This window comes from Artemia franciscana, unplaced genomic scaffold (assembly GCF_032884065.1).
Source record: "Artemia franciscana unplaced genomic scaffold, ASM3288406v1 PGA_scaffold_75, whole genome shotgun sequence".
Taxonomy (NCBI): domain Eukaryota; kingdom Metazoa; phylum Arthropoda; class Branchiopoda; order Anostraca; family Artemiidae; genus Artemia; species Artemia franciscana.
In genome coordinates, this window is record NW_027062711.1 from 399,878 (window position 1) to 503,679 (window position 103,802).

The 103,802-nt window shown below is 35.0% G+C and overlaps 2 protein-coding genes across 2 annotated transcripts; both read left to right on the top strand.

Moving 5' to 3' along the window:
- The first annotated feature begins 8,135 nt into the window (after positions 1 to 8,135).
- Positions 8,136 to 41,726, top strand: LOC136042206 (uncharacterized). The gene is made up of 6 exons (XM_065727141.1): positions 8,136 to 8,238; positions 26,611 to 26,650; positions 33,122 to 33,257; positions 39,573 to 39,674; positions 40,768 to 40,909; positions 41,704 to 41,726. The coding sequence occupies exons 1-6, from the start codon at positions 8,187 to 8,189 to the stop codon at positions 41,724 to 41,726; spliced, it is 495 nt and encodes a 164-aa protein (XP_065583213.1). The 5' UTR covers positions 8,136 to 8,186.
- A 1,753-nt stretch (positions 41,727 to 43,479) lies between these two features.
- Positions 43,480 to 100,738, top strand: LOC136042214 (sphingomyelin phosphodiesterase-like). Its single transcript, XM_065727151.1, has 7 exons — positions 43,480 to 43,618; positions 46,054 to 46,281; positions 56,010 to 56,182; positions 73,683 to 73,874; positions 75,793 to 75,963; positions 96,393 to 96,580; positions 100,472 to 100,738. Exons 3-6 carry the CDS (start codon positions 56,100 to 56,102, stop codon positions 96,418 to 96,420), a joined length of 474 nt encoding a protein of 157 aa, XP_065583223.1. The 5' UTR covers positions 43,480 to 43,618; positions 46,054 to 46,281; positions 56,010 to 56,099; the 3' UTR covers positions 96,421 to 96,580; positions 100,472 to 100,738.
- Positions 100,739 to 103,802: the final 3,064 nt, after the last annotated feature.

Below are 103,802 nucleotides of genomic sequence, written 5' to 3' on the forward strand. Positions count from 1 at the left end.
TATTGTTACATTAACGGGTATTTAGAAGCTTATTTTTATATTACCTCAATATACTGCATTACAAAGGGAATCACAATTATTGGGACTTTTTGTGTTTCTTGTTTTTAGTGTTTGTGATGGAAAGGCAGTGTGGTCTTCGTCGCTATTTACTGCTCTGATCCCACTCTACGTTTGATAAAGTCTATCGTGCTCATGCCTGATGGATGAATTTACAATAGTTGCAGGCCTCAGTCCATCAATTATTGGACTAAGTAAAAATTCCAATAATGGAAAGTGGGGGGTATTTTTCTTTGTTATTTTGAAAGCTTCGAGATCGCGTATTTCACGGAGGAAAGCTTTTAAATATTAGTTCCTTGGAATTGACCTGCAAGGACTTTAAAGGTTTTTATTGATTTTCTTGCTGGGATTAATTTATGGAAATTTTTTATGTTTACTGGCCTGTAAATTTATAAGCAGATCCAAAAGAGATAGAACTCAAAATGGTGATGATGGGCTCGTTGAACCATTCAGTCTCAACCTCTCGGAAATACGTTTTGGTGGTCTCGTGATGTAGGATGAGACCAAGAAGTTTATGGTTCAGTTGGCTCATTAAATGATGACAATTTTAAAATAGGCGTTGTTCTGTTTTTACCCCTAATTCCAACAATCTTCTCATTGCATGGTTTTTTTCTTGTACAGCAAGGTCAAACACGTATGCTTTAGAAGTGGATCCCATAGGACGTACGTGGAATTCACCACCTGTGAGATATAGAGCTTGATTAGCTAAATCAGACTCATCCCGGGCACATATTATCGGTAATCTTTTCAGATACTTTTCTGTACTCAACCTATTTCTAGGTATTCCTCTTGAACTTATCCTTTTTCTCCGTAAGGCTTCTTTGACCAAAAATGAACGTACAAGGTTGCCTTTAATAAACGTACTAAATAACACTTCCGGTACATATTTCAGTTGAGTCATTTTTTCCAGTTTTAACTTGCAAACGAGGTTATTGGTGAATTATTAACTTATTGTTAGTTCTTTAACTAAACTCTCGTCATGTTGACACAAGTTAAGCGTTATTTTCCCCAGTTCCTTATTATCCTATCCGTACAAATATCAGATTGTTTCATTATAAAACAAAATAATATCGTACAGCATAATTAGATCGACAATTATTCCGTAAATTTTGTAATAAAAAAGATAACCAAAACATATAATTTATTTTCTTGGCGTCAATCTAGTCAACTAAATACAAAAATAATTGGAGGTTAATATCAACGATCAGAAAATCATTCTACGGCAAGAAAGGGGATATGCAACATAAAGCCCTAATATTTCCCTAAGATTTGTAAAGGTTTACATAGAGCTCTGCTTTCTGTTGGGGCATAAAGTTGTTTTTGTATATTTTAAATTGAAAAAAAAAGTTTAAATTTGAAAAAAGTTGAGTTGCACTCCTTGAAGAGAAATCTGTTATTTCTGGAAATCGATCTCGAAAGAGTGAAGACACGCTTTTTCTGAAATGTTCTTTTTATCACCCAGACTTGAAATGACAAAAAAAGGAGCTTTTTGAGGAAACGATTATTTCGTAACTTAAACAAAAACAGTAGAATCAGAAACTTTCTTATTTCGCAAACAGCTGTTAGTCGAATAACAGATGTTAATTACCAAACAGTCCTTGCCAAACTGTATTAGCGAGTGACCCCTTTCAATAGTAACTGAAACTCTAAAAAACGGAATTTTGATACCAATAGTTAAATAAAAAGAATTGCATTTTAATGTTGATTTTAAATGTACAAGTTTCATCAAGTTTAGTCTTGCCCATCAAAAGTTACGAGCCTGAAAAAATTTGCCTTATTTTAGATAATAGGAGGAAAATCCCCCTAAAAGTCATGGAATCTTAACAAAAATCACACCATCAGATTCAGCGTATCAGAGAACCCTACTGTAGAAGCTTGAAGCTCCTATCTACAAAAAATTGGAATTTTGTATTTTTTTTTGTCAGAAGACAGATTACAGATACGTGTTTGTTTGTGTGTTTGTTCGTTTTGTTTCTTTTGTTTTTGTTTTTTTTCCAGGGGTGATCGTATCGACTCAGTGGTCCTAGAATAACGCAAAAGGGCTCATTCTAACGGAAATTAAAAGTTCTAGTGCGTTCTTTAAGTGACCAAAAAATTAGACGGCACCTAGGCCCCCTTCCACGCGCTTTCTTCTCAAAGTCGCCGTATCAAAATTAGGAGATAGTCATTTTATTCAGCATAGTGGAAAAACATAATAACTATTTCTTTATGGACGACTTACTCCCCCATAGTTCCTGTGGGAGGGGCTGCAAGTTACAAACTTTGACCAGTGTTTCAAACAGTTCGTGGAAACGAACTGTACTAAGGAGCGACCCGGCTCAATGGTAACCCAAACTCTATAAAACAGAATTTTGATATCAATAGTTACATCAAAAGAATTGTATTATAATGCTAATTTTAAATATATAAGTTTCATCAAGTTTAGTCTTACCCATCAAAATTTAAGAGGCTGAGAAAATTTGCCTTATTTAAGAAAATAGGGGGAAACACCCCCTAAAATTCATAGAATCTTAACGAAAACACTATCAGATTGAAGTATCAGAGAACCCTATTGTAGAAGTTTCAAGCTCCTATCTACAAAAATGTGGAGTTTGTATTTTATGCCAGAAGACAGACAGATCACGGAAGCGTGTATATTTGTTTTTTTTTTCGTTTTTGTTCCCCAAGGGTGATCGTATCGACCCAGTGGTCCTAGAATGTCGCGAGAGGACTCATTCTAACGGATATTAAAATTTCTAGTGCCCTTTTTAAGTGACCGAAAAAATTGAAGGGCACCTAGGCCCCCGCCCACAGTCATTTTTTCCAGAGTCGCAGGATCAAAATTCTGAGATAGCTATTTTATTAAAGCATTGTCGAAACACCTAATAACTATGTCTTTGGGGATGTCTTACTCTCCCACAGTCCCCACAGGAGGGGCTGCAAGTTACAAACTTTGACCAGTTTTTACATAATTGTAATGGTTATTGGGAAATGTACAGACGCTTTCAGATGGATTCTTCTTTTTGGGGACTGGTGGGAGGGGGTTGTGTGGGGGGAACATTTCACGGGGGAATTTGTCATGGGGAAGAAAATTTCCATGAAGTGGGCACAGGATTTTTTATAATTTTTTTTTTCAATAATGAAAAATAAATATAAAAAGTTTTTTCAATTGAAAGTAAAGAGCAACATTAAAACTGAAAAAAAGAAACTATTACGCATATGAGGCGTTCACCACCTCCTTATACCTCGCTCTTTACACTAGGGCAATTTTATGAATTTCAACTATTTATTCTACGGCCTTTGTGATTCAGGGCTCACTCCTAAGTAATTGGGGCACAATTTAAGGCTTAGTGTAAAGAGCGAGGCATTGAGGAGGGGACGAACCCCCTCATAAGCGTAATGAAAACATACGAATATAAAAGCTCGTTACGATGCTTAATTCGTAAGTTACGCATATTTTTTTTTACTAATAAAAACGTTCGTAAGAAATAAAAAATTCTAGTTGCCTTTTTAAGTAACCGAAAAATTGGAGGGTAACTAGGCCTACTTCCCCGCTCCTTTTTCCTCAAAACCGTCTGATCAAAACTATGAGAAAGCCATTTAGCCAAAAAATAGATTAATATGCAAATTTTGTTTTAATTAGTCATGTGCGGAGAGCCAAAATCAAAACATGCATTAATTCATAATCGTTCAGAAATTAAATAAAAACACAATTTTTTTTTAATTGAAAGTAAGCAGCGATATTAAAACTTAAAACGAAAAGAAATTACTCCGTATATGAACGGGCTGTTCCCTCCTCAACGCCCCACTCTTTACGCTAAATGTTTTTACTGTTTCAAAAAGTAGAGTTGAGAGAAAGAGTCAAACTTTAGCGTAAAGAGTGGGTCGTTGAGGAGGAAACAGCCCCTTTCATATACGGAGTAATTTCTGTTCGTTTTAAGTTTTAATGTCGCTCCTTACTTTCAGTTAAAGAACTTGTTTTTTATTTAATACATAGATAAAACATAATATATTTTATTTAATATACTGGGAAATGTACCGACGATTTCAGGGTTATTTTTTCGATTGGAGGAGAGGGATTGAGGGGAGAGGATTAAGTGGGAGGATCTTTCAACGGAGGAACTTGTCATGAGGGAAGATAATTTCTATTAAGGGGCGTAGTATTTTCGAGCATTATTTAAAAAACAATGAATAAATAAATATGATAGTTTTTTTATTTGAAAGTGAGGAGTAGCATTAAAACATAAAACTAACAGAAATGGTTACGCATATGAGAGGTTGACCTCCTCCTATTACTCCGCTCTTTACATTAAAGTGTTATTCTACGGTCTTTCCGATTCAGGGGTCATTCTTAAGGAATTGGGACAAAGTTTAAGCTTTAGCGTTAAGAACGAGGTATTGACGAAGGGGCGAGCCCACTCATAATGTAACAGAAACATACGAATATAGAAAGTCGTTACGTAGCTTAATTCGTAACTTACGAATATTTTTTAACAATAAAAAATTCGTAAGAAATTAAAAGTTCTGGTTGACTTTTTAAGTAACCAAAAAATTAGAGGTCAACTAGGCCTCCTCCCCACTTCTTTTTTTCTCAAAATCGTCCGAATAAAACTATGAGAAAGCCATTCAGGCAAAAAAATTAATGTGCAAATTTTATTTTAATTCTTCATGTGCAGAGAGCCAAAATCAAAACTTGCATTATTTCAAAAACGTTCAGAAATTAAATAAAAAACAAGTTTTTTTAACTGAAAGTAAGGAGCGACATTAAAACTTAAAATGAACAGAAATTACTCCGTATATGAAAAAGTTTGACTCTTTCTCTCAACTGTACTTTTTAAAACAGTGAAAAACTTTAGCGCAAAGAGTGGGGGTGTGAAAAGGGTACAGCCCCTTTCATATACAGAGTAATTTCTGTTCGTTATAAGTTTTAATGTCGGTCCTTACTTTCAGTTTAAAAAAAAAACTTATTTTTAATATGTCAAACAACTAACATGAAGCGATATCAATTCTGCATACGAAAACAAAAAAAGGAAAAGGAAAAAAACTAAGCTTTTTACATAAAAAAAGCTTTTTACAAAAAAACTAAGCTTTTTTACATAAAATAATAAATTCCAACTATCGAAAAAAGCTCAAATATCAAGAAAAATCACTTATCTTAAAACAGGACATATATACTTTAACTCCTGATAGCACGTCCTGTACAATAGTAGGGAAAGTGGTATTTCCAAGCGTTGAGTCTCAGCTATAAGTCCATAAGTTCTCAGTGAAGTAGTTATTTCAAAACCCAGCCCTACTCACCTTAATTTCTGCTCTGTTGATATACTTAGCCATAGTAGAAGTAGCGGTAGTACCAGCAGTAATAGCAGTAAGAGTAGTAATAATAGTACCAAAATTAAAAATGTAGCTGTAGCCTTAGTAGCAGCAGTAGTAGTAGAAGTAGTAATAATAGCAGCAGTAGTAGTAGTTGTCTAAGTAGAAGTTGTAGCATTCGGATGCAAAAATTTTCGTTTGGTTAGTTGAACCCCCCTCCCACCACAACAAGCCCTGTTAGTTTCAAATTCACGTACCAATCTTTTCCTAAGATACTGCTGATATGCTCTTTTGACAATCTACATACCTACGAAAATTTTGATATAGTTCAACTTCCCCCTAAAAATTGCTTACTGTTACAATGCAATGCTTACTGCAACTGCTACAATGGCTACAACCCACGTATTTCACTATAATTTTTGGCTAATTCAAGCCTTGCTCTAAAAGTGAGGTTATCATTATTTCCCCATTTGATATAGCCATTTTTGATTTAATTGAAGAACCCATCATACCCTCTGGAGTGCTGTGTCCTGTCTGCCATCAGATATTATAAAGTAAGTTATCAGTGTGATCTCTATTATTACCAAAGATTATGAAGTCAATAGATTGTTAAACTATGGGTAGCATCTTGGTAGCAACGGTATTAAAATAATTGGAAGGAGACCTAACCTGCCGAATTTTAGAAACAAAGATACAGATTAAACTTTGATTACATTTACTAGGTTCTATGCAAACAAACGGTACAGGACTGGACCTAAAAATTTCTAGAGGTAAAGGTATCAACATGTATTTTTTCCTAAAATAACAACTAAATCATAAAGCACTTACTATACCAAAACAACCAAATTCAAACTATCGATAAAAAAGCTCAAATATAAAAAAATCACTTATCTTAAAACAGGGAATATAAACTTTAATTTCTGATAGTGCTTCCTGTTTTATATTAGGGAAATCGTTATTTCCAAGCTCTGTGGCTGAGCTACAAATCCATAAGCTCTCAGTAAAGTGGTTATTTTAAAACTCAGAATCTCAGTTAAATGTTCTTTTTATTTTTAACATTTTGCCATTTACATTTAACAACTTTTAATTTATTTTTTTTTAATCAGTTTCTGACTCTTGATATTGGTATGTCTGATTCCTACTACTCACCTGTCAAAAGTTGTGTCCTCTAAATTAATGAGAATAGGTATAGGGAACTAATGCTTACCTTGAATTACTCAATGGCACATTCTCAAAAAATATTTTCTTTCAGCATTTACTCTGTTTTATGTAAGCACGGTTTGATAATAAAGAACAAACATTAGCCAGCAATAATCAAAATATTGAAGTTAATTAGCATATGCTTGATCATTGTAAACAAACATTATAAAGTAAATAGATTTTTAAACTATGAGTAGTGTCTTGGTAGTAAGGCTACCTAAACCAATTAGAAGGAGGTGTAACGTGCTTAGTTTTAGAAAGGAAGAAGTAGGTTAAATATTGATTGCATTTATAATGATCAACGCAAAACAAACAGTACAAGACTTTGCTCGAAAGGTTACAAGTAAAAGCATCAACAAGTAATTAGTCCATAAAATAAATAATTAAATTACATAACGATTATTATACCAAAACTGTCCAAATTCCAGTTATTGATAAGAAATCTGAAAGATCAAGAAGAAATTTTTATCTTAAAACGTTGCATTTATACTTTATTTCCTAACAGAACTTCCTGTTTTATACAAGGGAATTGAGTATTTCCATGTTCCGTGTCTCAACTACATATCCATAAGCTCTCAGTAAAGAGGTGATTTCAAAACTCCGTATCTCTGTGAAAGGTTTTTTCTAAACTTTTTTAAACTATTTCATTTGTATTGACACCTTTTAGTATGCTTTATTAAAATCATTTTCTGATTTGTGGTATAGTCAGCTTCACTGCATACCTGCCAGAAGTTGTCTCTTATAACTTGCAGGGAATAGGTGAAAGTTAACTAACACCTCTCTTGGATTATTCGATAATATAATCTTAAATAGTATTTTAGCTTAGTATTCACTCTGTGCCCTGTGACAGCTGTTTTAAAATAAAGAGCAAAATCTAGCCGCTAGTGACTTAAATACTGCAATCAACACATGCATAATTAAGCAAGTCACGTATCTTTTGAAACAGTAGTATGACACATGTCTGCTGAAAAGATGCTTTTCTCGGCTATTGTATAATTTTCGACTGACTATACTTCCTGATTCTCCACGGTTCGTCTTTTACTGTTCTAAATAAGAAAAAGTCAAAGCCTTTCTTCCGTGTGCCATATTTTTCAAACAATTTTTTTTTTCGTCCAGCAGCTCCCAGAAGAAATGTGTTTAGCACATTTAACTCACAGTGGTTGGAAATATTAAGTCTTTTGAAAAACGAGAAGAAATTTTGGCATATAAATGACATCTTATATTGTAGAACTATAGTCTGAATTCATAGCATAAAACTTTGTGCATAAAAACTTTGCTATTTACTTTTATTTTGTTCTTAACCCATAGTAATTTATTTTGCCGCTTAGCTTTGAACCCCATATTTCTTAGCTCTTCACTTTCGTTTTTGACTGGTTGTAATGTTCGTTTTCGCAATTATGCTATCCCCATATTTCCTCGTTCTTCATTAAAAATATGAAGAATGGGAAACTTCACTATAAAAGATAACTTTCGTAAATGCAAAGGTCGTTTTGTGTTCAGTTGGCACTTATATCAAATCCCTAGTCAAATATAGAAATTAGCAATGAGTGCAAATGGAAAGAGACGAAAATATCCAAATGTGATAAGATAATTTTGATAGGAATAAAAAATTGTCAGCGATCAGTCTATTAAGGATCACAATGAAGGAAATATATGTTATTGGAGTTGTTTCATTTACTATTGGTATTTTTGGTAAGAAGCTTTTTATTTAAGGTGGGCATAATATTTCTGGGCATTAGGCTACTTAAGTATTTCCCCGCTATAGAAGATGGGGAAGATAGACACTGCTGTCAAGTCATTAAGACAAATATAACACTTGTAAGAAATCCAAAGGCTCAAATACTTTTTATTCTTTTTACTAGTTTAAATTTATCCAAAGGACAAGCAGCCAGACGGAAATTTAACCTTTCAGTCTTTTTTTAGCTTATATTGCAAACAGGAGGTTTTAAAACCAATAAAATTTTTAGAGACTGTCTCTATCCTTGGAAATAAGTAATAATGTGATTGATTTGCCAAAATACATCGCTAAGGGATTAGTATCGTAACGAGCGAAATTCAAACTTTCTGTTTTCTCTTACTGGCTTTTTAAAGACTTATTTTCCAAACAGGAGGCTCTAAAGAATCAAAGCGTTAGATACAGGGAAATTTTCTTTCAAAATAAGGAACAATGTGACTGAATTGACCAAATACGTCACAGGTGATTTACAATTTCAACCAACTAAGTTCAAGTGTTCCGTTCTTTAAAGTTTCCGCTATTTTTGCTGGCTAGTTTTCGTACCAAAATTACAAACAGAAAGTTCAATTAATCAGGATTTGATTTTTATGGCACTTGGTATTAACCAAGTGACATATAGCAATCGCCAATTCTGTCGGTCTGCCTGTCGGTCTGTCTGTCGGTCCCGGTTTTGCTACTTTAGGCACTTCCAGGTAAGCTAGGACGATGAGATTTGGCAGGCGTATCAGGGACGGGACCAGCTTAAATTATAAATAGTCGTTTTCCCAATTTGACCATCTGGGGGAGAGTGGGGGCCGGTTAATTCGGAAAAAATAGAAAAAATGAAGTATTTTTAACTTATGAATGGGTAATGGGATCTTAATGAAAGTCGATGTTTGAAATGATATTGTGTCTCAGAGCTCTTATTTTAAATCCCAACCGGATCTGATGACACTGGGGGGAGTTGGAGGGGGAAACCTAAAAGCTTGGAAAACACTTAGAGTGGAGGGATCGGGATGAAACTTGATGGGAAAAATAAGCACAAGTCCCAGATACATGATTGACATAATCGGAACGGGTCCGCTCTCTTTGGGGTAGTTGGGGGGGGGTAATTCTGAAAAATTAGAAAAAATGAGGTATTTTTAACTTACGAACGGGTGATCGGATCTCAATGAAATTTAATGTCTAGAAGAATATCGTGTCTTAGAGCTCTTATTTTAAAATCCCGACCGGATCTGGTGACATTGGGGGGAGTTGGGAGGGGGGAACCTAAAACTTGGAAAACACTTAGAGTGGAGGGATCGGGATGAAACTTGGTGGGAAAAATAAACGTAAATGCTAGATACATGATTGACATAAACGGAACGGATCCGCTCTCTTTGGGATAGTTGGGGGGGGGGTTATTTCTGAAAAATTAGAAAAAATGAGGTATTTTTAACTTACGAACAGGTGATCGGATCTGAATGAATTTTGATATTTAGAAGGATATCGTGTCTCAGAGCTCTTATTTTAAACCCGACCAGATCTGGTGACATTGGGGGGGGAGTTGGGAGGGGGAAACCTAAAACTTGAAAAACCACTTAGAGTGGAGGGATCGGGATGAAACTTGGTAGAAAAAATAATCACGAGTCCTAGATACATGATTGACATAACCGGAACGGATCCGCTCTCTTTGGGGTAGTTGGGGGAGGGGTTAATTCTGAAAAATTAGAAAAAATGAGGTATTTTTAACATACGAACGGGTTATCGGATCTCAATGAAATTTGATATTTCGAAGGATATCGTGTCTCAAAGCTCTTATTTTAAATCCTGACTAGATCTGGTGACATTGGGGGAAGTTTGGGGTGGGGGAACCTAAAATCATGGAAAACGCTTAGATTGGAGGGATCGGGATGAAACTTGGTGGGAAAAATAAGCAGAAGTCTTACATACGTGATTTACATGATTGGAAAGGATCTGATCTATTGGGGGGGGGGGGGTTAATTCTGAAAAATAAGAAAAAATGACGTATTTTTAACTTACGAAGGAGTGATCGGATCTTCATGAAACTTCATATTTAGAAGGACATCGTAACTCAGATCTTTTATTTTAAATCTCAACCAGATCAAGCGTAATTGGGGGGGGGAGTTGGGGGGGACCGGAATTCTTAGAAAATACTTAAAGCGGTGAGATCAGGATGAAACTGGATGGGAAGAAAAAAAACCTGTCTAAGATACGTGACTGACATAACCGGACCGGATCTGCTCTCTTTGGTGTAATTGGAGGGGGGGTAATTTTGAAAATTGAGGTATTTGTAACTTACGAAAAGGTGACCAGATCTTAATGAAATTTGATATTTAGAAGGATCTTGTGTCCTTAAAGTTCCTATATAAATTCTGACCAGATCCTGTGACGTTGGGGGGAGTTGGAGGGGGAAACCGGAATTCTTGGAAAACGTGAAAATTGGGGTATTTTTATCTTACGAATGGATGATCGGTTCTTAATGAAATTTGATTTTTAGAAAGAATTCATGTCTCAGAGCTCTTATGTCAAATCCTAACCAGATCGTTTGACATTGGGGGGAGTTTGAGGGGGAAATCTTGGAAAAACACCTGGAGTGTAGGGATCGGGATGAAGCTTGGTAGATAGAATAAACAAATTTCCTTGATACGTGATTGACAGAATCGTACTGGAGTCACTCTTTTTGGGGGAGTTGGGGGGAGGGGTTCAGTGATTTGGCGAGTTTGGTGCTTCTGGACGTGCTAGGACGATGAAAATTGATAGGCGTGTCAGGGAGCTGCACAATTTGACTTGATAAAGTCGTTTTCCCAGATTCGACCATCTGGGGGGCTAAAGGGAGAGGAAAAAATAGAAAAAATTAGGTATTTATAACTTACGAGTGGGTGATCGGATCTTAATGAATTTTGATATTTAGAAGGACATCGTGACTCAGAGCTCTTATTTTAAATCCTGACCGGCATTAAGCCTCTTATTTTCCTTTTTAAATCAATCTATTGATTCATAGAATTTTGTTAGAGCTCACACCATATGATCTCTTGGCTCTTAGCTCTTCTCGCCTCGTCACAAGTACCATATGAGCTCTTAGCTCTTATTTTTTATTCTTTTCTGTCTTATGCATTTGAATTGCACAAATGAGAGCCAATGAAATTTCAAAATAGGGGGCTATTTCTCTCTCAGGAAATTGTTTCACCTTTAGTAGTAATGTGAGTGGCTAAAAAAAATACTTAACAGGCATAAGTCAATAAAATTAACGCATACGATCTCAATGAATTATAGGACAGTCACCTATCTGGTTTTCTTTGGTTAGACAGTGCGTGAATGCACGGACCTATCTGGTTTTCTTTGGTTAGACAGTCCGTGAATACACAGACCTATCTGGTTTTCTTTGGTTAGACAGTCCGTGAATGCACGGACCTATCTGGTTTTCTTTGGTTAGACAGTCCGTGAATGCACGGACCTATCTGGTTTTCTTTGGTTAGACAGTCCGTGAATGCACGGACCTATCTGGTTTTCTTTGCTTAGACAGTCCGTGAATGCACGGACCTATCTGGTTTTCTTTGGTTAGACAGTCCGTGAATGCACGGACCTATCTGGTTTTCTAAGGCATGGAAACTCCCAAATCCAATAGAAGAAGATATTCCCATCTTAAAAACTATTTTTAGTATTTGGTAAGTCCTTTTTATAATCCATAAGACATGCAAAGAATTTCAATCTGGGTATCCAACTTGCCCCTTTTAATATCGTGGGTAATCCCTATTGTCCCTATTTATTTAGTAATTTTTTTCTAGAAAAAAATTAATTTGCCCATGCTTCACAGACGATCTGATTGGGATTGAACACGTTTGTTTTCCAAGGGCTGTTTTTGGATCTTCTCACTAAGATTGTGAAATTCAGCGAAATTTCCGTTTCTCAAACAAATTTTCCATTCCTGGCTTTCTGAACCAATCCTCTGCATAGGTAATATGTCGAAGTGGTAAAATAAAAATGCAAATATAATTCATGTAAGACAGTGGATTTTCAGTTCTCAGCTGTTTTTTCTTTGCGAATCTGAACTGGCTCCTATTGGCTACTTCCATCTCTCATAACTTCAGCGGCACTGAACAGTCCCTGTTGGTAATCTTGTTATACATTTTAAGAATATGATCCTATTTCATGGCAATCCCATAATTTTACAAAATTTTGTTAAATCTTTTTCTTTTTAATTTTGAAATTATTTTATCCTGCATATTTTGTTCTTGTTAGATTTCAACACAAATCATATTATAATTATAACCTTTAAATTAGTTTCTTATTCGGTGGTAATAAGCTCAAAAAAGTTTTTCCTCCTCTGTTTATGGCAATGTCCTCAGAGAGTGTCATGTAATACTAAAAAAGAGTAATGAGTAACTAAGAAACACGGATTTTGGTTTTATTTATTTTTTCTTTTCTTATTTAGTACCCCATTAAATTGTTTGCTTCAGTCTATAATGACTAAAAATAGTTATTTTGTTTTACGGTCATTATAGTTTCTCCCAAAAGTTAATGCTGATTTAGTAATTCGTAGTATCGTAAAGATTTTATTCTATTAAGTGGCAGTATGTCCGAATCAAGCCTTAGTGTAATAAATGAATAAGAGGTTTTGTTAAATGAAATAAAACACTGAAATTACAGCTCAAAACTGACAGAGACTATTCCGTTTATGATAAAGATGACCTCTCCTCCTTACCACTGCTCTTGACACTAAGATTTTATAATGGTTCAGAAATATTTCTCATCCTATTCCAACGACCTTTTTGTCTTAGCAGCCGCGTGTTACTCATAATACTTTTAGCATGGAACTATGAAAAGAGAAGAGAGGAAAAGCTAGAATGGGTTTTATAAGGCCAATGAAAATAGCCTACTTGATGCTATAAAGTTGGTATTTGGAGAAAAAAAGACTTCCTCTAATATTTCTGAAGAAGGGAATTAGTTATAAAAAGCCTTTATTAAGTCCTTTATTAAGAGCTGATTTTTAGGTCTTTTTAAAAAATGAATACCCATTACTGAGTGAGAAAGCATGAAAATTTTAATTCAGTTTTTAACTAAATATTTATGCGAAAAAATATTTTCATAATATTAAAAAAAAAGAAATCACCAGTGCAACAACACTAACCTACACCATGAAAAAAAAGAAAAAAAAAGAAAGATAGACAGAAGGAGAAAGAAAGACTGTTTTCCTACTTCGCGCCCCCCAAGCTCCCCCGCGCGCGTAAGTCGTTACGCGCCATTGTAGTTGTGTCCCTGTGTCCCACCTGTGAATAGACATATATATATATATATATATATATATATATATATATATATATATATATATATATATATATATATATATATATATATATATATATATATATATATATATATATATATATATATATATATATATATATATATATATATATATATATATATGTTTTTAACTACGTAAAACATGCGAATATACAACATTCTTCGCTGTCCCATTGTCTGTACATATAAATAGATTGTCAGGTTTACTGACTCTTGAACATGAAACGTATAATTGTCCATGGGAAAAACAATCTGTATTCAGATCTATACCTCATTATTCCAATGATGTGTCCCTGTGTCCCGGTCGTCATTTATATTCCCTGTGTCCCGGTCGTCATTTGTGTCCCGGTATCCCAGTTTGTAATTTTTCTTTGAGTGTCCCGGTCGTCATTTATATTCCCTGTGTCCCGGTGTCCCGGTCGTCCTTTGTGTCCCGGTCTGTAATTTCTATTCGAACAATCCCTGTGTCCCGGTCGTCATTTATATATCCCGCCTGTGCCCCCGGTGTCCCCGTTGTAGTTGTGTCCCTATGTCCCGGTCGTCATTTATATTCCCTGTGTCCTGGTCGTGATTTGTGTCCGGGTGTCCCAGTCTGTAATTTCTCTTTGAGGTTCCCGGTCGTCATTTATATTCCCTGTGTCCCGGTTGTCATTTGTGTCCCTGTGTCCCGGTATGTAATTTCATCAGTTTACAAACATGACGTAAGTCGACAAACAACTTCATGACGCATACAGCTCAATCCTTATAATGACGTCAGTCGACAAACATGACGTCAGTCGACACACAAACATGACGTCACTCGACACAAACACACATAGACAGCATATATATATATATATATATATATATATATATATATATATATATATATATATATATATATATATATATATATATATATATATATATATATATATATATATATATATATATATATATATATATATATATATATATATATATATATATATATATATACATATATCTATATATATAAAAATAAGTTGTCTGTCTGTGTGTCTGTCTGTCAGGTGACGTCATGTTTCTGTGTCGACTGACGTCATGAAGTTAGTTGTCGTCATTTTTGCTATGACGGTGACGTCATTAAAGATATTTACGACATATATGTTCACGTAGAAATCTATTAATGTTTAAGTTTAAAATGACTGATGAACTTACAATGGCAAAAGCCGATGAAGATGCTCAAAGAGTCTATGCCAAAAAACTTGCTGCTGATAGAGAAAGTCAGAAAAGAAAGCGTGCCGAGGAATCAAAAGAACAGCAAGGAAACAGGCTTGAGGCTAAAGAACGCAAAACCGCGCAGTTAGATGAAGATCCACCTGGACAGCGAGAGTCAAAACATATCAAAACTGAAAATGATAGCGATGATGATTGGGTTTGGGATTTTGACTTGGATAAGGTCATCAATGCCTACCAGATTTTAGTTAAAAAAACAAAGGTTCGGCGATATGTATTTCATAGTGAAGCTGAAAAATAAAGAAGAAAAAGAAAACTGAAAAAAGAAAAAATGTAAAAAACTAAAAAATACTAAAAAGAAAAAACACCCAAAGAAAAATTACAGACCGGGACACAAATGACGACCGGGACAGTGGCAACACCCGAGGAAGCTGTTCAAAACGAATGTATTCAAGCCGAAGTAGCTGAGTTGGTAAATCGTTATGTTTCAGGTTCTAGGTCCGAGAGGCTCCAGGTTTGAACCTTGGCTTTAGCATTAATACAAAAGAAGAAAAAACTAAAAAAGGTAAAAACTACAAAAAAACTAATATGGCGCGTAACGACTTACGCGCGCGGGGGGGGCTTGGGGGGGCGCGAAGCGCCCCACCAACTAGGTGTTGGGGTGGCACGAAGCGCCACCCCACACAGTATATATATATATATATATATATATATATATATATATATATATATATATATATATATATATATATATATATATATATATATATATATATATATATATATATATATATATATATATATATATACATATATATATATATATATATATATATATATAATATATATATATATATATATATATATATATATATATATATATATATATATATATATATATATATATATATATATATATATATATATATATATATATATATATATATATATATATATATATATATATATATATATATATATATATATATATATATATATATATATATATATATATATATATATATATATATATATATATATATATATATATATATATATATAGGGCTTTGAAACTTTACAATAAAGATCAAAAATTGAGCGAGAAATACCCCCCATGTATACGGAAAAAATGACTTTCGTTTTATTTACGACATTCAAGGACCACTAGATCGATGCGATCACCCCTGGAAAAAAAAACAAAAAAAAAACAAATAAACACGCATCCGTGATCTGTCTTCTCGCAAAAAATAAAAAATTCCACATTTTTGTAGATGGGAGCTTGAAATGTCCACATGAGGGTTCTCTGATACGCTGAATCTGATGGTGGAATTTTCGTGATAATTTCGTAATTTTCTATGACTTTTAGCAAACAAGGCAAATTTTCTCAGGCTCGTAACTTTTGATGGATAACACTAAACTTGATGAAACTTATATATCAGCATTACAGTGCAATTCTTTTGATGTAACTGTTGATGTCAAAATTCCATTTTTTTTTAGTTTTGGTTACTCTTGAGCCGGGTCGCTCATCACTACATATATTTATAGACATATATCATGAAAAGGGAAATCCCAATGCAACAGCACAAACACAAAAAAAAAAAAAAAAAAGAGAGACAGAAGGAGAAAAGGAAGACTGTTTTCCTAAATTAGTGATTAATATAGACCAGCACTTGAATGAGGCCTTAACCCTACTCATCCATACAATCACATAGGTCAAACAGCATAGCCACACACAATCACCCATAAAGAATAATCCATAGACAGGCAGTCATGTCGTCAATAAGTATAAGTCGTCATTTACCAGACAACAGAAAAAATAATATAGACAAATAATTCAGAGGCAACACCCAACATAAGGGCTCATCAGGAGAATACACTGGCCTATATAGGGTTTCGCCACTCTAAATTCTCTACCCACCACAGTGTTGTGGCTACCACAGAATATTCATGGCATCCCCGCGTCAGGTATCACCCCCAAAATATATGCCTATGAAAGAAAAAAAACAGCAAATGTAAAACAACCAAGTAAAACCAAAACAAGCTTATCCTGTTAATATATCCCTCCCTTTAGCAACAATAGGTAAACTAAATATTATAAATTTTACCAAATCACAAATATTAACACATTGCAAAAAACCTGAATGAACTAAACAATTATAGAATTCATCTTTACCATGTGGCTAATTTTTAAGAAAATCCGCTCAATTAGAAACACAATTCAAAATAAATGGCGCTGGGACAACATTTCCCGAACCTCCGAAATTAGTTGAAAATTTCTTTAAGTATTTCTAGATAATTCTTTTGATATTTATTTAAAAGTTCGTAATAATGAAAACTAAATTTTTTGAATTGCCAAGTTAATTTATTTGCAGAAAAACCTCTTGATATCAATTTTCGGCTTAAGATTTTACATCTATTTTTAAAATCAATATAATTACTACAAATCCTTGCATAACGAAGTAACTGTGAGAAAAACGCTGAATATGCAATATTTGAGTGTATATTACTTTCAGGGAATGGGAAACTAATCACTTCAAAATCAAAATCATCCGTTTTATTATACATTTTAAAACTTAATTTATTATTATCGCAAATATTAATATTTAAATCTAAGAAATGATCTTCATGACCAGCGCCATGACTAGGCTCAAGAATAAGCTCTGATGGATATATATTTTTAGAAATATCAATGAAATCCTTACAATTTTAGACCAAAATATCATATACATGATATTTATAAGAAATTTATAAGAAATATAGTACATGATAACGTATTTTATGAAATGTAGATTGATAAAATGATATGTTTAAATACGTAGGCTGCCTCTAAGACAAGGCCCCCCCCCTCAGACATGTAGGCACAGACCTACATGTCTGAGGAGGGGCCTTGTTAAAGAGTCAAGCCTACGTACATACACATAATTTAATGTTAGTTTATATAACGTTCTGTATAGTACATTCACCGCTCTTTTATTAGAATAATAAAAGAGCGGTGAATGTACGTTATTTATATCATTTATATAATATTAAATTTATATCTTTTATTATTTGACAAAGCATGTTTTAAATTAATTGGATTATTCTTATCCATCCTATATTTATATTCTAGTTGACTTAAAAACAAGTCAGCTATAAATGGGCTGGCATTCCCCCCATGGGAATTCCCACAATTTGCTTGTACAAATCACCCCCAAATCTTATATAAGTATTGTATAAAACAAATTCCAATAACTCAAAAATCATATCCAAGCTGTAACATCTCAAGTTAACTGTACTATTAAAGCAATTTGTCCATATAGCTTTTTTATTATAAATGTCTATTTTTAAGAACCTTTTACTAGATAAGAGGAAAAATTTCTTGATAACAGTTTTTAAATTATCAAACACTACATTAAGTGATAAATTAATATACATTGTCGCAAAATCGAAAGACTCAATTCTTTTAGTTGAAACCATTGTTAAAGAATCTATCACCTGCAGTGAATTATTAACACTCCAATATGGATTAAAATTCGAAAATTTTTTAATACCAGAACAATAGGTTTTAAGTTTATTTACAATTTCCTTTAAAATTAAAGAAAGGTCAGTAGCAGCAATGCGGGTTGGACATTTAGCTGCTCCAGCAATAAACCGTGGTTTAGGAGGATTCTTATGAAATTTTACAGTCCAGTATAGGAAAGGGAACTTTTTATCATTGTCATTTATTTTAATATTAAAATTTTTAAAGAGTATTTCTTCAGTCTTTTCAATTAAATTCTCATCCTCTATATTTACCTTTTCGTAAACATTAGTTGTGCATAACTCCCTTTTTAAGATATCACAATACAGCTTCTGACAAATTATGGCAAAATTATTATTAGCTTTATCCACTGGCACAATTACAAATTCATTCTTTAGATTAGCAATTGCTTGTTTAATCTTCGCATTATAAAATAATGATTTAGTGTTACTATTTTTTAAGTTAGAATATATTTTATTTCTTATTCTACTAATAATTAAATTCTTCCAACTTTGAAAACTCTCTTTATTTTTATTCTCTTTCTTACACCACTTATCAATAAATAAATCAAAATCATTTTCCAAGCCATCAAGAACACTCGATGGTTTCAGATGATGAGAAAGACGGAAATTAGCCCCTTTATTCATTATAATTTGAAGATCATCTTGCTTTATTATTGACAAGTCCCCTGTTATAACATGTTTCTAAGTAGGATTTACAAATGGGCCAAGTTGCTTACAATTACAAACCGGTTTCCAATTTATATCACTATCTAGTCTTTTTAGTATTAAATTATAATTAAAAATAATTTGCCCAATAGTTTTTGAAAATTTATAAGTTAAAACTGGACTATCATTATAATTCAAATTACTAGGAAGGGCCTGTTTCACATGCCGCTGATTTAAAATTTCTGGTAAATTAATATCTTCAATCTGCTTACAAGTAAAATTAATAGGTAAATATAATCTGTTATCCTTATTACTAATCTTATCGAACTTTTTCTTTTTTGAAATAAATTTCGTTTTAGTTAGAATACAAATTGTATCACATATTACTTTAAAATTATAATCAAGAGCTGTATTATTCTTAACAATCCAGAAAAGTTTGATTAAATTCCTCTTGGATAAATTATTTAGACATTTTATTACAGAAATCATACCCCTAGATTCAAGTAGCTGGCATAGATCTATAGAAAGCATATGTACATCTAATTCATTTTTTCTATTATTTTTCCTATGTCCTCTCGATCGTTTTTTACGTTTAGTAGGACAAGTAAAAGAAGGATGGTCCATAAAACCATCAATACATTTAACAACAACATGAGACATGTCACCATATTTTGCTACACGATCATTTAGCCCAAAAGGATAAGCTGTACCATATATATATATATATATATATATATATATATATATATATATATATATATATATATATATATATATATATATATATATATATATATATATATATATATATATATATATATATATATATATATATATATATATATATATATATATATATATATATTATATATACATATATATGTATATATATATATATATTATGTATATACATATACATGTATATATATTATATAATATATATAATATTATATATATTATATATTATATATACATTATATAATATTATACATATTTACTATATATATATATATATATATATATATATATATATATATAATAATATATATATATATATATATATATATATATATATATATATATATATATATATATATATATATATATTGATACACTACCAATAATAATAATAATAACTCATCACAGGACAAAACACCCTGAGGCCAGCACAACTACGCACACTGCTCCTCCATCCCAATCTTTTCAATACCTCTCTCTTTACACTCTTCCATGAAGTTCTCATTTCCTTTAAATATTTATTTATGACATCCTCCCACTCTAGAAGAGGATTACCTGCATAAACCATCAGAATAATCTTAAATCCAAGAGAGTCTTTCCTACCCATTGGATTTCGTGGTCTCGCTAAGCCTTTCCTGTGCTCCTTAAGACAAAATTCATCAACCTGATTCATATAAATTGGGATGGAACACAACCTTGCTCCTGATTTAATAAAGAAACAACAACTCCTGATTTAATACAAAACCAGCTGCTAACCTCATTTCTTACCTTAACCACAGTAGTATTATTCTTGTACATAGCACTCATCACTATAATGTATTTGTCTTGTATCAAACAGTTTCTGGTAACGAACTGTAGTAAGGAGCGACCCGGCTCAATAGTAACCAAAACTCTAAAAAATGGAATTTTGATACCAATACCTACATCAAAAGAGTCGCATTTTAATGTTGATTTTGAATATATAAGTTTCGTCAAGTTTAGTCTTACCCATCAAAAGTTACGACCCTGAGAAAATTTGCGTTATTTTAGAAAATAGGGGGAAACGCCCCCTAGAAGTCATAGAATCTTGACGAAAATCACACCATCAGATTCAGCGTATCAGAGAACCCTATTGTAGAAGTTTCAAGCTCCTATCTACAAAAATGTGGAATTTTGTATTTTTTGCCAGAAGGCAGATCACGGATGCGTGTTTATTTGTTTTTTTGTTTTCTTGTTTTTTTGTTTTTTTTTGTTTTCTTTTCCCAGAGATGATCGTATCGACCCAGTTGTCCTAGAATGTTGCAAGAGGGCTCATTCTAACGGAAATGAAAAGTTCTAGTGCCCTTTTTAAGTGACCAAAAAAATTGGAGGGCACCTAGGCCCCCTCCCACGCTAATTATTTTCCCAAAGTCAACGGATCAAAATTCTGAGATAGCCATTTTATTCAGCGTAGTCGAAGAACCTTATAACTATGTCTTTGGGGACGACTTACTCCCCCACAGTCCCCGTGGGAGGGGCAACAAGTTACAAACTTTGACCAGTGCTTACATATAGCAATGGTTATTGGGAAGTGTACAGGCGTTTTCAGGAGGATTTTTTTGGTTGGGGGAGGGTTTGAGAAGAGGGGGCTATGCTGGGGGAACTTTCCATCGATAATTTGTCATGGGGGAAGAAAATCTCCATGAAGGGAGCGCAGGATTTACTAGCATTATTTAAAAAAAAAACAATGAAAAAATAAATATGAAAAAGTTCTTTCAGCTGGAAGTAAGGAGCAGCATTAAAACTTAAAACGAACAGAAATTATTACCCATTTGAGGGGCTCACCTCCTTCTAATACCTCGCTCTTTACGCTAAAGTATTTTTAGTAATTTCAACTATTTATTCTACGGCTTTTGTGATTCTGGGGTCATTCTTAATGAATTGGGACAAAATTTAAGCTTTAGTGTAAGGAGCGAGGATCTGACAAGGGGGCGAGCCCCCTCATATATGTAATAAAAACATGAGAATACAAAAGTTCTTTACGTAAGCTAATTTATAAGTTACGTAAATCTTTTACTAATAAAAATATTCGTAAAAAATTAAAAATTCTAGTTTCCTTTTTAATTAACCAAAAAATCGGAGGGCAACTAGGCTTCCTCCCCCGCTCTTTTTTTCTCAAAATCATTTGATCAAAATTATGAGAAAGCCATTTAGCCAAAAAAAAAAAATGCAAATTTTGTTTTAATTATTCCTCTGCGGAGAGCCAAAATCAAAACATGAATTGATTCAAAAACGTTCAGAAATTAAATAAAAAAAAACAAGTTTTTTTAACTGAAAGTAAGGAGCGACATTAAAACTTAAAACGACCAGAAATTACTTCGTATATGATAGAGGCTGCTTCCTCGTCAACGCCCCGCTCTTTACGCTAAAGTTTTTTACTGTTTTAAAAAGAAGAATTGAGAGAAAGAGTCAAACTTTAGCGTAAAGAGCGGGGCGTTGATGAGGAAGCAGCCTCTTTCATATACGAAGTAATTTCTGGTCGTTTTAAGTTTTAATGTCGCTCCTTACTTTCAGTTAAAAAAAACTTGTTTTTTTTTATTTAATACCATATAAGGATAAGACCTTTGCTAAAGCGCTTCTATCAACAAAATCGAACGCTAGCTCATAACCTATAAAACTGAGGATCAAAAGTGTGTGACAGCTATGGCGCTTCTCAAGTATTAACCTACGAGTGAAAACTTGGTCGACACATCGTTTACCTTTTCTATTATTGCAATGCTCTTCTCTTAAAACTCTGTCTACAGAATCTCTCAATCTAAAAAGTATTATATTCCTAAGTAAATTGTTACCAACAGAGACCAAATTAATGCCTTTTATCACTGTTTTCTTATAAAGTGGTTTAATTAAGGTTTTCCTAATTTTGTTAGGTACTTTCCCTTTTTCAAAAATCATGTTCATAATCTTCAGTAGCTTATTTCTAGCCTGGAGGCCACCATTTTGAGAAACTCATTTACCACACTATCAGCAACTGGAGCTTTATTATTTTTTGACATTTCTTTGAGAAAGAAATAAAATTTAGCTTAAAAGATGGAAATCGTTTTATAATGAAAAAACTAAAAGTTCCCTGGAAAATCCCTCCCTCCCGGACAATTCTATTCTCGCTAGAAATTCCCCCCAGGAAATTTTCTGCTGTAGTCTCTGACTGGAAAATTCTCCTGAAATTACTTTCATTTGAAGATAGACTTATTCTTCATTTATATTCTGATGACTGCTAAATTATGTCAGAGATCTAATCAAAATAATTTTTCACGGATATCCCTACTTCCTACTTCAGGATGTCCTTAGTAGGGATATTCCTACTTCAGGCGAAAATATTTCCCCAACGGAAAAATCCCCAAAAAATTCCAACCCTGCTGAGAATTTCCCCTGGATAATTTTCCCTGGAAGATCTCCATATTTAAAATTGAGTCGCCAAAGAGAAAGGAAAGATATGAAAAGATTTTTTTGGTCAACTTCTTCCAGGGAAAATTCATCCTCCAACGGAAAAGTACCAAAAACAATTCCAACTCTGCTGAAAAATCCTAACATCCTAATTTCGGAAATCCTAAGAAATCAGAAATCTTAAAAATCCTAATTTCAATTTAAACATCTAGAAATTGATTAGCCAAAGAGGCAGTAACAGAAACTATATGGAAAATCTGGTCAACTCACCCCGCAAATAATTCCCATGGAAAGGTCATCCCCTGGAATCTTCCTTGAGTTTTATCCCAATCTTCTAGGACTATTGGTTCGATGCGATTGCCCCTAAGGGAAAAAACAACAAACAAACACGCTTCCATGATCATTCTTCTAGCAAAAAGTTTGAAATTCCAGGTTGGTGTTAGAAAACTATAAATTAGCGTTTTCTGATACGCTCAATCTGAGGAAATAGTTTTCTCTAAGATTCCTTAAATTTTTGGAGGTGTCCCTCCTTTTGAAAACAAGACAATTTTTCCCTGACTCGTAACTTTTGATGGGTAACATTAAATTTAATGAATTTTATATATTTAGAATCAGAAAAAAGCCAATTCTTTTTATGTATAATTGTTACCAGAATTCCGGTTTATGGAGTCGCGGTTACTATTAGGCCGAGCCGCTCATTACTTACTGTTTGTTGCCACGAACTGTTTAATTAGAGCACCCACATTTGGATTTAAAGCATCAACTAAAACAAAGACTTTTGTTTCCTTCAAGGTTATCCTGTGGCCTATATCTGGATTCAGTTTGCTAGCTCTGGAAAAAACAATCGGGAGTGTAATCAAAAGTGTTAGCTTACTTCCAAAACAGTTATCTTAAGGAATAATTTAAAACCAGATTACCATTACTATTTTGAACAAAGAAGTTATAGAATAGGGATATTTTTCAGTTTATAAGATTTTTATTTAAGCTCAAGTCTATTCTAAGAATCTACGAAAGATGGCATAATATTGGCCCGAAAAGAGCCAAAATACGACTGGGAAAAAAAATTAATAGAAAGCCGATAATAAAAGCTTCCAAGTTTTAGAAACTACAATGTCTCGTTATTGCGTATTCGCTTCTAAGGACACCTGCAGTCCATACATAACGAAAGGCTATGTACGGTTTATGTACCACACATGTTAGTTATGTACGGTGGTTTATAGTTTTGCACCATCTATTGGGGAGGAATTTCATTACATCCCTCTATTGAAGGGGGAGTGTCTGAAGCCTTGAAGAATTCACATCTAGGCCGAATTTTTTAAATATCAACGAGCATTTTGAATGAAAGGAGAGGGGAAAGAGGTTTGCCCCAGATCTTGAATGTATTTGAGTATTATGCTTGGACTAAGCCTGTAACATGCAAGATGCAATCGGCAAAGAAAATACTAGGAATTCAAAAATGCTTTCAGTGAAACACAAATTGACTTCTTTATTATAAAATTGACTTCTTTATTAAAAGATGCTCATCGCACTCGCCGCGTACTTCATTTCGCAACCCTAGAATTCTCTAAAGCATTTGACAGTGTCATACTCAAGCATGGACAGCATTATGCCAGAGAGGAGTAAATCCGTCGGTAATTCACGTGCTTCGTTTTTGGTACTCCCATTCTTACCTTCGCCTTAAGTCATTAGATAATTCTTATTTTGGTCATATCCCTGTTTGTTGCGGTGTAAGACAAGGGGGAGTTCTTTCGCCGTACATTTTCAATGCTTGTATTGAAAATGTATTATCAAAAATATCGACTACATGCCTACTAGGACCATCTGATATCTCATATCTGGCTTATGCGGATGACCTTCTTCTGATTAGTCAAGCTGAGTCTGGTCTTGCCCGTTCAGTGAAGTCAGTTACTTCTGCTTTCCGCGATATCAGCCTGTACCTAAATATTGACAAGTGCGAGTTTCTTGTTTTCAACGGTAATAATTGTTCAGAATCACTATACTGCGGTGGTTTTAGTATTCCTCGTTTTAAATCGTTTTGTGTCTCTTGCTGTAAAGACATTAGTGATAAGCTGAGGCTCGGTTACTCTAAGATTGTAGCAAATCATGGACATTATAGGAGAAGAGCGCTAACTCGGCTTTACTCAAATTTTTGTGATCATTCTGTACTCTTCTGTTCTGGTATTCGTATAACGTATTCGTATAAATTATTACCGGTATTGCAAATTTGTTTATATCTACCTCGTTTTTACCGGAATACAAAACTGGTTAAAAAGTATTGTGCACAGATATCGCTGGTGCTTTCGAAAAATTATCTGCCAAGCTAGCTATTGAAGCGCTTTATAGGCTAGGATATTTTCATCGCCTTATCCGTCTTTTTTCTGTATGTGATTAAATTTGTTTCTTGTTTTACTTTTGTTGTTTTTCTTTTGTATTTACTCCACTTAACCTCTATTTTTTGAAGTGGGTGATAAATAAAATTATTATTATTATTATAAAATAAAACTTGAAACAATCACAACTGATTGAAACTTCAGCAGAGGAAGTCGGTTACAGTCTCTTAAACCCATTCTGATGTATGCTGCCCTGACAAAGAGTTGGAGAAACAGATAAAAAAAAGTCACTTCACTTTGGCTTGGATATAATGTGCTTTTGTAGGAATCTCTCTAACCCCACCTAAAAACTGACTCACCCCCTTCATTACGACTGACACGCAATTACAATTACGCATGCAAACGTAGCCTAATTTCATTACAAATAAAGCGATTCAACTTGGTTGGGTCCTATTGGGAGAGCCACTGGCTCCAGTTTGGTGAAGAACTGGCACAAGATCCCAATGCACCAGAGTGGAGCACCAAACGGAGCACACCAATGCACCAAACGGAGCCTATTCCATCACAGAAGAAGGGGAATGTCGGGCTAAATTTCCCCTCATCTAAAGAAGTCGAGTGTCAAAGGAGAAGGAGCAGCTCCCTTTCCATACAAGATAGTTTCTGTTTGTAAAGTTTTAATGTAGCTGCTTGATTTCATTTGAAAAAAAATTCTGAGATTAGACTGTCTGAACATGATAAAACGATAATAGTTCAATGCAAATATTTTGGTTGAGATCTCTGTCCAACCTTCTTCAGCGTGTAATTAGCAGTGAAAGAAAAATGTACTGATAAAAGTCAATAAAAAGAGATAAAAAGACAAACATATAAAACAGATAAAGATAAACAATAATAAATAAATAATAAAATAATAAACCCAATAAGAAATAAACAGATAAAGACACAATACAAACATAAACCTTAAAAGCAATTATGGAAGTTAAAGGGAACATGAAAGTGTCAAAATCTGATTAACATAATTTAAAAGTAAAAGTTTTTATAGCTCCCAAAATGAACGACTTGGATTTATAGGCACTAAATACAGGATATTGTCCATTAATTTTGAAAAGATGTTTCAATTGTTGTCCACAGATTAAGGCGATTTGATGTGAACCTAACCCCCATGGGAGTGCTAACCAACAAATGACTATCTATATTTTTGCTTTCTTTTTTCAGCCGCACCTTCGATTGTTCATAACCACTCAGGAGCTCATCAGTAAGTCTCTTTGTCTACTTTTTTCAAAAATATTGATAATAAAAAAAAAATAGGCAACTCAAAACACTTAGTGGCTGAAATAAGGAAATTCTAAAGGAAATTCCAAAGAAAAATCTAGAAATTCCAAAGGAAATTCTAAAGCCACACGGTTTTCAATGTTTTCTGAAAAAAAAATCGCTGTCTCTCTATGTGTTCAGTAGCCTTTTTACAGAATTAACTAAAAAAACAAGCATTTTCAACTGAAAGTAAGGAGCGACATTAAAACTTAAAACGAACAGAAATTATTCCATATATGAAAGGGGTTGTCCCCTCCTCGAAGCTAAGGTTTGACTTTTTCTCAGAACTCTAATTTTAAACCAATAAAAACTTTCACGTAAAGAACGAGGCAACAAGGGGGGAACAACCTCTTTCATATACGGAATAATTTCTGTTCTCTTTTTAAGTTTTCAATACTTTTACTTGTTAAATGAGTATCAGGTTTTTTTGTTTTTTTTATTTGCTAATTTCTTCGTGGTTTATCTTATACATTACTTTTTTTTGTAAGGTTTCCACGATTTTACTGGCCTTTTCCTGCTGTCATCTTGTAAGGCATAAAAGATTCTTTTTCTTTTATATATATTTATCGCTTTTGTAAATACCCAAAAAAAGTATTTTCTATTCAAACTAAACTGTTCAAAGAGAAAAAGGGACTGGTGCTAGCTACCTTAGGCTCTGTGGCCTAATTTTTGCTGTTTAATAAAGTATAATTGAGAGAAAGAGTCAAACTTTAGCCTAAACAACGGGGCGTTGAGAAGGAAACAGCCCCTTTTACAAATGGATTAGTTTCTGTTCATTTTAAGTTTTAATGTTGCTCCTTACTTTCAGTTAAAAAAAGTAGTTTTTTTTTATTTAATATAGCTACAAGGCTAAAAGTAATTACAGGCCAATGAAAACAGACTTTATTATAACTGTTTCATTTACTAAAAACAGGGCTTTACAAGCCATAAAGCCTTTATGGAGACTAGAACATTGTTTGGTGCTATTTTTACTATTTCTTAGTCTATATATATATATATATATATATATATATATATATATATATATATATATATATATATATATATATATATAGACTAAGAAATAGTAAAAATAGCACCAAACAATGTTCTAGTCTCCATAAAGGCTTCATGGCTTGTAAAGGCCTGTTTTTAAAGGCCTGTTTTTCATGGCTTGTAAAGATTTAATATATATATATATATATATATATATATATATATATATATATATATATATATATATATATATATATATATATATATAAATTCATTTAAATACATGTACTTGCAAAAAAAAAATTAAATTCCACAAAACTGCTAAACAGCCAAAATTGCTTGTTGGCCCGACGTAAAGCTGGAAAAGGAGTTTATTTGCATTTTGGGCCTAAGAGTATGACCATCTCATTTTTGTATAAGATTCTAAATAAAATAAAAGAAAATAAAATAAAAACAATATGATGAAATGCTTTATGCTTGAGGGTGAAATAAATCAGCCATGGCAAGAAACACAATAATCAATAAATATATACTATGACAGCATAATTAGATCAAACAATTCGTGGTAACGAACTGTAGTAAGGAGCGACCCGGCTCAATAGTAACCAAAACTCAAAAAATGAAATTTTTATGCTAATAGCTACATCAAATGAATCGCATTTTAATGCTGATTTTAAATATATAAGTCTCATTAAGTTTAGTTTTATCCATCAAAAGTTACGAGCCTAAGAAAATTGCCTTATTTTAGAAAATATGTGAAAACAACCCCTAAAAGTCATATTAAAGTCACACCATCAGATTCAGCGTATCAGAGAACCTTATTGTAAAAGTTTCAAGCTCCTATCTACAAAAATGTGGAATTTTGTATTTTTTCCAGAAGGCATGCGTGTTTGTTTTGTTTTTTTACCCCAGGGGTGATCGTATCGACCCAGTGGTCCTAGAATTTTGCAAGAGGGCTCATTCTAATGGAGACTAAAAGTTCTAGTGCCCTTATTAAGTGACTAAAAATATTGGAAGGCACCTAGGCCCCCTCCCAGGCTAATTATTTTCCCAAAGTCACCGGATCGAAATACTGAAATAGCCATTTTATTCAGCATAGTCGACAAACCTTATAACTATGTCTTTGGGGACGACTTACTCCCCCACAGTCCCCGTGGGTTGGGCTACAAGTCACAAACTTTGACCAGTGCTTACATATAGTAATGGTTATTTGGAAGTGTACAGACGTTTTCAGGGAGATTTTTAGGTTGGGGGGGGGGTTTGAGAAGAGGGGGATATGTTGGGAAAACTTTCCTTTGAGAAATTTGTCATTGGGAAAGAAATTTTCATGAAGGGAGCGCAGGATTTTCTAGCATTATTAAATAAATAAAAAAATAAATATGAAAACGTTGTTTCGACTGAAAGTAAGGAGAAGCAATAAAAATAAAAACGAACAGAAATTATTACGCATATGACGAGCTTACCTCCTCCTGATACCCCGCTCTTTATGCTAAAGTATTTTTAGTAATTTTAACTATTTATTCTACGGCTTTTGTAATTCAGGGGTCATTCTCAAGAAATTGGGACAAAATTTAAGCTTTAGTGTAAAGAGCGAGGTACTGACGAGGGGGTGAAACCCCTCATATACGTAATAAAAACATGAGAGTACAGAAGTTCGTTACGTAAGCTAATTTGTAAGTATATCTTTTACTAATAAAAACATTCGTAAAAAATTAAAAGTTCTAGTTCCCTTTTTAAGTAACCGAAAAATCGGACGGCAACTAGGCCTCCTCTCCCGCTCCTTTTTTTCTCAAAATCATGTTTTCTGTTTTTCTTGTTGTACTTCCTTGTATCTCAAACTGTTTTCATCCTTATCATACTATACATCATAATATACTATTATGAAAAGAGAAATCACCAATGCAACAGCACAAACACATAAAAAAAAAAGAGACAGAAGGAGAAAAGGAAGACTGTTTTCCTAAATTAGTGATTAATATAGACCAGCACTTGAATGAGGCCTTAACCCTACTCATCCATACAATCACATAGGTCAAACAGCATAGCCATACACAATCAACCATAAAGAATAATCCATGGACAGGCAGTCATGTCGTCAATAAGTATAAGTTGTCATTTACCAAACAATAGAAACAATAAAGACAAATAATTCAGAGGCAACAACCCAACACAAGGGCTCATCAGGAGAATACACTTGCCTATAGGGTTTCGCCACATTAAATTCTCTACCCAGTCAAGTGTTGTGGCTACCACAGAATATCCATGGCATCCCCGTGTCAGGTATCACCCCCAAAAGACATGCCTATGAAAAAAAAACCAGAAAATGTAAAACAAACAAGTAACACCAAAATAAGCTTATCCTGTTAATATATCCCTCTTTTTAGCAACAATAGGTAAACTAAATATGATAAATTTTACCAAATCACAAATATTAACACATTGCAAAAAACCTGAATGAACTAAACAATTATAGAATTCATCTTTACCATGTGGCTATTTTTTAAAAAAATTCGCTCTATTAGAAACACAATTCAAAATAAATGGCGCTGCATCATCGTTTCTCGAACCTCCGAAATTAGTTGAAAATTTCTTTAAGTATTTCCAGATAATTCTTTTGATATTTATTTAAAAGTTCGTTATAATGAAAACTAAATTTTTTAAGTTGCCAAGTTAATTTATTTGCAGAAAAACCTCTTGATATAAATTTTTGGCTTAAGATTTTACATCTATTTTTAAAATCAATATAATTACTACAAATCCTTGCATAACGAAGTAACTGTGAGAAAAACGCCGAATAGGTGATATTTGAGTGTATATTACTTTCAGGGAATGGTAAACTAATCACTTCAAAATCAAAATCATCCGTTTTATTATACATTTTAAAACTTAATTTATTATTGTCACAAATATTAATATTTAAATCTAAGAAATGATCTTCATGACCAGCGCCATGACTAGGTTCAAGAGTAAGCTCTGATGGATATATATTTTTAGAAATATCAATGAAATCCTTACAATTTAAGACCAAAATATCATCTAAATTTATTTTATTATTTGACAAAACATGTTTTAAATTACTTGGATTATTCTTATCCATCATATATTTATATTCTAGTTGACTTAAAAACAATTCAGCTATAATGGCATTCCCCCCCCCCATGGGAATTCCCACGATTTGCTTGTACAAATCACCACCAAATCTTATATAAGTATTGTATAAAACAAATTCTAATAACTCAAAAATCATATCCAAGCTGTAACATCTCAAGTTAACTGTAGTACTAAAGCAATTTGTCCATATAGCTTTTTTATTATAAGTGTCTATTTTTAAGAACCTCTTACTAGATAAGAGGAAAGATTTCTTGATAACAGTTTTTAAATTATCTAACACTACATTAAGTGACAAATTGGTATACATTGTCGCAAAATTGAAAGACTCAATTCTTGAGTCTATACTCAATTCTTGAGTATAACTATACATATTTCATCAAATTTAGTCTTGCCCATTAAAAGTTACGAGGCTGAGAAAATTTGCCTTATTTTGGAAAATAGGAAGAAACCCCCCTTAAACGTCATATTATCTTAACGAAAATCACACCATCATATTCAGCGTACCATAGAACCCTACAATAGAAGTTTCGAGCGCTTATCTAGAAAATATTGAATTTTTTTTTCGCAGGAAGACAGATCACGGGTACGTGTTTATTTTTTTTTTCAGCGGTGATCGTATCGACCTAGTGGTCCTAGAATGTCACAAAAGGGCTCTTTCTAACGGAAATTAAAAGTTCGAATGCCCTTTTTAAGTGACCAAAAAATTGGAGGGCAACTAGGCCCCCTCCCACACTCATATCTTTCAGCAAAGTCACCAGATGAAAACTTTAAGATAGCCATTTTGTTCAGCATAGTCGAAAAACCTAATTACTATGTCTTTGGGGATGACTTACTCCCACACAGTCCCCGGGGGAGGGGGTGGAAGTCACAAACTTTGACCACTGTTTACATATAGAAATGGTTATTGGAAAGTGTACAAACGTATTCAGGGGGATTTTTTCTGGTTAGGGGGGAGGGGTCGAGGGGAGGAGGTTACGTGGAATGATCTTATCATGGATGATTTGTCACGGGGGAATACAAATTCCGTAAAGGAGACGCAGGATTTTCTAGTATTCTTTAAAAAAAAATGAAAAAAAAATATAAAAAAGTTTTTTCAACCGGATGTAAGGAGCAGAATTAAAACTTAAGACAATCAAAAATTATTACGCATATGAGGATGTTTATCTCCAAAATACTTCGCTCTTTACGCTGAATTATTTTTTGTAGTTTCAAGTACTTATTCTACGACCTTTGTGATTCAGGGGTCATTCTTAAAGAATTCGGATAAAATTTAAGCTCTCGTGTAAAGAGCGAGGTATTGACGATAGGGCTAACCCTCTCATATACCTAATAAAAATATACGAATATAGAAGCTAGTTACGTAAGTAAATTCGTAAGTTACATATATTTATTACTAATAATAACGTTCGTAAAAAAATTAAAAGTTCTAGTTGCTTTTTTAAGTAACCAAAAAATTGGAGGAAAATAGGTCTCCTACTCCACCCCTTTTTTCTCAAAATCGTCCGATCTAAACTATGAGAAAGCCATTTAGCCAAAAAAATTAATATACAAATTTCGTTTTGATTATTCATGTGCGGAGAGCCAAAACTAAACATGCATTAATTTTAAAACGTTCAGAAATTAAATAAAAAAACAAGCTTTTTCCACTGGAAGTAAGGAGCGACATTAAAACTTAAAACTAACAGAAATTGTTCCGTATATGAAATGGCCTTTACCCTTCTCAACACCCCGCTCTTTACGTTAAAGTTTCTTATTGTTCTAAAAAGTAGAGTTGTGAGAAAGGGTCAAACTTTCGCGCAGAGAGCGGGGCATTTAGGAGGGAACAGCCCCTTTCATATACGGAGTAATTTCTGTTCGTTTTAAGTTTTAATGTCACTCCTTACTTCTAGTTGAAAAAACTTTTTTTTTTGTTTTTTGTAGGTACATTCTGAGTTAACTTTAGGTATGCTGGTTTGCAATTCTTTTTCGTGCTAACTTATCTAACTCTTTCAAATACCTTACGAAATTTGCAGAGATAGTGCATTTTTTTTAAAGTTAGTTCAAAGCCAAATTTTGTGAATTTGTGAAAATTTAAGTGAAGGTGAAGATTGTGTTTTATAAAACCTACGAGAAAATTTGGTTTTTCTCAAAAATGTTGAATGGAAATACCAAAAAAAGCTCAACTAGCCTAAAATTTTTTAATTGTACCTACAACTTCTCTTTCCTACACTCGAGATTCATTCAACGCTTTGTGTAGGCCTTTTGCTCTCAAAGCCTCAAAATTTGTCATTCCTAACTTCATGTAGGACTAATAATTAGTTCTTCTTCAAATAAAGTTTGATTTTTATAGCAATCTTTTGGATCGTTTAAAATTCTCAAAAAGCCATGGCTATTCAAAACAAGAAATTAGCGATGGTGACAAAGGTATCCTTTACTGCACAGCCTGCAACACTGCTATTTCTCTATTTTTTAATAGTATGGAGAACGTAAGTGAACAATTATTTGAGCTTAAGACAGAGAGCAAAAAATACTCAAAAAATCTTTTTGGAGCAGAAAAATACTCTGAGTGACAAAATTTTCAAACATTGATTGAACTTTCAATGTTGCTGAAATATTGAGCATTGAATGGTGAACGTTCAAACTTGAATGATACAATTTATAAATATGTATTGACCCTTAGGTGTTATTGAAACGCTGAATACTGAAATTGATTGACCCAAGTCCAAATCGTTGCCAAAATGTTGAATTCTGGAAACTGAATGCTGAACGTTGAAACTTAAAATTTCGATTGCTAAAACAGATATATTCTGAATGAAGTTTCAATGTTGCTTAATCTCTAAATATTGAAAATTTGAAAAGTAAAGCTTAAAACGTTGAAACAGCTAGTCTAACTTACTTGAAACAAAATAAGTCAATTCCTTACCAAAAGATGGCCTGTTTTGTGTTGTTTTTTTTTAACTATTCTTCTTTCGAGCTTTGTCTTCTCTTGCACTAGGGCTAGGTAGTCCAGTTAATTTACGCAAGGGCCAAAGGATGAATATTTGTTATTCGGCTTTCTATGTATTGCTGAAAAGAAAATAATAAATTTAGATTAGCAAAGCTCAATAGAAAAGTAAATTCCAATTAGTTCCATGTACATGAAACTAATTTATTTATTTGTTTATTTATATATTATTTTTATTTATTTATTTATTATGTTTATTATTATATATTTATATATTATATATATATATATTATATTATACATATATTATATAATATGTTATATATATATTATATTTATTATTATATATTTATTTATTATATTATTATTACATATATCATACATTATTTTTATTTATTTATTTATTTATTTATTATTTAAGTTTTTAAAAGACTCTCATTTATTTTATAGTAAACTGTAGCAACGGATTTTCCATATGAAAAACAAAACTCATCAGCAGAAGAAAAGCTGTTAGTGGATTCCAGATCAATTGTTTGGTTTTTGGTTTTTTATTTTTACTTCTACCTTTTTTTTCTTATAAAAAATTAAGAGGTTCAGTTGGCAGTGTCTGCCTTGTATTAGCTGCTTCTGCATTGCTACTTCTGTGATTTTAACTATGATTGCGACTGCTGTGGCTACTTATGCTGCTACTAGTGAAAACAAACTTTCAACTTTGCTCGTTTATAACGTTAATAAATCTATAACTACTGAGACTTTCACGAATGACCATCAACATGTATCAAACTGTCAAAATAGATTTCATTAGTTCTTTTCGTTAATCTTTGATATTGTGATTGTTTTCTTTCTTTTCTTTCGTTGATGCGAATAAGAAGACAAAGGCAAAACTAAAAACTGTTTTCAGGAAAGCAGAAATGACGATCGGGCCTTTAGAAAGGAATAGTCGGCGTTATCATTACTACTGTTTATGGTGATTTTTGTTGGTTTTAATTTAATGTGATTAATTATTGTAATATCTGATCATTTTGGGCTTTGTTTACTTGTAGATTGTGATTGATGTTCAATTTTTACTCGGATTGCTGTATGACTTTAATTTTGTTAGTTTTAGGCTTAATACAGGTCTTTACTTTTCTTTGAGAGAATTTTTGTATAGAAAGATTTTGTTTAAAATAAATGCACAAAAAGAGGATGAGCTTTTGAAATGATACTAGGGGGCCAAGGAATAATACCACTACTGCTTACAACTCCCTATCCCACCAAACCACCAAAGACCAATGCAGTTGCACATATGTTACTTCCATTCCTCATATGTTCAAAGCTTGACTCTTTACTCCTCCCCCCCATAAAGTTCCAGTTACATTAAAGCCTTTTCTTTTGACCTCACCCACTCCATTTTTTGGACGTTTTGCGTTACATTCAGCCTCAGAAAAATGGTGAAGAAGCGTGATTTTTGGCAAACCATCATCTTTTATTTATTAAACCTGACCTTGATTTGATCTTTTGCTCATTATAGCCCTTGCAAGTGGGATTAAACTGCGTTTTTCATAGAGCTTATCGCTTGATGAATTTTTAGTCAAACAAAAACCAAAACTTGTTCGATCCTCTCAAAAACTTTTGGCATTTCTTGCTTACCTTTAATGAAAACTAATATTACATAGCTATATTTGACCAAAGTCACCAAATCTTCCAATATCTTCATTTGAGTTCACAGATTTATCTTTCCGTTCTTCTAACCTTTTCCAACCGTAGAAATTCTGCTTATTGCGGCGAAATTGTTCTTTTTGCATCTTCACTGCATCAACGATTTTTACAAACGTCATATTTATTGAACTTATTCACTTAGCCAATTTTCTTGTTTCCAGACATCATATTTTCCTCCCTTCCTCTGATCATCTCTTCCTATTTAAATCCACTTAGTCTTCTTAAGATTTGGCTTCACACTTATCTCTGTAGTCTAAATTCTCAAAATTAAAAAACAAGACAACATCTATCAAAGTTACATTAAAGTACACCATGCTTTAAAGCACAACGTTGTTAAAGCACAATATGCACTGACGTATCTTGGCGTATCGATTGGGTAAAATTTTCACGCCACTTGTCAACTTTTCCAGCCATAGAAATTCTGCTTCTTGGAGTGAAATTGTTTTTTTTACATCTTTGCAGCATCAACCATTTTTACAAACATCATATTTATTGAACTTATTCACTTAGCCAATGTTCTTGTTTCCAGACATCATCTCTTCCTTCCTTCTTCCTGATCATTTCTTCCTATTTTATTCCACTTAGTATTCTTAAGATTTGGCTTCATGCCTGTCTCTGCAGTCTAAAGTCTCAAAATTAAAAAAACTAAGAGAACATATATCAAAATCACATTAAAGCACATCATGCTTTAAAGCACAACATGCACTGACGTATCTTGGTGTACCGATTGGTTCAAATTTTCACGCCACGCGGCAACTTTTCCAGCCGTGGAAATTCTGCTTCTTGGAGCGAAATTGTTCTTTTTACATCTTCACTTCATCGACCATTTTTACAAAAATCATATTTATTGAACTTATTAATTTAGTCAAATTATCTTGTTTCCACATATCATCTCTTTTTCCTGATGCATTCCTATTTTAATCCCCTTACTCTTCTTAAGATTTGGCTTCATACCTGTCTCTGTAGTCAAAATTCTCAAAATAAAAAAATAAAAAATAAGATAACATCGATCAAAAATACACGTCCTAAGGGAGATTAGATAAAACCCTGCTTCCTAGACTTTTGTTTCCATTCCGAACCACCCACTGCTCACTTCCTACCTTACCAGCAACAATTTCCTTCTCGAACATAGTATTAATCTCTTTAACATACATATCTGTTATACAAATCAATAATAGGACTTTCAATAAAGTTTTTCTACGAGCTGAACCAAATTTTTTGTCGCGGATTATGTATTTCCATACTGAAACGGTTTGAGGATTCAGACACTTCTCAGTTATTATTTTAAGCGTGAAAATTTGACTAGAATTTGACTAAAATTAGACCTTTAGATAATGCTGATAATTCTTCTTCTTCGCCATAATTACTCGAGGACCTTCAATAAAGTTTTTCTACGAGCTGAACCAAATTTTTTGTCAAAGTCTATGTATTTCCGAACTGAAACGTTTCGTGGGTTCAGACACTTTTCAGTTATTATTCTAAGTATGAAAATTTGACTACTGCATCTTCTCACCTTTAGATGAAGCCCATTTTTAGACCTTTATGTAATGCTGATAATTCTTCTTCTTCGTCATAATTACTCGAGGACCTTCAATAAAGTTTTTCTATGAGCTGAACCAAAGTTTTTGTCGCAGTCTATGTATTTCCGAAATGAAATGTTTTGTGGGTTCAGACACTTCTCAGTTATTATTTTAAGTGTGAAAATTTGACTACTGCATCTTCTCACCTTTAGGTAAGCCAATTTTTAGACCTATAGGTAATGCTGATAATTCTTCTTCTTAGCCATAATTACTCGAGGACCTTCAATAAAGTTTTTTCTACGAGCTGAACCAAATTTCTTGTTGCAGTCTGTGTATTTCCGGGCTAAAGCGTTTTGAGGGTTCAGATACTACTCAGTTATTATTCTAAGTGTAAAAATTTGACTACTTCATGTTCTCACCTTTAGGAGAAGCCGATTTTTAGACCTTAAGGTAATGCTGATAATTTTTCTTCTTCGCCATGATTACTCGAGGATTAAGACCAGGAGACTTCAGCAACAAAAGATTCTTTGTATTAAATAGCTTATTTAAGGTATATGTCCCCTCTAAAGTAAGCGATTTTTGCGACAAAGCTGTGACTGTAACGAAGCTGCATTGAAAGGATAAGATGCTTCAATCATTTGATCCATTAGCCTCAAATCTATCCACTTACCGAGCAACAATTGTGATAATACTTATACTTTTCTTGGGGAATGATTTAAACCGGTTTTAAAGAAAATAGTAAAATTGTCCCTTTTTCGACTATTTTTAACCAATTTTCAATTCCTTTTCAAAAAGTCCGTGGTAACGAACTGTAAATAAGCAGTGATGCGGTTCAATAGTAACCGAAACTGTAAGAAATAGAGTATTGATAATAATAGACACAAAAAGAATCGAATTTTAATGCTTCTTCAAAATATAAAACAATTCATGAAGTTTAATGTTACCCATCGAAAGTTAGGAGCCTAAGAAAATTTGCTAAATTTTTAAAAAGGGGGAAAACGCCCCCTGAAAATCAAGTAATCCAAAAAAAATCACAAAATGAGATTCAAATATCAGGAATCCTGTAGAGGTTTCTAGCTCCTAAATAAAAAAATGTGGAATTTTGATTTTTTTTGCCAGAAGCAAGATCAAGGAGCCGTGTTTATTTTATTTTTTTTCGAGGGGTGACCTTATTGAGCCAGTTACCCTAGAAGATCGGGATAGGGCTCATTTGACCAAAAATCGAAAGTTTTAGTGCCCTTTTTAAGTGACCGAAAATATTGGAGGGCTGCCAGCCCCCTTCCAACCCCATTTTCTACCCAAAATTGTCCAACCAAAATTTTGAAATAGCCATCTTCTTTAACATGGTCTAAAATATAACAATTATGTCTTTGAGGATGCCTTGACCCTCTCCCACAGCCCCCGAGAGAAGGGTTGCAAGTTATGAATTTTGCCCAATGCTTACATACAGTAATGGCTATTTGGAAGTATAAAGGTATTTTCAGGAGGGGGGGGTATTTTGTCAGTACCTAGATCTTAACGCTTAAGTTCTTTTGAATTCGTAAAAAGCTTATTATTCTAATTAAATTGTCCTTGTGAATCAGGAACAAAAAGTCAAACTTTAACGTAAAGAACTAGGGCTGAGGAGGGGACCACCCCTTCATATACGCAGTAATTTAGTAATTTCGGTTCCTGTTGTTTTAATGTTGCTCCTTACTTTCAGTTGAATTTTTTTTTAATTTAATTAATTTAAAAAACCATGTACACCAAAATTCATAACTGTAATTCTGCAGATGGCTAGAACTGAATATAACTTGTGGTGTTAAATAAGAAATTCAGTCTTTCGCTGATGTAGTACAACATTAGGAGATCAGAAGTATAAGACACTAAAAATTGCATTATAGTGTCATAGGAATATACAATATAGTAATATTAATATAATATACAATAATATACAATAATATATACAATAATATACAATAATAATATACAATAATATAAATAATATACAGTAATATAATATACAATATATAATATTCCTATATAGTTTATAGGAATCTAAGCTTTATAGTGTCAACAAATTTCGTTTGTTTTTTAAAGTTTGCCAAAAATTCATAATCGACAGAATATTTATGCAAAACCAATTAACATAAACAAATAAAATTTTTAAAACGAATCTAAACATAAATCCAAATAACTAAGGAAACTTACATATTTAGGGATCATGTAAATGGGAATAATGGAATAATTTAAAATGAAAAGTTGAACTGAGAAGGCTATAACCTGAGAACAGTACTAAATTCCACTGTCATGTTGTTCTCCGTCTTATGGATCCTAATGGACAGATGGGGCTACTGTGGTTATTTAAAAAATTTACAAACCAAAATTATATTATAGCCTTTACGACATTTATTGCTTGATTTTTCTTTGAACTATTAGTCTTATTATTACAATATTTCATTTCCTCGTCTATTATTTTAATGCGTAGGTTTGTTCCTTATTTATTTGAACCTTTCATGTCACTTTGTTCGTCTGGCTAGTGATTCACATAATTTGTCTCATTAAGAGGGTTTCGCATAATGCCAATGACTTAGATATTGCTTGCAACTTTTAATTTGATCTCCCTTTTTAAACTTTAACTACTTTAACCTCTCTTTCAGAACGCCACCGAAGAACAAATTGTAGATGGGATTGTTGGAATTTGTCTTAATCTTAATATGTATTCTGAGAAAGTTTGTCGTGGTGTTGTAACGGAAGCAGTAGTAAGTTCAAAAACACTTACAATTTCGTTCTTGTACACAATTGAATTGTCAATTTTTTTTATCATGTCAGCGATTAATTACAGTATTCATTCAGAGTCCAAATTTTCTAAGTAAGAGACAGAACTATTAACAATAGTATTTAAAATTTCGAAGAGATAGAGTTAAAAATAAGCTTTATAATGGGACGGCAAGGAATTATGTTAAACCTTAAAGTAAATAAAATTATTCTCAACACTGAACTTTGTGCTAAAATTCAGGTTATGCTTTATGGAAAACAGTACCTATCTTTCAAGGTTGCACTTTTTATGACAATGTCGAGAAACTATTTTGATAAGTTCAAAGTTCAATCCATAATTCAAAGATCCCATTGTTGGATTCTTAGAAAATTATATCTTATACTTAGTGATATTTTAATGCTGATTTTACCTTGCATTTTCCAAAATTACTTTCTATATTTTCTGTGATAAATAAGGGATAGATGGTGAAGGTATGTAGTTATTATAATTTCTCTATTTCTCCAACTTTTATAAATTTTTTTTACATATATTTTCTCAAACATGTTTTCAGAATGCTCATACTCTTTTAAAATAACTAACTTCATTCTTCAGATATTTTAGTGGTTTTATCAATACCCTAACAGTAAAGACAATAATTACCTCCTTTGATTGAATGATTTGGATATAATTGATAGAAAAATTAAAGTGAAGGGTAATAGTGTTGGATTACCATAAACTGAAAATTGTAATTTTATAATGCTCTTAAAACCCATCCAAAAACCTTAGATTATTTTCCTTCATTTTTTAACTTTGGAAACGAATTCTCCCCCCCCCCCAGGCCAATCATATGTACGTGGCTCTAATGGGTTTATTAGTATACTTTGAAAAAAGAGATCTTAAATAAGGATTTTTCTGGTTTGAGCACTGACAGCAACCTAAAAGTAACACCTCATTTTTACTTGGATTTTTTTTTCACAAAAAAAAAAAAAAACAAGTAAAAAAACTATTGGTTTATATTTAAATAAAAGAAAAGTTATGCTAACTTTCATTTCTGTTTGGTTTAACAAAAGTTGTTAATTTCACTTTTCTTTTTACAGCCCGACTTCATACACATGTTTCAAAATATTAGGATTGACCGTGAAAATGTGTGTGCACTTTTCATGATAATTTCAAGAACTGGTTTCGTTAGGTTCAAGGTTACATATTTAAAAAAATATAGAAAAGATCCCGTAGCTGATTGTAAAGCTGATTTTACCCTTTTTTTTAAATTTCTTTCTATAATTTCCATGATAAATAAGGGACAGGTGGTGATGGCATGTAGTTATAAAAAAAAAAATCTATTTCCCCAATTTTATAAATTTTTGGTTCGCTTAACTTTTTTTTCTGACCAAAGTTTACTTAGATATTCTTTCAGTATACCTTTCGATATACCCTTTTAATATACCCTTAGATATTCTTTCGACATTTCTTCAATATACTAATACTCTTTCAAAATAACTTACTTCCTTTTCAAATATTTTAGTGATTTTCATTTCAATACACTAGCAGCAAATACGATGATTAACTTTTGGATAGAATGATATGGATAGAAAGAATAGAAAGACTTGAAGTAAAGGGTAATTTTGTTGGATTACGATAAATTGAAAAATATTATTGTATTACGCCCGAAAACCTCGTTTATTCAAAAATTTTAGCTCATTTTTCTTACTTTTAATCTTAGAAGTGACCCGTGACCCCCCCCCCTTCAGTCATTCAGATGAATGTAGATTTGATGCGCATATCAGTAGGCTTTAAAAAAAGGAATTTTAAATAAGGATTTCCTTTTCATTTCGTTTCCTTATTTCATCTTTTAAGCACTAAGAGGGAATTACAAGTTATAGCTCATTTGTACGTAGGATAGGCCTACGCTTTTTTTGTAACAAACGAAATTCCAAGTGAAACGGTTATTGCTTTATATATTTAAAAAAAAAATAGTTAAATTATGCTAAATTTCACTTCAGTTTAGTTCAATAAAAGCTGTTTCGTTTTTACAGCCCGACTTCATATACATGTATGAATTAAATAAAAAAAACTAATTTTTTTAGCTGAAAGTAAGGAGCGACATTAAAACTTAAAACGAACAGAAATTACTCCGTATATGAAATGAGTTCTCCCCTCCGCAATCCCTCGCTCTTCACGCTAAAGCTTTTAATTGTTTTAAAAAGTAGAATTGTGGCAAAGAGTCAAACTTTAGCGTAAACAGCGAGGGATTGCGGAGGGGACAACTCATTTCATATACGGAGTAATTTCTGTTCGTTTTAAGTTTTAATGTCGCTCCTTACTTTCAGCTAAAAAAAATTAGTTTTTTTTATTTAATTTCTGAACGTTTTTGAATTAATGCATGTTTGGTTTTGGCTCTCCGCACATAAATTATAAAAATGAAATTTGTATATTAATTCTTTTTTTGGCTAAATGGCTTTCTCTTAGTTTTGATCAGACGATTTTGAGAAATAAGGGGTGGAGAAGGAGGCCTAGTTGCCCTCCAATTTATCGGTTACTTAAAAAGGCAACTAGGACTTTTAATTTTTAACGAACGTTTTTATCAGTAAAAAATATACGTAACTTAAGAATTAACTTACGTAACAAACTTTCATAACCTTATATTTTTATCATGTATACGAGGGGGTTTGTACCCTCGTTAATACCTCGCTCTTTACACTAAATCGTAAGTTTTGTCCCAATTCTTTAAGAATGACCCCTGAATTAGAAGGGCCGTAGAATAAATAGTTGAAATTACTAAAAATACTTTAGCATAAAGAGCAAGGTATTTATCTCCTCTTACATACCTCGCTCTTTATGCTAAAGTATTTTTAGAACCCCTCATATGCGTAATAATCTCTGTTCTTTTTAAGCTTCAATGCTACTTCTTCCTTTCATTTGAAAAAACGTTTTCATGTTTATTTTTCATTGTTTTCTTATAGTAATGCTAGAGAATCCTGCGCCCTTATCATTGAATTTTTCTTCCCCCATGACAGATTCCTCGAAGGAAAGATCCTCCAACATAGCCCCCTCTCCTCAGCCCCACCCCCAAACAAAATAAAATCCCCCTGAAAACGTCTGTACACTTCCCAATAACCATTACTATATGTAAACACTGGTCAAAGTTTGTAACTTGCAGCCCCTCCCCCAGGGATTGTGGGGGAGTAGGTCACCCCCAAAGACATAGTTATTATGGTTTTCGACTATGCTGAACAAAATGGCTATCTCAAAATTCTGATCCGTTGACTTTGGGAAAAAAATTAGCGTGGGAGGGGGCCTAGATGCCCTCCAATTTTTTTGGTCACTTAAAAAGGGCACTAGAACTTTTCATTTCCGTTAGAATGAGCCCTCTTGCGACATTCTAGGACCACTTGGTCGATACGATGACCCCTGGGGAAAAGAAAAAAAAAAAAAACAAACAAATAAACACGCACCCGTGATTTGTCTTCTGGCAAAAAATACAAAATTCCACATTTTTGTAGATAGGAGCTTAAAACTTCTACAGTAGGGTTCTCTGATACGCTGAATCTGATGGTGTCATTTTCGTTAAGATCCTACGACTTTTAGGGGATATTTCCCCCTATTTTCCTAAATAAGGCAAATTTTCTCAGGCTCGTAACTTTTGATGGGTAAGACTAAACTTGATGAAACTTATATATTTAAAATCAGCATTAAAATGCGATTCTTTTGATGTAGCTATTGATATCAAAATTCAAATTTTTAGAGTTTTGGTTACTATTGAGCCGGGTCGCTCCTTACTACAGTTCGTTACCACGAACTGTTTGAAATGATAAATTTAACCGTGAAAATGTGTGCGGCCTTCTTTTGCAAGATGAATACTGCAATATTGGAGATATAACTAAGCTTGAATGGAGTTTGACTCCACCAGAAACACCAAAGCCACCGGTGGAAGTACTTCCTCCAAGACAGGTAATTAAATATACTGAGAACAAATTTTACTAATATAAATCCACTTATTCATTAAAAGACAGACTTTAAATAATTCATTAAGAGAACAACTAATTCATTAAAAGCGAGATATTCATTGCGATAATTCATAAAGAAAACAAATTTCACTAACAATAAATTCATTTTTGTAAAGTATGATGAGTAATTCATTAAAAACAAGATATTCATTGAAATAATTCTTTAATAGAACAAATAATTCATTAAAAGTGAGATATTCATTAAGATAATTCATTAAGAAAATAAGTTTTACTAATAATAAATCCATTTTTGGGAACTAAAGTGAGTTATTCACTAAAAGCGAAGAACTGAGAACAAATTTTACTAGTAATAAATACACTTTTGTGAAGCATAGTGAGTAATTCATTAAAAGCGAGATATTCATTAAGATAATTCATTAAGAGAACAAGTATTTCATGAAAAGCAAGATATTCATTAAGACAATTCATTAAGAAAACAAATTTTACTAATAATAAACCCATTCTTGTAAAGCATGGTGAGTAGTTCATTAAAAGCGAGATATTCGTTAAAATAATTCATTAAGAGAACAAGTAATTCATTAAAAGCGAGATATTCATTAAGATAATTCATTAAGAAAACAAAGTTCACTAACAAAAAATCAATTTTCGGGAATCATAGTGAGTAACGCACTTAAAGGGACATATTCATTAAGATAATTAATTAAGAGAACAACTGTTTCATTAAAAGCGAGATATTCATTAGGATAACTCATTAAGAGAACAAGTATTTCATTAAAAGCTAGATATTCATTAAGATAATTCATTAAGAAAACAAATTATTTCACTAATAAATAAATTATTTCGTTGAAATAATTCATTAAGAGAACAAGTATTTCAATAATATAATATAAAACGCTCATAGAACTAATATGATGCGATAGGATCCCGAAGCAATATTGCAAGCAAGGGTTCTTATTTAATTAATTTGATATATTTTGCAAGTTTAGTAGCCTTACTGCAAGAAAGAAAAGCGATTTAAGGTAGATTAAATAAAAAAAACAAGTTTTTTTAAATGAAAGCAAGGAGCAACATTAAAACTTAAAACGAACAGAAATTACTCCGTATATGAAAGGGGCTTTTCCTCCTCAACGCCCCGCTCTTTACGCTAAAGTTCGACTCTTTCTCTTAACCCTTATTTTTGAAACAGTAAGAAACTTTAGCGTAAAAAGCGGGGCGTTGAGGAGGAAAAGCCAGTGAACAGTGAGGTAACAATCGTTTGGAATCACGATTTAAGAAGAGTTGTGTCTTTTCGCAGTTTTCTATTACCATTTTTGAGGGTATATGACTAGGTAATATAGCGAAGACTAAGAAAAAACACGATTTCAAATTCAAAGGCTCTATATTTAGGTACACAGATAAAATGAACATCAGTAGGGCTCCTTGAAAGTTGCCTAATTGGATAGATTCATTTGCGTATTAAGTATATTTAGAAAGGAAGAAAAATACAGAGAATTTTTTTTTTTTTTTTAAAGCCAAGGCAGAGGGTATTCAATGATGATTAATAATAGAATTAATGGAAACCTAAATCGTTAAGCATGGTTTTGAAACCTGGGTGTTTTGAAAATTTTAAAGAGATAAACTAGATGGCATCAAGAGGAATTGACTAATTGCAACTTTAGGTAATGTTTTCGGTGAAAGCTCTAAAATGTTGACAGTGATTCAATTCCCCTTTCTAAGTAGACCTATAAAAGAAATGTTAAAATGGCTATGTCGTGTTACCCTGATGAACGATGATGGCTTACAAAAACTCTCGCTTTAACAAATTTCAGTTTGGGCCAAATGAAAATTAGAATGTCGTCAAATAAGAATAAGAAGAAGTGTACGAAGAAGATAGATAGAGACGAAGCGGAAAGAATATTTAACTTTTATTTTTAAAGTTTGTAATATAAGCGCTTTGACATCAAAACTTAACTGACCTTCAAAACCAGATATAAAGTTAAACACTCGAAGAATGGATAGACGTCCTGAAAAATAGGCCTCTTCAAATTTTTGCCCCCCCCACTCTGAGCAAATATTGCGTAAGCAAAATAGTAGTAGTTTTTAATCCTTAATTTTGCAAAGATCAATTAGCATGTTTGCGGTTTATCCTAACCATTCAAAGAAAAGAACCCCATTTATAATGTATAAATCTGATTTTTTTTTTATATTGTGTCAAAAACATAAAATATACCTAATATTAAATACTATTATACCTAATACTATATATAATTATATATATAATATATATATATATATATATATATATATATATATATATATATATATATATATATATATATATATATATATATATATATATATATATATATATATATATTATTTTATTACTTTATATTGTTATAAGCATAGTAATTTCATTAATTAACTATTGGATTCCAGCCTGACGCACCAACACTCAAAGTTCTTCACATCTCGGATTTCCACTGGGATCCCGAATATCTATCAGGGTCAAATGCAGTTTGTGGAGATCCTCTTTGTTGTCGAGCAAGCTCTGGTGAGCCAGCTGATGAGTCTGCAGTTGCTGGATACTGGGGGGACTATAGAGATTGTGATCTACCGTTGTGGACATTACGTAATTCATTGGAGCATGTTGGAGCAACACACCCCGTAAGTTATACATTGCTATGGATTGGACTGTGTTTTCTGTACCAGTGTCTATTTCTAAATACATCAAAATTAAAACATATCTTGGCACCTAGACCCATATTAGATCGAATCAGAACCGACAAACGAATTTCCTCGATCTGTTTTTTTTTTTTTTTTGCTTCAAAATTATTAAGCTTTAAAAATTTTCATCAGTGGAAAATTTTCGTCAGTGCTGCCGGTTTGAACAGTAAAAATCCATACGTGAAACTAATTATTTAATCTGAGGACTCTAGGACTCTGCTTATGCTTAAAAACAACTACATCTTCAAGAAAGCAACACTTATTTCAGCTGTTTGGTGCCATATTTTGTTAGTTCCTTTTTACAGATTCCTCCCTCACGTTTCTTCTTTTTATGTTTGGCACCCTCTGCTACTAAAAGCTATGCAAGGAGGTCTTTTTTTAATAAAAACTAAACTGCAAATTTATCGAATTTTGTAAGACATGTGCCTGTGTAAGTCTCGACAAGACCAACTCAACCAATCAGATTTTATTTTCACAGTCCTTGGTACTTTAAGAACATGCAATAGGATGGAGTAAGATTTATAGAGGATTTATAGAATTATATAGAGAATTTATAGAATTACAGATTAAAAAAATTATAGAGTATTTATATGGAGTATAATTTATAAAGGATTTATTTACAGAGGATTATAAATTTATAGAGGATAATTTATATTGTATTTTAATGTTATCTTGATTTCTTTTCTGATGCTGGGCTGTAAGTATTCCATCAGTTGCAAGGGATGTGGAATTTTGCATTTTTTGCACAACAAAAGTTGAAGGGTTGAGGAAGTGACGGACGCCCTCACCTATAGAATAATTTCTGTTCGTTTTAAATCTTGATGTTGCTCCTTACTTTCAGTTGAAATAAGGCTTATGAAATACAGAATACTTACATTTGAAAAAAATCTAATGTTGAATGGAATTATAATAATTAAGATTTCCGTATGATTCCCAGGTAAATTTTGGACTGGTTAAGAACCAGGTTGAAATGAAGGAAATTTGGATGACGAGGCTATTTTTTCCCTGAATAATGGGCTGTCGAGACGTATGGGAAAACCGATGAGAAAAACCAATTGGTACAAGGGCAAAAGTATTCAAACGACAGGTGCAATTTTTTTCTGAAAAGCACAGATACATTCACTTTTACAGGCCAAGTCTCAGAGCCAAGTGTATTTCTTTTTTTTCAAAAAAGCACAGATACATTCACTTTTACAGGCCAAGTCTCAAAACCAAGAGTATTTCTTTTTTTTCTAATTTTGTTTTCTAAAAAAGCACAGATACATTCACTTTTACAGGCCAAGTCTCAGAGCCAAGTGTATTTCTTTTTTTTCTTTTTTTTTCTAATTTTGTTTTCTAAAAAAGCAAAGATACATTCACTTTTACAGGCCAAGTCTCAAAGCCAAGTGTATTTCTTTTTTTTCTAATTTTGTTTTCTAACAAAACACAGATACATTCACTTTTACAGGCCAAGTAATTATAAAAAATTATAAAAATTATAATAATTATAAAAATTATAAAAAATTCCTAGTCTCAAAACTGATCGGTACCATGGGAACAACCTTTCAATTTTTCGACGGTATCCATCGGTTTTGACTGTTGACACGCGTCTGAATTGGCTATAAAAAAACACCGAAGAAAAACAAAGAAATATAAAAGCGCCGCTAAGTCAGTTCAAACACACACAACTTAGAAACAACAGGGAAATTGTTTCCAAGACAGTGAAATTCAATTCAGTGGATATTTTGGCTCAGGTATATTCCAGATATATCCAAAGGTCGTCTTCAGCACAACACCAGGGAAAAAATATATATGTGAATATATAAATTTTCAGTTTTTTAGTTTTAAATTTCACGTTTTTATGTGAGTTTTTATATAGATATTTTTGCTGGTGTTGTGCTGAAAAAGGTCCTTCGACATAGGGCCGAAATATCCACTGAATGGAATTTCGCTGTCTTGGAAAAAATTCCCTATTGTTTCTAACTTGTGTTAAGACAGTTTAATAATTTTCATAATTATATTTCTGGATATGCGATCGTGGTAAGGAAGAGCAAAATTTACCTGAGCCATTTTCATGAAGTCATATGATCAAATATTTTTGGAAAGATAATTTCATTGACTTGACTATGTTTTTCATGTTTATACAAGCTGAGATTCACGCTAAGACCTGGTAGTTTTTTTCATGACTTGACAGGGTCTTGTTTGTTTTATTTTTTCATGATAAATTGATAGAAACTACCTCCCTCAGTCAGAATAAGTATGAGATATTACTCTTAGTTTTGCCCGAAAAGGATTCACTGGCATTAGAAATCAAAACGACAGAATATTTTCTGTTGAAATAGGTGTGGAGGATGCCCCTGACAATACCAATGCTCGGACACTGGCAGTTACAGAAACAGTTAAATCCATGGAAACAAGTGTTAAGGATATGTGTTTCTGTCTCTTTTGGTAGGACTCTAGATTCTCTTTGTGTGTCAAAGGACTCTTTCTCAACCCTCTCTAAAAGCAAATGATGAAAGTGTATTGCCTAAAAATACATTTTTTTTTTGTCTCCCTCATCTCTATTTGAGTGGAAAAGAAAACTGATATCTCAGTTTTCAAACAGTTCGTGGTGACGAGCTGTAGTAAGGAGCGATCCGGCTCAATAGTAAAGGAAACTCTAAAAATCGGAATTTTGATGCTAAAAGATACATCAAAAGAATCGGATTTTCATGCTGATTTTAAATATATTAAATAAAAAAAAACTAGTTTTTTTAACTGAAAGTAAGGAGCGACATTAAAACTTAAAACGAACAGAAATTACTCCGTATATGAAATGGGTTGTCCCCTCCGCAGTCCCTCGCTCTTTACGCTAAAGTTTTTAATTGTTTTAAAAAGTAGAATTGTGGCAAAGAGTCAAACTTTAGCGTAAAGAGCAAGGGACTGCGGAGGGGACAACCCATTTCATATACGGAGTAATTTCTGTTCGTTTTAAGTTTTAATGTCGCTCCTTACTTTCAGTTAAAAAAACTAGTTTTTTTTTATTTAATTTCTGAACGTTTTTGAATTAATGCATGTTTGATTTTGGCTCTCCGCACATAAATTATTGAAATGAAATTAGTATATTAATTTTTTTTGGCTAAAACGTCTGTACACTTCCCAATAACCATTACTATATGTAAACACTGGTCAAAGTTTGTAACTTGCAGCCCCTCCCCCAGGAATTGTGGGGGAGTAAGTCATTCCCAAAGACATAGTTATTATGGTTTTCGACTATGCGGAACAAAATGGCTATCTTAAAATTTTAATCTGTTGACTTTTGGAAAAAAATTAGCGTGGGAGGGGGCCTATTTGCCCTCCAATTTTTTTATCACTTAAAAGGGCACTAGAACTTTTCATTTCCGTAAGAATGAGCCCTCTTGCGACACTCTAAGACCACCTGGTCGATACGATGACCCCTGGGGAAAAGAAAAAAACAACAACAAACAAACAAATAAACACGCACCCGTGATTTGTCTTCTGGCAAAAAATATGAAATTCCACATTTTTTTAGATAGGAGCTTGAAATTTTTGCTATAGAGTTCACTGATATGCCGAATGCGATAGTGTGATTTTCGTTAAGATTCTATGACTTTTAGGGGATGTTTCCTCCTTTTTTCCAAAATAGAGCAAATTTTCTCAGGCTCGTAACTTTTGATGACAAAGACTAAATTAATTGGAACTTATATATTTAGAATCAACGTGAAAATTCGATTCTTTTGATCTATCTTTTAGCATCAAAATTCCGTTTTTTAGAGTTCCGTTTACTATTGAGCCGGGTCGCCTCTTACTATAGTTCTTTACCACGAACTGTTTGAAAAGAAAATAATTCAGTATTTCGGGGCTTCTGACATTATTACTCCTTTGCGGAAGTTAGGCTCAAAATTGAAAAATGATTATATTTTTTCTCTGGGCCCCTTCCACCTCTTAGTTCGTTTATTTTCCCGTTAGTTTTCACCTGTTTTCGCTTTATAGTTGTGTTATCTCTTAGCAGTTCTTTCGTTAGTTGAGTTATGGTTGTGGTATATATGTTTTATCGCTCGTATAGTTGTGTTATTTTCAAATTATACTCCATAATAGAGAGCCTCCGAACACCCAGCATTGTATATTAAGCTCTGAATTTGACGTTTTTTTCTAACGTGACCAGATTCGTCCTGCGCCCTTTTCATTGAATTTTTTCCCCCATGGCATATTTCTCCAAGGAAAGATCCTCCCACATAGCCCCCTCCCTCAACCCTACCCCCAAAACCAAAAAAATCCCCCTGAAAACGTCTGTACACTTCCCAATAACCATTATTATATGTAAAAACTGGTTGAAGTTTGTAACTTGCAGCCCCTCCCCCAGGAACTGTGGGGGAGTAAGTCACCCCCAAATACATAGTTATTATGATTTTCGACTATGCTGAACAAAATGGCTATCTCAAAATTTTGATCCGTTGACTTTGGGAAAAAAATGAGCGTGGGAGGGGGCCTAGATGCCCTCCAATTTTTTTGGTCACTTAAAAAGGGCACTAGAACTTTTCATTTCCGTTAGAATGAGCCCTCTTGCGACATTCTAGGACCACTTGGTCGACACGATGACCCCTGGGGAAAAAAAAAAAAAAAAAAAAAAAACAAACAAACAAATAAACACGCACCCGTGATTTGTCTTCTGGCAAAAAATGCAAAATTCCACATTTTTGTAGATAGTAGCTTGAAACTTCTACAGTAGGGTTCTCTGATACGCTGAATCTGATGGTGTCATTTTCGTTAAGATCCTACGACTTTTAGGGGGTGTTACCCACTATTTTCCTAAACAAGGCAAATTTTCCCAGGCTCGTAACTTTTGATGGGTAAGACTAAACTTGATGAAACTTATATATTTAAAATCAGCATTAAAATGCGATTCTTTTGATGTAGCTATTGATATCAAAATTCAATTTTTTAGAGTTTTGGTTACTATTGAGCCGGATCGCTCCTTACTACAGTTCGTTACCACGAACTGTTTGATAAGTTTCATCAAATTTAGTATTCGTCATCAAAAGTTACGAGCCTGAGAATATTTACCTTATTTTGGAAAATAGGGGAAAACACCCACTAAAAGTCATAGAATCTTAACTTTAACAAATCACACCATCGCATTCAGCGTATCAGAGAACTCTATAGTAAAAATTTCAAGCTCCTATCTACAAAAATGTGGAATTTCGTATTTTTTGCCAGAAGACAGATCACGGGTGAGTGTTTATTTATTTTTTTTTCCAGGGGTCATCGTATCGACCAAGTGGTCCTAGAATGTCGCAAGAGGGCTCATTATAATGGAAATGAAAAGCTCTAGTGCCCTTTTTAAGTGACCTTCCATATGATTTCCATATGATTCCCATATGATCCCCAAATTTCCCCATATGATCCCCTTTCCAAGTGACTTCCATATGATTCCCAGGTAAATTTTGGACTGGTTAAGAACCAGGTTGAAATGAAGGAAATTTGGATGACGAGGCTATTTTTTCCCTGAATAATGGGCTGTCAAGACGTCCTAGAATGTCGCAAGAGGGCTCATTATAATGGAAATGAAAAGCTCTAGTGCCCTTTTTAAGTGACCTTCCATATGATTTCCATATGATTCCCATATGATCCCCATATTTCCCCATATGATCCCCTTTCCAAGTGATTTCCATATGATTCCCAGGTAAATTTTGGCCAAAAAAATTTTTTTTGACCAAAAAAATTAGAGGGCACCTAGGCCCCCTCCCATGCTCATTTTTTCCCAAAGTCAACGGATCAAAATTTTAAGATAGCCATTTTGTTCCGCATAGTCGAAAACCATAACAACTATGTCTTTAAGGATGACTTACTCCCCCACAGTCCCTGGAGGAAGGGCTGCAAGTTAAGGACCTTGACCAGTGTTTACTTACAGTAATGGTTATTGGGAAGTTTACAGACGTTTTCAGGGAGATTCTTTTGGTTTGGGTTTGGGTTGAGGAAGGGGGCTATGTGGGAGGATCTTTCCTTGGAGGAATATGTCATGGGGGAAGAGAAACTCAATGAAAAGGGCGGAGGATTTTCTAGCATTATTATAAAAAAAAACAATGAAAAAATAAACATGAAAATTTTTTTCAATTGAAAGTAAGGAGTAGCATTAAAACTTAAAACGAACGGAGATTATTAAGCATATGAGGGGTTCTAAAAATACTTTAGCATAAAGAGCGAGGTACTTAGGAGGAGATAAATACATCACTCTTTATGCTAAAGTATTTTTAGTAATTTCAACTACTTATTCTACGGTCTTTCTGATTCAGGGGCCATTCTTAAAGAATTGGGACAAAACTTAAGATTTAGTATAAAGAGCGAGGTACTAAAGAGGGGACAAACCCCCTCATATACATAATAAAAATATAAGAATATAAAAGCTTGTTACGTAAGTTAATTCTTAAGTTACATATATTATTTATTAATAAAAACGTTCGTTCAAAATCAAAAGTTCTAGTTGCCTTTTCAAGTAACCGGAAAATTGGAGGGCAACTACGCCTCCCTCCCCACCCCTTATTTCTCAAAATACTCTTATCGAAATTCAGAGAAATCCATTTAGCCAAAAAAAGAATTAGTATGCAAATTTTATTTTAATAATTTATGTGCGGAGAGCCAAAATCAAACATGCATTAATTCAAAAACCTTCAGAAATTAAATAAAAAAACTAGTTTTTTAACTGAAAGTAAGGAGTGACATTAAAACTTAAAACGAACAGAAATTACTCCATATATGAAATAAGTTTCCCCTCCGTAATCCCTCGCTCTTTACGCTAAAGTTTGACTCTTTGCCACAATTTTAATTTTTAAAACAATTAAAAACTTTAGCGCAAAGAGTGAGGGGTTGAGGAGGGGAAAACCCACTTCATATACGGAGTAATTCTGTTCGTCTTAAGTTTTAATGTCGCTCCTTTAAGTTAAAAAAAACTAGTTTTTTTTTTATTTAATAACCTTAAGAATTAGGGCTAAAACTGACCAACTAACATTAAGAATTTTCAACCCATCTTTGATCTTTAAGTCGGGCAGTTGTGCACTGTTTTGTCAGTGAGGGAATTCTATTTTTTTTTCTGTCTGTCTGTCCGCGTTAGAAATTTTTTACCGCGTCTAGGAAAAAATTTACCCCAAGGAAAGTAAAAAAAAATTCACACGTAACGGCAAATTTAGAAGGAATTTCTAAATTTTGAACACAAGAAAGTTTATGTTGTGCTTGTTTGATATGGAAAGGCAGTGTAATCGTCGTCGCTATTAAGACAGTTCAATAATTCTCATAATCAGATTTTTAGATTAACGATCGTGGTAAGGGAGAGGAAAATTTACCTGAGCCGTTTTCATGAAGCACATACAGCTTTTGCCAAATAGGTAACGACACATATAAAAAAGTACTTCATTAGCTGAAGCAGAAAAATATTAACACTGAGAGTAGGTAGTTGGACCTGTATGAAACTTTGGCAAACAAAAAGCCACAGAGTTCAGGAGCATTCCCATTCCACGCTTAACACAGGTCTTGAAAATCGGAAGACAAATTGACTTACTTGAGTTAAGTCCCATCCAGCCTTGGTGGTCGCCTCGGGGCCTCTCTCCTCACGAGCGAATGTATTGGTCACCTATACTTCTCTCTGTTTTGTGCCAATCTGAGAAGACCAGGGAGGTTGCAGTCGGAGAAGTTCTCCTTCCAGTGCTTTGGATGGCGACCGCGAGGGCGAGAACCGTGAATGCAACCTTCGAAAGCAATGTTCGTTAGTTGGTCGTTGCACATTTGCTAGACGTGGCCAAGCCACCTGAATTGTTGGACACGGACCCTGTTCAGAATGACAGTGTTGTACCGCAGTATTTTGAGTAGGTCGGAATTTGAGACTCGGTCTACGTATGTTATGCCAGCAATTCGACGCAGCAGCTTTGTCTCAAACGCGGCGAGTAGCCTCGAGTCATCTACTCTGACTGTCCATGTTTCACAATCGTAAATAACTATAGGAATAAGGATCAAGCAGAATAGTTTAAGATTTATCTTCAAGGAAATTCGATTTTGCTTCCATATTGGCATCAGACCTTTGAAGCTGGTACTACCCAGAGCTAGGCGTCTTTTGATATCCATTGAGTGATTGTTGTCACTCGTGATCTGGCTCCCCAGATATTTGAAGCTGTCTACCCGTTAAATTTCCACTCCATTAGGCTTTATTTTTGGTTGGAATGGGTTACTGAACCTTTACACACGCATGGCTTTCGTTTTATCCTTGTTGATTTTCATTCAAAGGGTTCCTGTAACTACTTCCAGGTTATATGCTTTGGTTTGGAGTTAAGCAACGGATCCAGTGAGCATGTCGATGTCGTCTGCGTATGCCAGGTTGTCAATTACAATCCCTCCTATCATTGCCCCATTGGTTTCTTTAATATGCCACATAAAACAATGGGGGAAGAGATTAAACATATGAGGTGAGAGGATTCATCCTTGCAAAAAACCAACAGAAGTTTGGAATTCTTCGGTCGTCCCCTCAACTGTTTATACTTGCCTTCTGAACCACTCATACACGTTACAAATGGGTGATATGATATTTGAGGGAAAACATTTTAAGACTCTTTTTTTAAGCTGTACTTTCGGTTCTGCTGGTGTTCTTTGTAAACAATAGTCTGTCCAACTACTGGGAAATTTTATCAAAATAACAAATTTGAATGACAGATTTTGACTTGTTTGTTCTTTTTCTTATTGCAAATAACAGCGATCTCATTTCACTTGTTTTGTATTTTAATAATAATTCAATGATGCCTAGATTCTTAGTGCTTGTGATTTTTTTTTTTTATTTAAAACTGCAAAAAAAAATACGGTACTGTTTATTCTTTCCTAAACAAAGGACTTGACCTTGTCATCTTCCTGAAATCCCACTATGACGTCAAGTTTTTGATATTGTTGTGACTAAGAAATTTTAAGACTTTTCCATGGATGTTCGAAGATACCCTTGTATATTTCATTTGGGTATCCCAGTATATACCACATATGCAGTGGGCAGCTGCCCGGAAGCACCATCAGCAATAATATTTACACCATGGGTCTACCGTGACACTTTATCTTGTCAAGATAGGCTCCTGGCTTTGGGTGAATTTTGCTAATATTAATAATGTTTTACTAATAAGACTTTCTTGGAATCGTTATTTTATTGGAAAGGTTGTTTTCTTCGAATTTCTGGTTTTAAAAAGTCACCAAAAGGCGTTTAACGATAGGAGGTATAAATAACTTTGAAAAGGCCGGTTAAATTCATAATAGTAGGCATAATAAAATAAAGAGTAATATTCCTGGAGCGAGAAAGTACCATGGGTACTACTTCCATATACCTAATTAGCTACAATTACTAATTGAATAAACAGAATCATAAAGATTTTTGTACATATTCATTGTCATTACAGGGATTACATGCAGTTAGTTTGTTTCATTAACAGATGAGGAATTTTATATATAGTTATGTAGGCTTCGCCTACCCTGTTTCGTCTCATGACTATGGAAAGTCAAGACAGGTGAAGAGGAGATAGGTAAAGGGACTTGTATTTTTGGGGGAATGGGACAGACTACTTTTTCTCAGGTTTTCACAAAACAGTAACACCTCGGCTTATTCTTTTTTTCATCTGTCGTCCAACAGGCTTTTGTTTAGTCTTAAATACAATATTGCTGTGTCTTTCTAGGATATCGATTTTATTGTTTGGACTGGAGATCTGCCACCACACGATGTTTGGGAAACAAATGAAACTGAACACACCAACATTATTCAAGATATGACAAATTTGTTGGTAGAATTCTTCCCAAGCACACCTGTTTACGGTGCTATCGGAAATCACGAGTCCCACCCCATTAATGCGTAAGTAAAATTAATGCGTAAAAACTATATTAAAAAAAAGCTACATACATGATGCAGCCAAAAGCCAGGGAATTGAAAGCTTCCTGTACAGGATCTTTGGGCCATGGCAACTCCAATAATGTATTTTTCGTTTGATTCCCATGGCACACCTAGAATTTTCCGGCTATTTTTCAAAATTCCAATATCAATTTACACTTTAACAAACAAATACAACGTAGAGACAATAGGGAAAATTTCAAGACAGTGGAAATTATTTCTGTAGATATTTCGGCCCTATGTCCAAGGGCCGTCTTCAGCACAATACAAGAATAAGAGAGAAACTATATATATATATATAAAAGAACTTACATCAAATTGTGAGGATTAAAACTGAATAATTAAAAACACTTTTTAAAACTTTTTTTTAAAAAGTAGCCCTAGCATCTTTACTTCAGCGAAGTTCAACCAGGACTGGCGAAAAGAATGAAATGAGAATATAAGCTCGTTCAAACTGAAGAGAATAAAATGATTAGATGCAATTTCTTAAAGCTAATCTTGCTTTTTTAGCAGCCTGTCTCAAAGGCCTTTTCGTAGTTGGTTCAGTACTATTATAAATTGGTTTAGTAAAATATTTTGTTAGATCATTTTTAATTAAATTTGAGTATAAAGAATTTAGTGAGTATTCCCCCAAGTCCCTGTTCAAAGAAATATTGTTATTTATTTTGAGATTAATTTCGATTGATTCTCGAACCACCTGTTTTATTCCCAAATCATTACTAATGAGTGAAGAGTTTTCAAAAAGTATCATGTGGGACGGATTATTAAATATATGCCAACCTAAAGCAGAATCAAAGGAGTTGTTGGAACTATTTGAAATTAAGGCCTTGTCTATGTCATTTTTATGCTGTTGTAACCGTTTGTCTAGATTCTGATGGGTCCTGTCGACATAGTATTTTCCGCAATCACATGGTATTTGATAGACCCCTCTTTGGCGAGTAACTGGGGTCTTATCTTTACCCGAGTTTAAGAAATTGATGATTTTAAAATTATAAGTAAAAACTACGTACAGATTATTTTTTGTGCAAATATTTTTTAATTTTGTTGTGATCTTTGGGATATACGGAAGATAGACAATATTTGAAGGCTTATCAGTAGCCTCACATTGTGAAGTATCTTCTTCGATTTTACAAGAATGTCTTTTTATTCTACGGTTAATTATTTTATTGACAAAAGGAATGGGGTATCCATTCCCAAAAAGAATATCTCTGATAAAGTTTATTTCTACATTTATATATGAATTGGAGCAAATATTCAGGGCACGATCAATGAGGGAAGTTACAACTGCTCTTTTAACTTGTGGGGGGTGATTTTAATTAAAGTGAAGATATCTATTGTTTTGTGTTGGCTTTCGATATATAGTAAAATCCAGTTCATCAGAATTACGAATAATTAATACATCTAAAAACGGAAGTTTATTTTCAATTTCAACTTCTAGGACGAACTGCAAATTTCGGTCTAAGTGTTAAGATGATCTAAGAAGCCCCGAAGCTCAGCTTCCCCATAATTCCAAAGTGAAATTACGTCATCCATGTAACGACCCCAATAGACGTGTTTAAAAAAATAAGAATTCAATGCCCAATTCTCAAGATTCTCGACGTAAATATTTGCTAGTAGCCCGGATAAAGGTGCTCCCATGGGTAAACCATTTTTTTGCTGATAAAAAGAATCGCGAAATTGAAAATACATAGAAAACTTATTACAAATTTTAACAAGAGTCATTAAAACTTCACAATCATTTCCTGTCGCTGAAGTCTCGATCAAGTGGTAATTTTCTTCTATTTTGTTTTTTAATAATTCCTCTGAAATAGTTACATCTATATTTGTATACATTGAAACAATGTCGAAACTACTAACTATTGTGTTTTCTGAAATACTTGTGTTGCTAAGTTTTTTAACCAAATCTGCCGAGTTACGAATATAGGAATTTTGAGAATACAATAAAGGTTTGAAAGCTGTACAAAGCCATTTTCCAATATTGGCAGCGGGGGCTTTAGTACAAGCTACGATAGGTCTTAAGGGAATACCTTGTTTATGTATTTTTGGTAAACCGTAGAGTTTAGGACAGAAACTACCACGGGGAAAAAATTTATTGTATAGTTGTGGGGTGATTTTACCATTTTGTTTTAGCTGCTTTAATTCATTTATAATATTATTAGTGAACTGATCAGTAGGATCATGAGTTATTGTTTGATATGTAATTGTGTCATTTAAATGCGAAAGAATTTTGTTGTCATAATCTGTCGTATTCATGACAACAAGTGAATTGCTTTTGTCTGCTTTAGTTATTATAATAGAAGGATCTTTTCGGAGATTAGATAGTATTTTTATGTCATGCAAATTTTCCCGTGTGGAATTGGTAGGAGGCTTATACTTTTTTTGGCTGTTATAGAGGATATTTATAATACCAGATCTAACTTCATCCGGGTTAGAGACAGAAGGATAGTGTTTATGCAAAGCGGACTCTAGAGAGGAAACTATATCTGCCACAGGAACCTGTTTCGGTAGAAAAGAAAATTTTGGACCTTTTTCTAGTGTTTCGATTTCCTGGGGTTCCAATGTTTTAGAAGAGAGGTTAACGATAGCAGGTCCAGGAGTGAATCTTGGAGAATAAATACGGTTTCTCATCGAAGATTCGTTTCGTAAGCCTTCCAATTTTTTATAGAGGCGTTCCTTGGACAAGCGAAAATCGTGGCTAAACAAATTCCTTTCTAATCTAACAACTTGAGCAAAATCAACGGTGGTCAGGTTTTCCAGCAAAAAAGTTTCCAACGATTTTCTCTCTGAAGAAATAATATGTCGTTTCTGTTTTTTGTTCTTAATAATATGGACTAGGGTTTTTAACTGTAGTGTATGTGCAAATTGCGCTTCTTTCCGGGTATTTAAATGTAATTTATATCTTAAAGACTTGGGAATAAGGTTTTCATTTCTACAGGATTCTAAAAAATTTTGTTGATTGATAATATTAGCATGTTTTTTACCTAGACTAATAAAATAAAAGATATCATAGGTCAACTGCTCCCCATAAGCTGGACGAAAATAGCGACGAAGACCACACTGCCTTTCCATAACAAACAAATACAACGTAGAGACAATAGGGAAAATTTTTGTCGTTGTATTTGTTTGTTATGGAAAGGCAGTGTGGTCTTCGTCGCTATTTAATTTACACTTTAATCTGCATTTGCAATGGAAATACATAAATCATAAGGCAAAACTTTCGAATTTGGTGATTTTATGTTTGTTACACCCATTGCAATTATTTTTTTAATCTTCATCTTCACTAGTGTAGTATCTTGTTTTAGTTAGTGATTAACGGTAATAAGGGATCCATAATTATTGGGCAATTTCGGAAATACGATAAATAGTACTAATAACGCGGAAGCAGAACAACTAATTTATTATTCTTATTCGTTTTAGTATTAAGCACTACCCGACTACTGGTCCGAAACGGCCGTTGGTTCGGTATGAAAAGATGACTGATGATCTACTAATCGTCTTACGTCTACTAATAAATATAATAATAAAACAAAAGAAAGCAAATTCATGTAGCCTAAAATGGTCCCAATTTTGTTTTGTCTCTGATAGGCTAGCAGCTTCCTTGGCAGGTGTAGTGGGCCAAACAAACGTAAAAAAATGTTTTGAAAACAGGGGTAGTATCAATCCATAAGCTCCTGCAATGGTTCGAACGTTATTTTTCTTCGATCGACAGGAAACTTCCAACGTAAATAGACTAGACAAATGGAACCTATTGAGATTAGCTCTTCTTCAAAATTTATTGTTCTCGTTAAGTTCTATTTGGTCCAAGGCTAGTTATGTTGAAAGTTTCCCGTTGATCAGGGGAAAACAATGTTAGAACCATTTTGGAATTTTATGCATTGATACAAGCCGTTTTTTTTTAAATATTTTTTTTTTCTCGGTTCTGTTCTGTTCGAGTTGCTACACATACTATTAAGATTTTAGTCTATCAAAGAAAAATTAGGGCCCTTTTTAGACGTTACGAATCAACAGGTCCGAACAAAAGCTTTTGCAAAGATTCATTGGGATACCTTTTTTCTGTCAACATGCCCTATAATTCTGAGAGAACCCGACAAAATTAATTTTTTCTACCTCAGTGCCACAAAATTATGTATCCAATCTTAAAAAAAAAAAGTTTGGAGTGTCATTTGAGGTCTACTTGGCTTTGTCGAAATGCTCTGTAAGTTCCAAGTCTACCAGAAAAAAAATGGTCCATTTTCGGGTTTTAAGGTCCTATACAGCCAGAATTAATTCTGCATCAATTTTTTTTCTGCATAGGATTCCACCCGGCCAGGTAACTTACGGATGTCATCTTCATGTCAATTTGGCTGTTCAGATCCGCATGCGGGGGAATTTTCCACGGGGGAGCGGAAGAATTATTGGGAGGAATTTTCTTCGGTGAGAGTGGAATTGTCCAGGGGAATTTCCCCTGGGGATTTTCCACGGGAGAAGGGGGTATTTTCCAGGGGGATGGTATTTTATGCTGGGATATTTTCCATGAAGGGTACTTTTTGAGGAAGGGGGTATCTTCTTGGGGTATTTTTGACGGGTGGAGTTTTCCACCAGCGGAGGAGATGTTTTCCTTGGGGAAGGTATTACGTGGTTGGATATTTTCCCTGAGGGGTAGTTTTTTAAGCAGGGTTTTCTTGGGGTATTTTCTGTGGGCAAGGATATTTTCCATGGGGTAAAGGCCTAGACTCGTCACAGACACTTTGATAGCCTAGATGCATAGTTTGCTTCAAGTTGCCTATGCCCTTCCCCAAAGAACAGATTCTAGCCCAACAGTGGGTCATAATGCCAAAGTTTAGGGCCAATTAAAGTTCCAGCGAATTTTAGCGCAAACCAGGGACTCATAGTGAAAGACCAAATCCGTTAACTCTTCCTTATGCCGTTTCCTCCAAGATTTAAATTCCACTTAAACTCCACTTTGGAAATCTTGATTTACGAATAATCCCTAATAAGTTTTACCTGATCAGACAACCCAAACCAAACAAGACCTCTATTTTTCTCGACTCAATCTCTGAAGGATGGAAATTTAGGGTCACTGCCCCTGGGACTGTGGAGTTGATGTCGACCCTACAAGCATGGTTATTAGACCTTTTGACGTTTTTGAACAAGACGGTTGTGTTAAAATTTTGATCCCATATCATGAAGGCTACGGAGGAAATATGCGAGGAAACTTTATCCATTTTTTGAAGTTGAGTTGGGTCCCGTTTCAAGAAGCACTATAGTTTTGTTTTGATTTTTCTTTCTGCATTGGAGCCCTCTTCGCCCATGGATAAAGGAAATAAGTTACGAGTCAATAGCAGAAACACTATTTGGCTATATTTTGGACCCTGTTTTCTGGGAGGAAAAGACTGCTCCTAAAACATTTTTTTATTTTTGGTTCCTCTTGGCCAAACAACTTACGGCTTAAATTCCTGGCCTGTTTCGAGCTCTAGAAGCCCCCGCTCTCCATAAAAATAATACTTAATCGTTTTGATTCAGAGAACGACCTCTGAAAATCTTGAGCCTATCACACACCAAACATCATGCAAGCCCTTCTTTTCAAACAAGAAACCTATATGTTAACACTTAACAGTTTGCACAATTTTATGCCCTTGTTCCAGTGCTTCTAAGGGTCATGTCGACCCTGGAAGCATATATTTTGAACCCCTAGCTATTCTGAGCAAAATGGCTATCCCAAATTTTGATCATACTTCTTGGTTAAGGGGGTGGCTAGCGAAAACTAGGGCATCATAGTGGGCTGTTCGTCCTTAACTAACTCAGGAGTTTTGAAGAACGCTCTAAAGCTTCGTTTTTCTATTCTATAGAGCCTCATTTCAAGTTTCTAGGACCCACACTTCCATAGAAAATGGCCAGGGGAAAAATAGAAACAATATATTGACGGCATATGGCTCTTTACTTAGACAAAGTAAGAAAAGTGTTTTTTTGAAAGAACAGATTTTTGAAAGAACGGGAAGATAAGTCTTAGGAATAAGTTCTAAGGCCATTATAAAGCCATGAAATTTCATTAATATGAGTATAAAGCATGAATTTTTCTAATAATACCACCCCATAAAAGATGAGGAAGATGAGATAGACGTTTCTAAAAGCATGTGTCTTTGAATGGTTTTAAGTAATCATTTGATGAGCTGAATATCAGGAAAACAAGCTCTGCAAAAAATCACTTTGATTTCAATACTAATAGTTTTCATGACTGAAAAAAACTCATTTTGAGGAGCTGAATATGAAACAACAAACTATGCAACAACCGCTTTTATCCCAGAACCTATAACATTAATGAATGAAAGAAATTATTTGGTGAGCTGAATATAAATTAATAAGCTATGCAACAAAAATATCAACATATCATATCAATATATCATATTTGATATATATCAAACATACCACTATATCATAATGGTATGTGTTATCACATATGATTATCATGTGATATATCATATGGTTCTTACATATATATTACATGATTGTATTTCCTCTTCCTCTTTCTATTATTGGAAAGAGGAACCTAATAGATCCTAAGATAAAGCCTAAACTCTATTAAGCTTGACTCTTTCTCTCAAATCTACTTTTAAAACAGTGAAAAACATTACCGTAAAGAGCGGGGGGTTGAGGAGGGAACAGCCCCGTTCATATAAGGAGTAATTTCTGTTCGTTTTAAGTTTTAATCTCGCTCCTTACTTTCAGTTAAAAAAACTTGTTTTTATGGCACTTGGTATTAACCAAGTGACATATAGCAATCTCAAATTCTGTCGGTCTGTCGGTCTGTCTGTCGATCCAGATTTTATTACTTTAGTTACTTCCAGGTAAGCTAGGACGATGAAATTTGGCAAGCGTATCAGGGACCAGACCAGATTAAATTAGAAATAGTCATTTTCCTGAATTCTGAAAAATTAGAAAAAATGAGGTATTTTTAACTTACGAACGGGTGATCGGATCTCAATGCAATTTGATGTTTAGAAGGATATCGTGTCTTAGAGCTCTCATTTTAAATCCCAACCGGATCTGGTGACATTGGGGGGGGATTCGGGAGGGGGATACCTAAAACTTGGAAAACACTTAGAGTGGAGGGATCGTGATGAAACTTGGTGGAAAAATAAACTCAAGTCCTAGCTACATGATTGACATAACCGGAACGGATCCACTCTCTTTGGGGCAGCTGGGGTAGGGGTTAATTCTGAAAAATTAGAAAAAATGAGGTATTTTTAACTTACGAACGGGTGATCGGATCTCAATGAAATTTGATATTTAGAAGGATATCGTGTCTCAAAGCTTTTATTTTAAATCCTGACAGGATCTGGTGACATTGGGGGATGTTTGGGGTGGGGGAACCTAAAATCATGGAAAACGCTAAGATTGGAGGGATCGGGATAAAACTTGGTGGGAAAAATAAGCAGAAGTCTTACATACGTAATTTACATAATTGGAACGGATCCGCTCTATTGGGGGGGGGGGGTAATTCTGAAAAATAAGAAAAAATTACGTATTTTTAACTTACGAAAGAGTGATCGGATCTTCATGAAACTTCATATTTAGAAGGTCCTCGTAACTCGGATCTCTTATTTTAAATCTCAACCGGATCAAGCGTAATTGGGGGGGGGGCAGTTGGGGGGACCGGAAATCTTAGAAAATACTTAAAGCGGTGAGATCAGGATGAAACTGGATGGGGAGAATAGAAACCTGTCGAAGATACGTGACTAACATAACCGGAGTGGATCTGCTCTCTTTGGTGGAATTGGGGGGGGGAGGGGTAAATTTGAAAATTGAGGTATTTGTAACTTACGAAAGGGTGACCAGATCTTAATGAAATTTGATATTTAGAAGGATCTTGTGCTTTAAAGTTCTAATTTTAAATTCCGACCAGATCCTGTGACATTGGGGGGAGTTGGAGGGGGAAACCGGAATTCTTGGAAAACGTGAAAATTGGGGTATTTTTATCTTACGAATAGATGATCGGATCTTAATGAAATTTGATTTTTAGAAGGAATCCATGTCTCAGAGCTCTTATTTCAAGTCCCGACCAGATCTTTTGACATTGGGGGGAGTTGGAGGGGGAAATCTTGAAAAAACACTTGGAGTGGAGGAATCGGGATGAAGCTTGGTGGATAGAATAAACAAATGTCCTTGATATGTGATTGACAGAATCGTACTGGATTTGCTCTCTTTGGAGGAGTTGGGGGGAGGGGTTCAGTGATTTGGCGAGTTTGGTGCTTCTGGACGTGCTAGGGCGATGAAAATTGGTAGGCGTGTCAGGGAGGTGCACAATTTGACTTGATAAAGTCGTTTTCTCAGATTCGACCATCTGGGGGGCTAAAGGGAGAGGAAAAATTAGAAAAAAATTAGGTATTTATAACTTACGAGTGGGTGATCGGATCTTAATGAATTTTGATATTTAGAAGGACATCGTGACTCAGAGCTCTTATTTTAAATCCTGACCGGCATTAAGCCTCTTATTTTCCTTTTTAAATCAATCTATTGATTCATAGAATTTTGTTAGAGCTCATACCATATGATCTCTTGGCTCTTAGCTCTCCTCGCCTCGTCACAAGTGCCATATGAGCTCTTAGCTCTTGTTTTATTTAATTTCAGAATGTTTTAGAATTAATGCATGTTTTGATTTTGGTTCTCTGCACATAAATACTTAGAACGAAATTTGGATATTTTTTTTCTGGCTGAATGGCTTTTTCTTAGTTTTGGTCGGATGATTTTGAGAAAAAGAAGTGGGGGAGGAGGCTTAGTAGCCCTTCAATCTTTTGGTTACTTAAAAAGGCAACTAAAACTTTTAATTTTTCACGAAGGTTTTTATTAATAGAAAATATACATAACCTCCGAATTAACTTTCATAACGAACATCTATATTCGTATATTTTTATTACGTATATGAAGGGGTTTGCCCCCTCTTTAATACCTTGCTCTTTACTCTAAAGCTTAAATTTTGTCCCAATTCTTTAAGAATGACGCCTGAATCACAAAGGCCGTTGAAGAAATAGTTGAAATTACTAAAAATACTTTAGCGTAAAGAGCAGGTATTTAGGAGAAGGTGAACCCCTCATATGCGCAATAATTTCTCTTCGTTTTGTTTTAATGTTGCTCCTGACTTTCAGTTGAAAAAACTTATTACATATTTATCTTTTCATTGTTTTTAGTTTTAAATAATATTATAAAATTCTGCGCCCCCTTCATGGAAATTCTCTCATCCCATGACAAATTCCTCCATGGAAAAATCTTCCCACGTAACCCCCTCCCCTCAATCCCATCCCTATCCAAGAAAAAATTCCCCTTAAAACGTCTGTACACTTCCCAATAACCGTTACTATATGTAAACACCGGTCGAAGTTTGTAACTTGTAGCCCCGCCCCAGGGGACTGTGAGGGAGTAAGTCGTCCCAAAAGACATAGTTATCAAGTTTTTTTAACTTTGCTAAACTAAATTGCTATCTCAGAATTTTGACCCGTTGACTTAGGGGGAAAATGAGCGTGGGAGGGGGCCTAGGTTCCCTCCAATTTTTTTGGTTACTTAAAAAGGGCACTAGAACTTTTAATTTCCGTTAGAATGAGCCCTCTCGCAACATTCTAGGACCATTGGGTCGATATGATCATCCGTGGGGAATAGAAAAAAAAATAAACACGAACCCGTGATCGGTCCTCTGGCAAAAAATACCAAATTCCAAATTTTTTAGAAAGGAGCTTGAAAATTCTACAGTAGGGTTCTCTGATACTCTAAATATCATGGTGTGATTTTCGTTAAGATTCTATGACTTTTAGTGGGTGTTTCTCCCTATTTTCCAAAATAAGGCACATTTTCTCAGTCTCGTAACTTTTGATAAGTAAGACTAAATTTGATGTAACTGATATATTTAAAATCAGCATAAAAATCCAATTCTTTTGATGTATCTATTAGTATCAAAATCCCATTTTTAAAGTTTTGTTTACTATTGAGCCGGATCGCTCCTTACTTCAGTTCGTTACCACGAAATGTTTGAAAAGTACTGTTATCAGTATTTTAAAGATTGTTCATAGTAGCAAGACTGCCTCTTGGAGGCAGAGAAAGGTCGGCTAACGGACAAGGGTTATAGGCTACCTAAGGTTTGGCTTTTTGGGTAAAGGAAAAGCATACTTAAACAGAACAGGAAGAGATTATAGGAAAACATTTTAGCAACTTGGAAATTTCCAAAGACTTGATGAAGATTGAAGCTCAGAAAATAATGAGTTACTGGTCAGTTATTGGAAACACACCCAACAAGTGAAGTTAGGTTAATCCTAATGAAAATAACAAAAAATGGTGATAAAATAATACTTAGAGACAAAATTATGGAAACCTTACCTAACGCAACCTAGCCTAGCCCCCGCCCCTAATGTGCAATTATATGCCCCAAACTACACAAGTTCAAGACATTATGTCCATGTGCAATGCATTGCATCATCCATCACTTGTCTTTATGGCTATGAAATCAGTTTTCTGACATATAACCTAAGCATAATTCTTGAGTATGTTTGCAATAACCGACAAGTACTTAGAATGAAATAAAGAAGGTATAGGCATTTCTATGTTGGCCTCAATGAGAATGATGCAGCCAAGAGTTATTGTTAGTAGTTGTAGATTTTCTGGATCTTAAACAAGATTCTGCCGCCTCATTGAAATATTTTTGACGTCAGTAATTTTGCCGCTTTTCAAAAAGGGAAATCCGGAGGAACACTCCAACTATAGACCCATATCCCTAATTCCAACGATGAGTAAAATATTTGAGAAAATTATTGATGTGAGACTGTCAAAATGGCTTGAAGTGTACGAAAAAATTAAAGAAGAGCAAGGAGGCTTCCGGGCCGGATACAATACAGCGGACAGAATGTTTGTAATGCATGCCCTTTTTGAAAAAATATGGAAGAGGAAAAAATAAATTTTACGTGGCTTTTTTAGACCTCCAAAAAGCTTTCGATAGCGTGGATAGGGAATTACTGATAACGCAATTAATTAAAATTGGACTACCAAGTCATTTCGCACAGCTGGTAGCTAATATGTATGGAAGTACAAAAGCAGTCGTTAGAGTGTTTGGAAAAGGAGATCAAGGATATTTGAACAGACAAGAGGTGTTAAACAAGGAAGTGCCCGGTCACCTCGGCTATTCGGAATATCCGTAAACGACATCGTAGAATTCTTGGAGAAAAGATGGGCCCCAACCGTTAAGCTCAGCAACAGAATGATCTCGGCTCTGCTGTTCTCCGACGACATGGCATTAGTAGTGAAAACAGCTCGTGAACTACAAATTTTAATTGACCTGATGGCAGAATACCTTGAATCGAAGAAACTACGTCTAAACCTCGGGAAGACGGAGATAATGATCTTCAATAAAGGAGGAAGAAGGAATTTAGTCGAGAACGAGAAATTTCGGTTCAAAGGACAAGAGATTAAGGTAGTGGAAAAGGCGAAATATCAGGGATTTACCCTGACACCTAACTGCAGTTGGAAGGAACATGTGAGCGAAATGTCAAAGCGAGGGAAAGCAGCAGTGGGTGCAATATTACGTAATGACCTAGTGAAAAAGTCGAAGTCATTGAAAATGTTTAAGCAAATATTTGATTCGAAAATTAAACCGGCAATCCATTACGGAGCTGAGCTATGGGGCCTGGAGGCCATGGAGATGCTAGAATCAGTCCAGTTTAGATACTACAAAAGACTCTTCGGGCTGCACCAGACAACACATAACCAGCTAATCAAAGGAGACTTCGGCATCATCTCACTGAAATTGCACCGGCTTTATCAAGTATTTAAATTTTGGCTGATATTAACCCAACTTCCTGAGGACGATTGGCTAAACAAGCTTATAATGATTTGCTTCGAATTAATGGGAAAACTACTTGGACTCAACTAATCAAGAAATCTCTTGACAAACTAGGCCTCTCTTATTTGTGGATGGAAGGAAACGGACCCGGAAACACACAATGCCTTCCAGAAATTATGCAGAGATTGAAAGACCAAGAGATACAAGAGTGGGGTTGTTTAGTACGTTCTTCGGAAACACTGAAGGAATTTAGTAAAGTAAAAGAAATTTTTGGGGAAGAATATTATGTTAAGGTAAATTTACCTTTTAGATATTTAAAATCATGGACCCAGTTGAGGGGAAATTGCCTTCCAGTACATAGGGGACAGAAATTTAAAAAAAATAAGGGTACAAATGGTAAGTGTGGGTATTGCGGAAAAGAGGATTATAATTTAGCCCATTTCCTCATGGAGTGCCACGAGCTTGAAAGTCTTAGGGATGAAATTTGGGGGAGACCATCGGTTGGTGCTGTTTTCTGATATTCTGAGGTCTTCGATGCCTGGAACCATATGCAAAATGGCACGATATGTGGAAAAGGCGGGAGAGGCTCAGTCGAGCCCGAGTGAATGAAAATAAGTATTGTTTTATATTGAGTGTGTGTTCTGTGCAGTGTTGTATTATTAAATCATGTTGTGTATGGCCGTAGGGCTCAAATAAAATTTCTTTCTCTTTCTTTCTTTCTTTCTATTCTACAGGATATTCACTGAAATCAAAAATCCTGTAGTAAGTTCCGACCCTCCTCAATAGTAAACGAAAGTCTAAAAAGGAACTTGCTGGGAGGGGGCAAATGCCCCCTCCCAGTAAGTTCAAGTAAAATCCTTTATATAGCCTATACCCCTTGACTATCTGGATATTGACCCCTCTTGCCCGCCCAATAAAAATGCTGGAGCTACTCCCCTGGCAGAGAATAGAAAAAAAATCCTTGCTTTCTTCCTGTATTTTCTCGAATTGTTACTCTTGGCTTATACCCCGGTCACTGAAGATTGGTTATTGGTGATCTAATCAAAACATTTACTTTTTCTTTTCATTTTTTTCCTTGTCGATCCAAAACCCCAGTTGTTTCCCTAACATATAGAAACTATTTTTTTCACTCTAGTAGAGCTAGTATAATTACTGGGAAACCAGCGAGAGTTTTGAAACGGCCTTTTCATATTTTCATGGAGAACATCTGTCGTGCTCTTCACAAATTTCGATATGCGTCAGTCTTATGGCTTCTTTATAAAAAAGGGGTTTTTGTTAATAATACAGAACACACCAAGGAAGTAGAATTATGTTAATCCTAATGAAATATGCCAAAATCTGAAGAAATACAATACTTTGGTTTATATAATAATATAATTTGTGCTATATATTTGCACATTAGGGGGATGTATGAGTAAATTAACCTAACCTTACCCCACCCCCTAATGTACCAATATATAGCGCAGTTTATACAAGTCCAACACATTATGTCACCCATTATTTGTTTTTGTGGCAATCAAATTGGTTTTCATAAATCTTACATTATTTGTATTGTCCTTAGCAGACTTTCATTCCCAGAGCTATCCTTAGGGGCACCACGGGTCATTCTAAATCTAAAGATATAGTTTTGGAACCTTTCAACTATGCTAAGAAAAATGGTCATATTAAACTTTTGATCGAATGATCTTTGTGGAAATGGGGACGAGGGAGTGGGCTAGTAGCCGTTCGATCATTTTGGTCAGATAAAAGTGACACCAGAAATTTTATTTCCGTTCAAATGAGCTCTCTCCCGATGCTCTAGAATTGTTGGTTCGATACGATCGCTCCTTGGGGAAAAATTTAACACGCTTCCGTGATTTTCCTTCTGGTAAATAATACAAAGTTCAAAACTTTTGTAGATAGGGGCTTAAAACCTCTACAGCAGGATTCTTTAATACCCCGAGTGATTTTATTTTAAATAAAATTCTTTCTCTGTTAGGGGATGTTTCCTACCTCTTTCAAAATCAGGCAAATTTTCACAGTTTCTTAGTCTTTTATGGGTTAAATTAAGCTTAATGAATCTTATATATTTGGAATCAGCATAATAAGCCAATGGTATATCCATTTATATCAAAATTCTGCTTTTAAATAATGAGGAAGACCACATTGCATTTTCATAATATAAATACAGAAGAGAGAATAATGAGGACTTTTTTCCCAAGACAGTGAACGAACAAAACCGCTTTGAATATTTCGGTTCTATAGCTAAGAGTCAGGCCTGAACTTTTCGTTAAGAAGTAATGATGCCTAGACTATTTTAAAAAATGAATTTTTATCCGATAATTTTTATTGTAAGCTTGTTATTGTTTATTATTTTCTTTGCTGATGACAGCACTTAGATATAGGGCTGAAATATTCAAATAGGTTTTGTTCGTTCACTGTCTTGGGAAAAAAGTCCTCATTATTCCCTCTTCTGTATTTGAATTCTACTTTCAGAGTTTCGGTTGCTATTGACCCTTGTAGCTCCATTTTTACTGTTCCTTACCACAAACTGTTTGATATGTTAGCACATAAATCCCAAAAGTTTAGCAATGGGACGTTACTAGCACTTATTAGATGTTGCAATTACAAATACGAGAATTTGTAGAAATTACCTGAGTTTCGATAAGAAATTGAAGTCCAAATTAAAATCATTAAACAATTCCCAGAGTAGACACGCCCCCCTTACTCCTAATCAATTTCAATCGTCTAACTATATCGATTAAGCCTGTTTATCAAACAGTTCGTGGTAACGAACTGTAGTAAGGAGCGACCCGGCTCAATAGTAACCAAAACTCTAAAAAATGGAATTTTGATACCAATAGCTATATCAAAAGAATCGCATTTTAATGCTGGTTTTAAATATATAAGTTTCATCAAGTTTAGTCTTACCCATCAACAGTTACGAGCCTGAGAAAATTTGCGTTATTTTAGAAAATGGGGGAAACACCCCCTAAAAGTCATAGAATCTTAACGAAAATCACACCATCAGATTCAGCGTATCAGAGAACCCTATTGTAGAAGTTTCGAGCTCCTACCTACAAAAATGTGGAATTTTGCATTTTTTGCCAGAAGGCAGATCACGGATGCGTGTTTGTTTTTTTTTGTTTTTTTTCTTTTTCCCAGGGGTGATCGTATGGACCCAGTTGTCCTAGAATGTTGCAAGAGGGCTCATTCTAACGGAAATGAAAAGTTCTAGTTCCCTTTTTAAGTGACCCAAAAAATTGGAGGGCACCTAGGCCCCCTCCCACGCTAATTATTTTCCCAAAGTCAACGGATCAAAATTCTGAGATAGCCATTTTATTCAGCGTAGTCGAAAAACCTTATAACTAGGTCTTTGGGGACGACTTACTCCCCCACAGTCCCCGTGGGAGGGGCAACAAGTTACAAACTTTGACCTGTGCTTACATATAGTAATGGTTATTGGGAAGTATACAGGCGTTTTCAGGAGGATTTTTTTGGTTGGGGGGAGGGGTTGAGAAGAGGGGGATATGCTGGGGGAACTTTCCATCGAGAATTTGTTATGGGAGAAGAAAACTTCCAGGAAGGGAGAGCAGGATTTACTAGCATTATTTAAAAAAAAAAAATTAAAAAACAAATGTGAAAAAGCTTTTTCAGCTGGAAGTAAGGAACAGCAATAAAACTTAAAACAAACAGAAATTATTGCCCATATGAGGGGCTCACCTCCTTATAATACCTAGCTCTTTACGCTAAAGTATTTTTAGTAATTTCAACTATTTATTCTACGGCTTTTGTGATTCAGGGGTCATTCTTAATGAATTGGGATAAAATTTAAGCTTTAGTGTAAAGAGCGAGGTACTGACGATGGGGCGAATCCCCTCATATATGTAATAAAAACATGAGAATACAAAAGTTCTTTACGTAAGCTAATTTATAAGTTACGTAAATCTTTTACCAATAAAAAAATTCGTAAAAAATTAAAAGTTCTAGTTGCCTTTTTAATTAACCAAAAAATCGGAGGGCAACTAGGCTTCGCCCCCGCTCTTTTTTCTCAAAATCATTCGATCAAAATTATGAGAAAGCCATTTAGCCCAAAAAAAAAAATGCAAATTTCGTTTTGATTATTCCTCTGCGGAGAGCCAAAATCAAAACATGCATTGATTCAAAAACGTTCAGAAATAAAATAAAAAAAACGAGTTTTTTTAACTGAAAGTAAGGAGCGACATTAAAACTTAAAACGCACAGAAATTACTTCGTATATGAAAGAGGCTGCTTCCTCATCAAAGCCCCGCTCTTTACGCTAAAGTTTTTTACTGTTTTAAAAAGAAGAATTGAGAGAAAGAGTCATCCTGTGTGTGACGAATTGTGGAACGAATCAGGCGTTTCATCCTGAACCAGTATCAAGGATACTCGAGACCTGTTTGAACCATGCAGTGCGGTCTTCTGCCAGCTGCTTCACGAATGAGAACCATTGAGCTGTCAGACCGAGCTTTCTGAGCCCCCAATAGGTTCAAGGTTTGATTTAACCAAGTTCCAACCGTTTCCCCTATGAACCCCTTCGCGTCTCTTCAATGAGCTAAGTGGCTCAGCTAGAAGGATTCGGCGAGACAAGTACTCTAGAAGAAGGTAGCAAAAGAGGAAAATAAAAACCAGAAGAACTGTCAGATAAAAATTAAAATAAATAGAAGAGCTTAGAAGAGCATTCTCTTAAAGAAGGCAAATCAAATACGGGGTGTTACGATCTTGATTGAAATTGAACAGAACCAGCAACAGAAAAAAAAGCTAATAACATTCTGAATGTGAGATGCCAGGTGATTATACACGATTGTATATCTTTTTAGCGCCATAATATCATCCCAACACCCCAAAAATCCTGTCTTGCATACCAGGAGGGTCTGTACTCCCAACATAGAGCCCGTTTTTAGGGCATTTAGGACATTTTTAGGACGCAAGGTAAACGGAGTTGCATGTACTGTCTAAAAGATTGAGTTACATTCAAAGCCGAAGGTGAACAACAAGTAAGACATTACCTTAGAACAAAAAACAAAACACTGAAAAAATGTACTCCCAACGTAGAGCCCATTTTTAGGACGTTTAGGACATTGTTAGGACGCATGGTATACGGAGTTGTTGTAGTGCCTAAAAGATTGAGTTACGTTAAAAGTCGAAGCTGGAAAACAAGTAACGCACTATCCTAGAGCCAGGTATAATGGAAAAAAACACAGAAAAATGCACTCCCGAGGCAGAGCCCAATCTTAGAATGTTTAGGACATTTTTAGAACGCGTGGTATACGGAGTTGCCAGTACTGCCTAAAAGATTGAGCTACGTTCAAAGCCAAAGTCGGACAACAAGTTAAGCATTATCCTAGAGTCAGGTATAACAGAAAAAACACAGAAAAATCCATAAGATAGTGAGAGAAATAAATAATTAGTCGAAAATTTTACATAAAATAGGCACACTACGACAAACGAGACAAATGAATGATAATGAATCTAAATTACGGTATGACAATTTGTGGCATTATGTTTTTAACATCACAAGCAAATTAGTTTTGTCGTGTCAAAGTATTTTACAACATCTTATGTTACAACATCTTTACAACTATGTTACAACATCTTACAACATTCTTACAACATCTTTACAATATCTATTTTACAACATCTCATTTGTAACATCTTATGCTTCAGCTACCCCGTCCCTGAGATAGAGGGCGAAAACAGCATATCATGGCTTTACAATTCAGTTGCCGACGCTTGGTCAGTGTGGCTCCCTGAAGATGCTTTAACAACGCTTCGTTACGGTGGCTACTACTCAGCACTGGTCCGACCCGGATTACGAATTATATCTGCTAACTTCAATTACTGCTACACAATGAACTGGTAAGGTTTTATTCCTGATTGCGCCAAGCTGGTTTAAGTTCGGTTGTTGACTAAGAATGAATTTCAAAATTAATTTCAAGAATTCTTTCAATGATTTGTTCTTAGGAATACTTTATAGTATAAATAGTTCTTTCCTGTCATAGCTTGTTGAGTATTTGTTTAATTAATGTAAAAATTTCTGTGAAGTTTTTTTTTTATCAGGATTCTTTTCTTATCAAGATTTATAAAAGCAAGACAGATCTACTTTGTTTTTTATCTAAATTTTTAACTATTCATCTTTGATAGAATTTTATCTGTCGCAGCCTCTTTTTCGTTTCCTATTAAATTTCTTTATTTATTTCCTATTTAAATTTCCTATTTAATCTCCGTTTCCTATTTAAATTTCTCTATATTTGTTGGAACTATTATAAAGTTGGAACTATTATAAACAGACTGTTGGAACTATTATGAACCAGAGTGTTGGAATTAATGTTGGAACTATTATAAACAAAACTTATATTATAAATAGTTGGAACTAAATTTCCAACTTTTAACACCAAAGTATACAGCCGTGTGTAAAAAAAACTTTGGTCGACAGTTTTGACTGTTTCAAATCACTCGTTTATTACATGCTAAAAATTTATGACGATAATATAATCTCTACTCGATACGACTTTTTAATGCTCTTTTCAAAATCAAAAATCTACAAAAAACGCAGTTTTGAATTGAACCTTTAAGAATCTCTCTAACATGAGTTTGCGTCCTAGTTCATGTGTCAGCGATTGAGGTAGTTTTGGAAGGTGTAATTGTGCCTCACTACTTTTTAGCCCCCACATAGATTTTGGAAATACATTTTTTTTGGAGTATTTTCGTTAAGAATACCCTTATTTAATATTTTCATTGAAATGACAATAAATTTAGTTTAGTTTTTCTATTTGGCAGAAGACTTTCAAAAAGTATTTAAGGAGCTATGAAGGGGAGCATACAAGAGCGGGGATTGCGAAACTCAGATAGAAGATTTTTAACATGGAGGTTATGAGGGGCCCGTTTCATATCTCCTAGCCTTACCATTCCAGATATAGCATAACTTTTGGTGCCCAATGGCAGTTTATGATGGCGTTATCAAGACAAACTTATAAAACAAACGTAGATATAAAACTTAGCTTTTAAATAGGACCTTAAACAGCTGTATTATGATATTGTATTAGCCTGCAGGCTCTGTTAGTCAGCAGACGATTTTTGAAAAATAACGAGAGGGCTGAAATGGAGCATTTATAACTTTCAAGAAATAGCACAGGAGTGCAATTTATGGTTGCCATAAAGCAATTATGATGAAAATATGAAGTAGAATTTGTAGATAGCGATTATGTGTAATAATTAGCTTTCGAAGTAGCCCTTAAATGTTTTCTATGGTAATCCAGTGCCCGATAGAGACAAGGAACTATGTGTAGTCTGTGTAATTGTGCTTCCTTATTACGGAGTGTCTGAGCACACATTCAATTCAAAAGAAAAATAGAAAATTCAAAATAGTATAGGTGGTAACTGTAGGACCCTCAGACATTCTGAATTTCATTTTATAATTTCATGAAGATCGTAGCCCTGCCCTCCTTGCATTTAAAAAATCCTGTAAATATTAATTAAAGTATAAAAAAAAGTATTTTTAAACTGAAGTAAAAATTGAATTTCAATTTAAAAAAAAAACATGAATTATTCTGTATTTACCGATAAGCCTGCTTCCCTGCTCTTTATGCTAAAATTGAATTTTTTGTCCCAATTCCTTAATAAAGATGAACAAACATATGGTCTGTTGAGTTGGAACAAGGACTATTTCCAAAGGACTTTATCCTCCTAATATAGGGAAGAATTTATGTTTAATGTCATGTTTCAGTTTAATGTCACTCTTTACTGTCGTTTGAGAAAAGTTTTTATTTTATTTAAGGTGGCTTATTCATGAGTCCCGTGACCCAGCAAATGGACTTCAGTTTATTCAATCTGAATTAGAAAAAGCAGAAGGAGCTGGTGAGAAAGTTTATATTATCTCACATATTGTACCTCGAAGAGGTGATTGTTGGCAAATCTACACAAGGGAACTGAACAAGGTCGTTAATCGGTAGGGCAATTAGTTTCTTGCTCCTTTTTCACTGCTGAATCCAATCTTACCTTTCTTACTGTCCAATAGCTTGGATGTCAACCATACCTTCTCCGTTATCAAATAGAAAAAAACAAGTTTTTCATCAGAAAATAAGGAGCAACATTAGATTTTAAACGAACAGAAATTATTGCAGATTTGGAAGGGCTCATCAACACCTCACTCTTTACGCTAGAGTTTTTTAGTACTTTTAAAAAAGCTTTTTATTGTTCTAATTAATGACCCTTGTGTTTCAGGAGTCGTTCTTACAGAATTGGGACAAAATTTAAACTTTTAGCATAAAGATTGAGGTGTTGAAGAGGAGGCAAAACCTTTCATAATTTTTTAATAATAATTTTTGTTTATTTTTAGTTTTAATGTTACTCCTTACTTTCAACCGAAAAAATTTTTTGTTTTATTTAGTTTCTGATCGTTTTCAAATAATGCCAGGGAATCTGACTCCAACTCCACGGAAAAACCCCCTCCCACAGATATATGCTCTAGACCAGTGGTTCCAACCGGTGGTACGCGTACCCCAGGGGGTACGCGAAACCCTCGCAGGGGGTACGCGAAGGTCCCAAAATTAATTTAGTCTACATCTTTAAAACTTGTTTCTGACTCAGTTCCAACATTTCCCTCAAAATCAGATAACATAACCCATTGTACGTAATTTCAGACTCATTTTCAAAACTTTCGCTTTCAGTAACCCGCTAATTTTTCTCCATAGCCGTAAGGTCTCGATGCTAATTTTTCTCCATAGCCGTAAGGTCTCGATTTAAACTCAGCGAGTTCAGTATCTTGTCATCTGTTGAAACACGAAGTTCGTGAATTGTGGTTGCAAACAAAGATGGATAGATTCCTGATCAGGAATAACAAGAAGCCGAATGATGGTACCCAAAACTCTGAAACTGCACCTAAGAAGAAGAAATATGACGAATCATCGGTCAAAGTGCGTCGATATTTGTCAGAATACCTAGGGCTCGGATTTAGTGCGACAAAGTCTGATCCAGTGAATGCACAGTGCGTTCTTTGTGGTCAAGTCTTGGCCAACAGTTCCATGAAACCTGCGCATATGAACCGGCATCTCAGTACTGTGCACCCTTCTCATGTCGGTAAGCCCATAGAGTTTTTCAAGCGTAAACAAGAAGCATTCGCTAGTAACTGTTTGGAAATTGCAAAAGTGGCATCAGTTTCTTCAAAGGCTCTCCGGGCTTCGTATGCTGTTTCATATTTAGTTGCGAAACAGAAAAAACCGCACACCATCGCCGAATGTCTGATATTACCAGCACTAGTGAAAGTCAGTGAAATAATGTTTGACACGAAAACTGCTACTGCCCTTCAGTCTATACCTGTGTCGAACAATACCATTTCAAGAAGGATAGAAGACATTGCAAGCGATATTGTCATGCAGGTTATTGAGCAAATAAAGTTGACGAAGATGTTTGCGTTACAGCTTGACGAAAGCACGGATGTGTCAGGTGAAGCCCAGGTGATCGTCTTTGTTCGATATCAAGATTGTTCTGACATAAGAGAAAATATTCTGTTTTGTCAAAACCTACAGTCAAGAACAACAGGAGAAGAACTATTCAAGGTGATTGACAAATTCTTCGCAGAAGGGGGCATCTTGTGGGACTGGTGTCTATCAGTTTGCAGTGATGGAGCTGCCGCCCTAACAGGGAAGAATAATGGGCTCATGGCCTGGATAAGGAAGAAAAATCCAAAGGTGAAGTGGTTGCACTGCATCATTCACAGGCAAGCTCTTGCATCGAAAAGGATGAACGCACATCTGCACGAGACCCTCAACGAGGCTGTAAAAGTGATCAACTTCATCAAAGCCCGACCACTGAACTCAAGAATGTTCAATTTGCTGTGCCAAGAGATGGGTTCAGAACATCAACATTTACTTCTGCACACAGAAGTTCGCTGGTTGTCTCGTGGGAAGATTTTAAACAGACTTTTCGAGCTTCGACAAGAAGTTCATATGTTTCTTCTGGAGCAAAAATCTGCATTCAGTTCACTTTTTGAAAACCAGGACTGGGTCTGCAGGCTGGCCTATCTTGCGGATATTTTCGACAAACTGAATGACTTGAATCTGTCAATGCAAGGTTTCCGGACGGACGAACTCTCCCTGAATTCGAAGATGTGTGCTTTCATCAAGAAATTGGAGTTCTGGCTTAAAAAGGTTCAAAGAAACAGCGTTAGTGTCTTCCCGACCCTTGACAAGTTTGCGGACGATAGTGAAATTGATAACCTCAACACAATCTGTGATTGTATTCGGGAGCATCTGACAAAGTTGCGAGATGAACTTGTGTCATATTTCCCATCGATTATGAACCAAGATAGAACGCAGGATTGGATCCAAAATCCATTTGTTGAAGACGTGACCTCAAGCTCCGGTCTTAGTGACAAGTTTACAGAGAATCTGATCGAACTTGGCAGTGATCGCGCCTTAGAACTGAAATTCCAAAATGTAACTGTTTCCCAGTTTTGGCTGGAGGTGAAAGGAGAATACAAGGAACTAAGTGAAATCGCCATGTCTGCTTTGTTACCATTCGGATCCACTTACCTTTGTGAAGTGTCATTTTCGGCAATGTCATTGATCAAAACCAAACACAGAAACAGACTGAGTGTACAAAATGACCTTATAATTGCCGTTAGTGACATCGAGCCAAGATTTGATAATATTTTAGCAAAAAAGCAGCCTCAAGTTTCTCATTGATTTTGTACGTACATTTAAGCACCGTCATATTGGACAATAAATCTCGTGTTTTTGAAAATCTGATTTTAGTTAAGAAAAAAGTAAAACAACGATTCTCAAGAAAGGGGTACGCAAACTTTTTGGGCCTTGACTAGGGGTACGCGGACCGAAAAAGGTTGGGAACCACTGCTCTAGACAATTTGATCCCGGTGAAAATTTGCCCAGGATAATTACCCTTTACAACTCCACGCGTGAAATTGAGACGGAAAAGAGAAAGCAAGACATGTAAAAAGAATTTTGTATAGGAATTTTTGTAAATTTTCCCACTATATAGTTTCCCTGATAAATTACCCCTGGGAACTTCCCTCCCTATGGAAAAATCTCCGGTGAAAGAACCCCCAGTGAAAAATTCGTCCCCCCACCCAAAAATGTATACTTGTATCCCAATAATAAACACTACACGTTAACAATGGACTAATGTTATTACTCAGATACCTTTCCCCTGGGGCTGTGGGGGGGGGGGTCATATTACGTTCAAAGGCATCGTTATTGGGTATTTCAACTACAACGAAAAATGGCTATCTAAAAATTTTGAGTCGACAATTTTGGTGGGAAAAATGTGGGGTCGGGAGCTCATTTAAAAAAATTTTTTTGCTCATTTATAAAGGGGACTATACCTTTTAATTTCTGTTCTAATAAGCCCTCTCATGATTTCCTAGGACCATTGGGTTGATATGATTATCCCTGGGAAAAAATAAAAAAATAATAAACACTCATCCGTAATCTTTCTTCTGGCAAAAATTACAAAATTCCACATTTGCAGATACGAGCTTGAAACCTCTACACAAAGGTTTTTGATACGCTGAATCTGATTGTTTGATTGTCATTAAGATTCTATAACTTTAAGAGGTGATTTCTCCTTTTTTTGAAAATCAAGCAAATTTTCTCCGGCTGGTAGCCGTTAGTGGGTAGGACTAAACTTAGTGAACCTTCACGAACTGTTTGAAAACCACTTTTTAATGTTTACAATAAAGCTAGAAACCTCGTCCAGGGTTCAGGAAACTAACTGTTTTTCTCAGGTTCATGGTTTCTCCAGCCCCTAAGTGTCCCGCCATTTTTCTACCTCTGATCAAAATAATTATAATGTTCACAATACAAATAAGCATATTCAAGTTCCTTTGACTCTTTGTGTGAGGTCAGATTTTAATCCTTTAATGGCAAGTCATGTTGCATGGAATAAGTTGTTTGAATCAGCTTGGAGGTGCCACTCATTCGGTTTGTTCAAACAATTTTTTTTTTTATTCTTTGGCTTCTTAAAAGCTATTTTTATCTGTATTTTTATTTACTTTTGTTATATATTTTTATTATATTATTAGTCCATCATTTATTATATTATTTATAATATCATTAGTATACTAGCTGTTGGGGTGGCGCTTCGCGCCACCCCAACACCTAGTTGGTGGGGCGCTTCGCGCCCCCCCAAGCCCCCCCGCGCGCGTAAGTCGTTACGCGCCATATTAGTTACGTGCCATTGTAGTTGTGTCCCTGTGTCCCACCTGTGAATAGAGATAAATATAAATATATGTTTTTAACTACGTAAAACATGCGAATATACAACATTCTTCGCTGTCCCATTGTCTGTGCATATAAATAGATTGTCAGGTTTACTGACTCTTGAACATGCAACATATTATTGTCCATGGGAAAAACAATCCGTATTCAGATCTATACCTCATTATTCTAATGATGTGTCCCTGTGTCCCGGTCGTCATTTATATTCCCTGTGTCCCCGTCGTCATTTGTGTCCCGGTGTCCCAGTTTGTAATTTCTCTTTGAGTGTCCCGGTCGTCATTTATATTCCCTGTGTCCCGGTCGTCATTTGTGTCCCGGTCTGTAATTTCTATTCGAACAATCCCTGTGTCCCGGTCGTCATTTATATATCCCGCCTGTGCCCCCGGCGTCCCCGTTGTAGTTATGTCCCTGTGTCCCGGTCGTCATTTATATTCCCTGTGTCCCGGTCCTGATTTGTGTCCGGGTGTCCCAGTCTGTAATTTCTCTTTGAGGTTCCCGGTCGTCACTTATATTCCCTCTGTCTCGATCGTCATTTGTGTCGTGAACAAATGTCTTAAATATCGTTAATGACGTCACCGTCAAAGCAAAAATGACGACAACTAATTTCATGACGTCAGTCAACACAGAAACATGACGTCACCTGATCCACAGACAGACAGACAACTTATTTTTATATATATAGATTAGTATGTTATTATATTATAGTCAATTTAATATGTTTAATGGGTTTAATCTATTCAATCTATTTAGTTTTGCGTTCTATAGTTTTTATTTTATTCATATATTTTTTTGTTTCTTCTTTTTGCTCTTCTTTTATCTGAGTAATCTTTTTATCTGAGTAAGTGACTCATTTGTCTTCCCACTTTGCTACAGGCTAATGAACCTTTGGGGGAATAGTAAAATCTAACATTGTATGTGTATTTCATGATGAATAAATACTATTTTATCTTATCCCCATTTACAATTTACTATTCTTCTGACGACTCTTCGTAGTGCTCTTTTTACGATTCCATTCTAATAATATGTCGTAATTACTAGTTATTAAGGGTCTGGTCATGTTTTTTTTTTCACTCACAGATGAAAGCGGGGCCTAATTTTGCTATGGGGAAGGGAGGACATCTGTCCCCTTCCAGGCCCCATACTGTAATCCGGTTGTAATCTAGTTTCTTCAAAAATCTTGTCAAAACTAAGATAAACCTGCATAAGTCAAACATCCAGAGAAATGGGTCAGTTTTTATAGCACTTGGTATTTACCAAGTGACATACAGCGATCGCAAATTATGTCGGTCTGTCTGTCTGTCCGTCTGTCCCGGTTTTGCTAGTTTAGGCACTTCCAGATAAGCTAGGACGATCAAATTTGGCAGGCATATCAGGGACCAGACCAGATTAAATTCGAAATAGTCGTTTCCCTGATTCGACCATCTGGGGAGGGGAGTGGGGGGACGGTTAATTCGAAAAAATTAGAAAAAATGAGGTATTTTCAACTTACGAATGGGTGATCAGACCTTCATGAAATTTTATATTAAGAAGGATATCGTGTGTCAGAGTTTTTATTTTGAACCCCAACCGGATCCGGTGATATAGGGCAGTTTTGGAGGGGAAAACCTAAAATCTTGGAAAACGCTTAGAGTGGAGGAATTGGGATGAAACTTAGTGGGAAAATTCAGCACAAGTCCTAGATACGTGAATGACATAGCCGGGATGGATTATCCCTCTTTGGGGGAGTGGGGGGGGTAAATTCTGAAGAATTAGAAAAATTAGGTATTTTAACATACGAAGGAGTGATCAGATCTTAATGAAGTTTCATATTTAGAAGCACCTTATAACTCAAATCTCTTATTTTAAATCCCGACCAGATCCAGTGTCACTGGGAGGAGTTTTGGGGGAACCGGAAATCTTGGAAAACACTTAGAGTGGAGAGATCAGGATGAAACTTGGTGGGAAGGATAAGCACAAGTCCAAGATACGTGACTAGCATATCTGCACCAGATTCGTTCTCTTTGGGGGATTTGGGGATGGGGTTTGGGGCTGGTAATTCGGAAAAATTAGAAAAATGAGGTATTTGTAACATGCGAATGGGTGATAAAATCTTAATGAAATTTGATATTTAGAAGGATCTTGTGCTTCAAAGCTCTTATTTTAAATCCCGACCAGATCCGGTAACATTGGGGGAGTTGGAGGGGGAAACTTGAAATCTTGGAAAACGTGAAAATTAAGGTATCTTTATCTTACGAATGGATGATCGGATCTTAATGAAACTTGATATATAGATAGATATTATGTCTCAGATGCTCAGTTTTCAATTCGAATCGGATCCGAGGACACAGGGGGTAGGAGGGGGAAATAGAATTCTTCGAAACGGGAAATCTTAGAAAACGATCAGAGTGGAGAGATCGGGGTGACACTTGATGGGAAGAATATGCAGAAGTTCTAGATACATCTTTGACATAATTGGAAAGGATCCACTCTCTTCGGGGGGGGGGGGGGATTTCCAGCACTTTGGCGGGTCAGGTCTTTCTGGACGTGCTAGGACGATGAAAGTTAGTAACCGTGTCAGGGACCTGCACAAATTGACTTGATAACAGTCGTTTCTCCGATTCGACCATCTGGGGGCTGGAGGGAGAGGAACAATTAAAAAATAAGGTATTTTTATGTTACGAATGAGTAAAGTAAGTGTAATTGAGACGGCACTAGACCCTTAAGGTCCAAACCGGCGGTACTGATCTCCTTTTCATGGCCCTTGAGCCAGGAAGTGCAATGGGGGGTTGGGGGCCAACCATCCTGTGCTTTCACACACCCTTCCTGCTTACCTTTCCCAGATTTCTCCAGGTACCTATTTAGGGCTGGGTCGACTCTGGCTGAGCTTACAGAGTCACGCCACTGACCCTCGTCCCAAACTAAATAACTGGTCACAATTGGGATTGAATCCGTGCCCCTTGGACACAGAATTCCCACGCCAGCGCACTAACCACTCAGCCAGGACGAATGAGTCATTACGAATGAGTGATTGGATCTTAATCAAATCTGATATTTAGAAGGACCTTTTGTCTCAGAGCTCTTGTTTTAAATTCCGACCGTATCCGGTTATATTAGGGGCAGCTGGAGAGGGAAACGAGAAATCTTGGAAAACGCTTAGAATGGAGAAATCGGGATAAAACTTGGTGGGAAGAATTAGCATAAGTCTTAGATACATGATTGACGTAACTTGACTGTATCCACTCTCTTTGGGGGAGTTAAGGAAGATCCGGTGCTTTGGCGAGTTAAGTGCTTCTGGACGTGTTAGCGCGATGGAAATTGGTAGGCGTGTCAGGTACCTGCACAAATTAACTTGATTAAGTGGTTTTCCCCGATTCGACCACCTGGGGGGGGGGGCTGAATGGAGAGGAAAAATCAGAAAAATGAGGTATTTTTAACTTACGAGTGGGTAATCGGATTTTAATGAATTTTGATATTTAGAAGGACCTCATACATATGAGCTCTTGGCTCTTCTGACATCGTCACAAGTGCTTTATGAGCTCTTAGCTCTTGTTTTACTTTATCTTTGCCTTTATGGTACTGTATGGCTCATTATTCAGTTTTCAATATCAGTTTTTACTTGATTCGGGAAAATTGGCCTCACCCCCCCCCCCCCTCCGACCAGGAATTTGGTAAAATTATGCCGCTGGGTGAAAGCAACGAGTTTGGGATAGGTAATATAGTGGTTGAAGTCCAGAGAAAATGAATTTTCGAGGTTTAAACTCTCGAAATTAAATAACTATAATGTAATTTTTTACTTTTTGTTTTCGATTATTAAGCAGGCAATTGAAACATCGATTTGCACGATAACTCTCCGCTGTAACATTGTTTGATAACTTCCCAGCATAATTATTCCAGTATTGCCTGTCGGTGTAAGGTGAACAATACACCAACATGATTAGGCTCAGTGTTGTGCTCGACCTATACTATAGTCATAGATGTGGATAAAATTAAAATTATGCTCGGCAACAGCAACAATAATGTATCCCTTGCATAATTTGCTGAGTAGAGTAGCATTCAACTTTCATGCGTTATCATCACGGTTGACCAATCAAGAGTGAGAATTATCTAACCAATCAAGAGTGAGACTTAATTTTTTAAATTAGAAATGATGGAAAAGAGCTTTCCTACAGATTTGTCTTATCAGTTTCTTATCTCTCAGGTTTTTCACTCCTGTGATAGGGTACAAGTGTGGATTAAAAATCAGGATATTTTCTTTTCATCAGTAGGCCTTGGTGATACTAATATGTAGTGTGATTATTAGTATTAAATCAAGTGTAACATTTTTTACATTTGATGGGTATTTTCTAAACTATTGGGCCAATTAACTAAAAATAGCCCACATCTTTTTGACAAAAGTTGTCAAATTGCTCAAATGACTTTTTGCTTAGCTAATTTTAGCATTTTAGAATATATCCCAGTATATATGTTAGAACATTAGGAACTGCGCTTCCCTCATCTTTAAAAAGAACATTCTGCTTCATTTAATCACAAAAGCACAAAAAATCACAAAATGACAAAAAAAAATCACACTGATGACGTAACTTAAACTTGAAGTGTATACCTTAATCTCCGGCAAAAAATAGGAAAAGTCAAATGGCTTTCCTAAACCGAGAAAGTTGGTGTTGGCTTTTAGTTTTCTGTTGGTCATTCAGATCTCTTATTTAAGCTCTACAAATTGTGATAAGAATACCCAAATCGATCCTCTAGGGCGGGGCTTCTTAACTATGGGTCGCGACCCCGTTTGGGGTCGCGTAGCAAAATTATGGGGTCACGAGTGATAAAAATACAATTTGACGAAAATGTTTTTTAACTTGTAAAATTATTGTTATAAAGAAAAATAACAACCATCGTAGATAAATATATCATAAAATCTTCTGGTTCGGAAAGACTGTTTATACCAGTATTTCTATTTCGGTAATAATAATATCTCGTGTAAATTTACTATGAATCAGAAGATGTTATAGAAATTTATAAAAAATGTAGATTTATTTTTGTCAGTCTCTTAAAACCGAAATAATCAGAAACCGAAGACCGTAAACAGATTATGCAAGAGCGATGACGGGCAAAAATATTGGTTTTAAACCATTTTTTCAAGCTGTTCATTATAATCACGACTTTTACTCATTGCCTTATTCGCCGAGATGCTCTTGTAGCAAAAACATTAGCACCAGAATTGAACGGTGTGTTTCAGGATGCTGTTAAGGTCATAAATTTTATTAAGAGCCATGCCCTTAACAGTCGCTTATTTTCAAATATCTGCAAGGATACGGATTCCAACTACACAGCTTTGTTATTACATGCAGAAGCAAGATGGTTGTCAAGAGGTCAAAGTTTAAAAAGATTATCAAACAGTTCGTGGTATACGAACTGTATTAAGGAGCGACCCGGCTCAATAGTAAATGAAACTCTAAAAAACGGAATTTTGATGTTAAAAGATACATCAAAAGAATCGAATTTTCATGCTGATTCTAAATATATAAGTTTCATCAAATTTAATTTTTGTCATAAAAAGTTACGAGCCTGAGAAAATTTGCCTTATTTTGGAAAATAGGGGGAACCACCCCCTAAAAGTCATAGAATCTTAACGAAAATCACACCATCGTGTTCAGCGTATAAGAGAACCCTATAGCAAAAATTTCAAGCCCCTATCTACAAAAATGTGGAATTTCGTATTTTTTGCCTTTTTTTCCCAGGGGTCACCGTATCGACCGAGTGGTCCTAGAATCTCGCAAGAGGACTCATTCTAACGGAAATGAAAAGTTCTAGTGCCCTTTTTAAGTGACCAAAAAATTGGAGGGCACCTAGGCCCCCTCCCACGCTCATTTTTTTCCCAAAGTCAACGGATCCAAATTTTGAGATAGCCATTTTGTTCCGCATAGTCGAAAACCATATTAACTACGTCTTTGGAATGACTCACTCCCCCACAGTCCCTGGGGGAGGGGCTGCAAGTTACAAACTTTGTCCAGTGTTTACATACAGTAATGGTTATTGGGAAGTGTACAGACGTTTTCAGGGGGATTTTTTTGGTTTGGGGTGGGGTTGAGGGGAGGAGGCTATGTGGGAGGTACTTCTCTTGGAGGAACTTGTCATGAGGGAAGAGAAATTCAATGAAAAGGGCGCGGGATTTTCTAGCATTACTATAAAAAAAAAAAAAAACAATGAAAATATAAACACGAAAAAGTTTTTCAACTGAAAGTAAAGAGTAGCATTAAAACTTAAAACTAACAGAGATTATTACGCATATGAGGGGTTCTAAAAATACTTTAGCATAAAGAGCGAGGTATATAGGAGGAGATAAATACCTTGCTCTTTATGCTAAGTGTTTTTAGTAATTTCAACTACTTATTCCACGGCCTTTCTGATTCAGGGGTCCTTCTTAAAGAATTGGGACAAAACTTAAGATTTAGAGTAAAAGGCGAGGTATTAAAGAGGGGACAAACCCCCTCATATACATAATAAAAAATGTAAGAGCATAAAAGTTTGTTACGTAAGTTAATTCTTAAGTTACGTATATTTTTTACTAATAAAAACTTTCGTTAAAAATTAAAAGTTCTAGTTGCCTTTTTAAGTAACCGAAAAATTCGAGGGCAACTAGGCCTCCTTCCCCACCCCTTATTTCTCAAAATCGTCTGATCAAAACTAAGAGAAAGCCGTTTAGCCAAAAAAAAATTAATCTGAAAATTTCGTTTTACTAATTAATGTGCGGAGAGCCAAAATCAAAAATGCATTAATTCAAAAACGTTCAGAAATTAAATAAAAAAACTAGTTTTTTAAACTGAAAGTAAGGAGCGACATTAAAACTTAAAACGGACAGAAATTACCCCGTATATAAAATGGGTTGTCCCCTCCGCAATCCCTTGCTCTTTACGCTAAAGTTTGATTCTTTGCCACAATTCTACTTTTTAAAACAATTAAAAACTTTAGCGTAAAGAGCGAGAGATTGCGGAGGGGACAACCCATTTCATATACGGAGTAATTTCTGTCCGTTTTAAGTTTTAATGTCGCTCCTTACTTTCAGTTTAAAAAACTAGTTTTTTTATTTAATTGTTATTAAAGGACGAGATCGACATACTTTTAACTGAACGAAATGTGAATTTGCTGCTTTTTTTTCAAAATGACTATCCAAGCTGTGTTATTTGTCAGATATTTTTGCGAAGTTAAACGATATTAACTTGTGTCTTCAAGGTATTAAATAAAAAAAAACAAGTTTTTTTAACTGAAAGTAAGGAGCGACATTAAAACTTAAATCGACCAGAAATTACTTCGTATATGAAAGAGGCTGCTTCCTCATCAACGCCTCGCTCTTTACGCTAAAGTTTGACCCTTTCTCTCAATTCTTCTTTTTAAAACAGTAAAAAAAGTGACCTGCATAATTTGCAGTTCTTGGCTATTGCCTATTATATGCTATACTTCAAAGCTATATTACTCTTTAAACTACTTACGAACGTGGATCCCTCCCTTTCACCATCCAAAATGTATATTTTGTAGCCTGGATTAATATCAGAAAAAGTTGTTAGGCTAGGTCCAATCCAAGCAACGTTTATGGCCCGAGTTGGGTCCTCATTGTCATAAAAGATCTTAAACTCATCGTTGTGGGTGTGACCATAAAATTGACCAGCGAGAGTTACCTGTGTACAGAAAGCCAGAGGGTATTTGGGGGAGACTTTTCAGACATGTTTAAGGGGATATTCAACTAAATCAAAAACACTATATGCATCGCAGTTCTCAAAAGGGCATATCTGAAATATCTCAAAATGGGTAATAAAGACAATAAGGTGAAACTTTCAGGAAGCGATAAGGGGAAAATTAACGAAATCAAAAGCCCGAAGGTGTGAAAAGGGCGTTTCTGCAAATATTAGAAATGGCTAAGAGTATTAAGGAAGAACTTTCAGTTTAGGAGGATGATGAACTAAATCAAAAGAGCCTATATGCATTCAGGTTGTCAGAAGGGCTTATCTACTGTTTCTTAGTAATGACAAAGGGTAATAAGATGAAAATTTCAGGATATGCTGAGAAAGATTTTGAACTAACCCAAGATACAATACGTAAATTTAGTTTACGATAGAGTGAATTTCTGATATCTCAGGAATGGCACAGGTTACTAAGTTCAAAACTTGCAGGACGGTTGAGGAACTGAAAAGACAATACGTGCATCCAGGTTGTTAAAATGGAGCATCTACAATATCTCAATAATGAATAATGGTATTAAGCTTAAATTTCAACCTCAGGAATGGCTTAGGGTGTTAAGTTGAAACTTTTAGAGACTTTAGAGGGAGACCTTTAACCGAATTTAAAGACCCTGTGCCGAAACTATATGATAAATTATAAGCAATTTGTACTATGTAGTACATTTGAAAAAAAAAACTTAATGTATTTTCGTCAATGTGCTTCAGTTTCTCAACTCATCAACGAAAACAAAATTAATCACTATAATGATCTAGATTACTATAAGGAACTGATAAAAATAAATTTGATATTCAAGGTATATTGATATTAATTCCTGGAAATCCCTATTACTCAAGATTTTATTACGCTATCATTTTTCATTTTCCAATGTTATAAGTACTAAAAAGCACTTTTATGATATATTTTGTTGCCAGTGAAGCGCAATTGACGCAACAGGTATTCGAAATTTTACAGTTTGGGGAGGAGGAAGCGAGACGTACTCCTTTTTGTAGCAATTTTCGTTAGTTTTAAGTTTGAGTTGAATATTTGATTTATTTTTTTTTACTCGTTTTAATGTTTATTTAGACGAGTAAAAATAATATTTATATTTATGCTAATATAAATATCTACTATCTTTATGCTTGATATGATCATTTATTTTGTCCGTTTTGGATATCAATTATTATTTAGTGGTAATTTCCTGTCGTTTTGAGTTTGAATTATTATAGAGTCTTATTTCTGAGGTCTTAAATTTAATTTTACTTTTCTTCACACTTTCACCCTTCACTTTTCTTGGAAATTTTTTTCTGACATTTTTATTTTATTTAATTTCTGTTTGTTTTTACTGCTAAAGCTATATTATCGGTTAAAATAATGAGTATTTCTCCAGTTTTTAACGGGTTCGGATTAAGAATTAAAATATCCGATTCAAATTTATTATGTTTAAGCTGATTGAAAGCTTTCTTCAAATGTCGTTAGCTGCTCCTGGGGGTTTTGTAGATACGTCTTTTTGACATCCAGGATGAACATAATGTCTTTTGACCGATTTAGACATAACTTCAAAATTCTATGAAGGTTTCGACTTAAATCCCTGAGCTGTTCTTGAGATACTCCACGCATCATTTTAACAATCCCTTAGTATAAAGACTGATACTCAGGATCAAAACAAAGGCTAGGTGAGTCACAGGAGGACAAACAAGCTTACGCATAGTCGCAGTCCCGTTGCATTCTTATTGTTAATCGTAGTCACAAGTTTTCAGTCACAACTCCTCACAGTCGCAAGTATTGGCAGTCTTTTGCAGTGGCATTCGCAAGTTATCGTAGTTGGCAATAGTCACGATCGCCAGTTTTCGCCGTTACAAGTAGTCACAGTCGCAAGTAGTCGTAGTTGCAAGTAGTCACTGCTGCAATCATAGGTATCCTTAGTCACAGCCACGGTCAGAAGTAGTTGCAGACGATAGTATTCACAGTCAGCATTAATTATAGTTGCAAATAGTCAAAGTTGAAGAAGATGATAGGCTACAAGTAGTCACAATCACAGTTGCAAGTTGTTACGGTCATAAGTAGTCGCACTCAGAGTCGCAAGCTTTCATATTCACAAGTATAGAATAGAATAGAATAGAATAGGTTTTATTTGCACAATCTTTCGTAGTCATAAAACTAAATGGCGCTTGTGCTTACAAAAAAGAAAAAAGGATTAAATCAAACGACAAAAAAAAATCAGAAGGCAAATAGTTTAAAATCAACAATTGTTATACTTTGATACAAAGAAAGGGATGAATGAGTTGGAAAAACGATTTGTGCGTGAAGGAGGTGCTGCTAATCTGTCAAATTTCTTCAACCTAGTACTTCGATGTTTCACTAAAACTGGTGGTAGTATCGATCTGTATTTATCACTTCTGAGAAGATATTGGCCAAATTCAAGGATCAAACTGAGACGACGCTCTTGAAGAGAGGGAATTTGTAAAGTGGATAATGCTAACTTATATTCGGTAAAAGCATCGCACAATATTACTTTGACTGCTCTTTTTTGTATTGATTCAAGCTGGTCACTTAGGTAAATAGTGTTATTGACTTGTGGGCCCCATACGGGACATGCATACTCTAAAATCGGTCGAATGTAAGTAAGATAGGCTATCCTTAGTTGTGTCACTGAAAAACCAAATCGACGCATTAGTATAAGTGTCCGCATCGCACTATTTGCCTTTTTGATAATTGTATCGACATGGAGGCTGAAAGAGCAGTCGATGCTAAACTTGACACCAAGCACTACTGCCGAAGATTCACTAGGATAAGGAGGAGGAGGGCACACAAAGTCTCTCTTCAGGGGATTAAAGCGAAGGATTTTAGTCTTTCCTTCGTTGATTTGGAGGCTGTTCGCAGTACATTCATCTTTAAAGTTGTTGATTATTTCGTTACAGAATTGGGGGACAGCCTCAGACTTCTCAACATTGTACTTCAGTAGAACTGACAAGTCGTCTACATACTTAAATCTTTCTTCATAGCCGGAAAGGATGAAATTTATCACTGCCAAAAACAGTAGACTAGCGAGCTTAGTACCTTGTGGGGCTCCGCATGTAAGCTCGACCCATTCGGAGTCGGTATCTCCTGGGAAAAGACTGTAAACGCACTGATAGCGGGCTTGTAAAAAATTGATCACTAAAAGGAGAATATGTTTTTGCGCACCCATGGTGCGTAGATTTGTGATAGCAACGGAATGGCGAATAAGATCAAAAGCCTTTCGGTAGTCTACGAGGAGAAGGTCGACTATAGCACTTCCTCGGTCGAGCCAGTCGACAATGAGATGGTACATCCGTACTAAATAAACAGTTGTGCTGCTGCCTCTTAAGCATCCATACTGATACGGGTCTAGATGTGCAGAGACCTGTGACATAAGTTTGCGGTAAATAAACGTTTCTGCAACTTTAGAAAGGTTCGGAGTTATTGATATAGGCCGGAGTTGATCACAAGATTTTGGACACCTTACTTTTGGAATAACGCGGACATATGCTCTTTTCCAAGCACTAGGGAATACTTACTGAAGGAAACATTGGTTGATTATAGAAGAGAGTGGCTTAGCAAGAAAAATGGCGAATTCACGTAACAGCTTTACTGGAAGCTCACCTGGGTAGGACGCACAGTTCGCTTTCAGTCTTAGGAGTTCCTTATAAACAGTGAATTCAGAGACCTCACATACGTCCTCAATCTCTGCACCAGCAATGATAGTATCAATTTCTGATTTGGTGATTGATGGAAATGAGGTACAAATGTCAGCAAAAAAAGAATTGACTTCATTAGCTGAGGTTAAGGTACCGTCCTCTTTGAGGAGCCTTAGATCTCTGAGTGTTGTCTTACCGGTAAGTCTTTTTACTGAGGAATGCCATTTGTGGGGGTCTATTGTGAGTAAGGGAGTAATTTTATCCCTCACATACTGCCTCTTGGCACGCTTGTTTAGTTTAACAATATGATTACGCAACTTGGCTGAAGCTACGGTATCACCAGCGATATGAAGGCGACAACGGGTTTTTATTAAATTCTTTAGATCATTGGTTATCCACGGTTTATCAGTGTCACTCACAGTAATGACTTTTACGGGAAAACAAGTCTTAAATTGCTCCTGAAGCAGAGTATTCAGCTTATTGACTTTAATATTAATATCCTGTTCAGAGCAAATGTCCTCAAACTGATAATTACCGATCCAGCGACCAAATGTAGATATCGAGTTCTCAGTAAGTGGTCGCACCGTATACTTGACTCGTTTTGGCTTCGGAATTGCCGAACTGGCTTCCCAGAAGATGATAAAGTGATCAGAATTCAGAAGGGGTCCTAGGGATCTCGGTGCGTAATAAAAGTCTGTCAAGTTGGTAAAAATCAAGTCCAGTATGCTGCCACTTTGATGGGTAGGTATTGTAACGGCTTGTCGCAAATCTAAAATATTTGAAACCCATTGCCTATTAGTTTGATTGAAGTCTCCGGCAATAACAAAGCCAGGAGAGACATGCTTGCGGCGCATTTTGTCTACGAAAAACTGAATGTGTTCAATCAAGTCTTTCCTGTTTTTAGCACTTTCAGGATAATAGACCGAAGCAACAATTAAACATGAAAATCTTTTTGATAAACGTGCAGGTTTGCATTCGGTCCATAATATTTCGTGGTCGGAGTCAAAAGGCTCACTTAACAGCCTTGAGGATAGGTCATTACGAACATAAAGTCCAACGCCTCCTCCTCGACGATTCAAGCCACGATCGTGACGCGTATTAAAGTAGCTTGCGTAACCTTTGATGCGCGCCGATTCGTCAGAAGTGTCCCAACATTCGCTTATTATTATTATTGAGGCGTTGTTCTGCCTGGCAATAACTTCAAGTGCATCAGTTTTGTTGTTCAAAGATCTAGCGTTACACACAAGTATATTTGGCAACTTACTTTTAGCTAAAGGACGTTCGGGCTTAAGAACCGGCGGGCTATCCTGGAAGGGGCACACGGGAGTTTCGTCAAATCTCTTCAGACTCGGTATTTTAGGTGTTCTGGATATCTTGATTTTCACCAGGTTTCGCTCAAACACTTGTTTTGGCGAAGAACAATAGTCACGGCTTGTCACTAGTACCGAAATAGCACACCCCGTACGCCTTCTCCTTTCATTTTTCCCTGCCCGACATCCACGTTTCTTTCCTGTCGGATTGTTTCCATTGGTGGACGATGCGCCACCTGTGACTTCTCGCAGTAAGTGCAATGCAGTTAGCGTAGTCAAGATAGATGGCGCCAAAAAGGTAGAATGGAAACGCAACTTTATTAAGTCATTTTTTGGCACAGCGACGGCTTCAACAGGAGTGATTCTGGTACTCAAAAATAGAGCGAAAAAAACTGCATAAGTCAATATCATTCTCACCATGAAAAACCAACTTCCGCGCACAAATAAAAAGGTAAACTATGGTAGGGTGTTTTGCTAGCCGGACGGCGCAAGTGACATTGCAGCTGCAGTAATAGTAGTGGTACTCAAAGCTGTAATATAATACTCTTAGACGTCCCCAAGATATTAAGTATTCCCTTTGCCGTTAACCTGGACGCACAGAGGGTCTTTTGTTATTTTTTTCCCGCATCCCCCTCACCATTCCCTGAAGAAACAAATTTCTTTTCTTCCAAAATTCCAATATGTATTAGGGAACAGGCATCTAAATATGGCGAGTGGGGGAGGGGCTGCCCACCCTCTGATCATTTTTAAATATCTCCAAAACAAGCCCTGGAATTTGTAGCTTAATGCCCTCAGCCATCCCTGAGATATGGCTAATGCGCTTTTTTACAACCAGTATGCACATAAAGGTTTAAACTTTTTTCAATACTCCCTCGAAATTTCCTTAAAGCAGTCGCAAGTAAAAATAGTTGTTGTGGTAAGTAGTTGCAGTCACAGTCACGAGTAGTCACCGTCGCAAGTAGTCCCAGTAACAGGTAGTTGTAGTCGAAGTCACAAGCAGTTAACGTTTGCTATTAGTTGCAATAGTAGTCGCATGTTGTCACAGCTGCAGTCAAAGTAACAGATGCAGTCACAGTAGCAGTTTCAGGTTAATGACCTAAGCTGTTCCTAAGATATTGCGGAAATGCCTTTTTGATAATCAGTAGGCACATAGTGTCTTTTGGTTTAACTCAACATACCCCTAAATATAATCTGAAATTTCACCTTTATACCATTACCTTTTTGGACACACCCAGGATCATAAATTTGCCTTCTTCTAAATGATAAATCCTACATGTAAAAAAAACAAACTGCATAATTTACATTCCACGCCCTGAGGGCTATGGGGGGCGTGGCACCCATGGAGACATAATTATTAGATCTTTTGATTATTTTGGCAAAATTTGTTTCTCAGGATTTCAATCAGTGTTGAGGGTGGGGCATCTAAGGGGGGCTGGTTGTCGCTATGTCAATCTTCAACGTCTCCCCCAACATGCCCTAAAACCTTAAACCTAATATGTTCAGCCATTCCTTAGATTTTGTTGTAACTTCCTTTATTATTAAGTATTCCTATTACACATTCAATATTAATTTCCTTTATTCGACTTTCCCTTGACGTTTCTTAAAGTTCTACCATGATACTCATGCCTTATCAACTTTATAACGTCAGTGGTTTTTAAGACATTGAAGACACATCTTTTTGAAATATTAGATGTAAATATTTTGTTTTAATTTATTTAAATATTCCCCAAAGTCTCACCTTAATATCCTTAACCTTTCGGGACACGCAAAAATCAACATTCCCCTTTTTCGTAATGGTATATCCTGTATGTAAACAATGGACAAACGGAATAATTTATAACCTATGGCCCTAGACTGTGGGGCCATGGCAACTGCGAAGGCATATTAAGTAGACCCTTTTTACTATTTTGAACAAAATGGTGTTTTTCAAGTTTTTAAGGTGTTAAGGGGATGAGGGACATTTAAAAGGTGCAAGAGGGACTTATTACCATCCAATCACATGTTATCATCCCTCCGCATACCCATAAGGTTTCCGCTTAAATATCCTCAGCCGTTCATTGGATATGGTTGAAGCCCTTTTGACAACCAGCATGCACAGAGTGTATTTTGTTTTTGTTCGACATCCCTCTGTATATTTCCTTAAGTATTCACCTTAATTGCCTCAGGCTTTTGGATACCCAGGATCAGAATGTTCTTTTTTCTAAATAAAAACCTTCTTTTATTTTCAGTGTTTATTTTAAGGTTTGTTCTTTATATCTACATTTTTTTTTTTCTACACTGAGGACGGTTGAGCGGAGGTGTAATATTTGCATAATTGTTTCTTCCGTTTTTCACTTGCTGCTGTGTCCATGCTCCTCTCTTCTTTGTGATGGCTTGTTTTGTCATGATTAGCTAGTATGGTCGCACAAATTATTTACAGTCCATCTCATGTGAGTTTTACTTTTGCATGGAAGTTTTCTTTGACAAGCCAAGCCAATGACTAATTTTCGCTCTGAAAACCATAGCGTGACCTTATGCGACGGGTACCTGAAGCCGTATCATCCAATGAGTGCTTTTATTTATACATAGTATTCATTAAAATGTAGATAATTTTATTTAGAGTTTGGTAAATCTACCGTGTTGTGTCCCACAGATGGGAAATCGATTTAAAACAGCCAAAAAAGATTTTTTGGTGGAGGGAGGGGGGATGGTTTTCTCTTCTAGTAATTTCACAAGATTTTTTATTATAAGCGGTAAATTCTTTAGAATATTTTTCACGGGGGGTTAAGGGGGAGGGGGCAAAACAACTTCTTAATTCTATGCTAAGGTCCTTATTCCTACAATTTTCTTCTTAACAGGATCTGCTGATAGTTACAGATGTAAAATTTGTGCTTTGACTAAAAGAAAAGCAGGACAATCTTGATCAGGGCAAAACAATGGGACGAGAAAAATTGAAAGGAGGTGGAATCACGTCAGAGATGTTTCCCACTAAAATCTCGCCTTTGCCCCCCCCCCCCCCCGACCATTGCTCTTAGCAGAGTGTAGCAGAAGACGAACACATACTTCTTTGTTTGCTTTATGCGTCTTATTGCTCGATTGTGTTGTCCGTGGTAATAGGTGCATATGATTTTTTTCATTTTGAAAGTTTAAAAGTTTTCATTATAATTATTATGTAAATTTTTGTGCTGAATTCAGAAACATTTTTATGTAAAATCCCACAGATTTTACATAACGATCTTATAAGACTTTTTCTTGAACGACTGGTGCCCAAGGTAAAATAAATTTACGAATGTCTTAAGGCTCGCTTAAGGCCAAAATAATGATCTTAAGGGGACCAAGACCAAGATGCCTTTTCCTTCCCTTAGAATATGTTCGAACCGTTTTAACAATAAATTTCAACTGTCTTAGTCCCAGCTAAATCAATATTTATTTTGCCCTTGGTATTAAACAAATTATACATAAGAAGAGTATGAGAAAACATTATCAAATTTAAATTGTTTTAATTTGCAGGGAATGCTTGAACATGAAGCGTGGATAATGAACTTGACGGAGGCCAATATTGGCCCTTCAGATCCAAAATGGTTTAAGCTTTATGATGGAAGGGAGACTTTTGGCCTAAATTCTTTGTCTGCCCAAGAAATGTCAGATTTGGTGGATCGATTTATTGTTGATGAAGAACTTTTTCAAATATATTATAGGTACGTTGATAAACTTATTCTATGTTCACAGTAATTACATCGTACCACCCATCTGGCTCGTCACTTTATACTTCACATGCTCATAGGATTTTCAAGAAGGGGAGCAGCGAATTGACCTTAGACCGGTTCAGCGCTCCTCGTGGAGCTTTTAATCGTTAGTCCCCCCAACTTCACCATCATCATTTTTGTTGACAAACAAATGCACATGACAAAAATGCACTCAAACTATTTATTTATACTCACAGCACAAAGTTCATCCATCCCAACTTTAGTTAGAAAGAAGAAGATGCTTCAATCTACTACAAAATACTCTTTGAACAGTGTATACTTTGGTCTGTTCTGATGGGGATTTTCAGTGACAAAATATTGATGATGCTGAGGAACAAGGGGACTTTCGGAAACTAATCCGCTTGACGTCTCTGAACCCGAATAACGAGAATTTTCAGTTCAGATTTCCGACCCTGACAAATCGACTAGGTATCTTAGAATTTGTCTACCCCAGTGCGATATTTGGCGGCATAAAATGGAATAAAAACGCTCCTTGTTGATCATGGCTCGCTGCTACTACTAACCCTGGAGAATCAAGCCACCTGAAGTTAACACAGCTACGCACGCTCCTCGTCCATCCTATCTGTTCCAAGCCTTCCTCTTTACAACATCCCAGGAAGTTCCAATTTTTCTCAATTCCTTGTGACATCATTCCACCCCATTTGGGATCGATCTACTTTTTGGTTCCCCATTGATAGTCAGCTGACAAGGACAATCTTTAGTAATTTGTCATCCTTTATTGGCAGAACGTGGCCTAGCCCTCCAAATCTTTCTCCCATTATAGTCCTAGAAAGCAGGATTGAACACATTATTCGTACAGCTTACTGACACAGTCAATCAGTCGGGTACTTGCAAAGGGCATTAGATATCTCCATCTCTGTCTGAATGAGCCCCACCCAGTATTCTTTGCCCAATTCTTTAATCCAACTACCTCCGAGAAAAAAAAAACACACGTCAGTAGGTCGTCAGTAGGCTCGTCAGTTTTCTTTAGTTTGCACCAATGGAAAAAAAATGATCTTTTCTTTTTGTTCAAGGTGGGGGACTGCAAATCTCCAGTTAGAGCTTCGAGCAATGTCAAATTCAATGGTACGCTTTTTATTTCAATCATACATATTTTAAGGCGGTTTTCATTTTCAAAAGCTTTTTTTTTCTTTGGCTACCATAGGCAGCGGTTTAATCTCTACTGGGTTGCTACTGACATCTCCAATGTCAATGGAGAAGAAGTCAGAAGTCGCCAATAACTACACAGAATTTCATAAACAATAGTAAAGTTAATAAACCAAATTCTTAAATATACTTCCAAGATGAAAACTGGCGATTACAATACAAAGATAGAAGATATTAAGCCAAACTGGCCAACCATGACAAAAACAAAGAGAGAGAGAGAGAGAGAGAGAGAGAGAGAGAGAGAGAGAGAGAGAGAGAGAGAGAAATCTCAAGACGAAGAAAGACCATAGTCCCGTTGGTTTTCTTCATCTTGAGATTTCTCTCTCCCTTTACTTTTGTGCTGACAAAGATGTGGCTTTGAAAAAGCCACATCTAGACAAAGGTATTTGAAAGTGTTACTCGATATTTTTGTAAAACTGAGATGTATGCCTCATTCCACTAAACTGGGTGTAGTTCCACAGCATTACTTCGAACTGACAGCGACCCTATACAATATTTGAAAAATACAAAAATAAACTAATTCCAAGATGCAGATTTCTACAGCATTACTGCAGACTGAATCAGTGCAATAAAGAGTCGTCCTGGAAATAATTAAAAATAGCTTAATAATTAAAAAAATTGTGAAGTCCAAGCTTCACAATTTTTCAGCACAAACACAAAGCTACTCAGTGATAGATGGATGTAAGAAAATGTTTGAATCTGCTTGAAATTTAGTTAGTGTATATTTGAAGCTAAGGAACATTCCCTTAAGAAAATTCGACTACAAGGCCTGATCTTTCGAGTGCTATGAGGCTTTAAAACTAGAAAAATTATGCAACTTAAAAGCGGGTCTGAAACCCGCTTTTAAGGCGGGTCTTAAAAGGGTCTGAAACCATGAGTCCGGTGATCTAAAATTTTGGGGTGAAACTTTCATTGAGTTTTGCAAAATGTCAACTAAAGTGCAAGTTGACCTTGGTGCTTTCATGCTGAGCTTGTAAGGGACATGCACGCGTAAAACCCATCCAGCGTGTCCTCTTGGCCTAAAAAAAATTTTCCACACTCTTGAAAACTTTCATATAATGGGCAGAAATAGGGGAATACGTATCTGAAAATCACTATTCCCTTATCCCACTGGCCCTTAATTCTGACTAGACTCTGTTGGAATTTTTTTGTGCAAAACTATTCAGCATTCAGGCTATGACACGGCTCAACTAGTGCTCAAGAAGTTCGACCCAACAAGTACTTCCGCAAAGGTCACTGAGAAATTTTCAGGTGTCAAAATGTTTAAATTCTTGGTGGAGTACTGCAGAACTGATAATGAAAAACTTGGTCATTTTTAAAGCTCTGACCTTACTTTCCAATGACAATAATCTATATGTAAAAGGAACTCGTACAATACTAGATTCCTCCCCCCCCCCTCCCCTTTGATTTTCAAATTATATTTTTTGAATTATTCATTAGGCTATTTTTATTGAAAAAAAAAACAAATTTACAGCCCTAGGTTTTGAGAATTACATTTTGCGTTCCCCCTACATTTCTGTGAGTTCATGCCACTAGTCCTTAAGCCTCTTAGAGGTCCTCTGGATACTATACTGATACTATTTAACATAATCATTTATTTATTAACAACAATATTATTTTTTAACAACAATTTTGGTATTATTATTTTTAAATATTTTTTGATTATTTAATTATTCGATTATTTTTTAATTATTTTTCATTTTATTAATTATTTTAATTATTTAAGGATTACAGTTTAATTATTTTTTAACAACAGAAAAGAAAAATCGCTCTATTTGATAACTCAGCCCTCTTCACCCAACAGCAATATCGTGCGCAGAATATTTATATTTTATATGAATTTGTTCTATTTATAATCCTTGAAATAAGGAGAGACTTGGTCGTCAATGGGTCCCTGTCCCCCAAATTACGGTTTATATTCCTTCTGAAACTTATAATTTTGTGACAAGCCCATGTTTGTAGCATGAACCGAAAGGAAAAAGATATATCATAGGTCTGACAGGCCAGTAGCATGATACTGCTTAGACTTTTTCCTGGAGAATGATCTAAACTTTGTCAACAATTTTCAAACAATCTTCAATGCCTTTTTCAGTTTAAAAAAGCGTAAATCAAATTTCAAAAACGTAATTCCGTTGACTGTTAAAATGGATCTCAGCTTCTAAATGATAACAAAATTATGACCCATGTTGTAAAGTTGTGTTGAGCCACATGAGTAAAAAAAAAAAGAAAAAAAAAGAAAAACTTTAATCTGAAGGATTTTTCATAAATCCAGGGAACTGGGAATTTCGGGTCTTAATACTAGCTGAAACTAAAAGAGTTGCATTGCCATTCTAAACTGACTTGACAAGAAGCAATATATTTATTTTATATATTTATTTTAATATATTTAATAATATTAATTATTTAATATATTTATTTTATTATATAGATACAAGAAGTAGTAAAGCAATCTTTAGTTGGGGCATAATGTACACTGTCTTGTAAGATTTTCTCACGAGAAGAGGAATCAAAGCAGTTTTTGAAGATAATTAGACAATCTAGCAGCTCTCCGAACGTCATTTCTGAACAGAACATTCGCTATTTTAAACATTAACACCCTTTCGGCACCTTACCATCGTGTAGACTCTTTAGTGATTAATAATTATTGACTATCTAATTACTCTAATCCTATTCCAGGAATTATGTGAAGCAAGGAGACCCTAAAATGGAACGCGGCTGTGATGCTGAGTGCAAACGGGGCAAGCTTTGCTCAATGGTGACATCTGATTTTGGAAATCAAACGAAGTGTAATGAAATATCGAGAAAGATGAAACTAAGAAACTGAACGCCATTACAATGAAATTTGTGAAATAATTGAATTATTTAGAGTGTTCAACTGAGAAATTTAATTTGTTTAAACTTTAGTAACATTGTTTAGAAAATATTAAGGGCATTTACTTTCAATTGGCTTACTTAGCTTAAGTCTCATCCGTCCTCTAAGGTCGTTTTCTTTCACCACTCTTTATCTAACTCACTAATGAGCTTTTATCTTCAATCAAGCAGAGAAGGGACAGCATGTAATGCCGAGAAATTGTCTTCTCATCTCTTTGGGGGGGGGGGCTTCTAGCCTGATGCCGCGTACATGGTCTACAATGCAATCAAAGCAATCTTCAGGAAACAAGTGCTCTTTAATACGTTTTGAGTGCCCTGGAGAGAAAAACCCCTGTCTCTTATCCAAGGGGGGGGGCATAGTCAGTACCTACTATTTAGCTGCTATTTGTATGCTGAAGAAACTTTTTTAACAGTTTTTCAACAATGTTACACCTTCTTAAAAATCTTGACAAAAATAGTAGTTTTTAATTTAGTCATATACATCCTCTAGTTAATCTGATAAAAAAAACTTCATACCATTCCCAAAAAATTATATCTATACTCTTTGACAGCCTTGATTCACTTACACTCTTTTGATTTGGTTAAATTTTAAGAGCAGAAGTAGTAATAGAAGTAGCCACGGAAGGTTGAAGTTAATACCTTCAATCGTTCTTGGTATATTGCTGAGATGTCTTAATGGCAACCAGCATACACACGGTACATTTTGATTTAATTTTAGAGCAACATTTAGTTTTCAAGCATAATGGACAAATTCCATAACTGTGGGGGAGTTGACATACCCAATAACCCTCGAAGCATAGTATCTAGATCGTTCAGCTATACTGAACAAAATGGCTGTCTTAAAATTTTGATTGGAAGTGTTTGAAAAACTGTGAGCTAAAGAGAAAGTCTGATTGCCCTTATATAACTTTTGACTCTTAAAGAGGGAATTAGAACTTTTAATTTCCAATCAAATTAGCCTCTTTAAAATTTGAATGATATTACTAGCTATGATAGAGCAGTACTGCCTATATCCTTAAATGCCATACATTGCTTATATGTCATTTTAATACATGCATGCATATAGTTTTTTCTTTTAATTGAACCTACCCCTGAACATATGCTATTTGTGTCGTTAGCTAGAGTAACCGTGGAAGCAGCCTTAAATGTATCCACATAGTGTCTTATGGCCAGTTCAAAATCCCCCGCAACTTACCCCAAAAGGTCTAACTTAATAATGTAAGCCGTTATTGTGATATTGCTTTGATAATCTACACGATCATAGATTGTTTTGATTTAGTTCAACATCCGCCTAAATATTCCTGGAAATCCTCATCTTAATACCCTTAGCTTGTGTAGCAGCAATAGTAGTAGTAGCATTAGTAGCAGTATGCTTATAGCACCTTTTTTTTGCAATATCTTCTCCTCCACACACTTCTACTTAATACCACCGACCATTCTTGAAGCATTTCTGATAGGTCCTCTGAAAACCTATGTGCACATAGTGTGTTTTGATTTAGTTTAATACAGTTTTGATATTGTCCAAAATTTTAGCCTTAATACAATTAGCTTTAGTAGCAGTAGTAATACTAGCAGTTATAGTAATAGTAGTAGCAGCAGTAGAATTAATAGAAGTAGTCTTAGCTTTAGTAGCAGTAACAATAATAGCAGCCGTGGTTGTAGTTGTCGGAGAAGCAGTAGTATTATGATACAAATATTGTCTTTTGGTTAGTCCAACATCCCCCACAACAAGACTTGCAAGTTTTAGTTTCATACACAAACCGTTCCTAAGTTACTGTCGTTATGTTCTTTCAACAGCCTGCATACGGATGGCATGGTGTGATTCAGTTTACCTACCCCCTAAATATTCTCTGAAAGTTTCACCTGAATATCCTTAGGTATACTTGTAATAGCAGTGACAGCAGTAGTATTAGTACTCAACTTAATACAATTATCCATTGCCATTAAAATATCGATATATCTTTTTGATAACATATATATTCATATACTTCTTGAAATTTTCATCTTAATGCTCTTAGCCCTAGAAATAGTTACAACAGAAGTAATACTTGGAGCAATAGTGACAGTAAAAGTAGAACTAGTAAATGTAGACACACAGTGTGTTTTGATTTAGTTCAAATTCCTCCTGAACATCCTGCCAAATTTTCGGCTTTATGCGCGTAGCCTTAATTGTACTACCATTATAGTAGTAGTGGTAGTAGAAGTAGTAGCAGTAACAGCGTATTATTAGTATTTTTATGTAGACTGCAGACACACAGTGTGTTTTGATTTAGTTCAAATTCCTCCTGAACATCCTGCCAAATTTTCGCCTTTATGCGCGTAGCCTTAATTGTACTACCATTATAGTAGTAGTGGTAGTAGAAGTAGTAGCAGTAACAGCGTATTATTAGTATTTTTATGTAGACTGCAGACACACAGTGTGTTTTGATTTAGTTCAAATTCCTCCTGAACATCCTGCCAAATTTTCGCCTTTATGCGCGTAGCCTTAATTGTACTACCATTATAGTAGTAGTGGTAGTAGGAGAAGTAGTAGCAGTAACAGCGTATTATTAGTAGTAGTAGTGACAGTACTAGCAGCAGTAGCAGCAGGTACATTTTACATTTTGGTCAACTAAACATCCTACTTATGATCCCCTCGAAGTTTCCCTTTGATGCGACAAGCCGTTCCAAAAATATTGCTGATAAGCAATCAGCAATCTGCATTCATATAGAATTTTTCGATTTAGTTAAGATTTCCCCTCAACGTTTACCCAGATGTTTATTTCAATATCCTTAACCTTAGTAGTCGATACGGAGGAAGTATTAGCAATTGTGATAGCAGCAGAAGCAGTGGTAGCTGTAATAGTAGTTACGTATAAATATTGCATTTTTGGTCAAGTGATCATCTCCCTTATCTTTTCCTGGAGGTTCCAAATTAATATGCTCAGTCATTTCAGAAAAAAGCCAGGACTCTGGGGGGTTGTGTCAATCCTGGATGGGGGGGGGTCAGATGACCTTTATCACTTTAGCTCTTAAAAGGGAACTAGAACTTCCAATTTTCAACCAAATGAGCCACCTCTAAAGTTCATACAACCATCCCTTCCAAAAAACATAAATACCCCCAAAGCATATCTTACAACCCATAGCACCAGACTCT

Excerpts from the sequence above, each read along its gene's own strand:
- LOC136042214 (XM_065727151.1), top strand. The coding sequence starts at position 56,100 with ATGACAAATTTGTTGGTAGAATTCTTCCCAAGCACACCTGTTTACGGT. Across the intron at positions 73,875-75,792 it reads TACTGCTACACAATGAACTG|GTGGCTTATTCATGAGTCCC; the intron begins GTAAGGTTTTAT and ends ATTTTATTTAAG. Across the intron at positions 75,964-96,392 it reads CTGAACAAGGTCGTTAATCG|GGAATGCTTGAACATGAAGC; the intron begins GTAGGGCAATTA and ends TTTAATTTGCAG.
- LOC136042206 (XM_065727141.1), top strand. The coding sequence starts at position 8,187 with ATGAAGGAAATATATGTTATTGGAGTTGTTTCATTTACTATTGGTATT. Across the intron at positions 39,675-40,767 it reads GTGTTGTAACGGAAGCAGTA|CCCGACTTCATACACATGTT; the intron begins GTAAGTTCAAAA and ends TTCTTTTTACAG. Across the intron at positions 40,910-41,703 it reads AAAAGATCCCGTAGCTGATT|CCCGACTTCATATACATGTA; the intron begins GTAAAGCTGATT and ends TCGTTTTTACAG.